Here is a 144,179-nt window from a genome sequence, read left to right on the forward strand (position 1 = left end):
TAAATAATAATATGATAGTAGTATGATATATAATTATTCTTTATCGATGCTTGTTAGTTCATTCTAGCCACAAGTTGAATGGACTCCATTATTCGGTGGATTTAGTTATTACTTAAACAAACACTCATTCTATCCCTAAGGTATCTAAAATTCATAAATAATACATATTTTGTTGAATAAAAAACTCTTCTAAAAATTTCTTAAATAATAAATAGATTACAAAAGATAATATAAAAAATTATTCAATTATTTCGAGACAAACAGAAAGGGGAAAGCACACATATTTTTTACTTTCTCAAACTATTCTCTCAAACTAACAATTATGTTAATGTCCCCAATAACAAAAACACCCTTCATAAAATTATTAAAAAACTACAAAATCTAAAAATATAAAAAAGTTAACAAAAAAGAAAAATAAAATGAAAAACCAAGAGGTTGTTTTTTAACCTTTTTTAACATATTTTTAAAAGTTTTTAGTATTTTATTCAAATTTGTAAGGATATTTTTATTTTATTGAAAATCTTTAATGATTATTTTTGTCTTTTTGTTGGCCTTGGGGGGACATTGACACAATTGGCATTTTTGAGGGTATTGACAATTGGGTAGTAGTTTAAGGGGATGTGTATACTTCTCGGTATATGATATCATCATTTTAATATTTTTTATCCTCTTAAAGTTTGATGCAACTTTTAAAAGCACCATTGGATCAAAATCTAAGATCAATTCTAATTCAATGGTGATTTTAAAAGGTACTTCAACTTTGAAATGATTAAAAAAGAATAAAAAGATTAAAAAAATAGCATTAATCATTAAAAAAAAAAAAGAAAAAAAAAAAAGGTGAGACGAAATAAGTGTTAAAGAGATTGATACCTTGTGGAGTTTTTTAGTGAGCTCATAATATAGCATATAATGGTGAAAATGCATATACAGATGCAGTTATTAGGAATATCCGCATTTGCATACTGCGGTTATCACTTTTAGGTATCCGCATGTTGCAATTACTATTCGTATTTGCGCATTTATTGCGGTTATTATTCGCTATCTGCATATAAGATAATGAGCATTTGGGCCTTGGAGTTTTAATTTATGCTGCTAGTAAATACAAAAAGGCATTACTTATAGTTGAACACTATTATTCATATCACACTTGCTAATCATTTTGCCATTAAAGTACAAATCCGACATATATATATATATATAGTATCCAAAATTCAAAACATAAATTAAGGGCTCGTTTAGTTCGTGAAATGCGTATTCCATTAGAAAATGGAATAGTTGTTATTGGGAATAGAGGAAAGTGGAATGAAATAGTCATTCTTTAGTTTGATAACAACACACATACTTTAACTTGAATTGAATCAAAATTACTAAAAACCCCATTTTTTTTTTTAACTCATATTAAAACAAACGGTGGTGGCCGTGGCCACCCTTGAAACAAATATGGGGTGGCTAAGGGTGTCAGGGGTCCCCCGAGACGTCTGGGGGTGGTGCAGCCACCCCCAGCCTTTTTTGTGGGTGGCCAACCACCCATTGAGGTGGTGCGGGCACCCACTTTATTTATTTATTTTAAAGTACTTTTTTAAAAAATTTAAAATAAAATAAAATGGGTATTTATAGAAAATGTATTACATTTTTTGTTTTTTTTTTTTTACATGTTCACACAAGGGAAGGGAGAAAGAGGATTCGAACTAGTAACCTCCGCTTCATGAGGCGTGGTCCACTATCGATTGAGCTACCCTTCGGGGATAAAATGTATTATATTTAGGAAATAAACATTCCTCTCATTTTTTAGAGGAATAACTATTCATTTGTGTAAGGGATTAGTCATTCCCGTGTGAATGACTATTCCTATAAATAGACCCTTACCAAACAAAAGAATGATTATTCCGTAGGAATAACTATTCTACTCCAAGAGTCTATTCTGCAAACCAAACGGGACCTAAGTCTAAATGTATCACATTTATTTATTTTTTAAAGATAATCAACTCATTCTCATTAGATAAATATCAAGAAGATAGAGCATGATGTTCCATCAGAATACTTTCTTGAATACAATTAGGAGACTTATTAGTCCAAATCTGGTTTACCTCCGTCATTGTGGCTATTTTAGAAAGAGCATGTGCAGCTTGGTTCCCCTCCCTACGAACAAAAGACATCCGCCATTGACGAAAACCTTTGAGCTCATGTTTAATATCCTCCACCATTAATCCCTTCCTACTCCAATCGCTCTCCATTGAATTGACCCCTCCACCACAACTTGTGCGTCACCTTCAAAGTGCACCGAATGGAAGCCCAACGTCTTACACAATTGGATGGCCATTAAAACCGCTCCAACTTTAGCTAGCATTGGATCAAGGTTACCCAATAGTGTTTTACATTGTGCCGCCATCACCATCCCCTTATCATCAAGCACCAGTGCCCCATATCCCAGCCATCCTTTAGCCTTTCCCACCGATGCGTCACAATTCACCTTCAACCACCCTGCCAGGGGAGCAGTCCACCTATGTATCCTCGGCTTGCGTAGTATTCTACCCCATCGCCAGAGTGAAGTCTTCAATGGCCTTATATACTGGGATGTAAAAAAGCACCCCCATGCACCACTTCATTACGCCTCAACCAGATTCTCCTAGCAATTCCTACAAACTGTATTATCTCCTCCATAGAACATTTTTCAAAAACAGCTTCAACAAGTTGTAGGAATTCCATCCCAAAGTAAGAACTATTTTGCAATTTCTTAGTGCTTGCACACCACACATCCCTAGCAGAAGGACACTGCCAGAGAATGTGATGAGCAATTTCATCATCCAGACCACAAATAGGACACAAGGGGTCTTCGATAATCTTCCGCCGGTACAAGTTCTTACGGGTGGGTAAACTTTTGCCAGAGAAAATTCTTCTCTACATTGGGAATTCTCAAACCCCATAGATGTTTCCATACTGTGCTTTTCCCCCTCTTAGAAGAACTTTCGGCTTCCCCTAATGCTTCCATCTCCCTTTGAATGTAGTAAGCACTCTTCACTTAGAAGAGTCCATTATTTGTTCCCCTCCAAATACACACATCATCTTGCGAAGAGACCCTAACCGGCATAGACAAAATGAGTTGAACATCCTCCTTGATAAATAAATTTTCCAGCAAGGGGGGCTTCCACCATTTTGTGTTGTCATCAATGAGCTCCTTCACAGTTGTGTTTGGGTCCAAAAGAATCGACCTCGATTGCACCATAAAGGTCCTGGGACGGGGTAGCCATTTATCTTTCCAAATTCTAACTTGTGACCCATTGCATGTAACACATTTATAAGTGGATGTTAATAGCAACGAATTTAAAGCACACAATGAATCCAAATTAACATCCCTAGAAGTACAAATAGGGCTGTTAAGAGAGCAAGCCGCTCGCGAGCGAGCTTGGGCTCGGCTCGCATAAGCTTGGCTCGTGCTCGACTCGAATATTAAATGAAGCGTTTCGTAAACACGAATCCTAGCTCGAATATTAAACGAAGCTAGCTCGGCTCGACTCAGCTAACCTCGTATAAAGCTCGAATTGATAGTTATTCACATAATTCTTCATATTAATATTAAAAATTGATGATTTTTCTTTTTCTTTTTTCTAATAGCATCATTTTATTATAAAATTATGCATATCCTCTCTCTTCGAAACCAAGTGCCTTACTGTATTGACTCGGGCTCTATACTCCGCCAAATAGACTAAGTAAATGCTCATATGCAAGCTAGTTTCTTGAGCTGTTTAAGAGTACTTGAAGTTTAAATTTATAATAAAAAATAAATTAATAAATTAAATATAAGAGCCAACTCGTGAACTAGATTGGGTCGGCTTGACTTATTATGAGTTTGAGCTTGAGCTCGATTTTTTGGCTTTTCCTTAAGCCCGGCTCGAGCTCGAGTAAAATTTAAACAAGCCGAGCCTAAACAAGAGAAGCTAGCTTAAGCTCAGCTCATTTACACCCCTAAATACAAATCATGAATCAATTAATGTTAAATATAACGATAATTGTATTATAAGTAAAATATGACAAATAATAACTTTAATTAATAACGAATTTCTAAACAAGAGAAATATATGGTTCAACCCTTAAATTTGAAACTTATATATATATATATTTTAAGTTGTGTGATGTCTTAACATACTATTAGGAGTGAAAATGTAAGCCAATAATAACCGTATGCATATGTGATCTACATATACACATGCGGTTATTATTGGCTTACATTTTCACTCCTAATAGTATGTTAAGACATCACACAACTTAAAAATTTAAGCTCATGAGTTTGAAGTTTGAACCAACAATACTATATTAATCATTTATACTTGTTGCATATCTATAACGTGGGACTTTATTCTTTTTTAGACTCACACGGAAGCAGGCCGACATACTTGTTCATATCAGTCCAAGGGGCTGAGATTTATGACATGCGGCATGGTTCTTGATCCAACGGACAGATTTGAACAGCACAACATGGTCCATATGGGTTGAAACGAAGTGGGACCCTAAACCGTCCGCACCGTCCCGTCAGGTGTCAAGGTCCATGCAGCATGGCCATTGGCTGTTGACAGCATGAACTTTTTCAAACTACCGACCACCGAAACCCACACAAAAAAAGACAACCATAGTCAATTTCTTATTACAGAAAAAATATTCCTTAATCCATAAATCATAAATGTAATGCTTCTCCTATAGAAATCAGTGCTTGCTTGCACCTGTCTTAGAAACCATCCCCCACTTTTCCTGGATTATGTTTTCTTTTCTTTATGTCCCTTGAATTAATCTTGTTTTCATTTTTCGAGCTTCGTGAATTCGGCCGGTTTGTCTTCAGTTCTTGTTGATTCTTTAATGAAATTCGACCTGAATTCGTGGGAGTTCAAAGCACTAGATTTCCACGTCTGTTCGTGTAATCTCTTCTGTCTGGCGGTTTCCTTTTTATATATATATATATATATATACTCCATAAGAAGTTTATTAGTTGAGAGTTTTTGAGGTGTCTTTCAAGGTTAGTAAAGCAAGCACCCTTCTCTACTGGACTTCTTTTTAGCTATTTACAAGTGTTTGAAAGAAATTGTGAAAACCCATTTGATTAAATCTCAATTGGGATTCATCTTTTTGAACTGATCCAACTGTTCTTCAATTTTAAGAATTGGGTGTGAGAAATATAGATATAATTCCTGTTTGTTTCCATTGTTCAGAAAGAAGATGGAAAGTGGTTTTCAGTTAGGCTGGAGGAGTAGCTTCTTGCATGGGCTAGAAAATGTAGAGGAAGATCGAGAGCTGAAAGTGGCGTCATCGTTGCCTGCAATCCCTCAACCACAAACACCACAGGAGCCTATAGAATACTTGTCCAGGTCATGGAGCCTTTCTGCTTCAGAAATTTCCAAGGCTCTAGCTGAAAAGCAGAAACATCTTTTCCTCGACAAGAATCCCAACACTTTTCCAGAATCAGCAGTTGATGTTCCAGAACTAGTAAGCTAACCCCCGTAACTTTTTTTTTTTTTTTTTTGATAACCGGGTGGTCGAGGCTCCGCCCCGATTAGATCTTTGAGACACCGTGCAAAGCACCCCTGCCACAATGGTTAAGTGAAGCTTGAACTTTCGCCTCAAAGAGGGCTTAATGCTTCGTGAGAAACCAACCCCATAAAATTTTAATTCCTTCTTCCTGGTTCTTAAATTCCCATGGCATTAGGGACCACATACTTAAATTCTGTTTGTTTCGGCGTAAAATGTTGTTAGATTGTTTTGTTTTACTGCAGGCAGTGAAGGTAACAAACTCTGTGAATGGTCGGAGAACAGCGTCTTTTGGAAAATGGTTCCACCACAAAGAGTCAAGTCCTTGCACACTGAAGAAGAAAGACAGGGCACGTGTAGAAAATGCACATATGCATTCTGCTGTCTCAGTGGCTGGACTAGCATCAGCCTTGGCTGCCGTTGCTGCAGCAGAGAACTCCAGTGGCTCTGAAACAAAAATGAGCATGGCTCTGGCATCTGCTACACAACTCTTGGCATCACACTGCATTGAATTGGCTGAAATTGCTGGGGCTGATCATGATTCTGTGGCTTCTGTTGTCAGATCGGCGGTTGATATTCGAAGTCCGGGTGATCTAATGACTCTCATTGCTGCAGCTGCAACAGGTATATACTTTCTCTGTCTCTTTGCATCATGCAATAAAATGCTCTAATTTTTGAGAAAAAAAAAAAATTTGGTCAGTTCCTAATTAATGATGTCAGTATGTCAACAATATTTTTGGTTTAATGTTATTTTGTTCATTGATTAATTAGTTGATAGAACTTTAACTCTGCTAAATTAGCTTTGCGAGGAGAAGCAGTTTTTAAAGCAAGATTGCCAAAAGAAGCAAAGAAGAATGCATCTATAAGTCCCTGTGATAGAGGCATGACAGGATCAGGGAACAACTGGGCTGCTGCTTTCCGTAGTCAAATGGTGGAACAAAGTCCTCCTTTTGTTGGGGAATTATTGCAAGTTACTCAAAAAGGTAATCTGCCGTAAAAAGTTCAACAATATATTATTATTATTATTATTATTATAAGACTAAAGTATCCTATATTCCATATGGCAGAATGCATTGCTCTGCTGAGTAATACTATAAATTATATTTTTATATCATAATTATAATTGATGTGATATTCTCAACTAATCTTTAATTTTTTTAAATTTTAAAAATGACTGACCCAAAAATTAGTTGGGACTGCCACACCAGCATTATGAGATAGTTGTGTAATTAAAATTTAGTTTCTAGCATTATTCATCAGACTGAAAGTATTGTATATTCCATAAAGCAAAATCCATGTTGAGTAATGCCATTATTTACTTTCATTTATCACACTTACTTTACACCGGTTAACGTAGCATGTTTTAAGTAGCTTTCTTTCTTTCTATTTTTTTGAAGTGTATGACATGAAAAGTTTCTTAAAACATACTACGTCAATCGATATAAAAGAAGTGTGATAAACGGGTGTGAAAAAAGTAGCATCGATCACTCTTGTTGTTTTAATCTTTTTTTACATGATTGAGAGCCTGTACGTATGCTTGAGTATCAGATATACAAGGGTATGTCCCTTTAGAAATTTAAGAAGCTACTGTTAAATCACTTGCTATTGGAATTCACAGGAGTTTTACAATGGAAGCATGTCTCTATCTACATCAACAAGAAATCACAGGTACATAAATTAAATCGTGAGGAAAATGAGGAAAGACTGTCTGATTGCAGAATTGCATTGTTTGCTTATGTCTCCTTATTTCTTTTTCATATGACTCCATTTTCAGGTCATAATTAAGCTCAAAAGAAAACACGTTGGAGGAGCCTTCTCCAAGAAGAATAAATGTAAGCATTTCATTTCAAATCTCTCACTCAGCACTGTTTTGTTGTATTCACCAGTTGCCTAATCTCTTCACAACATCAAATTGTCGAAATAAGATGCTCCATTTAATGGATGGATATAATTTAAAGTTGATGTATCTAACCATGTACACTGTTTCCTTAACACAAAATGAATACTATTCATTTCAAATGAAATGAAGAGAATCCTTGTCTATAGACTACCACTCTGTTATGAAGAAATTTCTGACAATAAATTTCTGTGACTTTGGTACTAGGTATTGTTTATGGAGTTTGTGATGAGAGTGCTGCATGGCCATACAGAAAAGAAAGGGAAATTTCAGAGGAGGCCTATTTCGGCCTCAAAACTGGACAAGGTCTTCTAGAGTTCAAGTGCAAGAACAAGATCCATAAGCAGAGATGGGTTGATGAAATTCATAATCTTCTAAGTCAAGTTAGCTGCATTGAAGAAACCGAACATTCTCTGGGATTCATAAGTATTAGTAAATAGTATATGCTCTGTTTTGTGTATATGTAGTGCAAGAGTAGGGCAGATAACTTCACCAATGGCACAATCCCATTTCATGTGAGAAGAAATTGTCGTTTCCTTGTACGCAGATATAAAGAACACATGCAACGTACTGGCCTTATGTCTGGTTCAGGACAATTATAAAGGTCAAAATTTACTTGAGAGTTTTTACTAATTCTTTCCACAATGGGGAAAAATGAACAAATATACTCTGGTGAAAAGCACAACATACCTTGAGAATTTACTTAAGAATTGGCCTCAAAAAATTTACTTCGAGTGTTTTTAATAATTTCTTTCAGCTACTTTGATTCTCTACAAAGATACTGTGCAGATTCTGACAATTCTTTCTGCAATGGGGAAAAATGAAAAGAAACAGATGATGCCTGAGTACTAAAGAATTATATACATCATTGATATACAGATGTATATATATATATATAATTACTTATGGTGAAAAGAATGGATTCAGGAACTCATCAAAATAACAGTCTTCCAAACATTTCTTCTCGTTTATGTTTGATTCAGAAATACAAGTTTGGAACCTTGCTTGATGAGTTTTTAATGCTTGTACATGTTATTAGATTCCTAAAAATGATTACAACATTTTGTGTAAAGATTTCGAATGAAGAACTGAATGTACATACAGTTCGCACCCCCTTTCAATGGCTTCATTCCCTTCTTTCCCTCAAAATACAACAGTCCTGCTTTGCTCATAAGGTAACACTCGCAGCTCACAGTATGACTTTATTGCCTTTGCAAGGCATTGTTTCTCAAGGTTCTCTGATTTCTGAACAAAACTCAGCAAGTTATCTCTGTGGGAAACTCTCTCAACCTGCAAAGTAAACATGGATGTATTTTGAGATGTTTATAATGGGACAGACCCATCATGTACAATTAATGAAAACTAATTGCCTACAATAGCAACTTTTGTGCTACGGATATAAACTACTTAAATTATCACTTAGCCAAAAAGTTTAAATTAATAAGATATGATGAATTTAATCATTTCATTAATATTCGAACATTCTCCCTCACGTATAAGTTCAAACTACTCCTCAACAATTGACGTTTAAGATATTTAACCGGAATGGGAGGTAAACACGTGGAGTCAGGATTCAAACTCAGGACTCAATCCTGATATCACTTTGTTAAGGAAATTGACACTTAAGAAGTCTTTTCTAGTGAGACCATAATAATTTTTTGATAAGTAGTGAGACCATAATATAACATACCTACACCACTCACATTAAAATCTTAAGCCTATGACTTTGGGCCTAATTACATTACATTGATCACTCATACTTGTGATGTCTTTCTAATATGGTACTTAAGCTTTATACACTCACACGTGTACTCAATAATCTTTGTTATGGAGATTGATAGGTGGCTTTCTAGTGAGACCATAATATAATATATTGGGACACTGCTCAACCCAAAAACGTAAGTTTATAAATTTTGGCCCAATAATGTTGTATTAATCACTCACATATGGCATCTTTATACATGCATGCATGTACTCAACAATCTTTTTCTCCCATGAATCCATCACCACATCGCTACATTCTCTTTCAAACAGAAACTCGATCAATTTTATGAGTCATCTCTAAGATCACTTGTGGGGGCTCTATGTCATCCACCGTTATCCTAGCTCTAACTCTGAAAAGAACCCACCATCTATGCATGCACACCGTCCCCACTCTAACTACGAAAGGAACCACTATCATCCATCATACCAGTCGCCACAACTGGCTCTAACACCATGTTAAATTATTGATTGTCTGAAAAGCTTAAAATTGATAAGAAATGAAAATTTTAATCATTTAACTAATATTCTAATCAATGCAAGCATGAAGAATCTAAAAACAAAGTATAATAATGATCTGACATTTTTTTATGTATATAATAAAAATCAGAAGTTACATTGGCTTCTTCAAAGTCACCGTTTTATCTTGTTATCAATAAAAACAAATAGAGCAGAGTACAGACTAAGTACAAGATGGTCCTCCCCTTATAATTTAACACCCTAGAATTTTCTGGAAAAGAATGCATAAGAGATACAACTGTAACAACAAACCTCAAATTTACATCATTTTAGTCAAAAAGTTAGCTTTACATTCTGGCTAGGACAGGTGTTATCCCTAAAACATGCACAAACAAGTCTGGACTTACGTAGCATAAACTTTTAAGATTTTCAAAGCCTCAACAATGTGCAAAATTCGCTAGGTGTATCGGACAGCTAACTGCTTTCATGGTTTCACCCTCACTTAAGTGACTCCTCTCCCTAACCCTAAGTTCAGGGTGGTAAAAAGCTGAATGGGATGAGGTATGTCGTAAGACATGTTATGCAAAAGTTTTAACTAATAAATAATCACCTAGAGTAAATTGCCATTAATCATAGAATCACCATTAAAGCTTTAGAAGGCAGTCATAGGGTAATGGAAAAAAAAAAATTCAAAACAGCTGCAAAAGATTTTGTAGTCACCATCTGTTCAATAATAGGCCCTGCATCAAGTTCTTCAGTCACAAAGTGACTTGTTGCACCAATCAATTTCACACCTGCATCAAATGCCTGCCAACACAATCTAGCAAATTAAATACGATAGAGAGTTAGGAAGGAAGCATAGAAATGATTGGAAAGGTGACAGTATATATAACCTATGAAGAAGGCAGGATGACTGAACCTGTTTAGATGGGTTACCACCCTTGAATGATGGCAAAAGGCCATGGTGAATATTTATTATATCCTTTCCGTAGCTCTTTAAGAAGTTACCAGATAGTATCTGCAAAGATACTGATGCTGTAAATTTCAACAGTGGGCATTCAACAACATCTCTTTATGAGTTTCTTTTTATTTTTCCTTTTATTTTAATTAATAAAGAGAGAAACAATAAAAGCACACAGTAGAAGAGTATGATTGATCAAGTTTAGTGTCCACTGGCTTAGATACTGACAGGTGGACTGAAAAAAACCATGCTATCAGTAAATGAAAATTAAAATATCAAACATCATTTGACAAAAATTTTCCATTTTAATTATCAAAATAATACAGTAACGAAGAGAGTGAGAGCCTAAACCAGAAAATTTGATTTACCTGCATGTACCTAGCAAATACTAAAAAATCAGTATTCTGAACCAATTCCAAGATGTCCCCTTCTCTCTTGTTCTCTTTGGTTGTGGGTAGATAATGATAAGGAACACCATGCCTTTCAAGAAAACGAATCACATGGGTGTTTGAACCTCTATCATGATTACTGTTAAGTGAAAATGCATTTAGGACTATGAATCAACATTATCAAAATGAAAAGAAAAAAAAAAAAAACAATGAAAAGATGGCAGACCTGAAACTTCACCTTATTACACAAGTTATGTCTACTGGAAGTCTTCCATCCTGCGTTCCGTGTAACAAATCAACCAGGCAATGGTCCTGCAGCAAGATAGAGGCAGCTTAAATATGCATGATATTAATTCAAGTTACAATAAAAAATAAAAGGCTAACGATTTTGAAAAGAGTTTTTTGTGTTTTAATTCAAAAAAGTTTTTGACGCGATGGAAAGTTGAGAAGTGCTTTCAGTGGGGTCCACATTTGAAAACTATTGCCTCTAGGTCAGCAGAAGAAAATCGTTTGGTAAACTTAAATGTCTAGTGTTTTCAAAGAAACAAACACTAAACATGCTTATTTTGAGAAATTACGTGTTTATTTTTTTGGGTGTGAAGGCCGACTTCTTACTTTAAAAAATGGAAATCCATAAGGTTTAATCAAATCAGTCCCTAATGTTTAAAATTGATCAAATCACTCCTTAAGAATGCTTTGTTATCAAATCGCTCCTTCCATACATATGTTGTTAGGGTTCTTAATGGAACTTGTGACATGTGTAGGCACAAGAGAACGTTACACCAATAAAATAGCTCCACATGTACAGATTTGCCACTTTAGCTTGGCATATGGAAAAAAGGAAGGAAACAAAATAAAAAACCAAAAAACAAAAAAGAACGGAAGAGAGGTGGGTGGCCACACCAAGGAGGTGGTGTCCACCACCCCAGTTGGCGTGGTGGGAGGGTCCCTAACTGGTAGATGCAATTTGACATAGTGAGAAGTAAAATCTGCACACGCTAGACTTCACAACTCTTCTATAAATCATAAAAAATTCTAAGAATTAGAAGGACTATGAGAAAAAAAAACTCTCTAAAAAAGTGTTTCTTACCAATAAAACTGAAGAATAAAATCAACTGCGGAGCCAAGCTGTCCTTATTGAACTTAAATAAAAGTTAGGGACGCAAACCTGAGAGCAAAATTACAAAACTAGTCTTTATTAAAATAATTGCGAACTTGCTCGAATGAGCATGAGTGTCAAGAGAAATTTCTATCTTGTGATTTGTTGTAATTGCACTTGAGCTAGAGTCAAGCAAATGTGAAGCAAAAATCAAACCGCAATCTCACTCAAGTGAGAGTGGAGAAGCAAGATTTCTACACCAGATTTTTGAATTATTCACGACCTATTTTGACCTAATAAGCATTGGAATTGGAAATTTTTAGTGAAATACAAAATTATAGTCCTTTGAATCAACTTTCTAACGCCACCAAATTTTGCCTTCATTAACCCTTGACTTCCATCACTTTTTCTTTTTTTGGTAATTATCCTTTCCTCTCATGAACTACCACTCGATGACCATATACCCCCATCAACTACCAACTTTACATTACGACTCCATCAAACTACTATTTCGTTACCAAAACTCCCATTCCGTCAATTAAGGTCGTTAAGTTGGACGGTCAACCCATCACTTGCTCGTCACATGCCTTAAATGCATATGCATTTTTTCGGGGGTAATTATCCTTTTCCCCCCATGAACTACCACTCGATTACCATATACCCCCCATCAACTACTAACTTTATGCGCACGTGATGGGTTAACCGTCCAACTTAACAACCTTGACTGACGGAATGAGGGTTTTGGCAACAAAATGGTAGTTGATTGGGTTGTAATGTAAAGTTGGTAGTTGATGGGGCTATATGGTCATTGAGTGGTAGTTCATGGGAGAAAAAGATAATTTTCCCTTTTTTTTTTTAGCTAGAATTAATTCCAAACTCCTCCATGAAGGCACGTGTCATCTGGTCTACATCACTGGCAAAGGCAACACAAGTAGGTTGCAGACCACATCCTCTACCACTATGAGTAGGATGTCGTCCGTAGATGCATGGCCGCCCCACCCATCAAAAGAGGAGGGGATAGGGTCACCCCTCCACCTACTTCGTCCATTGGTAGACGACATGAGTTGCATGCCACCAGTGGGCATGGGTAGGTGGAGCAACCCACCCACTGGCATAGGCAGTGTGGGTTACCAGCCCACCAACAGAGAACGGGTGGGGGTTGCCCCCGCCACCCCAGCTCCCCTCTACCCACTAGTGGAGGTTGTGGGTCATGACTTACACACACCCCCTTTGCCAATGGACGTGGGTGGGTCGGGCAACCCACACATAACCTATCTAGCGAAGAGGGCGTGGGTGGGTCCACCAACCTACTGGTAGAGGATGTGGGTCGCGACCATGTCCCCTTTGTCAATAGACATTGGTGAGTGGGGTAGGTCCTCATGCCCTCTGTGGGGTTGGTGAGAGGTCACCACTCACTTTTCTCCTCTCGTTCACCATGTATCAAGTTGAGAAGACAATTTTGTACAAGTGAAGCTATTTTATTAGGTTTGATGCAGGCTTATGTATACGTGCCACAATTTCTGTTAAAAATCCTAATGGTAGATATTCAGAGGGAGAATTTGATAACATAGCATACCTTAAGAAGTGATTTGATCAATTTTAAACCTTAGGGAGTGATTTGATAGAAGGTTAAACCTCAAGGACTTTTACAACACTTTTCTCCATATATATATTTTAAAAAAAAACAATACATAAACATAGAGATGGTCATGGGCCACCCTCAGGGATGGAGAAAGGTGGCTATCTAGTTGAGGTGGCCATGTGGCCACGTCTTACTTGTTGGGGTGGGGTGGCCACACAACCACCCCTTATCCGATTGTGGTGTCCACATGGCCACTCCTATCTTGTTAGGGTGGTCATGTGGCCACCTTTGACCTATTGAGGTGGTCATGTAGGCACCACCTATTTGGTTGAGGAGGTCATGCAACCATCCTTATCCACCCCCTATTCGGCTAGATGACCACGTCGCACCCCCTATCTGGTTCGGGTAGCCATGTGGCCACTTCTATCCACCCCATATTTGGTTGCACTACTTATCCGGCTGGCGTGGTTACACAACCATCCCTGTCCACCCCCAATTTGTTTAGGGTGCCGCACCGTACTCCCTATTCGGTTAGGGTAGCAATGCAACCATCTCTATCCACCCCTCTCCTCCGCTAGAGGTGGCCATCACAACCCCTCTTTTTATATTTTTTATTTGTTTTGTAAATACAGTTAGCCTCCACACTTGAAAAATAAAACACGTGTTTTCTTAAAATATTCTTAAAGAAGTTGAGTGAAGTTTTCTAAACAATGAGTTTTTTTTTTTTTTTTTGAAAAGTGTTTCATTTGGTATCAATTTTCTGAAAAGCATGATTTTGTGTTTGAAAGGAGAAAAGTGACCTCGAACTTGTTAGCAAACATGACCAACATATACCTGCTTTGAAGTAAGGACAGCAATCTTATATTTGGAGTCTTTATTTGGCACCCGAACAACAGATCTCGTAGCATTGAATATTTTTGACAGCTTAATGAAGTCTTCATCCATTTGCTCCCGTGGCCATTTAACAGGATCAAAAATAAACTCACTGCCATGTTCCACACATATTTAGTAACAGGGTCAAACATAAACCCACTGTCATGCCGGACAAATTATTCAGCTCTAACCATGTATCCATAAACATTAAACTTAGTAGCCAAACAACATTCAATTATAGACAAACCACTACTTGTGCGATCCATCCAACTATCACCCTTTTGCCACTTTACCAATGCAATAAAACCAATGTTTCAGCAGCCAAATTGAAGCAATCCAGATGTTTACCCACAAGAATCAAAAAGTAATTTCTCTTCTTGCAAGCACATATACACCATTCAAAAGTGTCTCCCATAACGAATCGAGTCCCTTACCCTCTTGCAACTTCTAGACTTATGTTTGGAACCAAAAAAAAAGACCCAAATGACGAATCTAAACACACTAAGTCTACTCTTTGCTGTCACATTTGTTAACAACATTCATTTGTAACCAATACTAAATAAAACATAAACATAAAAGACAGCATTCCACTCAATAAAAATCCAAACCAAATTTAACTAGCATACAGGAAAATCAACTAAATGGTAACTTTCTCTAGCACAATGATCAAACAGAACCAGAAAGAATTACCTTCTAGAATAGAACACGTGCTTGTTTTCGGGTACGAAAACATCGGCGCCAAGTATGTTTCCCCCCTTACTAGCTATACATTCCGACAGCTTTGCAACAATCCCAACCGCATCCTACATTACATAGCAATTCAATATCCCATCTCAGAAGCCCAAAACTCAACCAAACGTAAGATCCTATACACGAAATCACTGGTCTCATTCATCCCCCGTTTGGTTGCCATGAAAACAAATGAGAAAGGTTGGCAGTTGTGAAATTTAAGATTTTATTATTATGTTTTAAAATTTCTTGTTATTTCTCAGAAATCAAAGGGAAAAAAAATGAGATGAATGGAGGAGAGGGTGTAAGAGAGGACTTACAGGGCACTGGAAGACGTGGATTCCGTGGGTGAGGGCGGCAGAGGTTGAGGAATCCGGGGGATCTCCCGGGATTCTGAAGGATTTGAAGGGCCTGCTTGCAAATCCAATAACTTGGGGAAGGCTCGCTGAAACTCTTCGCATCAGAGTCATTCCTTCTCTCCCCCCCTGCTGCAACGTTTAGCACCCACCCACTTCCCAAATGGCCTCATCACCTCACAATTTGAAGCTGGCGTTGTACCCTATACGATGTCGTTCCTGTTTGGTGGACGTTAATACGGCCTGGTCCTGGCTTTTAAAAACGTTTTTGTGCCGTATCTTTTTTATATGCGAGTTAAAAGAAACGTATACGCCATACAAATTCCTGGTGTATAGAATATACGCCAAGTGTCAAAAATTTCCCGGCAAAAAAAATATACGCCAGAAAATTTTTGAAAAAATTAAAACCCCACCTCCTATATCCAGTGGCGGATACAAAGGGGGTGGACAGGGTTTTCTCCTCCTTCTCGCGCCCCTACTCTTTTTCTTTTATTCTTCCTAATACGAATTCTTAGATCCGCCATTGCCTATACCCTTCACTTTCTTGAGTTCTAGCAAGCTTCCATAGTTATAAGCTTCACAATACCTTAACCAGAAATGGATGTAGGGCTCTAGAGTTATCTTCCCAAGCCATCTGGAAAACCAAAGACAAAAGTATCACATATATTACATTACATTAGGAAACATAAAAAATAGACTTTTTTTTCCCCAGCATATAGTACATTATATTACACTAGGAAACATAAAATAAGAAAACGTAAATAATAATATAAGATGTCTTTCTACTGTTTTAGACATCAAAATTAACCCCTGCAATTTTCTGGGTTAACTGTTTTTTTCTTGTTCATGAATGAAGTGGCTGGTTGAATTCTTGTTTCTCATGATGATTCGTTTCCCATTTCTAAGGATTTACGTCAACACTTTGCTGTGCATTTCATGATCTTGTTTTTCAGAGTTTCAATCGAGTGAAATTGAATCTTGTAAATTGAAAGATCTTATATTTTTGTTGCTTGTTAATTGGTAGCTTTTCCCGTGCCTGTTGTTGATGTATCATAAAATTTTGGAGCTTCAAATCTAGCGGTTGCTGTTGGAAGAAATTATGCTATATGCATAGAGTAAATGGAAAGATTTTGCAGTAGACTTACACAGGACAACCTCATATAATACTTTTAGAAAACTCCTGCATGCATGAGGAGAATTAACAAATAAAGTATTTTTTGTTAACTTGTCAGTGCTGATCTCAAGTTTTTGTAAAAGATGGTCTAAGAAAGAGAATTCAGTGTAGTGCTACTCTAATTACTACTAACAATTCTCTTAAGCACTTTGTACACGCAAAGGAAAAAAAATTGTTAAAGTATTGATTAAATCATTAAATTTAAAAGATAGGTAGAGATTTAACATGGTATCGATGTCCTGATCGACCCTCCATAGTTGAGCTCACACGTAAAAAATGATGTTAAAGTATTGATTAAATTATTAAATTTACCTATTCCTATCAGCTTAATTGTAATACATACTAAAACTAATAAGTGCTTCTTGACTTGAATCTTTTTAAATATTCAGCCAAAAATTTTATAAAAAAATATATATATATTGAAAAGCTTTGACCGAAATGCTTTGTGATTCTGCAAAGAAAGTATCCATGCAATATTAAATGGAATGTCAAGCTTCAATCTGACAAATATATTGACAACTCCAAGGTTACAACCACTTTTAGACCTGTACTGTTAGGTTTAAATGGAACACTATCAAGCTGATTTGGCATGACTTAAATTGAATGTTAAGCTTTAATTCCTTTTTTTTTTTTTTCTTTTCTTTTTACTTTTCCATGAATATTGAATATGATAACCCTATATTCATATACATTTGAAATTTTCGTATATTCATCATTTTTAAAAAAAAAAAAAAAAATTCTTGTAGCATGTTTAATCATATATGTTCTTGCTATGATGTGGCTGGGAATGTGCTATACATGGCCTTGGTAGGTTTTCAATTTCACTTTATTCTAGTAATTATATATTGCTAGTTAGAGTTTCACTTTTCACTTGCTGCAATACTCTTTGGAGCTTATACGCTTTTATGCTTCTAATACATTATTGATACTAACAATATTAGAGATGCATGCATTATGCTTCAGCTGGGCTCAGAGAGGACCATTCAGATGATGATAGAGGACATGGCTTTTTTTGGCTTTTTTGATCATATTGTCTTTTATGTTTTTTTGTATGATGTTTATGATGATGTAAGGACATTAGTTCTCATGATTCTCATTTAGTTATAAGCTAATGAATATTGTTTATTAGTGATTATATTAACAAGTTTTTAAAATACTGATCATACTTTCGGTATAATGAAAATTTTTAAATAGTAAACACAATTTCCTAGCGTTAGAATTACACAGGAAATAACAAGTTTTATCAAACTTCCTAGTGTGTCAGGTATTTCGGTAGAAGCTTCACGTTAGGAATTAAACGTCAAGAAAGTTTTCTTGGCGTTTAATTCCTAAAAGGGACCAATTTTTTTGTAGTGACACTACACTCTCTTTCGTCCCATTTAATTGACGTGGCAGTGTCCATTAATCTTTAGGTTAGTCATTTAAAAAAAAATAAAAAAATGAATGATTGATTGACACTATTACATTAGTCAAATAGAATGAAAGTGAGATGAGAATCTAGTATGTAGGGTAGTATTATTTAAACAAAAACTACAAAGATTGGTCAGTATTGTCACGTTAGCTTTATATGATAGTTGTTGGATAAAAATGTGACTTTTAACATGAGTAATATTACATACTACACTCGCATCTCATTCTCATTTTATTGGGCTGATGTAATTATGCCCACTAGGTACTAACCCTTTGATTTTATTTAATTTTTAATTAAGATTGATTATGGGGCAGATGGCCACCAACACATTAGCTCAATACGATAGAGATATGGTATGTAGTTACTCTTAAAAAAAAAATCAAAAAGTTGATTGATATTGCCACATCAGTTTTGTGGAATGTTTATGGCATAAAAATATAATTTATAACATTATTATGTTATTTAGTAACTATTATACGATTGTCACAGTAAAATCAACATTTTAAAAAACAAAAACAAAAAACAAAAAACCAATGAAGGGCAATCACTCAAGAAATGATCTAACAGTTCCCAATGGGTAGCTCAATCAGCTGGAGATCACGTCTCATGAAGTGGAAGTTACTAGTTCGAATCTCTCCTCTTGTGTGGGCATGTCAAAAAAAAAAAAGATCCAGCAAGTTCAAAGTCCGGTGCGAGCCCAAATTTAGGTTCGTTAAGTTGTGATTTAGCCCAGCACGGAATGGGCTGGGCACGGGGCCCACTCTGGACGTACTCTTTAGTCCCATTGATTTTCAAATAGCGATGACTGCCACGTTTGCAACGTGGCGAAACAAGGGTGTTGAAGAAAGCTCACTGGACGAATCTCACAGGAGAGAGCACCCAGATCGCTCCGGTGGGAAGCCCCTTTCGTCCCTCTCCGTCAGAACAAACTCAGACACATCGAAACGTTTTGTTTAAGCTGCACAATCCAAACATGCCTGTAAGTCTCCCTCTCTCTCTCTCTCTCTCTCTCTCTCTCTCTCTCTCTCTCTCTCAGATCTCGTACAGAGAATATTGGGAAGGTATTCAGTGAAACTCATATTTGGGTGATGATGGTGTGTGGGTGCAGTTCAAGGGGTTGATAGAGGTGGAACCACCGAGCCCGCTGAGATACATAATAGGAGCGGCGATCATGATGATCGGAGTCGTATTGCCCGTCGGATACATGATGTTTCGGAACAAGCGTGTTCCCACCTCTTCCTCTTACTCCAAACAGACGTAGGTGTGCCTTTTACAATTTATTTATTTGTTTCTTTTCCATCACGGTTATTCATATTAGTGGAATTGTACGATTTTCTCAGAGCATATATCAATTGGATCTAGAATTGTTCGAAAATTCATAGATTCGAATTTGTACCGAACTGGGAGCAGGTTGAAAAAGAAAAAAGATTTGAATTTTGAAAAAAAAAAAAAAAAAATCCCACTTGACTGTGTCTAATGCAAATCTTAAGGTTAGATCAGGTAGTTTTTTCATATACGGGGCCATTTTATGTAAATTTCTTAGCTCCTTTTGCTTTCTAAAGAAATCACATCTAAGGTTAGTAAGTTTGTTTGAATTGAACTGAATTTTTTTTGCTACCAAATTGGAATAAAGTAATTGAGTTTTTTTGTTTATTGCTATTTCCAGGAACAAAGTTTTGATATAGAGAGACTGAGAATTGAGAGCTTTGGATTCGATTTGTGGATTGTTATGCATGAAGAAGATGAGAGAAAAATACGAATTAACAGATCTTCCAAGTACACATGTAAATTAATTGAAATTCCAATTATGTTATGAATAATTCTATTTAGTAGACTTGTATACGATTGCTATACAACTGGAATGTCGCAGTAGTAAAAATCAGCACTTGTTTTTTTTTTTTAATTGATCAAAGAGCTGATTTTTACTGCCACGTCATCACAGTTGTATAACAGTCATATAACAGTTTACTAATAGCATTACTCTTATGTTATATGGATTATTTGGGAGTCTGACGTCTTATCTACCAAATGGCATGTGTGCATTACAATTCAATTTTCCTCATTGGATCGCATCTTGGAAATCTTTTGATGTTTATTTTGTACTTGTGTTTACTTGGGTAGATTTAGTTCATCTTTATGTCTTGGCATTTTGAGTGACAATTATACTGCCTTGTCGATTAGGCCATTTCCATAATGATTTCTTTTAGAAGTAGTTATCATACTCACTTGACTACGTTTATCACCAGTAGTGCTCATTCTTTTTTTTATCCATGAAGTGGCGTTTTGAGGTGTATTTGATTTCTGTTTTGGCATTACACCAGGGAGTTAAATTACCATCGGGGAATTATCATTAGGAACATTGTCAAAGGAACTTTATAGGGCTTTGTCAGTTGATCTTATTGTGTTTGTCTGGTATTTTTTTTGTAAGATATGCTGATAAAGGTTCATGATGGTTCTTTACTGCATGATATCATACACATTTAGAAGAGCTGCCACTTGAATTAGAAGTTCTTTTGCGAGACACACATATGTAGAGGCACAGTGACGACAATGACTTTATTTGAAAGGTTTAGGTATCTATGTGTGGCAGATTTGATGCAGCACGCAATGCATAGTCAACAAAATCTAGGACTAGTGTGATTGGTGCAGGTCTGTTTATTTATACTTGAAGTAGGCATCTAATGAGTGCTCTTTAACTCAGTTCTAGACCTCATGGCACAACTTGCCATTGTGCTGATATGGATGTAGTGCCAAATCTGTTACCAGATTTTGCAGAAGTCAGCACTAGAGTCAGAGATGAGGGAGACCTGGAATTTAGTTAGGTGGAGAGGGGTTGGGTGAGTCCGAGGTACACGTGAAAAAGGAGTAGAGGATTTGGGTTAGGATTAGTAAGAAACGTAGTTAATTACCCTTAAATTCCAAGTGCACACACCTGAAAAATGGGGTAATCTCACCTCAGAGCAAAACTTTCAGAACTAGAAATTCTAAATTAAACATTCAATTTCTTCAGCTTTTACTATAGTCCTAGATAGGTACTATTATGGTTCTGCAGGATGTTGGAATTACAGTGAAGCTTAGTTAAGGCTGTTTTATAGGTTGAATGTTGCATAAATACTAGGACGTAGTGTTTCCTGTGTATTCAGATTGCGCCTTTTGCTTTTAATGATATTTTGATTACTTATCAAAAATAAATACAAGGAGGTGGCATAGTGTTCAATCTTAGAAAAGTTAAAGATGGAAAGAGAGAATAGTAAGAAACCTAGCCAATCACCCTTAAATTCCAAGAACCCACACCTAAAGAGTGGGGTAATCTCACACTCGAGTAAACATACAATTTCTTTAGCTTTTTACTATAGCCCTAGAGAGGTTACTGTTATGGTTCTGCAGGAATGTCAACTAAAATTCTTTTGTTGGAGTATACTTGTCAAAGTCAAATTGGCATCTGTTAACTTGACCAGAAATTAGATGAAGGGTCATGAGGTTATTGATGAATCACTGATGAACTTCCAGTTTCTACTATAGCATCATCTCTTCCTTTGTACAAATAATTACTGATTCCAGATGCTCTTTGCTGTGATAGTAAAGAACCAGAGGTGGTACTTTGTGAATCAATTTGCTGCAGTGGCAGAGGCGGAGATGCTGTTGGAAAACATTTCACATGCAAAACCAGAATTAAGTTAACACTTCTTGATGATGTGAGGTTAACATAGACGGACCTAGGAATGCATCTACCAGGGAAACCACTGCATCTACCATCTTATGATTTTATAAAATCATGCATTTTGTCTAATAAATTGTAATGGCCCAGACGAGACGAAGGCAACAATGAACATGATTATCCTCAAGGCACAACTACTATACCTCACAATTATGGGTGAAAAGGTAGTTACGATTAAGGATTATTGGTTAAAACCGCTAATCGTAATCGTCTAGGCGATCAATCAGTGGTTAATCGCTAACCACTTTTTTTTTTTTTTTTTTTTTTTTAATAAAAAATAAAATAAAACGATGCCGTTTCTAATATCTTATTACATACGACATCGTTTCTAAATTTTTATACAATTTTTCTTTATATATTTAAACACAAAAATGACTTTGTTGTGTGTGTGTGTTTGTGTTTCTTTATATATTTAAACACAAAAACGACTTTTTAAAAAAAAAATAATAAAAAAAATAAAATAAAATGATGCCGTTTCTAATATCTTATTACATACGACATTGTTTCTAAATTTTTATACAATTTTTCTTGTGTGTGTGTGTGTGAACCACTTTTTTTTAAAAATAAAATAAAATAAAATAAATAAAAATAAAACGATGCCATTTCTAATATCTTATTATCTTATTACATGCGGCATTGTTTCTAGATTTTTATACAATTTTTCTTTATATATACGACTTTGTTGTGATTGTGCTAACCAAAACCACTTATTCATTTTTTTTAAAAAAAATAATAAATAAATAAAACAATGTCGTTTCTAATATCTTATTACATACGACATTGTTTCTAGATTTTTATACAATTTTTCTTTATATATTTAAACACAAAAACGACTTTCTTGTGTGTGTGTTTCTTTCTAATCGCCTTCAAATGCGGTTAGCGGGCAATGTGTGTGGTTAGCGGTTTTTTCTAACCGCATTCAAATGCTAGTGGGCGGTTAGCAGTTAATAACCACCTGTTATTTCAACCCTACGCACGATAATTAATTGCAGCGAGAAACATGCTATAAATTATATCTTTTCCTTCTATCATGTGAAACCGCAAATTCATCTACTTATAAAATAACCAGAGCACTAGAAACAACATAGCTTCATTAACGTGACATAATTACTTTATTGTTCATATCCACGTCTTATACAACTATATAATAACAAAAGGATGCACATACCCATATAACATGGTTTGCAAAACCGAGTACTTAGCATGGGACTCACAAAAGTTTGGCCCTATGATTCTACAAATCATACTGTCGATACCCCTTTGGCTCACTCGTCTCCTGGTTGGCTATGAGTCAGCCTATGACTGTAAAATAAACATTTTATAGGTGGAATTGGAAGTCGATGACTCAAATAGTAAATAACTCCAATCAATATTATGTGACATTGTTATGTGCTTATGTAACGTGATGAGAACTAAGTAGAGAGATTGATATGGTAGGATTTTTGAGGAATTCTGGATTTAGGATTTTCGAAAAATCCTAAACCTTCTATGAGCAATTAGAGGTGCTCTCATCTCTTACAAATGTAGGGTTTGAATAATTTACTTGATTCATTTTTATTCCATAATATTGCAGGCTTAAATAACAAAATACAATAAAAGAGTTCCAAGAGAAACAAACTTCAATGTGGACCATAACTCAACTATTAACATAATTAAATCTATTCCTAGTAACACATTTGAAAGGTTACTGGGATCGAGTTCTACCTCTATTAGCCAAACAAACAGATCATGGAACTAAGCCATACAACAAACACATAGTACGCATAGCGGAATTAAAACATCAATCACAAACACAACACAAAGTTTGTTTACGAAGTGGAAAACCATTTGAACACATCAAAGGTAAAAACCACTTCAGGGCAATCAAATCTGAAAAATCACTATATGAAGATTCAACGTTATAGACTAGACGATACTCACTCCTTGGAGGAGGACCTCTAGACTTAGTAAAAACAACAAGCTTCTCATTTGGTTTCCATCCTGACCATCTTCGCGGAGTGTATCCCCGCACTGACCCTTCGGTAGAATTCTTTCTTCACGAATCCATTACAGCAATCTTTAGCAAATGAACACGCAACACGCAAAGCAATAGCAAACGACAGCCCGAAACTTTATCTCGTCCTCTCTTGAATAATCAACTCTAGAGACATAGCGCTCGTAGTGAACTTTGAGACTTCAGTGAACAATGCACAGATAAAATATTTCTCAAAAGTCTTGCAATGAACAATGACAGGAAAACCATTTATAGGCGAGACATTTCCTTCTTCACATCCTAACGGGATAACACTCTCGTTATAATGGGAAGGCCAAATCCGTGGATCTGAGAAATCTACATCCTAATGAGAAAGTAGTCATGTTCTAACGAGAAGAACAATTGTCTCATCTTCGTCACATATCTCGTCTTAACGCACCTTCTGACGAGAAAACAGTAGGTCCAATATTGGTCTCATTACATGTCCCGTCCTAACGAGGTTCCAAACGAGAAAACAATAGCTTCAACTTAGCTTCCGTTACATGTCCTGTCCTGACGAGGTTCCTGACGAGAAAACAGTAGCTTCACCTTAGCTTTCACTATATGTCTTGTCCTGACAAGGTTCCTGACGAGAAACAGTAGCTTCACCTTAGCTTTTACTATATGTACCGTCCTGACGAGGTTCCTAATGAGAAAACAATAACTCCCCATTACATGTCCCGTTCTGACAGCATTTACAACGGGAAAATAGTAGGCTACTTCAACCAACCCTTGAAGACCTAAAAGACTATTCCTAAAGTTTTAAACAACAGAAATTACTGCAGCACATGCTGACGTTATGATAACATAAGCCTTTAACTAATGAATAAGAGTCTATTAGGCTTTGAAATTTCGTATGACAAAATTTTGTTTTTAAAATAAATCACAGGAAGTCTCATTTAAAAATGCGTTTGAAAAAAAAAGGCAATTTGAAAACTTAAAGAAAATTTATTTTTGTAAAATGTATGATTTGAAAGGTTGAATTGTAATGTTATAAAACGCTTAACTACATTTTTAAAAATCATTTTTTCATTAACTACTTTTGAAACCGCTAAACCAAACGGAACGGATCGGAGAGAAACATCAATTATAATGTGCATGGATTTGTATATGCTACAGCATACCTAGGTAATATGAACAATATTCTTCATTTGGAAATCTATAATTCATAACTTTTATTCGGAGTCTGTTGATGGGAAGTTGCTAACATGTTTAGGATACTAACTTACCCCCATAACTTATATAAGTAATACTAGAAACCAAACTTTTATCCCATCCTATTAATGTGCCGGTGCCGATCAGCTTATTTATTTATTTTTAAACAATAGCTAACTTAAGAAATGATTGACAAAGTAAAATAGTAATGATAAAAAAAAGTTTCTAACCATAATTTACATTTGGAACCAACTGTCTTGTTTAATATGTTTGGATATCATTTTAACTAAAAAAGAAAAACTAATTGGTAAAAATTTTGACATATTATCCTTAGGGGTGGGCAAATTAACCGCCTACCAATTATCGACCGCCTATCGACGACGATCGAACCGAAATTAACCATCAATTGACTTTTGTGGTTCGAAAATCGGTATATATTTTTTATACCAAAGTCGGTTCGGTTCGGTTCATCGGTATAATTTTTTTTTTTCGGTTGACCGAACGGTTCGTGCATAGTAAAACAGCGTCGTTTTGACTTTTTTTTTTTAAAAAAAAATTAATTGAAACTCAAAACGGTGTCGTTTTAAGTTTGAATATAAACTAAACTTTAATTTGAATTGTAATCCCAAACTCCTCCCGCTTGCTGCCCTCTCCACTCTCCAGTCTCCTGCGTCTCTCTCCGGCTACATCTCTCTCTGTCTGCCTCTCTCTCTCTCTCTCTCTCGCTTCCCGCGGCCGTCTGTCGACTCTCTCTCTCTCGCTCTCTCGTTGCAAGCGGCAAGCCGTTGTGTCTCTCTCTCGTCTCCCGTGGTGTTCAGTGGCTTAACTTCACCGTCGTCTCCCTCGCTTTCTCGTTGCAAGCGGCAAGCCGTCGTATCTCTCTCTCGTCTCCTGTCTTTTTAGGTATGGATTTTTTCGAGTTACTTCATTTTCTTTGATTTTTATTTTTTGAACTAATTGAGTGTTTAGATTTTGATTCTTTGATTTTGAACACTTGATTCTTTGATTTTGCATTTATTTTCGAGTTTGTTTATATTATTAGGATTTTGGAATACTTAGGAATGAAAATGATAGATTTTTAGTTTTTTTATGCAACCTTGATCTGATTTACGCTACCTTGATTTTTCTTGCAAATAAATTTTCTTCTTTTGGATAAGCATTTGCTAATTGCTGTAATTATTCTTGAAATTTGTATTGCTGTTGGGCCCTTGTTTTTCTTCTTTGTTTGTGTCAGGTTTTGGTTGTTTAGGACCTTTAGGAATGATGTATAGGCTGGGTGCATGGGGTGCAGTCATTGGCTTTTTTTTAGAAGATTGATTGTTGTTTGATTAAGGTTTTTGCATCTTATATTCTTATTGCTTTCTTACTTGATATTACTTATTTGTGGTGGTATTTTTATATTGATCATTACGTTTATGTTTTGATTTGTTTGATTATTGAAGGAAGAAAATTTAAGGAATTTAAGGTACTCCATGTTGGAGGTGGCTTAGTTGAGACTTTGTTTATTATTCTTTTATGGATTTTAAGTTTGCCAAGGTTTGGGATTGTCTGAATCTACCCACTTTTGTAAACAATTTGTGAACTGCATACCAATTTAAAACCATGAGAACAGAAAGAACTTTACACTCCAGGACTAAACAGAAAAAAACCAATTAAAAACCTTAATTAAAGCTCCAAGCCTGTATAGTAAATTTGTTATTTAGTCTAAAAAAAAAGGGAAATCATATCTAAAATCCTTAGGTAAACGCGCTTTTTTTAAAAACTCCCTGGGTATTTTTTTTCGAAAATTTAATCCCTGGGTCACTCGAGACTACTTAAAAACTCCTGACCGTTAATTTTTGTTAACTTCCGTTATTTGAGTTAAACGCACCGTTTTACTTAAGTCCACCTCAGTAGAATTTTGTATCCTACGTGTTCACATTGGACACGTAGGATATAAAACTCACCGTTTTGGACCATCCAAAACGGTGAGTTTGGCTTAAACTTGAGAGCTTCTTTTTTGAAACCCTCAAGTTTCATACGGTCACAATACCAGCCTCCCGATACACCTCGAGCGGCAACCCACCGACGCAGACGCCACCGACGCAGACCCCGCCGGCGACAGGACCCACCGGAGACAGAACCACCGGCGACAGAGGCCACCGGCAACAGTACCCACCGGTTAAATCACCCATTTCGGCGTCACTTTTCCGGCTAGGTTTCCGTCAAATCACAATATTTTGAATCGGAAAAAATCTGGTTTCGACGAAGGTATTTTCCGAAATTTCTTTGTGGGTTTTGTTGATTGACTGAAATGGAAGCCTTTAATAGTTGTTTTTTGAATTTTTTTGTTGTGTTGGAAGCATTTGGTCGAAACCCCATCCCCAACCTGTTTTTTTTCCAACATCTGTCCCCATCCGCAACTTGTTTTTTGTCCAACATCTGTCGAATATTGCACTTTTGAGCCAATATTAGTGTTGATTGGCAGTGGGTGTGGTCCACCTTGGTTGTGGTCCTGGAATGAGACAGTTGTTGTTTCGTGCACTGGCAGGTTTGGTCAAGGGGGATTTTGTCGTGTTAGGCAGAAGGGATTCTATCAATTTTTTTCTGTGGGGCTTAATTTCCTTCCATTTAATGTACAACTCAACTTGCTCAATATACAACTCACCGTGCTCATTCTAGAAGGGGATTGATGTTCTGAATTTGTAGAAGTCAAATTTGGTGTTTAATTTATCTGTTATTTTAATATGGGATTTAATTTGGATGAGGCATTGATAATGAAATAGTAATTTGAAGATGGTATATATATATATATATATACTGTTCTTTATATTTAAAATTTTTTTCCTTTAGTAGTTAGCTCAACCACATTTTGCCTTAAACAGAAGGTTTTATTATCTCATGAGCTGTCTTCTAGGATAAATTGTCTATATCCTCTTGTGATAGCTTTCCAATATGAGATTTAATCTCTCACGCTCACAAGTGTATATAATTGTACCTATATTCAACTACTTTCTTGGATTACATGCCCTCCATGCTATTGTGCATGGTAAATTTCATGTCAATCTGGTGGGATTTACTATAATCTAAAACTTATTTATTTATAAGCTTGTTTAAAATTCTTTTTAAAGAAACTTTATCTTTAACATTTCCATAACATTTCCAGATTAGACAGTTTCTAATCTCTCATTCTCTTAATATTTAGCAAGCATGATGGACATGTATATTAATATAATGTAATGGTGACTTTGGCAAAATAGTGATCCTATGGAAAGTTATTAAGTAGCAAATGTAACTTAAACCTGCCTCTTTTACGTATATTGATGAATTTTTGCATAATTTAAGGCATTGAATAGGTTAATGGTTCTTATAGAAAGAGAAATTTTTTACATGTATTGTATGCATTTGTTGATCTTTCCACATATAACAATGAGCGAAAAGTGCACTTTGCACCTATAACATGCATGTGCAAAAGTATATGTTTATTATTACTATTATGTTTTGTCCTTTTTTCCCAATTGAATGGTTGCCAACTATGTCAACCTAACTTCCAAAATCAGCTTAAGTTGGGCATCTTGAGTCCAAAACATGCATGTATAATTTTTAATGATATATATATATATATATCATTAAATCATTTCATTTCATGCAATAGATAGATATTATTGTTTTTTGTGTTTTCTTGTATTGACAAATATTTTTTCTTACACTCTTTTATATTTTTTCTTACACTCGTTTATATGTTTACAGATATGGCTGTCAATATAATCATGCACCACGGTGGAACAATGACCCATACCCCATTTAACTACGTTGGTGGCGACGTCCATGAAGTGAAAGGCTATGATGTTGACTATTTTAGTATGTGGGAAGTCAAAGAGTTGGTTCGTGACTTAGGATACATGAGCGACGTTAGATGTTGGTATAATGTCGGTGATGGTCCACATAATCAAGTGATATCTTTAAATAGTGATGCAGACGTTGTAGATTTTGTAAATATTATGGATGAGTACAGAGCACAAGATGTTCATTTATATGTTGAACATATGGTGGACAGTGCTATAATAGTAGATGAGCATTTATTTCTTGAAGCTGTTGAAGGACAACATGGAGAAGGTGGTAGCGGGGTGGGTGAGATACCTAATACTGCCCAGCATGACGGAGATGGAGAAGGTGGTGGCGGGGTGGGTGAGATACCTAGGGCTCCCCGTCATGATGGAGATGCAGAAGGTGGTGGCGGGGTGGGTGAGATACCTAGGCCTCCCCTTCATGATGGAGATGGAGAAGGTGACGGGGTGGATGAAATACCCCGTGCTGAAGGTAGTATACTTATTTCTTATTTGTTAACTTAATTGTTTTTTCAAATAATATATCATGAGAGCACTTAGCCTTCCCTTCCTGAATGACTAACAACAAATTTGATTGTTTCTTTTAGGGATGGAGGACATACCTAATGCTGCACGTGAAGATGGAGATGTACAAGGACAAGGTGGAGAAGGTGGACATTCTCAATCAAAACATTTCAAAAGCCCCCAAGTTAAAACTAAGGCTGCCCGTTCTGTTACGCCATCCAAGAAACCAAGCGGGCAACCGACCACCAGCCGAGGAGGTACATAGAAATTGAAATTGAGTTGGACTCTTATGTTGTCACAATTATTTATGGTTTTTATTAGTTGATTCTTTTGTTTTAGGTTTTTTATTTTAATTTATTTGTATATATTTTTCAGTACGTAGAAGAAGAAGAAGACGGGTTGCTCAACCGGTTTTGCAGGACGAGGAAGACAATCAGAATGTTGGTGCGGACACCGTGCCCAAAACTGGTAAAAAAAAAAGTGGACGTGGTGGTAGGCCACGGAAGAAGAAAGTGGAAGAGGATATTGATGAAGTTATCAAGGAGTTGTTGACTGACTTCGAAGCAACCGATGGCGAGGATGAGGACCTTTTCTATGATGCTGCTGAGGTCAATAAAGAGAATGATGGGACGTCCAAATGGTGGGAAAAAGTTGACATTAACATAGGTGATAAAGGAGCCGATTTTGGGGAAGAGGAATCTGATGATGAAAGTGATGGTCTTGCAAGTTTGCAAGAAAGTGATGCTGCCAAGGTTGGAAAAAAAAGGAAGCGGTATAGACAGTTCAATCTGAAACATGACTTGAAGATTCCAGTGACGTTTGAGCTTGGGGATCAATTTGCAGATTCAAGTTCTTTCAAGATGGCACTGAAGACGCATGCTGTGCAGAAAGGGTTTGATTACAACTACAAGCACAATGACACGAGTAGGGTGAGTGCAGTCTGTAAATTAGACCATTGCTCATGGAGGATTCATGCCTCTACTGATGCTACCAGGACTTCTTTTCAAATTAAGACGTACTACCCGGTTCATATTTGTGGTAATCAGTACGAAAACTCTAGATGCGATGTTGAGTATCTTGTTCGTGCTTATAAGAGGGACTTCAAGGATGACCCCACGTGGACACCATATGCATTGAAACAGAGGGTGAAGAGAGACCTTAACATCGATGTTCCTATTGACCGTTGCTATAGAGCGAAGAAGGAGGCATTGCATCAAGTTTTTGGTAGGCACTCTAAGCAATATCGCCTCACACGGAGATACGCAATGGCAATACTCAGCACGAACCCTGGTAGTAGTGCTTTTGTACACAGAGATGGAGTATTTTTTCAGCGGATGTATATTTGTCTTGATGCATGTAAGAAGGGGTTCAGACATGGTTGTCGGCCCATAATTTGTTTAGATGCTTGTCATCTAAAGGGGGAATATGGGGGGCAATTGTTGTGTGCCATAGGCAAGGATGGCAACGACGACATGTTCCCCATTGCAATTGCTGTGGCCGAGGCAGAGACAAGAGATTCATGGCAGTGGTTCATTGCCATTTTATTGGAGGACTTATGCGGGCCAGAAGGCGGACTTGGTTGGACTATAATGTCTGACAGACAGAAGGTATTTAGTGTAAAATACTATTTATGTTCTTATTGTGTTATTTTATTCCTTTTATTCCTTTATGTTGTTCCATATAATTTAACATAAATTTATGTGTGTAGGGGCTTGGAATTGCAGTTGAGGCTGTGTTGCCACATGCTGAGCATCGCTTTTGTGTTCGGCATCTACATGCGAACCTCAAAGCGAAAGGCTACACCGGGAAAGCTATGAAAGATGAGTTGTGGGGGGCTGCACGTGCAGCCAATGTTTATGCGTTTGACCATCACATGCAGAATATATTGTCAATGGATAAAGGTGCACACGATTACCTTAGTGGTGTACCGAAGGCATCATGGTCTAGACATGCTTTCAACTGCCAAACCAAAAGTGATATGTTATTAAACAACTTGGCCGAGAGCTTCAACGCGTGGATTAAGGAAGCTAGGATTAAGCCTATACTGACTATGCTTGAAGAAATTCGTCTGCAAATATGGCACGCTTCCAGCAGAAAAGGAATGGAATCCGGTCGACGCACTACACAATATGCCCAAAGATCCAGAAAAAATTGGAGAGGTCAAAAAGTGGTGCAAGGAATTGTATTAGTCGGTGGCAGAATGAGTTGGAGTTTGAGATTGAGGACATATACGAGCCACGGTGTTTAGTCCGGTTAGATCATCGCACATGCACATGTGGACGATGGCAGGTGAGTGGGATCCCTTGCTCACATGCTTGTGCTGCAATTTACATGCATAAACAAAAACCAGAGGATTATTTGGATGATTATTACAAGATTGACAAGTATTTGCAAGGATATGCAGCTCGAGTGTATGGCATGGAAGGTCCACAGACATGGCCAGCTGATGATCCATGCGATGAAATCCAGCCACCTATCATTAGAAGGGCTCCTGGTCGACCAAAGATTAGTAGGCGAAAGGCTGTGGATGAGCCAACTAACCCCTACAAGCTAACCCGTAGTGGATATATTGTTAAATGTGAAAATTGTGGGGGTTTAGGGCATAATTATAAAGGTTGTCATTTACCTTTGAACCCAGACCGGAAGAGGTGGAAACCGAAGAAATATAAGCCGAAAAAAGATGCTACTCAAGCACAGGTAAAACAAATACATTTTACAACATAAGGTTCATATTCCAAAATTTGTTAACTTAATTATTATTGTACAAGTAATATAATAATTATTGTTGGTATTTGTCTGAATGTTTGGTTAAATTATTGTAGGGATCACAAGCTCAACCCCACCCAGAAGCAGAAGCCCACGGACCATCACAGCCAAGTGTACGTACACGTAGGGCTACTCAGTCAAAGGTAAAATTCAAGTTTTTTTTTTTTATTAAGAAAACTCTTATTTCCTGATGATTCCATAGCTGCTCACTAATATATGAAAGTTTGCTAAAATTGGTGGTGGGTACTATTCACAATTCTGGTTGAGATTATGGTATATTTCAATTAAATTAAGCTCGAATTTGGGTTAGTGTGAAGTGCATTCAATAAGCTGCTTTGAGCTGCAGCATTGTAAAGTGTATGTGGCGACCAATGGATTGTCCTAAGTCATCACCATACAAGTGTCCCACATCATTAATTCCCAATATTGTCACCAAGTTCTTCAATTCTACGGCTGTCAAAAAAATGAAAAATATATATATTACTTGTCATTCTAAAATGAGGAAAAACCAAAAGGTATAACTTAATATTGGTTTGTCCTGTTGTTGGCTTGTAACTTTTAATTTTGCTCTGCATCTCCAGCAATAATCCTTGTTATAAAAAAAAGCTAAGTTCACTATAATAGAAACTGGTTATTGAGATGTGATTTTGTCTTTGCTTATGTAATGGATGAACTCAGTATAGCTATTTAGGATAAGGTCCGATGGTGTATGCATTTTTTCAGAAAACATTGATGATACTATAATAGAAGCTAACTCTACTTATCAAAAAAATATAATCAATAAGTAATGGGAGCTAACTCTAAGCTGGAAGTTTGGGAGGGTGCTTTAAGTTTAAGGTTAAGGAGGGTGCTTTAATCTTTGATTTCTATTAGAAAATTGTCTATTTAAAGAAGTGTTTGTAGAAGTAATATAATAATTATTTGGAAATGCTTCATAATCTTTTCCTTTTTTTTAACGCATTTTTTGGATCCCAACATGAACGACAGGCAGAGGTAGAGGCCCCCGGGTCATCACAGCCAAGTGTACGTACACGTAGGGCTACTCAGTCACAGGTAAAATCCAAGTTTTTTTGTGATTAAGAAAACTCTTATTTCACGATCATTCCCCCCCCCCCCCCCCTTTTTTTTTTAACGCATTTTTTGGATCCCAACATGAACGACAGGCAGAGGTAGAAGCCCCCGGGTCATCATAGCCAAGTGTACGTACACGTAGGGCTACTCAGTCACAGGTAAAATTCAAGTTTTTTTTTTTTTTTTTATTAAGAAAACTCTTATTTCCCGATGATTCCATAGCTGCCCCCTAGTATCTAAAAGTTTGCTGAAATTGGTGTTGTAATTTAGTAAATTAGTCTGCGGTTTTTTTTTGCACTTAAAAAACTCATATACTTGTGCTTAATTTGTAATATTCACAATGATTTCCGGTTTTTTTTTTTTCTTTTATATGTTGGTATTTGTCTTAATTATTATTTTTGTTAACGCATTCTTTGAATCCCAACATGAACCACAGGCGGAAGCAGCAGCGGAATCATCACATCATGGTAGTACACGTAGGGCTACACGTGTACTAAGAAGCCGGGGAAGTGGTGCCACACAATGATCACATTTATCACTTACAAGATCTCTTGATTTTGCCTTTTTCCCGTATACCTATTTCATAATCAAGTGATATGTCGGCTTTTTTTGTTTTATGTTTGTAATATAAAAAACAATTGGGGGATTCATTTTGGGACTTTATGTGCTTGTAAAATTCAATGTTGTTCATGAAGCATTAAACGTGCACTGTTGTATATTGAATTATATTTTGGAATTTCGTCATGGCAATTACCAATTCCAGATTGTATTAGTGGACGGATAAAATTAATTCTGTCTGCAAATTCTACTGTAGGGTTCAATATTTCAGACTTAAGAGCAACATACAAATAATCATAAATCGCCGCATACAAATAAAACTAATGCATGGAAATAGTTGTTCCAAAAAAGTAATCAGCCAACCTGATAATTACGAACAATCTGGATTTTTACATAATTGTTACATAGAAGCCATAACCATATATCCACGTGGACAACATAGCTCAGTAAACAATATCCTTGACAACAACAAAATAGATAGTCTATTCCACTGATAATAATCTAATTGCCTCATTCTCATGCCTCAATGCCCCATCAACCTTAGACAAATCAACAGTACACAAATCACCAACAAAAAAACCAACAAATATGTTTGGATCTTTAGTTGTCCCTTAAGTAATGACACTTCACATTTCAGGGAATGAACTTGTTTATACAACGCAGGTAGGACCTCCCTTCCGCGAGCACAAGTTTCTTCGTCATACCATTGGAAAAAACGACATTGGCCAACTTTCTGTAATTACACAAAAAAATCTGATAATTACGAACAAGTACGAAGTAATAACTATTTGTTAAAACCAAATTATCCAAATTCAAATACCTTTTTACGGTCATACATAGGACACCCATAGAATCGCCTCCCAGGATTTTTTATAGTAGTGGATGTTATAATTGGGCTTGTAAGTCCGCACCTACACTGCACAGGTTCCATATCCTCTTTCACCGATGATGTTATAGATGCCGACGACATTGACTGTTCATTTTACAGTAAAACCCACAATTATTAGAAGTAATCACAGTTCCCTAATGGGTTTCACTAAATAAAATTCACAAACCTTTTTCATCTTCCCATCGTAGAATTCGCTTTCATTGTATCCTATCCCGAAATCTTTCTTCCTCCTGTTCATCTTATAATATGAACCTAACAATATATAACTGACATGTGAGAGAATAATCAAGATCATAAAAGAAAAATAAAATCAAGCTTCCCAAAAAATTATTCTCACTTCAATTTGTAATCTAAACAATACTGGGAAAAAAAATGTACCATAAACCCTAAACAAAAGATAATCACATTGTTTAAAATGTGATTCCCCTGCAGAAATAGTACTGCTCAATTTGTAATCTAAACAATACTAAGTTGTTAGTGTAGTAGCTGGAGATGGTATATGAGCATAGGCGGCTCCCTACAAACATGCAAATATGCAGTGTAATCAAACATGCAATAAAAAGAAATTAGCCGTAACATCCAACCACGTATATAATACTGCTCAATTGTAGAATGATGAAACTTCCCTAAAAAAATTTACGACGTCATCAAAACCCAACCAACCACAATCTATCATATCCCAACAATAATACCACTTTTTTCTCCATTGAAAAATACTTTTCTTCCAAATGTTAATACTAATATGATTAACATTTCTTCCAGTAATTGACCTTTCTTCTTATCAACTAAAAAGGTGGCAAAAATATTGGAGGACCTAAAAACAAATACATGCATAGAAAAGTATGGCATGAACTATTAGGTAAAAAAAAAAAAAAACCAAAATTTCAAAAAATACTGTTCAATTGTAGCATGATGATGCTGGCGTAAACTATGCACAAAGAATTCCTATTTTCATGTCCTCGACGATCCACCATTTGAGTAGAGAAGCAAAAAAATCAAATAAATAGTTATACAGATGAAAAAATCCCCCTTGACCAACTTGCCAGTTCACACGAAAAAACAACTGTCTCATTCCAGGACCACAACCAAGGTGGACCACACCCACTGCCAATCAACAATAATATTGGCTCAAAATCGCAATATTCGACAGATGTTGGACAAACAACAGGTTGGGGATGAGGTTTCAACCAAAAGCTTCCAACACAACAAAAAAATTCAAAAAACAACTATTAAAGGCTTCCATTTCAGTCAATCAACAAAACCCACAAAGAAATTTCGGAAAATACCTTCGTCGAAACCAGATTTTTCCGATTCAAAATATTGTGATTTGACGGAAACCTAGCCTGAAAAGTGACGCCGGAATGGGTGATTTAACCGGTGGGTACTGTCGCCGGTGGTTCTGTCTTCGGTGGGTTCTGTCGCCGGCGGGGTCTGCGTCGGTGGCGTCTGCGTCGGTGGGTTGCCGCTTGAGGTGTATCGGAAGGCTTGTATTTTGACCGTATAAAACTTGAGAGTTTCAAAGAAGAAGGCCTCAATTTTAAGCCAAACTCACCGTTTTGGATGGTCCAAAACGGTGAGTTTTATATCCTACGTGTCCAATGTGAACACGTAGGATACAAAATTCTACTGAGGTGGACTTAAGTAAAACGGTGCGTTTAACTCAAATAACGGAAGTTAACAAAAATTAACGGTAGGGAGTTTTTAAGTAGTCTCGAGTGACCCAGGGATTAAATTTCCGAAAAAAAATACCCAAGGAGTTTTTAAAAAAAGCGCGTTGACCTAAGGATTTTATATATGATTTCCCAAAAAAAAAATATGTTCAATAAGTTATTTTAGTCGGAAAAAAACAAATTTGGGTTTTGGGCCCTCAAGATTGATCTTAGCCCTCAGGCTCACTGCACACTCCAAACACTATTTGTGTCACAACAAGATGCTACCTCTCATCCTCCCGCCAAATTACAAGTAGGAAATATGGCCGTCAGGTTCAAACCCTCCCTTGACAAGTTCCTCAAATCCCAAAAAAACCTCTCCAAAACCCCACCAAGGCTCTGGCTCGATGGAAAAGACGAGCCCATCGAGACAGACAACCAAGGCCTCCCCATCTTGAAGCTAAGCCATCCCATCTTGCACGCGTTGGAATCATGCACTGGCATTAGGCAGTTCAAACAAGTCCACACCCAGCTTATAGTCTCTGGCCTCTTCCAACACTCTCTTGCCGCTAGCCGAGTCGTGAAGAAGCTTTGCTCCGCTTCGGTTATGGTTTCACATGCTGTTTTTGTATTCGATTGCCTCGAAGAGCCCGATGCTTTTATGTGTAATACTATTATGAGAAGCTATGTGAATTTCGATGACCCATGTAGTGCTTTAGGATTTTACCATGAAAGAATGGTTGGGAAGTGGGTTGTGCCGAATCATTATACTTTTCCGCTGTTGGTCAAGATCTGTGAGGAAATTGGGTCGGTGAGAGAAGGGGAAAAGGCTCATGCCCGGGTGGTGAAATTCGGGTTTGAGGCTGATTTGTTTGTGCGGAACTCGTTGATTCATATGTACTCGGTTTGTGGGAGGATTGTGGATGCTCGGATGGTGTTTGATGCGGGGCCTAATTTGGATTTGGTGAGTTGGAATACAATGATTGATGGCTATGTGAAGAATGGGGAGGTTGGTGTTGCACGTGAACTTTTTGATGATATGTATGAGAGAGATGTTTTTAGTTGGAATTCTATGATTTCCGGTTATGTGGGGATTGGGGATATGGAGGCAGCAAAAGGTTTGTTTGAGAGAATGACTTGTAGAGATGTTGTGTCGTGGAATTGTATGATTGATGGGTTTGCTAGGATTGGAAATGTTTCTGTGGCTCGTGAGTTCTTTGATCGTATGCCTCTGCGGAATGTGGTTTCTTGGAATATCATCTTGGCTCTTTGTGTGCGGTGTAATCATTACAGTGAATGTTTGACATTGTTTGATGGGATAATTGACCGAGGAGAGATTAAGCCAAATGAGGCTACTCTTGTGAGCGTCCTGACTGCGTGTGCAAGTTTGGGGAGGCTTGACAGAGGCAGCTGGATTCATTCTTATTTAAAAAATAATAGGATTAAACCTGATTTGTTACTTTCAACGGCTCTTTTGACAATGTATGCAAAATGTGGGGCTATCGATTTGGCTAGAGATGTTTTTGATGAGATGCCGAACAGAAGTGTTGTATCATGGAATTCTATGATTATGGGATATGGTATGCATGGGAATGCAGAAAAAGCCTTAGAAATATTCATGCAGATGGAGAAGAGAGGGCCAAAGCCAAATGAAGCTACATTCACCTGTGTCTTGTCTGCATGTACCCATGTAGGAATGGTTTTGGAGGGTTGGTGGTGCTTTGATCTAATGTGTCGAGTTTACATGATTGAACCGAAGGTGGAGCACTATGGTTGCATGGTTGATCTCCTTGCCCGGGCCGGTTTGATGAAAGATTCAGAGGAGATTATAAGTAAGATGCCTATGGAGTCGGGACCTGCCTTATGGGGAGCTCTACTTTCTGCTTGTAGAACACACTCAAATTCAGAGCTTGGAGAGATTGTGGCTAAACGGCTAATTGAGTTGGAACCTAGGGATATTGGGCCTTATGTGTTGTTATCAAATATATATGCTGCAGAAGGGAAATGGGATGATGTAGAGTATGTGAGAAGGATGATGAAGGAAAAGGGGTTGCAGAAAGCATCTGGGTCTAGCCTGGTTCACCTAGGAGAGTTTGAATCTGAATCTTTTGTTGGGAATGGTTCATTCCATCGGAGAAGCATGGTCTACTCAATGTTGAGTGAGATGGGTGCTCAGATGAAACTGTCTTGTAGAGATTCTAAGATTGTGTAGAAATTGGGAGCTCAACGAGGATAAGACACATTAAGAGGAATGGATGGAGGTTAAGCATTCAATGGGACTGTTGGACATGCACTTATGGTATAGAACTGCTGGCGAGGGAACGGTTCAACACTTCAAAGAATTAAGACTCTGAAAGGAAGAGAGTATGCTTTGGCTGGTTTTCTTGTTCTCTCTTCTTTGGTGTTAGTTGTGCTTTTAATGCACAAGTACCACCATCTTGGAGGCAACCTCTCAAAATCTTGTCTCCACAGATTTCAAGCAATTTTGAAGTGATTCTTGCGGGTAATTTTCACACTTGATCTCTATGAGTTGCTCTTGCATTAAAAAGCAAAACCCATTGGCCCTTGATTTTTTCTTGTATGACAAACATCTGCATGCCAACTTTGAGCTAAAAATTTGTATACTCTTGTAAGACAGAGCTCATGAGAGCTTAGATATATACAACACTCGCCATTTTTGTAATTTGTGTCATGCGGCTAGAAATTTAGAACAAAAAGAGGGTCTCTAAATCTTGAGTGAGAGTGGCAGAGATTTGGACTTTTATTAGTCAACAATGTAATGATTACATTCAAGAATTCTCCTATTTCTCTCATTAAGCCTATCCCCCCCAATCCATCTCCAAATAATAAAACAATAAATATATCGAATCAACTACATATGATCCAGAGAATACAATGGGAACTTATTTCAAAACTATATATATATGACGTCAGACGAGTTAATATTGTACGTAACAATATTAGTTAATTTATTTGTCCTTCCTATATATTCAGTTGTACTTCCGAGTCATATGTTTCTCCAGCTTTCAAGTCTTGGGGCACGTTATTCGTAGGGACCTCCCTTGACTTATCATCCCCATCACTGGACAACATTCTTATAGACAAAGGCTGAGACTTTAGGTAAACAAAAAAAAAATGGTGGGAACATTGTGTTTGACGGAGGCACAATATTTCATCAAATCCCAGTGCGTAGCTGTTGAAATTAGAGAGAGAATCCACCACCACCACCATTGCTGATCATCAACGATGAATGAAGACCAACGCTCCCTCCTCCTCAGCTCCTCCTCTCGCTTCCCTCTTCCCCAAGGTTCCTCCTTTCCTCTCTCTCTCTCTCTCTCTCTCTCTCTCTCTGTGTCTGTTTTCCACACAAAAAAAAAATTTGATGATAATGAAATGATAATAAATATACGTGTGTGTTTTTGTGCAGGGGTGAGGTTATCATACGGTACGGCGGGGTTCAGGGCTGATGCGGCGCTGCTAGAATCGACAGTGTACAGAGTGGGGATCCTAGCAGCACTGAGGTCGCTGAAGATGGATGGATCGGTGATTGGGGTGATGCTCACGGCCTCGCACAACAGGGTCTCGGATAACGGAGTCAAAATCGCTGATCCAAGTGGTGGAATGTTGTCCCAGAGCTGGGAGCCCTTCGCTGACGCCCTTGCCAATGCCCCCACTTCCCAGCACCTTCTCCAAGTCTTTCTCTTTCCCACTCTCTTCTTTATGTATATGTATTATGTATGTATGTAGTGCCCATTTGTTTGTTATGAAGGGTTCGTTTTGTTTGGGACAAAGGGAATGTTAATTTTAGCTGGAAAGGGTGATATGCTATTGTTTTGTTATTAATATTTTTGGTTCAATGGAAATAACATTTTCTAGAACGAGTCGAGGATTACAAATTTACTACTTTTAGTGGGTTTCTTTTCTAAAAAGCTAAATTGGGTATTAAACAAATGGAAGATTAGAGACTCAAAGATACTAATTTGAAGACCTTTTGTTAATTAACGTTGAATATGGTTTTTTTTTTGGGTGGGGATTAGCTCCTGAAAGTAGGTGTAGGGGGTGTATGTCTTATTGGATTTTACTTGGAATGCCTGTATCGAAATGTGGATTATGCTTATGTTGTTTTATTTTCTTTTTTGGGGACAGTTGATAACCGAATTTGTGGAGAAAGAAAACATCCCATTGGAGGGAGTAAGGCGGGCCGAGATAATGTTGGGGAGAGACACAAGGCCTAGTGGGGAGTCTCTACTTGAAGCTGCTAAACAAGTACTACATTGCCTCTTTCCCCTTAATAATTTCCTCTTCTATTTAGGTGTTTCTCTTGCATATTTCTTGTGTACCTCGGTTGTGCCTTTCACTTTTTAATGATATTTCGTTTACTTATAAAAAAAAAAAATTATGAACTTTGTACAAATGGATTAGGCATTGTTTCACTTGCATTAAGTACGTTTTGCTTATGTTTTAAGTTTGGTTGAAGGGAATCAGTTCAATTCTTGGAGCAGTTGCCATTGATATGGGAATTGTGACAACCCCACAACTACATTGGATGGTGCGTGCGAGAAATAAGGGCATAAAAGCATCAGAACTTGATTATTTTGAACAACTATCGAGCTCGTTCAGGTTTGTTTGAGCTAAAGGTGAATATGATTTGTTTGATATTATGTTGTCTTTATAGGCCTGTGCTATAGAGTTTATGTTTTTGGTTAGGTGCTTGGTCGGTTTGATCCCAAGTGGAAGTAAGATAAGTGAGGTGGATGAAAAATTGGTTGTTGATGGGGCTAATGGTGTGGGTGGAGAAAAGCTTGAAGTTTTGAGGAAAGTGTTGGATGGTATGGTTGTTGAGATTCGTAATTCTGGGAAAGATGGAGGTGTGCTCAATGAAGGTGTTGGTGCTGATTGTGTGCAGAAGGAGAAGTTTGCTCCAAGTGGCTTTGGTTCCCAGGACGTTGGACTAAGGTCAGCCATCTCTTCCTTGTTTGATAGTAAATGATTCTTGATTGTCAACTGCACAGTAAAGGTTTCCTTTTTCTTAAGTTGACTTTGACACGAATCAAACTTGAAAATTTATCAATTGGTTAAGTATCTTTGATGCTTAGTATGACATTGACTAATGTGAGTTGAAGTTTAATTTGGTCGTTGGTTCTAGTATTTCAGGTGTGCTAGTTTAGATGGGGATGCTGATCGACTGGTATATTTTTCTGTGCCATCAAAAAGTTGCAATAAGATTGATCTTGTTGATGGGGACAAGATATTATCTTTATTTGCTATCTTCATCAAGGAGCAACTAAACACTCTCAGCAAGGAGGGTAGTGAAAATACGAGCAGTAGTTATCATGCTCGTCTTGGTGTTGTACAGACAGCATATGCGAATGGAGCATCAATAGATTACCTCAAAATGTTGGGCTTAGAAGTTGTGTTTACTCCAACAGGAGTCAAATACTTGCATGAGAAAGCAGCTGAGTATGATATTGGGATCTATTTTGAGGCTAATGGCCATGGAACCATCATATTCTCCGAATCTTTCCTATGTTGGTTAGAGGCCAGATATCAGGAGTTGTCTTCGGTATCTAAAGGTTATATCATATTTTCATCTATTGTAGCATTCTAATATGATGATTAAGTGATGTGCTTCATGAATGATTTCGTTGTTTGATTCAGGTTCAGAACAGCAAAAGGCTGCTTTGAGACTATTGGCAGTCAGTAAGTTGATTAACCAAGCAGTTGGAGATGCTCTGAGTGGCTTGCTCTTGGTGGAGGCCATTTTGCAACATATGGGGTGGTCAATACAGAGGTGGAGTGAGCTTTATAAGGATCTACCAAGTAGGCAACTTAAGGTCAGTTTTCTTGATCACTTTCTATGAAGATAATCTTGTTATCCTGAAATTTGAAGGTGGATGTGCTTTTCCCTTTTCTGCGCTATATATGAGCTCTTTGTAGGCATTGTGGATTCTAAAATTTAAATGGAGCTTTATATTCATAATTGGTCTATTCAGTTTTAACTTTAGGGTCTAGTATGAAATGTCAATTCAAGGGCCAGTTAGTTTTCCTCTGCATCACTAAGTGATGTTTATTCGCGCATATGCTGAAAATAAAATATTGGAGTTTTGTTGAATCATTTGAGACCAAAAAAAAGATTTCCCAAATTCTTCAGTGTTACTATTTATGAAGAATAAGTGTAACGTCCTTTTCTGCCACAATGAAGAGATTTAATTGTTCTCTAATTGACATGGGTGTTGGAAGATTAATTTGATCTTCAATCTTTTTAGTGGCTGAATGGAAATGTTTTAGAGACGTCTTTAATTAAAAATAGCAAACATGTGAGGATTATTTCCTCTAAACGAGTGAAGTAACTTTAGATCCAAAAAAGAGGAAGAAAAAAAAAAAGGGGGAAACTTCACTTACTCCCATGAACTTATGCGCCTTTTGCAAACACCCCTCCAATCTTCAAAGTTTCTCACTTTGGTGTATCGAACTTTCGGAGGGGTGTGAAATTCCTAAAATGCCCTTGTTTTTTATTAAAAAATAATATATATATTTTTTTTTAAAAAAACCCTTGACCCATGAGTTCACCGGTGGATCTAACCCACCCGTATTGTGACCCCACGGGTCATATTATTTTTATTATATATTAAAAAAAAAAAAGTGACGGTGGGTCACCATGTTGCCGCCACACACTTCCCGGCCTCTGCTTCTTCCTCTCCCTTCTCTCCAGTGTAATATCCTACGAGCTCCAAATCCTCATTAAACTAAAATCTGCTCTTCAAGGCTCAACCACCGACGTTTTCAGTTCATGGGAATCCTCCAATCCGTGCAGTTTCTCCGGATTCAACCCTTTCAATCCCACTCCAATCCCATTGTGACCCTCTGTGGGTCACCTTGGTGACCCACCGATTGGTGGATCATTTTTCTTTTTTTTTTTTTAAAATATAATAATTATAATAAATTTTTTATTTATTTATAAATAAGGATAAATTTGAAAATTTTAAAAATTTTAGGGGTATAAAGGTCTTTTACTCATTCTATCGTTTGATTTAACTCCAATATCTAATGGTAGAGGGGTATTTGGAACGAAACAAAAGTTCGATATACCAAAGTGAGAGACTTTAAAGATTGAGGGGTGTTTGCAAACGGCGCGTAAATTCAGGGGGGTAAGAGAAGTTTCCCAAAAAAAGACTAGCCAAGTACATGATTTTGTGATTCTTCTCTGAATTAATATCCCTAGTGGACACTTGGATTTAGGATATTTTCAGACATGTCTCCACAATTTCCTGAATGGTTTATAAAGGTTATCAAGAGGAAGAAATCTCCATCCCTACAAAATCCCCTGTTTCTGTCACCTGACAAAAAAAAAAAAAAAAAAAGGATGCCAAATTATGAACATAAACAGCAAAAGGCAAAAAGTTCAATGGTGCTTAGAAATAATCATATGTAAATATATGTTATTGAGTTAATCTACAGTATCATACATGAAGAGATCTCTTATCAAAAAAAGAAAAAAGAAAAGAGAGATCTCTTTCTATGCATCTCACCCATTGGAAAATCCTCCTTTCTAATTTCAAAGGTAAAATAGTATAATTAACTCATCCACTAGATTTCCTAGATAAAATCCATTACTCTCAAGCTTCTCCTATTGCTGCACAAGATAGATAAACAAGGTAGGGTGATTCACGTAGTGTGTTCAGCCATGTATGAGTTAAGTGGACTGAATAGATGATGGCTGAAAGACTGGCCTGTCATGTCATTGCATACCTAATTCTGGGGGAAAACTGATTTTGAGCTGGATTAGCAACAAGGGAAGATCTGACATGCTATAATGAACAGATTTTGGTAAGTGATTGGCTGCAACAGATGAGGACTGATTAATGAAGTTAGCAAATCAGAGTTGTTTAAATTGGCCCAACTTGACTAAAATAGGATAATTGGAAAGACTGAAATGTGAATAGTTCAAAGATTTGAAAAAAGAAAAGAAAGTCGAGCATGTATCCCGTGCTATGGTTATATGTAGGCCAGAACTGTGAAAAAGTTTTATTTCAGTAAACCTCAAGTTTTTGGGATAAGGCTTTGTTAAGTTGAGTATGAATCCTGCTTTCTCCTTGATAACTCAACAAAATCGGACCCCCCCATTTGTTGGAAATCATGTGTGCTTTACTTGTTGTTGGACATTGGGGTGGAACAAATTCCACATAAGCATGTTAGTATATGACATATTAGGACAGTGTTTGCTATGTAACAAGTTTTACATGCTGCATCTTCTGCTTGAGACAAGATCATGTCATGATAACAAAGTTTAGTTTTTGTCTGTATGGCTTTCATCAAAATCAGTAGAGCTTGTCTAATAGTGTACTGGTGCTTATTAGTTAGAGTTTCTCGTATTCTGCTTCTAGTCGAATGATCCTCTATGTAGTTTGATGTTCCTTCCATATTTTTATGCTGGAGGGAATTTGCCCTGTAAAACAGGGGTGTATTTTTTTTAAGCATTAGCATTCTTTACAATGAAATATAATTGTTCTATTGTTAATTTAGTTCAGAAGTTGGTTCCACTGCCGTTCCTATGCCAGAGGCATTCAAGAAGCCCTTACCTTAGTATTGTTTTAATTCAGAAATAAAATGTTGATGTTCCTTCAATATTTTTATGCTGAAGGAGGGAATTTTCCCTGTACACTAGAGATGTTTTTTATTTTTATTTTTATTTTTTATGCTTGCATTGGCATTCTTTATAATGAAATATAATTGTTCTATTACTATTATTATTACTATTTTAGTTCAGAAATTGAATTCAATTGCCTTCCCTATGCTGTTAGGTAAAAGTTGTGGACAGAACTGCTGTAATCACAGCAAATGCAGAAACTGTGGTCGTGAGGCCCCTTGGCTTTCAAGAAGCCATTAATGCTGAGACCGGTAATAACATATTATTGATAGCCCGTTTTAAATTAAACTGATGTGATATTATTAACTCTTGGTCATGCATCATGATTAGTTAATAGGGTGAAGTAAAACAGCACACGGCGTGCCACGCACGCCTGTGCAAATATATATATATTTTTTATTATAAAAAAATATATATATATATTTGCACAGGCGTGCGTGGCACGCCGTGTGCTGTGTATCAGTACTCTAGTTAATATGATCATTGGTCTAGATGATCCAAGCGCACTTAGGCTACTATTAAAATTTCAACTATAGAATACTAGACATAAATGTACACATGCATATACACCCCATGGTCATGACAGAGTGTTTTACATGTCCCTTGGCTCTGCATGGGTAGAGAAACTTGCAGATGTAGGGATCCTGGATAATTTCATGAGTGTGGATATAATCATAACCTTTTGAACAACTGATTTCTCCAATATTATAGAGGGAACAAGCCATGAATATTTGTTAATAAGACATTTTTTTAATCAATAATGCAGCAAAACACCCTCGAGGCCGATCTTTCATACGGCCATCTGGTACCGAGGATGTGATACGTGTGTATGCAGAAGCATCCACGCAGGAAGCAGCTGACAGCCTAGCAAACTCTGTAGCAAGACTTGTGGACCAGTTCCTTGGGTTTGGCAGTTCTCAAAAGTAACTTCTATCTTTTGTCCTGCAACTAAGTTGACAGATGTGCTACATAGAAAGGGTCATTGCTAGACCAGTTTGATTTTGATATTGTGATATTGATCATTGCAAATTTGGCTAATTACTTAATACTATGGTTACCGTCTCTAAATTTGATGAATTAGAAACAAAATGGAATGCATTTAATCTTGGTTTGTCCCTCTACTTGCCACATAAGCATATTTTTCACTCTCTCCAAGAAGAAGAAGGAACCAAAAGACAAAAAAGAGATAGAAAGAAGAATATCAGCAATAATGCAAGAACCTGGGAAGCACTCCGGCTCAATAAAACAAAGAAAAAGCCCTCAAAACCTGAACTTTTGATGTTCTTTTGAAGAAAAATACAAGATTTTCCAAATTTTACTATATCTTACCCTAACCATAATGAGTTACTCTCGCTAAGATTAATTGCTCTCTCACTATCTATATCACTAAGGGGGTGTTTGTTAAACTCCCTCACATTCCCCCACATCTACCGCACTATTCACTTCATTTTTTTTCCAAAAAAATATTATTACTTTTATATCAAATCACTCACTTTTTATATCTAATCATTTACTTTTTATTACTATTCAAATAAAAAAATTACTACAAAACAAAATTTTTTACTTCTCAATACCACTTTTTCATTTTTCCATACCAATTATTATAATTATTTTTCTTTTTTTTTTTATCCATGAACAGTGTCCTGTAAAATGAACAGTGCTGGGGTGTTTAACAAACACCCCTAATTCCCTATCTAGAGCTTTAGGAAGTACTTTGGACCTGTGTATAGTGCTCCATCTACACAAATTGAATAATACTCTGGTTTTGCCGGCGAGCAAACGCCAAGGAATTGTTTGCATTCAAGCGAATTCGAATCTTAAACTTGATGGAATGTCACCAAGACCAATGCCCTTATCACTTGAGTCAACCCCTTGGGGTTTACCAACATGTTTTACCAACATTAATGTTAATTTGTAAGTTTGGGAAAATGAGTTACGCACATGAAAAACTTTCAATTTTTGTTTATGAATGTACCATATATATATTACCTTTATTCCCCTACATCTTCAACAGAGCAAAGAGCATGAGCAAATTATCTAATTATCCTTCACTAATGGCCAGTCGACTGTCATTTCTCAATGAGGCTGAGTATTTTTCTGCAATAGTCCTATTTATTGAACCAATTTGACCTAAACCAAGAATAGTTTTGACCACCCAACAGCAACTTTTTGTTTTTTTTTTTTAGAACCAAAACATGGACAACTATTTGTTTTGTGATTAAAGAAGACATGCAAACCATTGCATAGGCCATTGTGAGGCCTCCACACTACTGCTTGCTTCAGCCACAGTTTCACCACTTGGAGAGGCATGAGCTTAATGCTTACATAAATTAATAAACACACACATATACACATCTAACATATTTTACAAGCAATCCTAGCCAGCATCCTTCTGATAAAAAAAAATTGCAATCCCCATTCAGCATAATGAAATTGACGAACTGACAATGAAATATAGGTTTGGAAGAACTTGATCTGTATGATAAGGCCATGAAAGCATCAAATGGTGCCCTGTAGGATATTGTTTCTCATATAGGCACAACAAAATCTAGAGATTTATAACAGATCAGATCAAAGATACATATCACTTTCATCAACTCATCAACTTCAGAAAAGCACGTAAGCAGCTAAATTCATTCCTATTATCATTCGATCTCAAATAAACAAATAATAAAAACAACATTTCTTAACGTAGAATAAAAACAAGGGAATTAATCTCAATATCATAAGAAAGAGAACAAATAAAACCAATCCATAAATAAGTACTAACTAACCTATTGCCTCCACATTGCAACATTTATCCCAAAACCCACAAAAACCGCAGAAAACTTTCCAATTCTTCATCTAGCTCTCAGTACTCAGTAGCAGCCTTTGCACTCCGAAAACCCTTCTTCAACTCCGCAACTCTCTTCATAGAAGCCGCCTTTGACTTCCCTGGCACAGCAACCGCAAACTTTTCCCACCTCATCGCTACCTCTTTAGGAAACGTCTTCAATGCATTAAGCAATGCAATATCCTTCCCATTACTCTACCCCACCCTGCAATCACCATCACCACCACCACTCTATTCCATAGCCTCACCATTCTCCACCACCCTGCCATCCAATCCTCCATCCTCACCCTCAATTTTTGAAACCGCTAAACGAAACGGAGAGAGAAACATCGATTATAATGTGCATGTCTTTCTATATGCATACAGCATACCTAGATAATATGAACAATATTCTTCATTTGGAAATCTAGAATTCATAACTTTTATTCGGAGTCTTTTAAGTTAAGGTCGATATTAAGTTACTAACATGTTTAGGATATTAACTTACCCCCAAAACTTATTTAAGTAATACTAGAAACCAAACTTTTATCCCATCCTATTAATGTGCCAGTGCCGATCATCTTTTTGAATATATATATATTTTAAACAAACCCTATGGTCCAAAGATGTTTATGTTTTATACGAGCCTTGGATTCAATGGTTTTTAGTGACTGGCACAGTCATGTTTGATTGGTGAGTCACTACAAGACGTACATCATTAGTAACGTGGGCCACCTGAGGTCAGACTCAATCGGGCTATTAGTATTATAGATGATAGCATGTAATATCCAAGACACTGGTATTGTATTACAGGTCTCTCGGGACAGCGTCAATCCTACCAGGAAAGGGTAATATTTCGGGTAGACCATATAGAGTTGAACTATGACATGATTCTCATATTAAAACATGTATTATATTTATATTGCATCCATGATCATATTGATAAATTGGAACCTCATAATGCTGCATGTGATTTACAAACAACTAAGTTCACCATATAATGGTGTGTACGTCTTATGCATTGTTGAAAATAGTGTCCAAAACTCCAATTAATTGGATGGCATTTTGATAAATATTGTTTATTTTCTTATTATTATTATAGACAATGGGCATATACATTTATATTCTTACATGACATATATGTGTGATTGTGTATTATCTGATTATATGCATGTGAGATCCTTAAGATGCATTGTATTTGAGCTATGGTGTGAGTAAGAAAATTATCATACAGAAGATCATAGTCAAAGGCCCTTGCAATTTATAAAATCATTGTTCGTAATCGTAAATGGAATTGAGAAGACTATAAAATATTGAAATTCAAAGACCTATCTTGGTTAGGAGAAGCATGTTGGCTTCAGGTTGATATGTTGGGGTATTGACAAAGTTATGATGTACATTAAACAGACCATGTGAGTTATCATTCATTTATAAATGTTGTCATAAAGAATGATGTACGTGTATGACGACTTATAACATTTGCTCTAAATCCTGAGAAGTTCGTAAACTTATATGTGAAGTGTAGCTTACTTTAATGTATCAAAGAGTGAGACATGTCATCAATTGAAATAACCTCGATACATTTGGTAATCATATGTAGCATTAGGGAAACATTTGTTTCAAGAAGGAATCCAGATCCTTTGTTAAAGAACAAAGTGATAAGGAAAATTCTCATTTTTTAGATTTAATGGGAAAAATTATTCTAAAGCTCGGGCATGAGTGGTTCAGTAGGTATACTGAAACTTACATGTATACAAGGTGAAATGCATTCTCACAAGGTACATAAAGATAATAAGTAATTACCTTTTTTTCTCCCATCAACTACCATCCTTCACTAACACTTTCACCACCCAATTACCTCAAACTATCATTTATTTACCAAAACCTCTCGCCGTTAGGGAATCTCGTTAAATTAGATGGAATACTTTCTTTTTAAACAGGGAATCTCGTTAAATTAGATGGAATACTTTCTTTTTAAACGTTAAACATTTTTAATGGAATATATATATATATATTAAAAAAATTAAATTAAAAAATTAAATATTAAAAAAATTAAATTAAAAAATTAAAAAAATAAAGTTTAAGTTTTTATTTAATTTTTAATTTTGGTTTTTGATACTTTTTTTTAGTTGGATTTTTTTTAAAAAAAAAAAACAAAAAACAAAATTAAAATTAAAAGTAAAGTTTTGTTTTTTGTGTTTAATTTTTTAATTTTGGTTGTTGATTTCTTCTTTTTTGTTGGAACTGTAATATATATATATATATATATATATATATATATATATATATATATATATATTCAAATTCTGTAATTGATAAATTTTTATTTTTATAATTTGTTTAATTTTAAGGGTATTATATGTAAATTTTGTTTCTAAACTTAGGGTATTTGTGCCATTTCAAATTTTTAATGAGGTTGACTGACCGAATGAGAGTTTTGGTAAGTAAATGGTAGTTCGAGGTAGTTGGGTGGTGAAAGTGTGAGTTCATGGGTTATATTGATGGAGGGTGGTAATTCATGGGGAAAAAAGGTAATTACGCCTAAGGATAATCATGAATTTAAATCAATAACTCAAGGAAAAGAGGTTGTGAACAAAGTAGTAGTACATACACTTCGTTTCGACTATAGAATGATTTCATGGAGGGCTAACATGCAATAAATAAGTACATCATGACTATTAATTGATTAAATCAAACATACTTATTAGAGTATAGTCATAATCATTTAGTGGAAGTAATTGTGATTAAATAGAGTCGTGTGACATGATCGAGGTAGACATGGTCATAGGCCTATTGGAGCTAGTAATATATGTTTTTTTTTCTTTAGGTCCCTCCTTCAGCTATGTAAATTTACTAGGGGGATATCTTCCGTTCGGTCATGGCATAAATGGCCTAATTTACGCCAACCAACCAGGTGATGACACATCAGCTTCTTTTAACTTATAAAATGTAATTACCCACACTACAATATACCACCCCTCTTAAAATCAATCCATCGTTGCAAAGTGAAATCGAAAAACGCAGCCCCTGCTTGTTGCCCACCGAGGTGCCCACCGGCTGCCCACTGCCCACCGCCCCGCCCAGCAGGCCGTTCCCACCGCCCCCGCCCCAGCAGGCCGTTCCCCAGACCAGCAAGCCGTTCCCTTGCACCCACGCCCAGGCCGATCCCATGTCCAGCCCGCTGCCCACCGCCCAGCCGGCTGCCCATTGCCCAGCCGTCTGCCCACCGCCCAGCCGGCTGCCCACTGCCCAGCAGCCCACTGTTGGAAGTCGAAATAGCCTGAAATCGCTTGAAATCGGCTTCGAAATCACCTGAAATCAACTTCGAAAATCCAACGCCCCCAGCAGGCCGATCCCCCGTCGATCTGGCTGCCCACCGCCTAGCACCAGTAGGCTGCCCAGCCCACTAGCCTGAAATCGCTTGTTTGATCCCCTGTTGGAAGGCTCTTGGCTGAAATCGCTTGCCTGAAATCGCTTCTCAGATTTATTTATTTTTTTCCTGGTTATTTAGTTGCTTTTACATCAACTTGTAGTGCATGTGATGGAATTTGTGTAGTTGAGTGGATTGATGTTGTGGATTGATTTGTTGAGTGATTATAGGTACTGTGACGACCCACTTGATTGAAACGAGACTAATTTTTTTTTTTTTTTTTTAAACATTACCCACAACAAAGCGGATTGTCACAGTGGCATGGCGATACCGTAGTATGCCATGAACCCGTGCATTAACCTGTTTGCACAATATCATATGCCACACAGAGCTATATGCAACATCAGTAATTCATCAGAGTTTATATACTTGCAGCAGAATATAAATAACTTAAGATATAATATAACACATCAGAGCTGATTAATACATCTAAGTGATTAAAGCTTACATACAAAAGAATGGCTATACAAAAGTGTCACATGCGACACGAGCCATATACAAAATAACAATGTCTAAGCATATACATGTAAGCTCTACAAAAATGGGCTATTATCTAGTCCAACAAAATAACATTTGATGCAACTATGCTTCAAACGTTGTAGTAACCCAAATACATAGCTACTGGGTCATCCTCAATAATCCCCGCACCTGCATCAACATTAACCACATCGCCTGCACCACGGGGATCAACACCACCCATGATGCAGGCGGATTTGTGAGCCCGCCGTCTCCATGAAATAGAGACGCTCAGTAGTATAGAAATTACTAGGCTTTTCAAATAACCATCATTTGAAAATATACTTACAATTTAATTAGCTTAACAATAAAACATATTGATAGTCATCATTATCACAAAATCATATGCTATACATGCTCATGCAACATCATCTTTTCATATCATCCGTACATATACATATATAACATCATCTCCTCATAACATCCACCATGCATATATACATAACATAACATTATCTCCTCATAACATTCGCCATGCATATATACATCACATAACATCATCTCTTCATAACATTCGCCATGCATCTATACATAATATAACATCATCTCCTCATAACATTCGCCATGCATGTATACATAATATAACATCATCTCCTCATGACATCTACCACGCATGTATACATAATATAACATCATCTCCTCATAACATCCACCATACATATATACATAATATAACATCATCTCCTCATAGCATCCACCATACATATACATATATAGCATCATCTCCTTCATAACATCCACCATACATATATACATAATATAACATCATCTCCTCATAACATCCACCATACATATACATATATAGCATCATCTCCTTCATAACATCCAACATACATATACATATATAGCATCATCTCCTTCATAACATCCAACATACATATACATATATAGCATCATCTCCTTCATAACATCCACCATACATATATACATAATATAACATCATCTCCTCATAACATCCACCATACATATACATATATAGCATCATCTCATTTATATCATCCATGCTCATGCTATAAATGCTCATAGGCTATTTTATGAATCATTTCATAGAATCATACTCATGACATAAACATCATTTTATCTCATAAGCTCATAAAAGCTCATAGAAACCTTTCATCAAATATTTCATGAAACATTATTAAATTGGCAAATGCATCACAAAACACATTTTAAACCTTAAAATATAGTATCTTTTGCCCAGTAAGTAAAATACTTACCTTGTTTAGTTGAGTACCCTCCAGTGAACTCTTGACTCAACCGCGATACACCTCTCAAGCACCCCTAGCCGGAGCCCCTTCAAATTTCGTCACTTCCCTTTTCTTTTCTTTTTCTTCTTTCTTCTTCTCCTTCTTCTTTCTCTTTCTTTCTCCCAGCCAGCAGTACCCCTCTCTCTCTTTCTCTCAATCTGCAGCCCTTTCTCTCCCAATCTAGGCCATGTGTGTGGGTTTGTGGAAGGAGAAAGAGTGAGGGAAAATGGGAAAAAGGGGCTGCTGTGTGTGTGTGCGTGAATGAGGAGTGAGGGAGAAAGAAAGAAAGGAGGAAAGAAGGAAAAAATGGGGGGAAAAGTGGCTGCTGCAGGGGGCCCACCAAAAAAGCTTATATTATTATTATTATTTTGCATTTTTCTTTTAAAACCAAGGAGATAAGGTATCTCCAATGGCCAATAAAAATTTGACATGTGGCATAGGATAAGATTCTATTTCTATTATTCTAAATCATCTCATGTTTTATCTCATTAATTAATTTAGATTACTATGAAATTATTAATAACAAACTTAATAATTATCTTGGGCGTTACATCCCTCCTTCCTAATAAAAATTTCGTCCTCGAAATTTAGATCATACTTCACTAACATGCCCACAATTAAGATATGCTTTCAACTTTAAAGACATATACTTACATAGTAGTGTGAAGCATGTTCATACCTGGGTTCACTCAAACAAATGAGGATATCGCTCTCGCATATCCCGCTCGAGCTCCCATGAGGCTTCCTCGACATTATGGTTTCGCCACAACACCTTCACTAGTGGTATAGTCTTGTTCCTCAACTGTTGCTCCTTATGGTCAAGAATTCGAACCGGAACTTCTTCATAAGTCAAATCCGGTTGAATATCAAGTGGCTCATAGCTAATTATGTGCAATGGGTCATGTACACATTTCCGTAACTGAGATACATGAAACACATCATGTATTCCAGTCATACTAGGTGGTAACTCCACTCTATATGCCACGGGGCCAACAATACCAGTCACATGGAAAGGCCCAACATACCTTGGACGGAGTTTCCCTTTCTTGCCAAATCTTACAACACCCTTCATCGGCGACACCTTGATATACACAAGGTCACCAATCTCAAACTCAAGCTTGCGACGATGCTTGTCCGCATAACTCTTTTGCCTACTTTGAGCAGTAAGCATTCTCTTTCGAATTAGTGCAACCTTATCTTTTGTGTCTTGTATCATTTCTGGACCCAAAAGTTGTCTTTCACCGACTTCATCCCAATACAAGGGCGATCTACATTTACGCCCGTACAATGCTTCATATGGTGCCATACCAATAGTCGCTTGAAAGCTGTTGTTGTAAGCGAACTCAACTAATGGTATATATTTTATCCAATTGCCTTTGAAATCTAGCACGCATAGCCTCAACATATCCTCGAGAGTCTGAATAGTCCTCTCAGATTGTCCATCGGACTGTGGATGATATGCCGTACTAAAATGCAATTTAGTTCCCATAGCCCCTTGCAAACGTTCCCAAAACTTCGATGTGAACCGTGAGTCTCGGTCTGACACAATAGAAACTGGAACTCCATGCAAACGGACTATCTCACGAACATATAATTCTGCCAACTTCTCCAAAGAGTCAGTGATCTTGATTGGGAGGAAGTGAGCACTCTTCGTCAACCTGTCGACAACCACCCATATAGCATCTTGTCCACTAGGCGCCCTAGGTAACCCAACCACAAAATCCATAGCGATTTGGTCCCATTTCCACATCGGGACATCAAGTGGCTGAAGTGGCCCTGCCGGCCGCTGATGTTCTGCTTTAACAAGTTGGCACGAAGGACATCGTGCAACATACTCAGCTACATTACGCTTCATGCCACGCCACCAGAACTTCTTCTTCAAGTCTTGGTACATCTTGGTGTTCCCAGGGTGAATTGTATACCGTGTTTGATGTGCTTCGTCAAGGATTTCTCTCCTTAACTCGGCATCATTTGGTACAACCGTCCGGCCATCTTTGGTCTTCAACATACCCTCAGAGGTGATTTGAAATTCTAGGACTTCTCCATTCCTAGCTTCCTCTATAAGCTTTTTCAGCTCTTCATCATTCTCTTGTGCTAATCTGATTCTTTCTCTAGTTAACGGTTGCACCACCAAAGCTGCAAGGGTTGGTGATTCACCAACCAACGTACTATTAATTTGTACCACGGCAAATTGTTGCGCCAACTCATCAAGGGTTGTAGATGTATCAACCTCTGCATCACGGGATTTTCGGCTTAGCGCATCAGCCACAACATTGGCTTTACCGGGATGGTAAAATACTTGACTGTCATAATCCTTTATCAACTCTAACCACCTTCTTTGTCTCATATTCAGATCCTTTTGTGTAAAGAGGTACTTGAGACTCTGGTGATCAGTGTGAATCTCACACCACGCACCATAAAGATAATGCCTCCAAATCTTCAAGGCATGAACCACTGCTGCTAACTCCAAATCATGAGTAGGATAGTTCCTTTCATGATCTTTCAGTTGTCTTGAGGCATATGCTACAACTCTGCCCTCTTGCATTAACACGCATCCCAATCCCTTCCGTGACGCATCCGTATAGACTACATACCCAACAGATTCGTTAGGTAGAGTAAGCACAGGTGCTGTCACCAACCTCTGTTTCAGTTCTTGAAAGCTTGCTTCACATTCATCGCTCCATACATATGGGGCATTCTTCCTTGTAAGAGCGGTAAGAGGCCCTGACAAAGTAGAGAATCCATTAATGAACCTTCGGTAGTACCCAGCTAATCCCAAGAAACTACGAATCTCTCGGGCATTTGATGGTCTTTCCCATTCTACAATTGCTTCGATCTTCCTTGGATCCACTGAAACCCCATCTTTAGAGATCACATGTCCCAAAAATGCTACTTCTTCTAACCAGAATTCACACTTCTTGAGCTTGGCGTACAACTTCTTTTCTCTTAGCACTTCCATCACTGTCTTCAAATGCTCTTCATGCTTTACATGATTTGCCGAATAGACTAAAATGTCATCAATGAATACGACAACAAATGAGTCTAGGTACTTATGGAATACTCGATTCATCAAATCCATAAATACCGACGGTGCATTCGTCAAACCAAACGGCATAACCAAGAATTCATAGTGGCCATACCTTGTGCGAATAGCTGTCTTCGGCACATCTTCCTCCCGTACCCTAAGCTGATGATATCCCGATAGGAGGTCTATCTTCGAGAATACCGAAGCACCCTTGAGTTGGTCAAACAAATCATCAATTCGAGGCAAAGGATACTTATTCTTAATTGTTACCCGGTTTAATTCCCGATAGTCTATGCACAACCGCATAGAACCATCCTTCTTCTTCACAAACAAAACTGGTGCTCCCCACGGAGACACACTTGGACGAATAAAACCTCGATCTAACAACTCCTGTAGTTGCTCCTTTAACTCTTTCAATTCAGCTGGAGCCATACGGTATGGTGCTTTGTGAATTGGCTGAGCCCCAGGTACTAAGTCAATGGTAAACTCAACCTCACGGTCTGGAGGCAAATCCGTAGCCTCAGCAAACACATCTGGATAGTGACGTACTACAGGTATATCTTCTAGTTTATGTTCAACCTTGGACTTAGCTAACACATAAGCCAAGTAAGCTTGAGCACCTTTCCTGACATCCCTTCTTGCTTGGACTGCTGAGAGAAGTGGTGGAGTAGCTCGTACACTAGACCCACAAAATCTGAATTTCTCATTACCACTTGTATGGAACACTATTTCCTTCTTCCGACAATCGATCTTGGCTCCATACTTTGCAAGCCAATCCATACCAAGAATGATATCGAATCCAAGCATCCCAAACACCGCTAATTTAGCCGGTAGGGTCCTCCCTCCTACAAGAATAGGACAATTTTCTACACATTTCCTACATGTCACTGCACTACCAATAGGTGTAGACACACTTATGTTTTGCTCTAGTGATCTTGTACTCAAATTACATAGCTTCACATATGTAGATGAAATGAATGAATGTGTGGCACCCGAGTCAAACAATACACAAGCAAGGTTACCATACAAAGGAATAGTACCTGTGACGACATTGATGTTGTTCCCTTCAGTTGCAACTTTTTCTGGAGTAAGCGAGTAGACACGTGCCTGAGCAGGTCGCTTGGGCTGAAAACTGGCGGCTAGTGCTTTTTGACCCTCTGTAGTACCCATAGGACAGTCCTTGACGTAGTGGCCAGTCTTCCCACACCGGAAACAGCTACCAGTCCCTACCCTGCATACTCCATGATGAGGCTTACCACACTTGCTACAGGGGTGATTCTTCTGGCTTCCATAGCTCTGAGGAACACTTCTCTTCATAGATGCCCTTGAACTACTACCACCCACAGCTTGCCTCTTGGGTGGAAACGCAGTTTGAGGCATTGATCTCTTCTTTTGTACATACTCTGCAGCTACTTCCTTAATAGCTTGCTCAGCTCTCATGGCGGTGTGTACAGCCTTCGGGTATTCCTTGATTTCGAGGATAGAAATCCTCTCCTTGATGCGCGCAGATAAACCATCTAAGAACTTTTCAGCTTTGGCCCGTTCATTAGGGATAAGAGTGGGGGCATACCTCGACAATTCCATGAACCTTGTGGAGTATTGGGAGACAGTCATGTTGCCCTGGGTGAGGGTTAGGAATTCCTTGGCCCACAGCTGTTGTTGGACACGAGGGACATATTGATCGTAGAACTTCTCTTTAAAGTGCGCCCATGTTATTGGGACATCATCCCCCAACTGTGCTTTCAGATGGACCTTTGTGGGATCCCACCACTTGGATGCTTCACCTGTGAGTTTCAAACCCACATACTCTACCATCTCTGCATCGGTACACGTAAGGGCTACCATCAACTTCTGCGTTGTTTCAAACCAGTAATCAGCTTCCCTAGGGCCTTCATGCCCTGTAAATGCTTGTGAGTTGTGCTTAAAGAAGGTCTCTGAAGGACACCCTTCTCTTCTCTCCTGGCGTTGACCATTGGCCATAATCTCAGCCATACAACGCGCTACCTCTGCCAAGGAGTGTGCTATCTCAGGAACACCCGGCGGTGGAGGAGGAGGAGGAGGAGGAGGAGGTGGAGGGGGAGGTGGAGGTGGTGGAGGTGGTAACCTTTCACCACGATCCTGTATAATCCTCAGCCTCCCATAACGACGTGGGGGTCGTCTCGGTGGCATCAGTCTGCGAGATTATGCAGGTCAGTGCAAAAGGAACCACATAGACAACAACAAATCGCAAATATGCACATAAAGCAAATCTACGATACACCCATACAAACAAAACAATCATAATCTCATAAAAGTTTCAACTTATTAGATTTTCTTGAAACCTTTAAAATCCCTATAGCTCTGGTGTTATTCTTAAACTAACACTAGACTCAACTTTATGAACCTAGCTGCTCATGATATAATACTCACTATGGTAGCAAGTTCCCTAAAGAACTTGGTACCATTCGCTCTGATACCAATTTCTGTGACGACCCGCTTGATTGAAACGAGACTAATTTTTTTTTTTTTTTTTAAACATTACCCACAACAAAGCAGATTGTCACAGTGGCATGGCGATACCGTAGTATGCCATGAACCCGTGCATTAACCTGTTTGCACAATATCATATGCCACACAGAGCTATATGCAACATCAGTAATTCATCAGAGTTTATATACTTGCAGCAGAATATAAATAACTTAAGATATAATATAACACATCAGAGCTGATTAATACATCTAAGTGATTAAAGCTTACATACAAAAGAATGGCTATACAAAAGTGTCACATGCGACACGAGCCATATACAAAATAACAATGTCTAAGCATATACATGTAAGCTCTACAAAAATGGGCTATTATCTAGTCCAACAAAATAACATTTGATGCAACTATGCTTCAAACGTTGTAGTAACCCAAATACATAGCTACTGGGTCATCCTCAATAATCCCCGCACCTGCATCAACATTAACCACATCGCCTGCACCACGGGGATCAACACCACCCATGATGCAGGCGGATTTGTGAGCCCGCCGTCTCCATGAAATAGAGACGCTCAGTAGTATAGAAATTACTAGGCTTTTCAAATAACCATCATTTGAAAATATACTTACAATTTAATTAGCTTAACAATAAAACATATTGATAGTCATCATTATCACAAAATCATATGCTATACATGCTCATGCAACATCATCTTTTCATATCATCCGTACATATACATATATAACATCATCTCCTCATAACATCCACCATGCATATATACATAACATAACATTATCTCCTCATAACATTCGCCATGCATATATACATCACATAACATCATCTCTTCATAACATTCGCCATGCATCTATACATAATATAACATCATCTCCTCATAACATTCGCCATGCATGTATACATAATATAACATCATCTCCTTATGACATCTACCACGCATGTATACATAATATAACATCATCTCCTCATAACATCCACCATACATATATACATAATATAACATCATCTCCTCATAGCATCCACCATACATATACATATATAGCATCATCTCCTTCATAACATCCACCATACATATATACATAATATAACATCATCTCCTCATAACATCCACCATACATATACATATATAGCATCATCTCCTTCATAACATCCAACATACATATACATATATAGCATCATCTCCTTCATAACATCCACCATACATATATACATAATATAACATCATCTCCTCATAACATCCACCATACATATACATATATAGCATCATCTCATTTATATCATCCATGCTCATGCTATAAATGCTCATAGGCTATTTTATGAATCATTTCATAGAATCATACTCATGACATAAACATCATTTTATCTCATAAGCTCATAAAAGCTCATAGAAACCTTTCATCAAATATTTCATGAAACATTATTAAATTGGCAAATGCATCACAAAACACATTTTAAACCTTAAAATATAGTATCTTTTGCCCAGTAAGTAAAATACTTACCTTGTTTAGTTGAGTACCCTCCAGTGAACTCTTGACTCAACCGCGATACACCTCTCAAGCACCCCTAGCCGGAACCCCTTCAAATTTCGTCACTTCCCTTTTCTTTTCTTTTTCTTCTTTCTTCTTCTCCTTCTTCTTTCTCTTTCTTTCTCCCAGCCAGCAGTACCCCTCTCTCTCTTTCTCTCAATCTACAGCCCTTTCTCTCCCAATCTAGGCCATGTGTGTGGGTTTGTGGAAGGAGAAAGAGTGAGGGAAAATGGGAAAAAGGGGCTGCTGTGTGTGTGTGCGTGAATGAGGAGTGAGGGAGAAAGAAAGAAAGGAGGAAAGAAGGAAAAAATGGGGGGAAAAGTGGCTGCTGCAGGGGGCCCACCAAAAAAGCTTATATTATTATTATTATTTTGCATTTTTCTTTTAAAACCAAGGAGATAAGGTATCTCCAATGGCCAATAAAAATTTGACATGTGGCATAGGATAAGATTCTATTTCTATTATTCTAAATCATCTCATGTTTTATCTCATTAATTAATTTAGATTACTATGAAATTATTAATAACAAACTTAATAATTATCTTGGGCGTTACAGGTAGCAAATCCACAGTTTTCTCATATTTTTAGTCTGGGTTATTTTGTTGTTTTTACATCAATTTGTGGTGCAAAAATGTGATGAATTTGTATAGTTGCAGTGGATTGATGTTGGCTTTGCAGTGGGTTGATTTGTTCAGTGGATTGATGTTGGCTTTGCAGTGGATTGTTTTGTGGATGACTTTGCAGTGGATGAATTTGTATGTAGTTTGAAAGGAATTGCAATTGTAAAATTGCCAAAAACGTCAGCCAAAAATGTAACTGACACAATACAACCAGCTACTGCATAAAGCCGCATTTTTATCATTCAAATTGAAAGTCCCTTTACCCACAACACGGTTCTGATTTCCCAACAAACTTTCTGCAGAATTCTATCCTCAGAGAGAGGATGGTTCCCAAATTGCCACTAAATATTATAAACTGAGGAACCCCAAGCAAGCTTACAAAACACAGCCTTCAAAAACTCTATACCTTCCATTTTTTTTAAGCCTTGACTAAGAATCTCATCCCAGCTCAAAGAAATGGAACTTCGGTGACATCACATCATCACCTCCCTCCACAATCTTTTACTAGAGTTACATTCAAAAAATAAGTAATCCCTGCTTTCAATGCAGCTTCTACAAAAATAACATTTTGTCTCACCTTTAGCCCTCATTTCAACAATCTTTAACGAGTGGATAAGCAGTACTTAATAGCCAACCATAAGAACAATGAGTTGTTAAGGATAGCCATAGAAAACCAAATCAGTTTATTCCAATCCACCTTAGGTAACTTCACTCTAATAGCATCCCAAGTATCCTTGCTAGAAAATTTATGAGTCTTAGAAGGCAACCAAATAGGAGCATCATGGGAGCCAATTTGTACATCCGGGAGCTTGCATTGTGTACCCACCAAATCCTCAAACCTAGCAGGAGCCCAATTCCAATCACCTCCTGAACGACACTTTCTCCTTGAGTCATAGATAACATGGTAACCATATATGTCAAAAAGGGACCCCATCCGGATGCCAAGAGTCCAACCAAAGAAAAATCTGACTACCATCCCCAATCATGAATATCATTAGAGGTTTTGCAATCCCCCTAAGTTTGAGAATCTTCCTCCAGCTCCAAGAAGCATTTTGAGGAATTTTTATCAATCAAAAACACCTCCGCTTTATCATATTACATTTAATCCAAGCAACCCAAAGAGACCCAAATTTAGTAAAAAGGGTCCAAATGTGTTGAGAATAGCAGCTCTATTCCAATCCACAAGCCTCTTCAACCCCTGCCCACCTACCCTTTTAGGGACACAAACAGAATCCCAAGACACCTTAGCCTTTCCAAAACTCTCCTCATTCCCATTCCATAACTACCTATTAAATTTTTTTTCAATAGCTTTAATCACCTTCTTCAGAAGAATAAAGATGTAAATCCAAAAATATGTATAGAATAGAGAAAAGAAGCTGTAACCTGCCAGCAAAGAAAAGATGCTTAGCTAACCAGGAGTTGAAATGGAAGCATAAATCTATATTTTTTTTGATAAGTAATAATGCATTAAAGAGCGCATACACTTAGCCACAATTTCACCATACACATCATATTGCCAAAAATGTAACTGCCAGTACAACCATTCAGCTACAAAAAAAATCACACTACAGAGAATGTAACTGCCAGTACAACCATTTAGCTACAAAAAAAATCACATTATAGACCACTACCACTACCACTACCACTACAACTTCAAGGAGGTGATGTTGTCTGCACCAATGTCAATAGTAGATGAATCCACAAGATCTTGAGACATGGCAAACTCAGTTGCATAGGGATACTCCATAGTTGGCAAAATGTCCTATAAATGATTCACAAAAAATGAGAATTATATAATGAACCAAAATTACTTTGATAGAGGATATGATATAATAAAATTTACCTCTACTAAACTTTGATGATCCATCACCCTTAAGTTAGCTGCCCTCATATTGTCCTCTCTTTTTCTTTTTGATAAGGTAGCTGCCCTCACAATATTCCTAAAGAAAATAAAAATTTAATGTGAACTAAATCAAAATGCATTTTAATGTAAATTATTGTAAATCTCAAAATACAAATAGAATACCTTGCTTGCTTATGGGAAGGACAATTGGTTCTCACATGCCCTGTTTGCTTGCAAATGGTACATGTTCTTTTCTTGTTTTCTTTTGGATTTTTTTGTCGCAAAGATTTTGGTTTTCCTCTACAACGAACATGTACAGGATCTTGCAAAGTGAATGTAAGGTTTGATAGTACTTGACTGCTCAACACATTACCCTCGACGTTACCTACATCATCATCCTTTTTATCTTTATCACAATCACCATCCATTGTGAGAAGCTCTTGATGAAGCTTTTGTAAACCAATGCGAAGATGTTCAGATTTTCTTTTTGATTTGCATCCCGCTTCTACAACTTCATAACATTGCATCATTAAGGTATTTCTCATCAATGTGGAATAATCTGGTTTTCCTACTTGATTATCATCAATAGAAATGCCATGTATAATGCGACTCTTAGCATTGATCGTCCATCTTTCTAAAACATAATGTTGGGGAATAGTGTCCACCAAAGATTTCTTCAAAAAAATTTGAAGAATATGCCTACACAGAATTCCAACAAATTCAAACTTATGACATGTACAAATAGCTTTCTGCTCAAGAACTTCAAATGCAACTTCATAAAATGGACTTTGTCTCCCATGTAAGGCCACCCTATATATCTTCATCCCTCCTTCTTCCCGATGTTTAGATAAGTAGTAATTTTGACTATTAAATAACTCTTCTTGAAACATCAAAAAAGACTCTCTTGTGTAAACCTTTGCCGCCTCTACTTCCATCTTGTAACATGTTTTCAAAATCGGTCTAGAAGATTTTGTCTTGACATCTCTTTCTTTCTCTTTAAAGTAACGTGCATCCAGGGCTTTTTCATATTGATAGACAAACTCACTCACCATTGTGCTTGAACGTACATAATCTTTAAAAAATTTATTCATACTTTCACTCCTTTGAGTAGTAGACATGCCGGCACAAAATGTGGTTCGCAAGTAAGCCGGAATCCACTTTTCACGTCGACTATAAATATTTTGCAACCAATCATTCTCTCCCAAGCCATACTTACATATAAGTTCACTCCATTCCATCTCAAACTCTTCAATTGTGATTGTACTATGAATACAATGTTGAAAATCTCCTTGGAAAGATGGATACTTATTATATATATGAGCCAAATGTTCAGGAACTTTCTGTAAAATATGCCACAAACACAATCTATGAGTGGTATTCGGCAATACCTCTGCAATTGCCTTACCCATAGCTTTGTCATCATCTGTAATGATTGTAGAAGGAGCACGTCCAAGCATTGCCTCAAGCCATGTTTTCAATAGCCAAATGTAAGATTCAGCGGTTTCATTTATGAGCAAAGCACATCCAAACATCATAGATTGGTGATGATGGTTAACTCCAGTGAAAGGAACAAAAGGCATCTTATAACAATTTGTCAAATAAGTAGCATCAAAAGTAACAACATCTCCAAAATATTGATATGCAGCTCGTGATCTAGCATCTACCCAAAAGCAATTGCCCATGCATCCATTTTCATCCACTTGGATTGCATAAACAAAACCCGGGTTTTTGATTTGTTTCTCGAGAAAATAATTATACAATTTTTGTGCATCTCCCTCTCCAAAAATAAGTCTTCTTTTATTGCTCAAGTAATTTTGAACATCTTTAGCAATACAACCAACATTATGATCACCACCAGATTCTTTACTCAACACCGACATTATTTTCCTTGGAGCTACACCGGACTCATTGAGTTTATCTATAAGACACTTTTGGGCACTTGTTACCACTCTATGTCCACGAAGCAAACTTGTACTTCTAGGAGAAAGGAGGTCATGGTTATGTTTAATTACAAGCTTACATACAATCCATTTTGACTCCACTTTCTTCAAACCCATAAGTGCTTTACATCCTACCCTTGTTTCTGCGGGCTCCGACTTTGTATAAATTTTATTTTGACAATTTTTATGACGAAACCCTTCCCTTGAACAAACATATTCCAACGCAATTAATGACTTATCCTTCGATAGTCGAGTATGATTTTTGCGAATGCTAAAACCTACTCGCCTTGCATAAGCATTATAACATGCATGAGCATCTTCTAATTCATCAAATTCCATACCAAGACATGGTTCCACAGGACCATTACACAAAGGTTGCTTCAAATTACTTTGGTCTTCTACCACAACTTGTTCATCTTCAATAATCTCATCACCACATGAGATTATCTCAAATTCTTTACTATTAGCACTCATTCTAGTGACCCTGCAAGAGGATAACAACCTACTTTAACATAAACAAAAACAAAAACACAATCACAACCACAACCACAAACACAAACATAACATATATTTATTGTAAAACTCCAACAATCAGTGAAAAGGGAACCTTTAACAGCATCCTAATTGATATCCTTAAAGTTACATAAAAACCATTTTACACTTCCATACTCTAGATGACAATAATACAAATCATTTTTGAAACAGGGGAATACTACACACAAAAAATTGGCACTAAGGGCACAAAAAAAAGGGACACTAATACTACACAAAACATTTTTCAAACTAAAGTTACAACCCCAACTCAAAACACATGTAGTAGTAATCACAAAATTTCTCAGAACTCACGGGCAGAGGACTGATTTTTTCAAATTCCCTAGGGGCCGGAGCAGTGGTGGTGAATCGTCGGAGTAGTCTGGCGGAGTGGGCTTGGTGGAGCTGGGCGTGGGCGGAGCTAGGTGGCTGGTTGGTGCAAAGCTGAGCGGCGTGGGCTTCGCGGGAGGTGGCGGCGTGGGCTTCGCGGGGAGGGGGCAGCGTGAAACCAACGTGAAACCAAGCTTCTCGGTGAAGCTTGGTGTTTGGGTCTTTTTCTTTTTTTTTTTAGCATTAGCTATGTGGGTTATTATCATGTAAAACCAAGTTTATTTTATATGTTGAAACATAATGAGGTGGCAGCATTTGAGTGGAAGGCAGAAAACTCATGTTTTCTGCCTTGACCGTATAGCAGCAGCACTCATTTACTAGTATTTATATTAGGCCTTAGTTATATATTTATTTACTAGTGATAATATTTTATTTAATAAAGGATAAATATATCATAAGTCTCTGGGTCAACACGTCAAAATTTTTATCTCCCTAAGGTTTTTTTTTTTTTTTTTTTTCAAAAATTTACTTCTTGGGTCAATCGAAATGCCAAGAAAATCCATATCGTCAAAATTTTTTAACTGCCGTTAGATTGGTTGAAACGCATCATTTTGCCACATCAGCATAATAATTTATTATTAATTTAATTTAAAAAAATTTAAAAAAAATTATTTATTTATTTTTAGAATTAATTTTTAAATTAAATTAATAAAAAAATTAATATGCTGACATGGCAAAACGGTGCGTTTCAACCAATCTAACGGCAGTTAAAAAATTTTGACGATAGGGATTTTCTTGGCATTTCGATTGACCCTGGGAGTAAATAGAGAGAATTGGGTTTAAGGAATTAAATAGAGATATTGGCTCAAAATTGAATTCCTATAGGCATAAGAATTAAAAGACTACACTAACAATACTAAAACCTTCAAACATTAAACAAGATCAACAAATCCCAAATAAAACTCAAACAAAAAATAACATACTTTTGGATTCAAAATAGTCCAATAAACATAACTTGAAAACTTAAATACACAATAGTACAAATCATTTAGTAAAACGCCCATGATTAATATTATTCCACAATGACAAAAAATATATTATTGGAAACAAGAGACATTTGAGAACTTCTATGTAACAAATCTCAGTTTCATGCATTACTTTAAAAAGCCTCCTTTGAACCTGAAACAAAGCATGTTGTAAGTTTGCAATGCAATTGAATAAATAAAATGCATAGTGAAGTATGTGGAAATACATCTTTTTTGTTAAGTAAATAGAAGGCTCATTACATGAAAATTGTGCCAAATTACAAAGTACAAGCAAAAAATAAAAAAAATAAAAGCCATTTACACTTGTGGTACTTGTAGGCATTTTCATTGTTAAAAATTTTATACAAAGCTATTCACAGTATTCATTTACCGGTAGAAATGGAATTCACTAAACGAGAACTTTATTCATTCAATTCAAATAAAATTACTCTATTCGGTTTTTGTTTTTTGCAATTCATACATATTTGTCTTTGAAAACTAAATTAATCCAAACATTTTAACAATTCTTAATATGTGAAAAATGATATATTTGGAATTGCGTTAAGTATTGAAATTGATAATTAAGTGCTCCATAAATTAGGAAGGTTGTATAAATTAACTTCTATTACAAGTTAAGATTCTTGTAAAAGAAACAATGTTCAACATTTCGCGGTGAATAAAAATAAATATTCATAATAAACCTTTTATTGTCACCTTCAAAATTAATAATATACAATTTAAAGATGCATCTTTTATGACGTTTAAGAATATTAATTAGTATTTACTGCATATGGATATGTTTTTCATGCATGTATGTATGTGCATTCTTTCAATAAACATGGTATAGGGAGAGAGTAGTTAGGAAATCTTTACCAAATCTAAAATTGGAACTCATGACTTGTGTGAGTAGTACTTGACATGCGTTTCGTAACAGAGTTCCAAACAAGATGCAAAATGCATTATGTTATGACCATTCTAAATGTGGTGAATCCAGCAATTAGATAGGCAACCTTCAAAAACAATTGATAGCTTATGATTGTGGGTTGGGAGGAGGGAGGCTTGAAAACCACCAAAGAGACAATAACCATAGTCACCTTCTTGTTCATGGCTTGACTTAAATTTTTCCTTACAATTTTCAAATTTTTTTGTAACGCAACTTTGCAATGTTAGCTTTGGCTCATGATTCTCTGGCTTCGGGTTTGGCTTTTGATGCTCTAGCTTTGGGTCTGGCTTTGGTTCTTGCTCCTGATGCTCTGGGTTTTGAGTTTCATCAAGTTCAGGGGAATAAGAAATCATGATGGAATTTGAATGAGCGAAAGATGTAGAGTTAAGGTAATTGGCTTGTACTTTGACCACAATAAGGATACACAACTCTATGATAACCACCATAAGTATTTTGATAAATTTTGTAGCCATCTCTTTCTCCGATATTAGAAGGCAAGGCTTACAAGCCTTTTAGCCCTTTTATAGGAAATTGAATGATAAGGCACTCTTGGAATAAAAATACTTTAGTTTAAAAATTGATTTGTTCTTGCATCAATTTTATTCAAACAAATTTTTTTTTACTAGTTTAGTAGTTGTGATTTTTGAAAGTATCTTTTTTTCAAATTGAATGACTTTTAGTTCAAGTAATACTTTTTGGTAGGAACCACAAGGATTTTTTTTTTGTTTTGTAGGCTGAGTCCAAAAGATTTTGAAGAGAAATGTTTTGTTCTTCAGCTTCAGTTAGTTGCTTCAGGAGTTCCTCATTACACTTCTTTCTAGCATCTGAGCAGTTTCTGACAAGGGTGTCATGAGACACAAGATAATTGCTGCTTTTCACTGATCCTTCATCTGAGTTTCCTTCATATGATTCACCATCCATACCTGCTAATAGAGAATCACTGAGCCTTGAATAGTAGCAAAAAATGTCATGTAGACAACTTTCTTCTCTTTTTGATCATCGAAGTCATTCTTCACTCAAAGATACATTCATGGCGTTTTCTTTAGCATTCTTATGGTTTTCATAGTCAGCCTTGATGTGACCAAATCCCTAACACTTGAGCTGGCCTGGTTTTGTAGGCTGGCGAAGTGCCCATCACCCTAGCTCAGAACACATCTTGCCTCAAGTATGGAGAACACCTAGATCACAATAACATATGTTATACACAAATTACAATCACCTCATCTCGCTACGTCAGGTAACCGCTAGGCCACGCATGATAACTTCCTCAATATTCACATAAGGGAAACTACCACAGTTGCACCAAAGAATAGGTGGGAGTCTCAACAACCCTATTAGAAAGAGGCGGGAATTGTAAGTCTATAAATGAAGAGGAGGCTTGATCAAGGATGCTCAATTTTCCACTTATCTATAGTTTGTCGTTTTACCTTTATTCCTTTATTTTCTTGTTAATTTAAGCATCAGAGGTGATTCCGCTTTTTAACTCCTTTGTTTTTCTTGTAGGCCCATCTTCTAAGTATTTGGTGTGCGATCACTGTATCAATACAGTTGGCTAAAAATGAAAAAATAATAATAATAATAATAATAATAAAAAAAGGTGAAGGGTAGGGGCTTTGTGGCTATGTTATTAACACCGTCAACAGACTTGGACCCAACGGAACTTGTGTCTACTCCTGAAACTCTTGCCCTGCACGGTGCTTGGGGAAGGGGTAAACTACCAGAATGTGCGAGGAGCATGAGAAAAGTAGAAGCTTGTCACCAATAACTTGCGGCACTTGCCTCCCGTACCTATAACTCTCTCTCTCACTTGGATCTAAAAACCTTACACCATACAGACCCCATTGACCGATCGTTGAATCCTTTGGCAACATGGGCTTGATCAAGAGCACCTTCTCATTCCTAGTCGGCACGGTGTTCGGAGTCTACGTCGCCCAAAACTATGCAGTACCCAACATCAAGAGGCTCGCCGGCACTGGGCTTTTGATAGCGCAGCACATCGAAGAGACTTATCGGAAGCCGAAGAAGAGCGACAGGGACGATTAGTGCCATATTGACAATGACGTTTAGGACCCAGGTTTTATTTTCCTTTTCTTTTGGAGAGAACTTCTTGTTGAGGGGTTGTTGCGGAAGTGACAGTCACAAGATTTCGATTCCAAACTGTTTATGGAAAATTAAACAATTTTTTGCCTTTTGGTTCCAATTGGAATATGATTCAATTTGTGTTGTTTGAATCCATTCATTTCCCCCCTATGAATTCCCAGCTACAGAATGGTTTGTTAGCAAGTTAGTTACTTTTTATTTACATAATCATTTATTTGATTGCCTGGTTATGGAATTGGATCGAGCGTATTAACTGATCTGGTAGAAAAGAAAATGGATGGTATGTGAGCATTGTGAATATTGATTCTCCACTTCAGGTGTTTACTCATAAGGCATCCCATATAATTCATTATCGAGCATTCGATTATGCGGGTTTTAGTGTCTTTCGAACCCTTATGAAGGGAAGATATGTTGTTCATTTAGGTTATTGAAAGGGAGCAAAGTAGAGCTGTTGGGCTTGAGGTTTGAGGATAATTTTAATTATTACTAAGTAATTGAATAACAGGTCAGGTTTCAGGTACCCTGTAGTTGGACAATTGGTAGTCACTAGTAACAACACATTGCAGGAAGCAATGTGAATGGAAAGCAGTTGTGATTCATGCTACAAAAACAGCCATTATTATTGATACCGTGAAAAAAATGAATATTAGCACACACCACAGGTGCCACAGTAATATTTGGCATGGATGAATGATGTACCCTTTCTTTTAAAGAACTTCTTTGAGGTTTCGTGCTTGTCTCCTTATGGTGTTCAGTGCCTTGACTAAAGGAGCCATGTTAATCATGCTCTTGTTGACGTAATCGTATCATGACTTCTGTAAGCTTCCTTGCCAATAATACTTAAGTAGAACACAAATTAATGAGGTTAAAACTGTATACTTGATGTTGGATTGGTGATCCTAACCATATTAGCATGTAGCATCATTATTCTTACACTATCTCATGGCGTAGACACTCCAGAGGGTCATGCTCCCCTCCGACGTTTTCTTGTTGGGTATTCTTTCCGTGATTCGAATGTTGGTTATTGTCAGGTGGGTTTGCTCCCTCGTAGACCTGTAGAAAGTTATCTTTGTGCTAGTATGGAGTTTGTTTATTTATAATGACATTATGCATCAAACACCTGTTACTGAAGTGTTTGGGTGAAACACGATATGTTACAAACTAATACATTCAAAAGTATCTCACATTTTGTGTATTTCACAGCCCCAACGCAAGTCTTGTTCCAGATTATAGCATATATAGGATTATACTTTCAAATAAACTTGTTCCTGAATCATTTTGTGTCTACAAGATACATGTTGATCTAGTTTTTTGAGTATATAGAAAAATTAGTGTTAATGACATTATGAATCTTGCTTTGAATTCGATTGCTTGCTAAGTGAATTTTCGGTTCCGAATTACTCAACAAGCTGACTCCATAAATTCCTTGAATTCCAATTCCAATCCCCTTTCGCAAAGGTAAAATTCCCACTGTCACTGTTCCACCGAATGGATCTTTCACCGGAACAAAATTGATCAGTTGCTCTCTCTCAAACTCTATTCAATCTCGTTTTGTTAGAATCTATGCCATGTTTCTTGAGATTCTATAGTTGAAGCTTTGGATTCTGATTGTGATTTTTGGGGTTTCTTATGCTTTTCCTGTTGGTTGCCTTACCGTTTGTATCTGTACTCAGTAGCTATATTTGGATTTATTCATGATTTATTTAGGGTTTATCAGTTTGTGCTTGCAATCAACCGTTGTTTGTATAGCAAAAGTCTGTTTATTCTCAGCTCCTTTACTGGTTTCACTTTACTTTTCCATGTGTTGTCATATATGCATGTATAATTCCAGATATGCTGGTTGCTAACAACTTATCTTGGATGGAGCTAAATACCTGTTTGAATTGGTATAGTTTTGGCAACATTAATGAAAAGAATTGTCTGGCTTTCATGTCGACGAGCACGGCTGAAGCTCTACAAGGGAGTGCAAGCTCAAAAGCTTACAAGTTTGATCAAATTCAGGTAATTTTAGTGGAAACATTTTGCACGTGTTACTGGTATAGAAATTATTGTTCTGAATTATCTGTTATTATATCTGAAATTGATTATTTGAGAAAGGCACTTCTTGTTGTTGGAAATGTTTTTTGTATTATCAGCTCGTTAAGATAATTGTCTTTGTTGGCGCTTTTAACTTGTCGCATTGACAAAGTGATGGTTTGGGCTTATGCTGGCTGTCTGATGACTTTAGGTACTGCAAGGCTTAGACCCCGTTAGGAAAAGGCCAGGGATGTATATTGGAAGCACAGGGCCTCATGGTTTGCACCATATGGCATCTCCTTTTTCACTTTTGTTTTGTCGTGCTAATACTATTATTTTGCTGATTTCATGGGAAAAAAAGATCAAGTTGCCATGCTCATTGAGTGTGATCCTTTAGGTTTATGAAATGTTAGATAGTGCTGTGGATGAGGCTCAAGCACTATACGATTCAAAGATAGATGTTGTTTTGTATGAATACGATTTTGTTAGCATCTGCGATGATGGTCATGGGGTATGTTTTTCTTTTGTCGCGCTTATACTATTATATCTGTTAGCCTTTTCCTGATTCAATCATGACGTTGATCAATATCAGTCTGAGCATTTGCTTTTGAGGTAACTAATTTAGAACTGAGGGATGGAAACTTGTGGGCTATTTGCTTTTCCGAATATTTGTAATCAACATGTTGAGAGTCTCTACACATTTCTCATTGCCAATTGCTCAATTTCTTTCTTGATTTCCTGTGATGTTGTAGAAAATTCAGATAATTTCAGGCGAAAGAAGTTTTCATGAAAAAACTGAAGGTTGGCACATTTTTGTAATGATGTGGCTTTTTATATGCAAGGATATTTTTAATGAATTCTTGATGCATCTCAATGGCTGCAGAAATTGTGTAGTTTTGAGTATATTTTACTCTTAGCTACAACCTTGATGAACAAAATGCCAAGAACTATTATATTGCTCTCTTGTAAGGACTAAGATGTGCCCCATAATATTTTGACTAAGATTTAGCTCCCTGCCATTTTGTCGCTCTGATAATATAAGTTTCTTTATTAATTATTGACATGAATTGAGAATTCATTACCTTTTTTAAAACTAAAAAAGCTTGGAGGCCATATTCCAAGCCCCCAAAGTTTTGGCTAAAACTTTCCTTGCTGTAGCAACACAACAGGCCTTCGCTTCCTTGTTCATATATTGTGAGCATTATAAATGATGTTGCCTTCCATTTTCTGCAGCAATTTGTTTATACACCATTTTCCCTGTTCATGTGTTGTGAGCATTATAAATGATGTTGCCTTCCATTTTCTACAGCAAGTTGCTTCTGCGCTATTTTCCCCTTCCAATGTTGATATTGGTATCTTGAACAGCTAGTGTATATCACTTGCTCCCAACCATGTTTTCATAATGCTGGGATGCAGAGACTTTGCAAATTAATATGGGTTTTTTTTTAGAGCATCATTTTCATTTGTTTCATATTTTCCCTTGTGCCTTTTACTTGCAAAATGGGCATTGCAAATTTGGGTTAACGTGGAAATTTGATCATCCAATGAGATAAGGTCCATCTGCATCATCTCTCATTGATATGCCAGTTGTTAAAGCTTTTGCTTCTTTTTAAGCAAATTGGCTTGTGGAAATGTAAATATTATGTTATTGTATGAAGTTGCTTCTACTTGTTAAGGAGAACACTGCTGAACTTTTTTCAAAAGAAAAAAAAAGCTTCGTTCTCTCTCCTTGAACGAAAAAACCAGTTGCCAGTGTTAGAGGGTTTTCCCTCCTTTTTTTATTTTATTTTATTTTATTTTTTTATTATTTTTTTATTATTTTTCCAGTTTCATGCTTTTCTTTTTGCTGGGTTTCTCTCTTTAGGAGAGAACTCTTATCTCTTTAGAGCTTGCTCTAGATCTATCCCGACCCTCACTAAACAACAGCTGCTTCTTCCACTCCTTTCCGGCCGCTTCTCCCCCGTCGTGGATCATCTCCTTCAATGTTTCGCCGGCCAGATCTATGGAGTCTTGAAGATCGACCTTTTGAAAGCCCGATCTCCTCCTCCCCATCAGCCCCTGGCCGAAACGCGCTCCTCCACCAGCATCCTCGGCAATCCAGCTGCCTGGCGCTGTGTTTTGTGCCCCATTCCGACATCGACGTGCTGGCGAGTGGACCACACGCTCCTGCGTGTGGATCTTACTCGCCGGCGCGTGGGACCGTTCACCACCGACGACCTCCTCCAGAGCAGCCGTTGTTTTTTGAGTTTATGCTGTTATTTTATGTAACTTTCTTTAACTTTTTGTTGTTGTGTTGCTTATTGGTTAACCCGAACCGGATGAGACTCTTTGGAGTTGATCTTTTTTTCTCTTCTTTTTGGTTTCTTTTTGAAAACATTTTTTCCACAGTTACTTTTCATTTAAATCTCCATGGCTTTTTAGGAAGCTTGATTAGATGTTTGATAGGGGTATTCGTACTCCCGATGGTAGTATCCATCACCAGTATGCGCAGCGGCAAGGGTTTTCTTGGGCTCTGAACAAAAAAGATGTATTATGTCATTTTTTGTTTTTGATATATTATAATATGAGCCTATTTGATGGTACAAATTCAAGCATTGCTTTGGGTTGTAAGCTCATCTGGTCATGGACGATCTATAATGAGTGTTGTGCTATGTTAGATATATGATGACACTTCATTTTTTGTACGAGGAGATGATTGGATGAGAGATGATGAGACAATTTATGAATATAGCACCCAATGTGGATGAGTGGAAGATGTTTAAAATTAGATTGATCCATTGAACGCCTACATGGTTAGGGGAATTATAATTCAAATTGATATAATCTTTTAAAAATTATCAAATAGTTGCTGAGGTTGTTATTTATAGAGTAATGTTACATTATCAACTCTCATTCTACTCTCATATAACTGGATGCCACAATACTCATAAGCCCTTATATCAGCCTTCATTAAAAAAAATGAAAAATTAATAATAATAATAATAATAATAATCTAAAAGCCAAAAAATAGAGTGGGATGAGAGTTGAGTATTTATCATTACTTTATTTGACAACTCCCCACTAATTTAGATTGAATAATGCTATACACACTCTCATTCTTTTACTCACTCTCACATACATTTAGATAGCTCCCACTATTACTATTGAATCAAAATCTAATAATAATTTATCTTAAATCTAATGATGAGAGTGAGAGCCATCTAAGAATATATGAGAGTGAGAATATGTATAACAGTACACATTTAGATTATAATAAGACTCCATTATTTTCGAGGTACAAAATTTCTGTTTACTAGAATCTCTCCCTTCTTAGGACTATAATATAGAGATTTAAGTTGGTTTTAAAAAGATCGAACACACGATGTAGAAGAGCACCGAGAAAATTAAGAAAAAGATTTTTCCTCTCTACATCTATAATCTTTAGGGTAACTATCACCACGCTAGAATTTGAGGTGCCGAAGAAGAATCCATTTTTAAATTGTAAGTAAATGAGTGCATTTTTAAAAACTCACAATTTTAAAAGTTAAATTATGATTTTAAAGGTTAAACTATAATTTTACCTATTTTTAAAAAAAATGTATTTTTAATTCACACATTTTAAAATAATAAGTTTTGAAATCGCAAACCTAAAATTAACTTATAAGTTATAACTTTTTAATTGACAGAAAGACAAAGATTAAAAAAAAAAAAAAAATCGGCTTGAGGTGAGGTATACAAATAGAGTAACGTTAAAAGAAAGATTAAAATTATTTTTATGTTACTTTAAATGTGATGTGATTTTTAAAATTATTATTAAATTTAATATAATCATTATTAAATTTTAATCTAAAAGTAGTAAAATTTTTATTTTTTAATTTTATGAGCAAAAATGGTAGGTTGGAAAGACTAATTGTGGCTATCCTATCTGAGCGTGACCTTAGTAGCATTTACCGGCTGAGACTCTGAGAGCCGCACATGAAGGGCCTAGACGGTAAAAACTGTAGATGCCCCTTCAAGTCTGACTAAGCCATTATCTAACCCAGCTCTATCAGCCTTACCACAAAAATTTTCGATTCATACGAATGACCTCGTTTAACAGCTGCTTCAAAGGTGCAGTCATGCTTTGTCATTTGAAAGTTTATAAAAAGGGAAATTGTATATAAAATCCTTAGGTAAACGCGCCTTTATTAAAAACTCCCTGGGTTTTTTTTTTCGAAAATTTAGTCCTTGGGTCACTCGAAACTACTAGAAACTCCATACCGTTAATTTTTGGTAACTGCCGTTATTTGAATGAAACGAACCGTTTCACTTAAGTCCACCTACGTGGAATTTTTGTATCCTACGTGTTCACATTGGACACGTAGGATATAAAACTCACCGTTTTGGACCATCCAAAACGGTGCGTTTTATATAACTTGAGGGGTTATTTTTTGAAACCCATTCGGACCATACGGACCATACGAAACCCACCCGATAGAACCAGCGGCAAGCCACCGACGCAGCAGACGCCACCGACCCAGACCCCGCCGGCGACAGAACCACCGGAGACGGAACCCACCGGCGACAGAGGCCACCGGCGACAGTACCCACCGTTTGGACCATCAATTACGGCGTCACTTTTCCGGCTAGGTTTCCGTCGATTCACAATATTTTGAATCGGAAAAATCTGGTTTCGACGAAGGTATTTTCCGAAATTTCTCTGTGGGTTTTGTTGATTGACTGAAATGGAAGCCTTTAATAATTGTGTTTTGAATTTTCTTGTTGTGTTGGAAGCTTTTGGTCGAAACCCCATCTCGAACCATTTTTTGTCCAACATCTGTCGAATATTCCACTTTTGAGCCAATATTATTGTTGATTGGCAGTGGGTGTGGTCCACCTTGGTTGTGGTCCTGGAAAGAGACTGTTTTTTTCGTGTGCACTGTATGGTCCTGGAAAGAGACTGATTTTGTCGTGTTAGGCTGGCAGAAGGGATTCTATCAATTTTTTTATGTGGGGCTTAATTTCCTTCCATTTAATGTACAACTCAACTTGCTCAATATACTGTTAAAAAACAGAAAAAAAAACTTTAGCTCACTCAATTTTTCTCTCAACATTTGGTGAAGTTCAGTAATTTTGAATGGTTACTCTAATTGCAATGGAAAAAGTGAAAGAACTTTATGGATTAGATTATGGTTAACGTTGTATCATTTACAATTAACCGCTAATCGGCATATCGGTTATGGTTGCGGTTATTTGACTATTTTGAGTCATTTTTGGTTTCCAACCGAATAGCTAAGTTGCAGATTTTTCACCTAGTGTGAACAGTGAATAGGTTTTCACGCACTAGATAATAAACAATGGACGAAAAATCAATGGGTTCCTTTGTTTATTGATATTCCTGTTTCTCTTGTATTCCTTTTTTTTTTTTAGATATTTCCATTTAGTTTCATTTTTTTTTGCTTTGGTCGGTTGTTTTATGTTGCTTTGTTTTTCTGATACTTATTGTTGATCACACTTATGGCTTTGTATTTGCTAGTTTACATGGTCCTCTATTGATTACATGTTTTTATTTTTTATTTTTAAATGCTTGAGAATAACTTCATGATTTCAATGGCAATTGAATACTTGAAATTGATTCCATATTTTTCAATATAATATTTGGGAAGAATAATTTAATGACTTCAATGTCAACGTATACTTAAAAAAAAAAGAATATAACATTTAAATGCAAGGATATAAGAATGAGAAATAATATTTAAATGCAAGTAGTGAAAGAAATAGATAATTTGTTGGAGAGATCATAGAGAAAAAGTAGTAGCTAAAGTAGATAGTTGTAATTTTTCGGTAGGTATTCGGACTATTATTGATGGAGATGCTCTTAGACACTAAATGAGAAAAAGTTAAGTTGCCTATTCTGCTGAAGACGAAAAAGCACTCATAATAGTTAGATCTTATTATTATTAGGAATTTGACTATTCTTTTGAAGATGCTCTTATTAGAATAGGTTGAATGAAATTTCCTCCCAATTAGTTTGGAAGAAATTTGTCTCATTTTAAAAGTGGCTCTTTAAATTTGATAAAATAAATTTTTCTTCTCAAATTTAACTTTTATTTAAATAGTCTATTGTAAATGCTCTTTTACATCATGTAAATATCGCATTCTCTTAATATTTAGCAAGCATGATGGACATGTATATTAATATAATGTAATGGTGACTTTGGCAAAATATTGATCCTATGGAAAGTTATTAAGTAGCAAATGTAACTTAAACCTGCTTCTTTTACGTGCATGTTTTAACGGTAAGGATTTTCTAGTAGTTCCGAGTGACCCAAGGACTAAATTTCAGAAAAAACAATACCCAGGGAGTTTCTAGTAGTTCCCTTATTACTATTATGTTTTGTCCTTTTTTCCCAAATGAATGGTTGTCAACTATGTCAACCTAACATCCAAAATTAGCTTAAGTTGGGCATCTTGAGTCCAAAACATGCACGTAATCTATTTCATGCAATAGATAGATATTATTGTTTTTGTGTTTTCTTGTATGGACAAACATTTTTTCTTACACTCTTTTATATTTTTCTTACACTTTTTTATATGTTTACAGATATGGCTGTCAATATAATCATGCACCACGGTGGGACAATGACCCATACCCCATTTAAATACATTGGTGGCGACGTCCATGAAGTGAAAGGCTATGATGTTGACTATTTTAGTATGTGGGAAGTGAAAGAGTTGCTTCGTGACTTAGGATACATGAGCGACTTTAGATGTTGGTATAATGTCGGTGATAGTCCACATAATCAAGTGATATCTTTAAATAGTGATGCAGACGTTGTAGATTTTGTAAATATTATGGCTGAGTACAGATCACAAGATGTTCATTTATATGTTGAGCATATGGTGGACAGTGCTATAATGGTAGAGGAGCATTTATTTCTTGAAGCTGTTGAAAGACAACATGGAGAAGGTGGTGGCGGGGTGGGTGAGATACCTAGTACTGCTCGGCATGATGGAGATGGAGAAGGTGGTGGTGGGGTGGGTGAGATACCTACGGCTCCCCGTCATGATGTAGATGCAGAAGGTGGTGGCGGGGTGGGTGAGATACCTAGTCCTCCCCTTCATGACGGAGATGGAGAAGGTGACGGGGTGGATGAAATACCTAGGGCTGAAGGTAGTATACTTATTTCTTATTTGTTAACTTAATTGTTTTTCAAATAATATATCATGACAGCACTTAGCCTTCCCTTCCCGAATGACTAACAACAAATTTGATTGTTTCTTTTAGGGATGGAGGACATACCTAATGCTGCACGCCAAGATGGAGATGTACAAGGACAAGGTGGAGAAGGTGGAAATTCTCAATCAAGACATTTCAAAAGCCCACGAGTTAAAACTAAGGCTGCCCGTTCTATTACGCCATCCAAGAAACCAAGCGGGGAACCGACCACCAGCCGAGGAGGTACATACAAACTGAAATTGAGTTGGATTCTTATTTTATTTATTTTTTTAGAAATAATATTCACCAGCAACTAACTTTATGTTGTCATGATTATTTATGGTTTTTAATTAGTTGATTCTTTTGTTTTTGGTTTTTTATTTTAATTTTTGTATATATTTTTTCAGTACGCAGAAGAAGAAGGAGACGGGTTGCTCAACCGGTTTTGCAGGACGAGGAAGACAATCCGAATGTTGGTGCAGACACCGTGCCCGAAACTGGTACCAAAAAAAAAGGACGTGGTGGTAGGCCACGGAAGAAGAAAGTGGAAGAGGATATTGATGAAGTTATCAAGGAGCTGTTGACTGACTTCGAAGCAACTGATGGCGAGGATGAGGACCTTTTCTATGATGCTGATGATGTCAGAAAAGAGAAGGATGGGACGTCCAAATGGTGGGAAAAAGTTGACATTAACATAGGTGAGAAAGGAGCCGATTTGGGGGATGAGGAATCTGATGATGAAAGTGATGGTCTTGCAAGTTTGCAAGAAAGTGACGCTGGCGAGGTTGGAAAAAAAAGGAAGCGGTATAGACAGTTCAATCTGAAGCATGATTTGAAGATTCCAGTGACGTTTGAGCTTGGGGATCAATTTGCAGATTCAGGTTCATTCAAGATGGCACTGAAGACGCATGCTGTGCAGAAAGGGTTTGATTACAACTACAAGCACAATGACACGAGTAGGGTGAGTGCAGTCTGTAAATTAGGGCATTGCTCATGGAGGATTCATGCCTCTACTGATGCTACCAGGACTTGTTTTCAAATTAAGACGTACTACCCGGTTCATATTTGTGGTAATCAATACGAAAACTCCAGATGCGATGTTGAGTATCTTGTTCGTACTTATAAGAGGGACTTCAAGGATGACCCCACGTGGACACCATATGCATTGAAACAGAGGGTGAAGAGAGACCTTAACGTCGATGTTCCTATTGATCGTTGCTATAGAGCGAAGAAGGAGGCATTACATCAACTTTTTGGTAGGCACTCTAAGCAATATCGCCTCACACGGCGATATGCAATGGCAATACTCAACACCAACCCTGGTAGTAGTGCTTTTGTACACAGAGATGGAGCATTCTTTCAGAGGATGTATATTTGTCTTGATGCATGCAAGAAGGGGTTCATACATGGGTGTCGGCCCATAATTTGTTTAGATGCTTGTCATCTGAAGGGGGACTATGGGGGGCAATTGTTGTGTGCCATAGGCAAGGATGGCAACGACGATATGTTCCCCATTGCAATTGCTGTGGCCGAGGCACAGACAAGAGATTCATGGCAGTGGTTTATTGCCATTTTATTTGAGGACTTATGCGGGCCAGATGGCAGACTTGGTTGGACTATAATGTCTGACAGACAGAAGGTATTTGGTGTAAAATACTATTTATGTTCTTATTGTATTATTTTATTCCTTTATGTTATTACATATAATTTAACATAAATTTATGTGTGTAGGGGCTTGGAATTGCGGTTAAGGCTGTGTTGCCACACGCTGAGCATCGCTTTTGTGTTCGGCACCTACATGCGAACCTCAAAGTGAAAGGCTACACAGGGAAAGCTATGAAGGATGAGTTGTGGGGGGCTGCACGTGCCTCCAATGTTTATGCGTTTGACCATCACATGCGGAATATAATGTCAATGGAGAAAGGTGCACACGATTACCTTAGTGGTGTACCTAAAGCATCATGGTCCAGACATGCTTTCAACTGCCAAACCAAAAGTGATATGTTATTAAACAACTTGGCTGAGAGCTTTAACGCGTGGATTAAGGAAGCTAGGATTAAGCCTATACTGACTATGCTTGAAGAAATTCGTCTGCAAATAATGGCACGCTTCCAGCAGAAAAGGAATGGAATCCAGTCGACGCACTGCACAATATGCCCAAAGATCCAGAAAAAATTGGAGAGGTCAAAAAGCGATGCAAGGAATTGTATTAGTCGGTGGCAGAATGAGTTGGAGTTTGAGATCGAGCACATATACGAGCCACGGCGTTTAGTCCGGTTAGATCATCGCACATGCACATGTGGAAGATGGCAGGTGAGTGGGATCCCTTGCTCACATGCTTGTGCTGCAATTTACATGCATAAACAAAAACCAGAGGATTATTTGGATGATTATTACAAGATGGACAAGTATATGCAAGGATATGCAGCTCGAGTTTATGGCATGGAAGGTCCGCAGACATGGCCAGCTGATGATCCATGCGATGAAATCCAGCCACCTATCATTAGAAGGGCTCCTGGTCGACCAAAGATTAGTAGGCGAAAAGCTGTAGATGAGCCGACTAACCCCTACAAGCTAACCCGTAGTGGATATATCGTTAAATGTGAAAATTATGGGGGTTTAGGGCATAATTATAAAGGTTGTCATTTACCTTTGAACCCGGACCGGAAGAGGTGGAAACCGAAGAAATATAAGCCGAAAAAAGATGCTGCTCAAGCACAGGTAAAACAAATACATTTTACAACATAAGGTTCATATTCCAAAATTTGTTAACTTAATTATTATTGTACAAGTAATATAATAATTATTAAATTTTGTAGGTAGATCTTATTGGATTGTCTCTCTGATTCTGATTGGGTGTTGGAAATTTTGTGTAGATTTTTGTAAGTTTTTGGTTTGGCAATGGAACTGATTTAGTTGTTGTTTTGGCCAAATTTAGTGGAATGTTCTCATGCTGAAATTTATGGAGATTGTTTTGATGTTCTGATTTGTGTTTAACAGATTATGGTTTAGTTTTGGGTTGGTTTCCGATTTTTGTTTTTTGGCTAAAATGAAGTTTTAGTTCTTGGTCCATACCGATTGGGGAGAGTTGAACACAAATTTGTGGGTTGATTTCCTGGATATTTGTGGACATTGGCTGAAACTGAAAAAGCTAAAGTAACGGATTTCTGGGGTTATTTCTGGTGGAGTTTTCGATGGAAAATGGGTGTTTTGATTGAATTGTTTGGTGGTTTGAGGATGTTTCCCTTGATTAAGGCATGATATCTCTTATTGTTTTGTGAGTGATGAAGTGTTGTTACTTGATTGGATAAATTATTACAAGTTGGATTGTGAAGATGAAAAATAATTCTTGTTATTGGTTGTTGAAGGATGTATCTTAAGAATGCTTGGTTATATTGGTTTGTTGTGGTACATAGATGAAGCTATGGAAGCTACATGTGGAATAGAAATTACTTGAAATAAAGGGTTGTTTTGGCTATTAGAATTAGAAAATATTTTTGAGTTTTGTAAATAGTGACAATAGTATGATACCCTTTTTGGTGGGCGGATTGTTCATTTCTAGAATATGTTTATACTATGTCAAAGAGCTATTTTCCATACGTTGAGACATGTAGGTTGCTCCAAAGAGCTTTTTTTTTTTTGTTTTAACACATTTTTTGGATCCGAACATGAACCACAGGCAGAGGCAGAAGTCCCCGGGTCATCACAGCAAAGTGTACGTACACGTAGGGCTACTCAGGCACAGGTAAAATCCAAGTTTTTTTGTGGTTAAGAAAACTCTTATTTCACGATGATTCCCCCGCGCCCCCCCCTTTTTTTTTAACGCATTTTTTGGATCCCAACATGAATCACAGGCAGCGGCAGAAGCCCACGAGTCATCACAGCCAAGTGTGCGTACACGTAGGGCTACTCAGGCACAGGTAAAATCCAAGTTTTTTTGTGATTAAGAAAACTCTTATTTCACGATGATTCCCCCGCGCCCCCCCCCCCCTCCCCGCGCGCCCCCCCCCCCCCCCCCCCCCCCCCTTTTTTTAACGCATTTTTTGGATCCCAACATGAATCACAGGCAGCGCCAGAAGCCCACGAGTCATCACAGCCAAGTGTGCGTACACGTAGGGCTACTCAGTCACAGGTAAAATTCAAGTTTTTAAACTCTTATTTTTTTTTTTTATTATTAATAAAACTGTTATTTCCCGATGACTCCATAGCTGCCCACTAATATCTGAATGTTTGAAATTGGTGATTTAATTTAGTAAATTAGTCTGCAGTTTTTTTTTTGTACTTAAAAAACTCATATACTTGTGCTTAATTTGTAATATTCACACTGATTTCCGGTTTTTCTTCTTTTTTCTTTCTTTTTTTTTTTTTTTGTTGTTGGTATCTGCAAATAATTATTATTTTTGTTAACGCATCCTTTGGATCCCAACATGAACCACAGGCAGAAGCAACAGCGGAATCATCACATTGTGGTAGTACACGTAGGGCTACACGTGTACTAAGAAGCCGTGGAAGTAGTGCCACGCAATGATCACAAGCTGAAACTTATCAGATCTCTTCATTTTGCCTTTTTCCCGCATACCCATTTTATAATCAAGTGATATGTCGGGTTTTTTTGGTTTTATGTTTGTAATATAAAAACAATTGGGGTATTCATTTTGGGACTTTATGTGCTTGTTAGCTTCAATGTTGTTCATTAAGCATTAAACGTGTACTGTTAGTTATTGAATTACATTTTTAAATTTCGTCATGACAATTACCAATTCCAGATTGTATTAGTGGACGGATAAAATTAATTATGCCTGCAAATTATATTGTAGGGTTCAATATTTCAGACTTAAGAGCCACATACAAATAATCATAAATTGCCGCATACAAATAAAACTAATGCATGGAAATAGTTGTTCCATAAAAGTAATCAGCCGACCTGATAATTACGAACAACCTGATAATTACGAACAAGCAGGATTTTTACATAATTGTTACATAGAAGCCATAACCATATATCCACGTGGACAACATAGGTAAATAAACAATATCCTTGACAACAACAAAACAGATAGTCTATTTCACTGATAATAATCTAATTGCCTCATTCCCATGCCTCAATGCCCCATCAACCTTAGACAAATCAACAGTACACAAATCACCAACAAAAAAACCAACAAATATGTTTGGATCTTTAGTTTGCCCCTAAGTAATGACACTTCACATTTCAGGGAATGAACTTGTTTATACAGCGCAAGTAGGACATCCCTTCCGCGAGCACAGGTTTCTTTGTCATACCATTGGAAAAAAGGACTTTGGCCAGCTTTCTGTAATTACACAAAAAAAAATCTGATAATTACGAACAAGCACAAAGTAATAACTATTTCGTAAAACCAAATTATCCAAATTCAAATACCTTTTTACGGTCATACATAGCACACCCATAGAATCGCCTCCCAGGATTTTTTATAGTAGTGGATGTTATAATTGGGCTTGTAAGTCCGCACCTACACTGCACAGGTTCCATATCTTCTTTCACCGATGATGTCATAGATGCCGACGACATTGACTGCTCATTCTACGGTGAAACCCACAATTATTAGAAGTAATCACAATTCCCTAATGGATGGGTTTCACTAATTAAAATTCACAAACCTTTTTCATCTTCCCATCGTAGAATTCGCTTTCATTGTCTCCTATCCCGAAATCTTTCTTCCTCCTGTTCATCTTATAATATGAACCTAACAATATATAACTGACATGTGAGAGAATAATCAAGCTCATAAAAGAAAAATAAAATCAAGCTTGCCAAAAAATTATTCTCATGTCCCTACAAACATGCAAATATGCAGTGTAATCAAGCATGCAATAAGAAGAAATTAGCCATAGCATCCAACCACGTATATAATACTGCTCAATTGTAGAATGATGAAACTTCCCTAAAAAAATTTACAAAGTCATTAAAACCCAATCAACCACAATCTATCATATCGCAACAATAATACCACTTTTTTCTCAATTGAAAAATACTTTTCTTCCAAATGTTAATACTAATATGATTAACATTTCTTTCAGTAATTGACCTTTCTTCTCATCAACTAAAAAAGGTGGCAACAATATTGGAGGACCTAAAAACAAAGACATGCATAGAAAAGTATGGCAAGTATGGCATGAACTATTAGGTAAAAAAAAAAAAATTCAAAAAATACTGCTCAATTGTAGAATGATGAAACTGGCGTAAACTATGCACAAAGAATTCCTATTTTCATGTCCTCGGCAATCCACCATTTGAGTAGAGAAGCAACAAAATAAAATAAATAATTATACAGATGAAACAATCCCCCTTGACCAACTTGCCAGTGCACACGAAAAAAACAGTCTCTTTCCAGGACCACAACCAAGGTGGACCACACCCACTGCCAATCAACAATAATATTGGCTCAAAAGTGGAATATTCGACAGATGTTGGACAAAAAATGGTTGGGGATGGGGTTTCGACCAAAAGCTTCCAACACAACAAGAAATATCTAAACACAACTATTAAAGGCTTCCATTTCAGTCAATCAACAAAACCCACAGAGAAATTTCGGAAAATACCTTCGTCGAAACCAAATTTTTCCGATTCAAAATATTGTGAATCGACGGAAACCTAGCCGGAAAAGTGACGCCGGAATTGATGGTCCAAACGGTGGGTACTGTCGCCGGTGGGTTCCGTCTCCGGTGGTTCTATCGCCGGCGGGGTCTGGGTCGGTGGCGTCTGCTGCGTCGCTGGCTTGCCGCTGGTTGTCTCGGGTGGTTCGTAGCATCCGTATGGTCCGTATGGAAGGGTTTCAAAAAAGAAGCCATCTAGTTATATAAAACTCACTGTTTTGGATGGTCCAAAACGGTGAGTTTTATATCCTACGTGTCCAATGTGAACACGTAGGATACAAAAATTCCACTTAGGTGGACTTAAGTGAAACGGTTCGTTTCATTCAAATAACGGCAGTTACCAAAAATTAACGGTATGGAGTTTCTAGTAGTTTCGAGTGACCCAAGGACTAAATTTTCGAAAAAAAAAACCCAGGGAGTTTTTAATAAAGGCGCGTTTACCTAAGAATTTTATATACAATTTCCCTTATAAAAAAGATGATTTATATATTCAAGAAATATTTTAGCAATCCACCTAAAGGCGGAGAGAGAGAGCTGAAGAGAGAATGGGGACCAGGACCAATTTCTACAAGAATCCTTCCATAGCCTACAAGAAAGACTTCGGTCTCTCCTCCGTCCTTCAAAACCTTCGAGGTATCGCTTCAATTTCCCACCTAAGCTTTATGTTTGGTTCCAAAAAAAAAAAATGATTAGCCCGGAAAGCAAGATTTTTTTAGAATTCCAATTGGCTTTGACAATACTCATATTCGAGTCTTAGTTCGTTCATTCATTCTATTTCTTCAATTTTCAGCTTACAACATCGCCACCGGCAATGCTGCTCTCGCGGAAGAACAACCTCCGGTTCCGGAAGACGAGAAAAGGGCGTGCCAGAAACGACGCCGTGACCTCGCAGAAGAAAAACCTCCGGAAGACGAGAAAAGGGCGTGTCAGAAACGACGCCGTGACCTGAAACAACAGCGCAATCAAAACCGTGTGATCGAAGAAGGGCCTATGTCTCACGAGGACTACGTCGCAAAAAGAAGGCAAATTCAACCAAAATTCAAACCTTTTTGATCCGTTTGTTTTTGATACTTTGAGCTTTAATTAATGCAAGAGTCCAGTTTGTTACTATATTGCTCATCTAAAAGTGTTTTGTTGATGGTTTTTCAGTTTAGAAATTTAATTCAACTTACTTTTTGCATAAGCAGGAAAGAACTTAGTTCGGCTCAGCCTTACGAGGAATTAACCGCCAATGTTTTGGTAATTATTTTGATGTTTATTTATCTTAAAATTCTGTTTGTTATTGTTCTGAATTTTTGGTTACTCTTTCTTGGCAGGGAAAGTCTAGTTCGGGTGCAAATTTAGTGGAATACGAAAGTAAGCTTTTTCATCGCTTAATGTTATTTGTTTTATCTCTTTGATATGCAGCCAGGTGGGAAATAATTATCATCTGGGATCCACTTGCAATTGTATTGGACTTTCAATATACGGAAGTGAATTCGGTGCTGAAATACTGTATATAGATTTTGTTTCCTGTATTTATTGATTTAGTGAGGGGATACAGAGTAATGTTGCTTCTGTCCAACGATAGGATCATTTTCTATTTATGGGTCAAGATTTAATGTTTCGAGTGGGAAACATTTGTTATTCCTAATGGTTGGAAATCTTGATGAGGAAGATAATGCAAGACATCATAGGATCATTGGAAGATAACAATCTAACTTATTGTGTGAAAATTTTATATGTGACTTCTTATTTGTCAGACAGCATTAATGAGATTTGGGATACAGCTACTTCTTTGAACTAGTTATTATCTCTTGACTCAACCTTGACTGACAAGGTGGATTGTTTTACTGAAGTGGGCACAGTTAGCTGTATTGAACTCAATCAAATGCTTGGTGCTTACCTTTTCTCCCAAGATTCTTTCATATTTATCCTTATTTTAATTAAACTTGTAAGATTTACAACCTGCCATTCATGCCTTAATGGATATTTTCATGATTATTTGTATAATGACTCATGATTCGAATGAAAACTTTGACATATCTCAAAATTGATATTTACAGTGGGTTATACTCACGCTGAACTGTAATATTGTTAATGAAACCCAGGTGATGAAAGTACTTCAGAATGTGGAGAAAAGCAAGATCCTCCAAATTCAGGTTTGTTTCTAAATATCTTGTATTAGCTGCCACTTTATAGCTGCATATAAAAATTCAATTACAAGTAATTCCCATTATTGTAGTGGTATTATCTGACTTGGTTTATAAGATCGAATGAAACATATCCATTCATTGAAAGGTTCTGATTTATAGAGAAATATTAATCTATATAATTGTAACTGGGCTAATCTGTCAGTAAGTTGTTGATGTTCTTTGCTTACTTCTTTATATGCTTCTCTTAGGTCCCATAAAAGAATTTGATCAGGTTAAGAGCAGAAGTGAGCAACGTTTTCCTGATCCAGGAGAGCCCGTTTGTATAGTATGTGGCAGATATGGAGAATATATATGCAATGAGGTGACATATGTGAATGACATATTCCCTTTTTCTAAACTTCTGTTCAGCTCCTCTATGTTTCCTCCCTGTGGAGTCACCTTGTAAACAATGTGTTTCTCTTCTGATAGACCAACGATGACATCTGCAGCATGGACTGTAAAGCAGAGCTGTTGCAAATTCTTGAACTTGATAAGGTGTTTCTCTGTTTAAAAGTTTGTTGTGATATCTTAAGAGTATTTTGCTTCCTGCATGGTTAATCATTGATTTTCTAAATTTCCAGGGGCCCTCAAGTTACCAAATTCCAGATGTCTCCTCATCTGGACTTAAAGGTGCCTTACCATTGCCTGAGTTCGGGGAGGACACCTGGGATTATAACCGCCATTGCTGGTCCAAAAAGAGATCTAGTCTTTGTACTTTTGAATGGTACATTCATTTGCTGAGCAATATTGACATGGATATATATACATACACGTACATATACATACATATATATATATATATATTTCTCAAGCCAAGTACTGGCATTACAGTTGAATCTGTTCTAGGAGAAACTACATTTTGTAAGCATTAGTAACTTTTTTTTTGCTCTTTAACTATATGACTCTAGAGCAGAATGTTGTATATTTCTCAAGCCAAGTACTGGGCATTACAGTTGAATCTGTTCTAGGAGAAACTACATTTTGTTAGCATTAGTATCCTTTTTTTTTGCTATTTAACTATGACTCTAGAGTAGAATGTTGTTGCTCAAAATTGCATACTGACAAGGGAGGAATCATAGATACATGCTTGTGTAACTGCAGAGATATATAGTTCCAGCTCATTCAGTTTGCCTGTATTTACTTCTGATTGTGGATTTTCCATTGTAGTTGGAAATGTCAGAGGCCGGGACACCTTGCTGAAGATTGTTTGGTAATGACGTCTAACAAAGTTCATTATCATTCATTTTGATGAATAATAATTTATTAAAAGAAAAGTGCAAAGCCGCAAGAGAAAATCACCCGAAAGGCATCTACAATCTAAAAACTAAGAAGATCTAAAAGATTTGAAGATGAGCAATTAGGAACATAAACTACTGCTTAATCCAAGAGAGATCTCCAAAAAGTGGCTTTTAAACATAGCACATTGGATTCGTAATCCTCAAAGAGAGGTTGATTCCTTTCTCTCAATATACTCCATATTAAAATAGCAGGAATAACTTTCCAGATGGTGTTTTTGGGATGTCCCCACCCTCTGGTCTTCTAACAATGAAACAACTCTTTTATTAAAAGCCTGCACCTTTTTGGTGCCATGATTCATTTACCTATCCTGTGAGAAAGACATTATTTTGACTTTTTAAAGTCTCTGTTTTTGTCTAGGTGGCAGCAGGGCAAAACAAGTCAAGTTCAATATCCAGAGATCTTCTTGGACTGTACAAAAGGTCTGCAAATACAGTTTCCTCCTCTAGTATTTAAATATATCTGTTGTTTTTCATCATTTGGTCGTTTAGTTGTAGTCAACATCTTTAGTTTACATGTCACTGTTGTCATATATAAAGTATTTCTGTTTTTACATGGTTGGTGTTAGTTTATAGAATTGGTCCTATTTGATGTGTCAAAACTAGCCCTGTTATTATTTTCATATCACAAGGGTTTGGTGTGAAAATCGTGGTGTTCTGAGGGTTTTGTGTGTTTTCATCATGAAGTCGTCATGACGAATCATGCTTGGAAGTGTGCTGAAGTTTATGTAAGCTTTCGTCATGAAGTCGTCATGAATCCATCATGATGATCTAAGTCTGAAAGATTACTCAACCCTGAGGTTAGTTTCGTCAGGAAGCCATCATAAACTCGTCATGACAAAGTAGGTCAAGGAAGGCCTTGGAACTTTTTGTGAGGTTTCATTAGGAAGTCATTATAATAGGTAAACCTAAACTACTAGTAATCGGATAGGAATGTGCTTCAACAGTCATTCATGACGAAGAAGGTCAGGGAAGACCTTAGAACTCTTGGGTTGGTTTTGCCATCACGACTTCAGAATCCCGTCATGATGAAAATCCCTAGACCTTATAAGTGTCAGAGAGTTAGTGATGAAATCCTAACATTTCATCATGATGATGCACAACTGTCGTCATGATGATGCCTTAAAGACCATTTCGTCATGATGACTTTCCACAATCTGCACTAAATCTGAAGGGTTTCTTATGACTTTTGGGCTTCCCTATAAATAGAACATTATGCTATTTTGTTAAGTAAGCAAGGTGATTCAGTTTAACTTAGATTAAGCTCTAGAGGTGTTCTTGCTTTGTTAATTCCAAGAGAAGACGTGTAGTAAGCTTTGAGCTTTCTTGCTTTTGAGATGTTGAGTTTCATACCTCATTCTTTGGGTTTTCCAAAAGAAGATGTGTTAAGCCTTGAGCTTTCCTTCTCTTGAAGTGTTTGTTGATCTAGCCACATCCATCCACTACCTTCATCCACCGCAGGGGCGGAACTAGGATTTATGGAGTGGGGGACGAAATTTTTTTTTTATACATTAGGAATACAGACTTAAATAAATACAAAAGGTCATTGATACATATAATCTTTGTGTATGTGTGTTTGTGCGTGTTTATATAAAATAAAAGCATAGAAGTCTTAAATTTAATCTTATGACATTACAAACATACAATAGTATAAACAAATAGCAAAATAAACTAAACATGATTTATTGGGTCCAAGAAAAAGATACCTTTGAATATGTAGGGAAACTACATAAATGGGGGGGGGGGGGGGTATTTGAAGTTTTTTATTTTTATTTTTTTAATGTTGGAAGAGAGGGCAAAACTTAAAAAAAAAAAAAAAAAAAAAAAAAAAAATTAAAGCGGGACACATATTATTTTGGGGGGGACAAATTTATAAATATACATATTTTAAAACAATTTTTGAAAATTTTGGGGGGACAAATGCCTTGGGTCTGCCCCTGATCCACTGAATAGTCTATTGAAGGGTCGGTGAGGAAATGCACGTGAAGAAGATTGTCGAACTTGGAGGCAAGTAGTGAGCTTGTTGTCGTATGTAGTCTAGGATTTGCAAAAGGAGTTTGTAAGTTTCCTTGTGTCTGTATTATGGATCTTCATCATAGTGATTTTTCTGGTTTGGCTGCCTTGGGGTGGTTTTTCCGTTTGATGTGTTCATTGGATTTTCGCTTCGCAACAAAAATTTATTGTGTTATCATTGTGATGTTGTTCAATTATTGATTGTGTAATATACTGTTTTGGGGTTGGACATGGTCCTTGTGTTCTAACAGTAGGTATAAATAAAAATTGATGGGGGCAATTTATGTTTCGTTTTTGATATTCTTGGGATTTTTTATATTGATTCACATGTATTTGCTGATGAATTAATCTCAGTAAGAAAAAGGATAAAAGAGTTCTGGCTCTTCACCTTGTAGCTTTTGCTCATTTTGTGGAACTGGGATTCAGAGGAGTTTTAGATCATAATTCTGAGTGAATAATATCCAGTGTACCTCGCTGGGAATGCCTTTATTTTGTCCACTATCCAAAAGAAAATGATTATGTGGGGTGGAGGGAGAGATATAAAATGAGTATGTAACTAGTTTAAGGCGTAGCATATATCTCTTCATTCAATTTTTCAGTTATTCTATGTTGTTGAACCTGAGTTTGACATGCAATTTGATTTCATAAGAATAGAAATGCCTATCCTGGTGTTAGTTGGAATTAGTGCTGGAGCCAGGTTTTGTACCTTAGGAGGGGAGGGAGGGAGGAGGGGACGGACTAATATATAGAATGTTGACAAATAAAGAAACAAACATAGAGCCAAGAAATAAGTCTCCTACAATTTTGTTATGTACATGAACCAACGAACTAGCAAAACAGAGAAAATGGAAAAAAAAATTCTCTATCCCAAAACTGAAACCCATGGATATAAAAATTTATCCAATTCTCACTCAACTTTCTTGCATATAGTTTTTATTTTTTGCCTCTCTCTCTTTCTTTTTTCTGGGGGTTATATTTTTGTAAATTTTTCAGTCCCCACAAACCATATCTTCCAACACATGAAAGGAGAATGGTGATGCTACATCTAACATCCACTTTCTTGTTTTCTAGGCACAAGTGGTACCATAAATAACATACAGATCAAAATAAATTAAATAAACTTTTTTTATTTACAAGAGGCTTGATACAGTTCCTAGACACGCTCACACATACACAAATATCTTTTTATGACATTTCCAAATAAAAATTCCTTCTAAAGGCAACCACTTTACATCTTAGTCAATCTTCCTTGAATTGTTATTCTTAAAAAGATTGACTAAATACCATTAATTAATTAAAATAAACGAAGATAGCATAATTGTTGTAGCATTAATTGAAACAAATGAAAACAATTTAATTTTAACAACATTAAATTAGTTTGGGGGTCGTGGCCTACTGATATTTTTGTTCAAGTCCTTTTTTTTTGGTCAAGATTTTTGGGAAGGCCATTTGTATTAGTTTAGGGCGGATTTCTTTCTTCCCCCATTCTGAGAGGTCTTTGGCATGCATACTGAACCTTAGCAATCTTCAATTTGATATGTATGACTAAAGTAATCCAATGAAGTGAACAAGGAGAAAAAAAACTAACTATGTGCAGGTAAAAAAATTAAATATATTTACTTACATGTCAAAAGTAAAACCAGTCTACATTTCTTTGGTGATGGAAACAGAAACATATATTGCTTTCACTAGAAAATACGTAGCAATGCAAACAGAGCAAGATCAAGTGACTCCTCCATATCAATCATCATTTGAACCAATAACCGGTTGCTTAATCTCTTAAATTTTAGTAGCCAACTCCTCAACATGGCCTAAGATAGAGCTGCATGGACCAAAAGGGTCTACGTAATTGGCACCAATTGGTTGGGACTAAGGCTTAGTTGAGTTGAACTATGAGAAATTTGTGCTGTTCTTTTATAATCCCTTTTAATCTAAAGAAGTTTATTGGCTTATATTTCTCTCCTTTATGTTTAAGATCATATAACATGCAAATATGCGATATAGAGTAAACTCAGCATCCTTTTTGGGTATTGTTGTAACTGCAGATGTCACCAGATAGGAAGAAACTTGTCAACTGCAAATTGCAATGCATGCCGCAGCTTATTAGCTTTGGCTACATGCCTTGACTGCAGTACTGTCCTTTGTGACAAGTAAGCAGTAGAATTTAACTCCATCATTTTGCCGTTTATAATATTTTTTATGGAATAGAATGTTCTGTTGCTATGCAATCTGCATTTCTTGGTCCTAGTCCTTCATCATCTAGATTTTTTTATTTTTGTTTTTATGAAGTTTGTTGGACCTAGGGTTGATCAGTTTGACTTACTGTGGATGTTTGACTTTTCATTTGAAACAACTTGAGGTGTTCTTATGTGAGTAAATATGTCAAACTTCTCACTTTACGTTTATGTTATGACATAGTTCTCCAAGATCTCTTGTGTGGGAGCAAGGGTTTGAGAATTGAAAGAAGAAGAAGAAGATAGAGTTGAAAGAAGAGAAAAGAAAACAGTCTTATTTCCTTGATACATTCACCATAGGACATCTACATGTGTGTAATTAGAGAAGTACAATTTCATATGGAAATGCAGTTAATGCAGATTTACAATTATAGAATAAAATTAGATAGGGTTGGCAATTTAACCCACGAACCTGACATGAACATGACACGTAATTTTAGGGTTAGAGTTTAGGTTAAACGGGTTCGGGTCATAAACGGGTCGTTTATGACCCGTTTAATAAACATGTTGTGTTTGGGTTTGACATAAATGGGTTCGCAGGTTAACCGGGTTTGTGGGTTGATACGATTATACAATTTATTTATTTTTTAAAATTTTATTTTTAATTTTTTAAGTAAATTTTAAGTTTAACTTAATTTAGGGTTGACAATTTAATCAGCTACCTGCGAACCCTACACGAACATGTAGTTTTAAGATTAGGATTTAGGTTAAATGGGTTCCGTTTATGACCCGTTTAATAAACGTGTCGTGTTCGGGTTGGCATAAACGGGTTGGCGGGTTAACCGGGTTGACACGAACCTAGCACGTGAACCCGTTTTGCCAGCCCTAAAATTAGATTAAACATTAACTAAGTTTCCTTCTTCGTCACTTCCTCTCAAGATGGGGCAAAGATGTCTCGTATGCTCAACTTGCATAAGGCTGAATGAAGAACACTATTGGGAACTCTATTTGTTGCAACCTTATTGTTGCAATATAATGTCATAGGATCCTTATAGTCATACCCGAGTTCTTTCACTAGAATCTTCAACCATAATAATTCACATATCTTGTGAGCCATGGCTTGAAATTCAGCTTCTGCACTAGATCTAGCAATCATTGACTGTTTCTTACACTAGGTAACTAGATTTTCTCCCACCAAAAGTGCAATATCTTGAATTGGATCTCCAATCCGTAACTTACCTAGCCCAATCTGCATCTGTATAAACTTCTATTTTCATGTGAGCATGTCGGGGAAACAACAACCTTTTTGCCAGTGAAGATTTCAAATATCAAAGTTGTAACACCCTCTTCCCATAGGAAGATGATATTACAGATTGCACAAACAAAAAACATAAGGACATAAGATTCCATAACCTGAAAAGTCAAAGCAAACCAAATGTCTCATAGTAATTACGTTGTAATTCCAGCAACGTGTGGTAAGTTGTGGATTGGATGAATGTGTATGTGTGTGTGCTGTAATTCCAGCAACATGTCAGCGGACATTACTTCAGTGTAAGCCCTACATGTGTCCTATGATTGTATGATTTGGACTATTGGAAAGACAACTCAAAGAGGGTTTATTCGATGATCACTTTGTTGCAAAACATCATTTTGGAAAAAGGCCCTATAGCTACCTTTCTTCGTGACTGCAGCGCTACAGAATTTTCTCCAGCAACCTAATTTTACTAGTTGGCCTCTATGGTGTTATGCAACAAACTCAACTAGTCGTACAACATGTTATCATAATGTCAAGCATTCAGGAAATCATGTAATCATGCTGTTTAGTCCATATCTATGTCGTCTAAGAGAAGAAACAAGATCTAACGGGTTTTCCTTGGTGCTTGCAGCATGTATAGGAAACTCAAACATCAATGATCAAACTTTAATGCCGTTACTCATACTTTAGTAGGTTTCTGTTATGGTTCTCATAATTACATAACTAAATATTAGGCCGTGAACTAGGAGAAATCCAATAGACAAAATCTTTTCCTCTGTGGCAGCAAGAGTTCTCAATTTGCCACTGATTTTGCATGGAAACAGTACTGAAATTTTTTGATTGGCTATATGGAATATGAATTTCAGTTTTCAATAGAGAAGTTTAAGAAAAACCTGGAGAAATCCTACTTGTTTTGGTTGCAGTTGTGAGGGAGTTTGTAGGTTTTTAGGTCTTAGCTTGGAGAGAGAGAGAGAGACAGATGAGGTGTTTTGGGGCTGTAAAGTGACGGCTAAGGGGTGAAATTAGGGTTTTAAGTTGGGTTATAAGCTGGCAGTAGATCAGGTTTAAGTTTCATTGTAAAACTAAACCTCCTTTCTTTTTGAAATAAGTTTGGAAACAACTCCTAGAAAATAGGGAGGAGTTGGCATACAATTAGGGCTTGTTTTAACAAAGAAAACTTTCCTTTTCAGAGAAAAATAAAGGTTTTAGACTTAACAATTATTGCCTTTTTTGTCCTTTATACGTCTTTTTCAGCTCTCTAACATACTCCTTTAAACCCATGAAATTAAAAGAATAATTTAGCAAACAGTTTTTTTTTTTTTTTTTTGATAAGTAATAATTTAGCAAACAGTTACCACACAACAAAATTAAAAAAAATAATAATAATAATAAATAAAGCAGCAACACCATCATAGAACTATCCTAGGAGGTCTAGGGTGTCACAAAAGTATTGTGTAAACTGATTCTATGTGAGACTCCCGGGATGAATGCATAAGCTGGCTCATTGCAGTGATTGCATAAGCAATGTTTGGACAAATGTACGACAAATATATCAACCAGCCAATTAATCATTAATACCTGCCCCTATCGATCAGAGAACTCTCATCACCACTAGAACGACCGCGTCTACCTTGAGTAAGACGACCATGAAGTTGCCAACAAGTCTCTTGAGTATGTCTTGATTTCTAACAGTGATTGCAAACAACTTATCCTTCTGATCCGGAGTAGTTCATTGCTTTTTCGCTATCCCAACTCTTAGAATTTCCTTTTCCAGTGTGGTTAGATGCAGTTATCAAGGCTGATCAGTCCTAGGAAGAAGAGTGGAGTATGACACCTTGGTGACTCTCGTCATTCTGTACATAGGCAAGTGCCTCCCGAGGAGATGGAAGAGGCTCTTTTCCCAAGATCTGAATTCTAGCCTGAGCATATTCAAAATCCAATCCTGCTAGAAATTCATACAACCTTCAACCATTTTCTGAATTTTTATAGCATCGGCACGGAGCCTGGAAGTTTTGATAGTGATCCAGTTGCTACATGCCACTCTCCTTGAGCCATTCCTTGAATCCGAAGTTTCAGTTTGTAGATCTGTGTTGCATTCCCCATTTTGAATAAGGTTTGAACCGTTGTATTCCAAATTTATTTGGCCTCATTGAGAAACAAATATCCCTCACTAATCTTTGGCAGCATTGAATGTAAGAACCACGACATAATAGTAGAATTTTTTGCTTCCAATTTATCATAAGCAAGGTTGTCTAATTTTAGTTCTTGAATTCTATCATTCAAGTATCCCATTTTCCCTCCGCTTTTAATATATAAAAAGAGAATATTGTGACCAAGTAAGATAGTTGAGCCCCTCCAATTTCATGTTGTGATTTGGAGTTTTGGATTTTCACTTTGGTAGGTCACCGTACTCTCTACCTCTTTCTTATGAATTTCTGAGGTCTTATTTATCTCTTACATTTTTAAATTAGACATCCAAACAAAATGTTCTACTACACAAGAACTGGGCTCAATGAAATATTAAAAATAAACTCAATAATATGCATCTTGTATGTAAGCAGCATTATTTTCTATTTCTCCTTTTTTTTTTTTGGTTTGCAGCTGCTCCATATGAATTGTTGTTTAGGGAGACTTACTGTTGTTTGTCTCCAATTGAACCACCTATAATTTGTAGCTGGACTATATGGTGTGTCATTGTCTCCATACCTGGATGACCTATCATGTTTGACTTTCAGTGCTCTGAGAGAGAATTTATTTTTGTATATATAGTGCAGGTCATTTGAACGAGCATATCCAGACGCATCTGTCCCATCGACATTATTATTCCCATAAACTCAAGCGACTAGTGAGTCTGCCTCTCCATGTAGTTACATCTTGAGATGCAAATGCTGCTGTTTCATTTGGAATGTGCATTTAGTTAAGTTGAAAGCTTTTTCTTTGTTTAATATTTCATAATACTTATCAAAAAAAAAAAAAATTCATAATATCTTATAAGGGGACATGATGATGTTATTCTCTATGTGTGCTTAGTGAATTAGTAAATAAAGAAAGTCTCTAATAAGATTTGTGCATGTTGCCAGTAGGAATAAAAATATGAAGACTAAAAATTATATCCCTGCAAGTTCATATTGATTAAGAACCTGCTTTATGCTCCCAAATCAGTATAATAAAATGATTCAGCTTTTCTGTCTTCGTCTTATTCCACAATTTCTGTTTGTTACATGCATTTTCTTTGCCTTCCCCTGAGAAGCTTTGAGGTCAAAATTTTTTTTCTCCCATGCTTCCTTCTGATAGAGTCAGGAAAAGAAGAACAAAAAAAAGGCATTATTTAAGCTGGCTCAAAATCATATATATGTGGCCTAAGAAAAGTCTCTGGTGTGTTCGCACACATGGGCATATATGGTGCTTATTTTTCTAGGGACTGTCTCCTATGATGCTTAATTATGTTAACATTTGATTGACTAGGTAAAATGCTGCAAATCAACGTGCCAGGTGACTGATATTAGAGATCTTTTGGTTTGTCACCACTGTTTCGATAAAGCCTTTGACAAGTTCTATGATATGTACACTGCAACTTGGTATGCAATGTATATTTAATGCAACAATTTACTTTTTCTACACTTTTTTTTTTTATCTGCTGATTTCTACTGCATATGTGGAGAAGGGTCGTTTTGGATGTCTGGACTATCACATAAGTCTGACCTGGATGATATAATGGTCTAGACTATGAATATAATAGGGATTTTGTAGGCCCTTTTTTATTTTTTTTCTTCTTTTTAAGCATCAGCAGTGGTTAATACCTTACCTTTGTTTCTTTTAAACATGAAATTACACTCTCCCCATGTTTCACATCCTTTGATTTATCTATAGCTTGAATATGTTCTTTTGTTTATTCAATGCAGGAAAGGAGCTGGACTTTCTATCATCTGGGGCTCTATTTGCTGTGAAGACCACTTTGCTTGGTAAGTATATAGGTCACCTGTTACTTTCTTTTTTTCTCAAGAATTTTATTATTATTATTATTATTTTTCTGTACCATTGCTGGATAGCTCTGGTTATGGTCTGTACAGGCAACGGGCGGACCTAGCCCTACAAAAAGTTTAAAACATTCCCCCCAAAAAATATCTTTTATGAGGTAGACCCCCCCCCCCCCCCCCCCATACTAAAATTCCTGGTTCTGGCTTTGCAGGCACAGGATGAATTGTTTGAACGCAGATGTAGAAGACAAAGCGTATATTATCAGTCGGAATGCCCAGAAAGACAAGCATGTACAGCTTAGTGACTTCATTTTCTGATGTGGTCGTGAAGGTAAATGACACTACACTTTGATTCTTTGCAACTCTTATTATTTGGTATGTGGAATAGCTATTTCATTAGAAAAATGAATAATTTTTATTCGAAATGGAATAGACATTCTCATGAAAATGATTGTTTGAGAGGAATAGCTAGTCCTCAATTTAAGAAATAATAATTTTTATGAGAATAATTATTCCAAGTGCTCGAGTGTTTGATAAAGATTCTATCCTTATTATATACTCTAACATCAAGGCTATTCTATTCCACGTTCGTTCATTCCTAATCAAAGTTTTTTTTTTTTTAAATGGAATAGTCTTACCAAACATACTTTTATAATATTGGGTGTCTGATTATCATAGCAATATTAGAAAGTTTAAAATCCAATGTCTACATGTGTTGAAAAGCTTTGTTGTGCATTGAATCTCAAAATTGGTGCCATTCTATTGTAGGTATTTGTGCAATTATGCTGACGCCTGGGTATGATATAGTGGGGGATTTATTCCTTATTCCTAACATTTTCTCATATGCTGGCACAGCTAATGTGGACGATTTCTCTGTTGATTTACGTCTGACGTATGGATTGGAACCCCAGGCTTGTGCAACCATGGAGATGCTGAATCTTGCCCACCTCAAGCTCTATTCACGAGTCTGTCATATAAATCTTTCAGAAATCGAATGTACATTTCTTGTTTTTTTTTTTTTTTTTTTTTTTTTTTTGAGAGGGTCGGGGGAGATTGAGAGAGTCTTCTGCATTATATAGTTAACATTTAGTGCAAAGAGTTCCACCTATGAAGCCTAAGAGCATTTACATCTTGCTTAGCAAATTTACTCTTCATTTTAGCTAAAAATCACTTTTTTCAAAGCACCTTCTTCTAGCTCTTTATTTTAACTATTTACTTTCAATATTCTACTTAAATATTCATTTTCAAGATTTTCTTTATTCTTTTTTTGAGAGGAGAAAGAATGTTAGAAAAATTTTAATGCCTTTTTTTTTTTTTAAACACTCATCAAATTTGATGGCCATTATAGTAGCTCACTAAATATTTCAGACTTCGAAACACATTTTGGAGCGAAGTGTTGGTGGAGGTGCGTTTTCAAATGAGAGTTGGTAATATGCATGGTAGTTTGCAGTTTAGCAATAGCCAACATTACTCCTTTTGCATAAGCCCATTGGTGTACTTGTGCCCTCTGTTAGTTCAGTGTTAGCAATTGGAATACCAATTTTCAACAGAAGTAACAAAGCATAAACAGCATTATTAGCCTAAACGTAAAGAGGGTTGGAAACCACTTGTATTGCAACTATGCAAAGGGTAATGGTACAATATAATTTAAGTGCTACATGTATATATAAAGAATAATATGCAGATGCATATAATGACATGTTCAATGTCCTTGATAAAATTTAGAAAATAAAACAATTTTACTTAATAAACTGAAAATGTCAAACAAAAGAAATTAGCCTTTAGGACATAAACTAATGTCAGGTTTGTGGGTCATGTTAAAAATTTACAATCTTAAATGTCGTGTGTTGGGTTCAGGTTATGTTGAGGGATGTGTATAAAATTATGGACAAAGTTTTACTTCAAACTGGGTTAGATGAATTTTCTTCAACCTAGTATATAAAAGTGACATGTGTCCATTTTTTTAATAACATGTGAAATGTATATGAGTTTTTAATAAAATTTATTTCAATTTTGTCTCTGGTATTAAAAAAATATATGCATCTCACATGTTAAGGGACACATGTCATTTTTATATACACATGGAATTGACCCGTTTAATTAAATAGGTCGAGTTAAAGTTGACATATATAGTTTTATACTTATACCTTACACGAAGGTCAGTAAATTGTGAAGAGAAATGCTAACGATGGTTTTCCCAAATTTTCCTTCCCGAATGAGTTGGAACCAACGTGGCATAAGCCACATCTGTGTAAAAGAATAAAAATCAAGGCCTTTTTGGGAAAATGCAACTCCAATAAAACAAAAAATCTCCTTTTTTTTAAAAAAAAAGATAAAGAAACATCTCTACCACATTATTACTTCAGATCGACTCTAGATGAAGACAAAGCTAGGGTTTTGATTCGGCTTCACTTGTGTACGGGACCCAGATCAAACTGCTGTTTTTGGAGCCAAACCTCGAGATCTAATAGAGTGGTTTGAGAGAGAGCCGGAGCCAAACCGCCACCGTCTTTTAGGCAAAACCCCCGTTGGACTCAAACCTCCGTTGTTACCGAACCCAAACCGCTAGCTTCTTCTGAACAAAACCTACACCGGACCCAAACCATCGTCGTTTCCGAACACAGTCAATCGACGCCAGTGAGTTTCGTCATCACCGTCACCGACTGAGAGAGAGAGCACTGAGAGGGAGAGGGAGAGAGCGTCTGAGAGACGTTTGAGACGGAGAGAGAGGGCGAGGGAAAACGGGAGAGAAGCGCGCAAAGAGAGAGAGAGAGAGAGAGAGAGAGAAATAATTCAAATAAAAATTTTGGCATATTTTGACAGCAAGAAAACTACAAAAAAAAAGTAAAATAAATAAAGATGCCAAAAAGGCTTTAATTTTTAGAGAAATGCTATAGTGCAATAAAAAGACCATTCTTGCTCCATAAAAGTCATAGGTGGCAAGAGGCCATAGGTCCCATTTATAGTTGCTGTGGCCCTACTCACTGTTGGGCCCTGTGGCCTCTTGCCACTTAAAACTTTTATGGACCAAAAATAATCTTTTTATTGCATCATAGTATATCTCTAATTTTTATTCTCGTAAACAGTTCCAGCTCATTGGGGAAGAAAAAATTGGGAAAAACCAGCCGGATCCTAGCATTTCTCATTGTGAAATGACGAGAGTAACACCACGGATAGTGAAATGGCAAACCGACGTACCGAAGTCCGAGTCCATACCGCATAAGGACTCGCCCATTTAAGTAGCCCGAATTCGCCGAGTTTTATTACCCAGCATTATTCACGTAGAAACGGCAAGTAAGGCCCTCTCCCTTCTTCTTGATTTTCCAAATATCTGTTTCTTTTTCCCATTTTATTAATCGATTTGTTATTTGAAGAACAATCCCCAAATTTGAACCCTAATATATGTAGCCCGTGTTTGGTTGGCTGTGCGGAATTGTGTTTGTCTTGGAATTCCCTTGCCGCTGACTGTAAAATTATTGCATATTTTCAAGGGATTGTGGGTTTTACATGCACAATTTTCCTGAATCTAAATTCATATTCAAATCCAAAATTGTTAAGTAGTTACGAATTATCTGCAGGTAAATTCGTAAATTAAGCAGTTATGGGAGGTCATGGAGGTCTGAACATTCTCCCGCAGAAGAGGTGGAATGTGTACAATTACGAAAACCGAGAGAAAGTCCGGCTAGATGAGGAGGCAGCGGCGAAAGAAGAGCAGCTGAAGCGCGAACAGGCGAGGAAGCGCGACGCAGAGTTCCGTCTCGAGCAGCTGCGAACTGCCCGTGGCTTGGCTCCGGTGATCGAGGCTGCGGAACCCAATGTCGCGGAGCCCAATGACGTGGAGCCCAATAACGTGGAGCCCAAGTCTGGTCATCTTAACCTGTTTGAGGGAATTAAGATTTTCGACCCGATTATGTTAGAGAAGGAGGAAGGTGGTGAAAGTGATGGGTTTAAGAAGAAGAAGAAGATGAAGAGAGAGGTGGCGGAGCAGAAGGTTGTGGGGCCGGAGGATGAGAAGTATAGGTTAGGTTATGGGGTTGCGGGGAAAGGAGTTAAGCTGCCGTGGTATCTTGAAAGGCGGAGCAATGATGGGAATTGTGAGAGCGGTAGGGATGATGGGTCGGCGAGAGGAGTGAAGGAGAAGGGAATGAAGAGTGGGAAGAAGACATTAGAGGAGTTGAGGGAGGAGCGGTTGAAAAGAGAGAAGCGGGAGAAGGAGAGGGAACGGGCCTTAGTGGTGGATAAAAGTCGAAGAGATGGAGCTGGTTTCAGGGACAGAGGGTTTTCCAGGAGGTGAGCTTGCAGCATTCTTGTTATATACTTGTGATGTTTATTAAAACTTGATGTAAATATTGCCAGATTTTTTAGAAGTTGGATTGGCTGTCATGTGTTTGCTGTATCTGTAACAGCAGCTTTCCTATGCTTTATGAATATTGGATTGATAGATTCATGAGGAAGAAAGAATTTAATCCAATAAATTAGTATTTGATTTTCCCTTGGGACACATTGGTGTGTTGCATTAAGAATTATGAAGCTTGTGTTAGTACTCCATCTGTGTTGCAGGGTTATGCCGCCTTAACATGTTCTAGTGCAAGTCCAGAAATTTCCTCCAAATTAGGTTGGAGGGTTTCTCCAACCAAGTCTATAAAATTGTCATATATCCTTTGAGCATGTGAATAGTACATACTTTGTCAATAGTTCTATTAAAAAACTATGTGATTCTCACATGCTAATTAAAACATAATGAGCTTCTCATATGTTGAAGGACACATGACAGTTTTATAGACTGGGTTGGAGGATTCTAGAAGAAATTTTTGTCCAGTATTATCTAGTACCAAAGCATACTAATGATGTTACTATCAACTCATTTTTAGTCAATGATGATTATCAACTCATGTTTAGTCAATGAATCTGTGGAGACAGAAGAAATATAAGGATACAAGGGAAACAAATGGGGGACATAAAAGGAACTATAAGGTCTCTTTATCTTTCTCTTCTGCCACTCCCATTTGTGGGTTCATTTTAGTAGTATCAGCATACTTAAATTGAATTCTAAGTCGTAGTTAACTTTTGTTTGCAATAATGATACTCGAAGCTAACTTTTTCGGTGTTAACTTGGAAAAAAGGAAACACTGTTCTGTGTACATGGTTTGTATATCTCACAGACTTCAAAGTTAACTTTTGTTTGCAATACTGATACCAATTTATGTCATAGTCAATATACATGGAATTGTTCTTGATGTAGACCAAAGGTCTTGGGTGCACAACGATATCTACCTTTGTTACAGGGGGTACTTGAGATGATGTTACTGCTTCTCCAGGAATTGTTAAAAGTATGCACCTTGTTGTAATATTATTGCAGCTGAGTGGCATCCTGAATTCACTTTTACTGTGGTGTAGTTGTTATTGGGCACGATTACAGCTAAGTTTTTCTTTTTTCTTTCTTCTTTTTTTTTTTTTTTTTTTGTTTCTCCCTTCCATTTTTATGAAGTAAGTTGGTCTAAAATTTTTGGTTTGCTGAAGAAAAATTCAAATTTCTTCATTGACGGAGTCCGTTAAGAAAGAGAAGAGTCCCATTGGAAATTTTGAGACCTCTAGTATTACAATATCAGATAACCACAATAATCAACAATGCTCTCTCTCTCTCTCTCTCTATCAACTTGAGGGAAAAAAAATGGAAAAATAAAAGAAGATAAAGAAGGGGCAGTCAATCTTTTTGTGTCATGACTAGGAAGTAACCAAGTTAATGCATTTTTAAAGATACTAGGCTTGTTATTCTTGTGAATTATATTTTATTGTACATCTATTTATTTAAATAGAAATTTTTTCTGCTTAGTACGTTGCCTCATCTATTATATAAATCTATGGCAATTGTACTTGCCTCATCTAATAGTACGTTGAAGGAAGGAGAGGGATGTGGGGGATTCTGAAATCTTTATGATGATTTATGATCATAGTTGTTAAATTCTTTTGCTATTAGAGACCAGTGACTGTTGCATGTCGAAGGTTTTCTCACTCTTGGCACCAAATAATGATTTGCATTTATATTCTTCAAGAGTGGCTGTAATCGGAAATTTCTGCTGTGGTTAGTGTTGTCGAAGAGGAACTTGACTTTGTAATGCCCATAGTTTATGTTTCTAATTGATTTACTTCGTACGAGTGATTAATTATGCATATTTATTTGATTTAACGTAGACTTTGGGCACGAGAAATGCTTTAGAATTTCCTTGCGAATTGATTCGCTAGTTTTGTCATGCATAAAATCAATTAGATTTATATACTTACGTTTTGGGAAACTTAGATCTTGTGTTTTTATTGTCAGACTAAGATCATCCTTCGTACGAATTTTAGTAAAGTTATAAAATAGGATTGTTACAACTGTCCATCAATTTTATTAGCAAATGCCCTTCTTTCTTTCGATTCAGATGCGATAATTGCTTAAGCTTTTGGGTCGTTGCTTTAAGAGTATTGCTTCATATGCTTTAAGAGTACCTCTCGTTTTGTACATATGCTTTAGGAGTTATGTAAATTATTATTCACAAGCTTTTCTCTCTTTGAGGAGAAGCTCCATTGGTCACAAAAGAAAAGAAAAACACTTTCCTGGGTGTTTCTTAAATTTCTCAAGCATATTCGCTTCACTTTTTTCATACGTCCTGCAAATTTGGGAGCCCTTCCAACTAACCAACCAACTCACCTGGCCCCTGGCAGCCAAATGACCCAAATCAAGCTTCCTTCTTCCCAACAGCTTCCTCATCATTTTCCCTACATTTAAGGATTCAAATTACTTTTTGATTTCCCATGTCAAAATACACCTCAATAGTTTTCCTTAATCATTCTTTATATCATTAAAATATTTGTTTTTTTTAATTATATTATATATATATATATATATATATATATATATATATATATATATATATATATATGAGAGGAGAGATGAGAGGGAATTGTGAGACATGAAAGGAGAGAGGAGAAAAGAGAAAGAATCATTTTTTTTATTTTTTATATTTTAATAATCATAAGGATTGCAATAGTGGAACCCAAAACATTGGGTTCCATTGTAGCAATCCTAATGTTTTAGAGAGTCTGCTGTGAGATGTTTTTTGTGATTTTTTGGTCATATTCTCTAAACTTAAAGGAACATACTCCCTACTAGGAATGCTCTCACATTTATTGTTCCTGACAACAATTAGACCACGTGTTAAGTTAAAAGACAAGTTGGCCACCTCTTCTTCTTCTTCTTCTTTTTTGTTTTTGTTTTTGTTTGTTTTGTAGGCCACTTCATCTTTATTGTCGAAAATCTGGCTTTTTAAAATATATATATATAAAATTAATAAACAATTTAAAACAAAACACTTTTTTTTTTTTTTTATTTATAACAAACACAATAGCCTTTTACACGTCCATCATTCTTTATGACAACATTTATAAATGAATGACTCACATGGTTTGTTTGGTATACATCATAACCTTGTCAATACCCTAAAATATCAACCCGAAACCAACATGCTTCTCCTAACCAAGATTGGTCTTTGAATTTCAATATGTTATAGTCTAGATGGAGTTCTCAATTCCATTTATAATTACGAACAATGATTTTATAAATTGCAAGGGCCTTTGACTATGATCTTTTGTGTGATAATTTTCTTACTCACACCAATCTCATATACAATGCATCCTAGGGATCTCACATGCATATAATCAGATAATACATAATCACACATATATGTCAAGTAAGAATATAAATATATATGCCCATTGTCTATGATAATAATATTTAGAAAATAAACAATATTTATCAAAATGCCATCCAACTAATTGGAGTTTTGGACACTATTTCCAACAATGCACAAAATATACACATCGTTATATGGTGAGCTCAGTTGTTTGTAAATCACATGCAGCATTATGAGGTTCCAATTTATCAATATGATCATGGATGCAATATAAATATAATACATGTTGTAATATGAAAATCATGTCATAATTCAACTCTATATAGTCTACCCAAGATATTATCCTTTCTCGGTAGGGTTGACGCTGTCTCAAGGGACTTGTAATACAATACCAGTGTCCCGGATATTACATGCTATCGTCCATAATACTAGTAGCCCGACCGAGTCTGACTAGTGGCCCACTCTACTAATGATGTATGCATTGTAGTGACTTACCAATCAAACATGAGTGTGCCAGTCACAAATAACCATTGAATCCAAGGCCCATATAAACATAAACATCTTTGAACCATAGGGTTAACTTTTATAGTAAACTCATGGCCATTATCCCGCACACACCCCACATTCTTCACCTTATGTCCCTCGTTTCCAGCAACCCTAAACCTTGAAAGAGAAATTCTATAGAGAGAAAGATAGTGGCATTCCTATAGTTTCATCCTTAATAAAGTAACCTTAAAGTCGTTTTTCATGTAATTAGTACACTAAGCTTATGGTCATCTTGCATTTTATGAGTTCTCCTTCCCTTAGGATTCGTGGACAAAAAAGAAATTTGCAACATGTTGATGTGGTCTTTTTCGTTGTGCAAAAATTATTAATAATAAAATTATCACTCACAATAGAATGAATCCTTGTAGGATGTGCCTCTATTGAGGGTGTCAAACCTCAAGGATTGTACTAGCATTGTTATTAAGTTTATCAATATTGACTCTAACCTAATTCAAAAGAGATTGAGATGCTTTTGTTGTTAAATTAAATGCATAAAAGAAAAAGTAAGATAAATTGCAACGGGAAAAAGAATTGGAGTTTGACTTCAGCACTAACAGCATAACAATGGTCAATCATAAATTAACAAGAAAAATTCATTCTATGCATGATAAGACTCGTGTCATTCGAGTAATCAAGAAAATAACATTATTAAGAAATAAGTATAATCTATCTTCAGTTGGCACATTCTGTCTGCCTAACATCTAGATGCGGTATTGTCTGTCATTCCTAGGTATAGACTATCAAATCTCTTAATTAGTTACACGTAATCAAGGGATAAGCATAACTCATCTTCGGTTAGTACGAATCATCTACCTAAATTACACTAAACTAAGGTGTAGAACAATTCGTCTTCCCTAGGCATGGCCTATCAAGCCCTCTTGATCATGTGTCAGTTAAAACCGTTGCATAACCATCATTCTTATAATCGTAGAAAATAAGATTGATTGAGTTCAATCAAGATAAAAAGCTTTATAAGACAAGATAAAAATTCCATCAAGATTGAATATAAACATTAAAAGCAATTCTCTTAGTTAAACAACCATCGTGCATATAGAAAAAACCATAAATTCAAATACAATCAAATCATTGTTACTTGGAAATGGCTACATCAACACTCTATTACGAATTTAGCTCCTCATGGTGGTGTTGGAATGGCCTTCTGACATGTTCATTTTCTCTTCAACTCTTCAACCCTGCAAGAATATGTTTCGTATGTAATTTCTCTATGCTAAGCACCCTCTTCTCTTGAGAGGCTTATGACATATTTATAGGGTTTAAAATAAACCCTAGGAGCCTTTGAAGTCCCAGAAATGCCGTACTTCCATCTCCTAGTCGAATTAGGAGACCTAAAAGTGTGGTGACAATGTATTGACATTCTTGGTGCTATATGTGAATGTCATTCTACTCATTGGTAATGACGCAGGAATGTTATTAGCAGTAAGAATCTGGTTGGCAAATCAGTTTGATATGAAGGACTTGAGACAAGCTATATCCTAGGGATCAAGCTTTTGCGAGATCGCCAAAATATGATGATAGGCTTATCCCAATCTGCATACATTGACAAGGTACTAGCAAAGTTTAGCATAAACAATCTTGCATTGCTAACTCCACTATGGAAGCTGAATACGTTGCAGCTCATGAGGCTCCAAAACAGGTAGTCTGGCTCAAGAAGTTCTTAGCGGATATTGGTGCCATGAAGATATAGCAATCTCCCATTACATTGTTTTGCGACAACATTGGAGTAGCTGCACAATCTAAAGAACCAAGGAATCATAGGAGAGGGAAACACATCGAGCACAAGTATCATCTCATAAGAGAGAGAGTATCTCGAGGAGATACAACTGTAGCTAAGATTCCATTGGCTAAGAATTTAATAGGCCCGTTCACTAAGACCTTGCCACGGAAGATTTTCGAATCTCACATGGAAGGAATGTGAGTCAAATATATGCCTCACATGAATTAAGGGCAAGTGAGAGTTTGTTGGGATTATGCCCATAATCCTAGTGATTTTATACTCCATGAAGGCATTCCATGTTTGTAATGAATATGATGTTTATTCATTAAATCATTTTGAGCTATGACATATATTATATTTTACATGCCTATTACCTATTGTTCATCATGCAAGTGAAAGGTCCTAGGATTACATTGAATATGGATAAGGGTGTGAGTAACATCGTTATCACACAAGGTCTTAGTCTATAAATCCTTGTATCTTTAAAGATTTAAATTTCGCAGTCGGTAAATAGAACTGGGCATTCCATTTTAATAAGATTGTTATACATCGAATCTTGGTGATCTACCTTGATCGAGCGAAGTAGTGTCTTCGGGGATTGATGTGTAGTATGCTGAGTCCCTAAAACACTGAACGGACCAAGGAGTTGTCTTTTCATGAAAAATACTATATATTGAGAAAGTATAATAAAATCCTTAAAAGGCTTCTTTGGACTTTGATTATAAATTTTGAGAAGTTCATTAACCCAATTGTGAAAATGTTGATTACTTAGATGTATTTAAGAGTGCGACCTATCGTCGGTCAACAGAACTCAGTACGTTGGGTAAATCACATTGAAACATTGTGGGAACACAAACTTCAAGAAGAAATTCAAATCTTTTGTCAGATAGACAAAAAGATAATAAATTTCCCTTTGAGATAGATTTTATGGATATTGTTCTCAAGCCTATGGCTAGAGCATTTTGGTTGGTATACCAAAATATATATGTGATTTTCACATTATGAGAATATTGTAAAATCAGTGACTTAAGGAAAAGAGGTAGAGAATTAAGTGGCAGTATCCTTAACCTTATTTGCTACAGAAGATAACTTGATTGAATGATTTGAGAGCCTAGGATCGTCTCTATTTATAGGCATAACAGGGAGGTAGAGAATTAGATTTAAGCAATGTGGGACAACTTGCAAAAGAAGACTCCTAGTCAAGCTAGGAGTAGCATGGACGGCTAGGGTTTAAACCCAAGCCTCCATGCTTGGTCGTGTGGTCCATGTAGAACTCTCCATGGGCCAAACGGTTTCTTGCCTTGGGATTTGGGCTTGGGTTTTATCCCAGACTTTTTTTCTTGTCTCTAATACATAGACCCAATGAATAATTCATAGCCTTATGTTTTTCCACTTATGCTCATTGGGCCTCTAAGTTTTATCCTAAGGCCAATTGCATCAAATCTCTTTAGCCCATGTTTTAAATAAATAAAATACTTAGCCCAATAAATTAAGAAGGCCTTATTGTTAAATTACATCAGCTTGGTAAGGAACCTAAAGGGAAAAATATTATTGGCTTAAATATGTTCGTAATCATGTCACCGACATTTATTACGCAACAATATTTTAACTACAATTAATTCAACTAAATGATTGTGACTGAACTCCAATTAATATTTTTGATTAAACAATTAATCTCTTTGACTTTTGACTTATTATTTGATAAGCGCCGAATGTTGCGCATTCAAGTCCCTTAACTTACATATGTTAATTCTTTAGCATTTTTATTTGATTGATTTTGTGTTATTTTATTATTTTCAGGTTTTAAATAAAGATGCAAAAAATTTCATTGATTTTGGGCTTAAAGCACACTTTGAGAAGGCCTAGAACATGTGGTTAAGCTTAACCAATCATAATAGAGGACCTATATAATGTGATTAAGTTTAATCAAATCAAAGAAATGATTATAATAGGAAAAAAAAAATGATTAAATCAGAATTTCTCTAATTGGACTTAAAATTAGATTGGATTCAAATTTAGATTTTGCACATGTCTCAGTATTTTGACCATAACATTAAATTAGACGCTTGCATTTTGTTTTCCCAAAATACCCTTAAATTTATTAAAAATAACCACTTGAAAAAAAATTAAAATTATTAAAAATTAACAAAAAAAATTGGGTGGCCCTTTTCATATTAGCCCCCTTATTTATTTATTTATTTATTTTCAAATAGTTATTTTTTTATTTTTTTTTATTTTATTTATTAATAACTTTAAAGGTATTTTGGAAAGAAAAATATAAGTGTCTAATTTGACACAACGGTAATATGTGGGGCCTCAATGTCACTTTTTAAAGTTTGAAAACATAATTACAAAATGAGTGATAGTTCTGGTGGTTAAGGTATATTTTTCCCTTCCCCAATTGTCTCTTCATAATTGCAAAAAACTGATTTTCTATAAATTATCTTTTCTAGAAAACATGGTTGTCTTAGTAATAACTTCCATATTATATTTTTATAAATGAATAATAATTATTCTAATATACTAGGAATTTATTAAAATTTTTTGAATTAATATTTTTGTTTGAAACCCTTTTAAATGGGTTCATTGATTTGACATATTGTGGCGATTGAATCATCCATTTTTCACTTGTTCTTTTACTTTTGTTAAATATATATATATAAAAGAAGAAAAAAAAAAAAAGAGCATGAATCCTTTTGGTTCCTACCAAAAGGTATTACTTGAACTAAAAGTCATTCAATTCGAAAAAAATGATACTTTCAAAAGTCACAACTACTAAACTAGTAAAAAAAAAAAATGTTTGAATAAAATTGATGCAAGAACAAATCAATTTTTAAACTAAAGTATTTTTATTCCAAGAGTGCCTTATCATTCAATTTCCTATAAAAGGGTTAAAAGGCTTGTAAGCCTTGCCTTCTAATATCGGAGAAAAGAGATGATTACAAAATTTATCAGAATACTTATGGTGATTATCATAGAGTTGTGTATCCTTATTATGGTCAAAGTACAAGCCAAAAACCTTAACTCTACATCTTTCGCTCATTCATATCCCATCATAATTTCTCATTCCCCTAAACTTGATGAAACTCAAAACCCAGGGCCTCAGGAGCAAGAACCAAAGCCAGACCCAAAGCTAGAGCATCAAAAGCCAATCCCAAAGCCAGAGAATCATGAGCCTAAGCTAACATTGCATAGTTGCGTTACAAAAAAATTTGAAAATTGTAAGGAAAAATTTAAGTCAAGTCATGCACAAGAAGGTGACTACAGTAATATGCATGATATTAATTCTTGAGGATTTTATGAGGTTATATAAATATTTAAAAGAATAAATATTGATTGAAGATTATTAAGTTATAAGCCCTAATGTTATGAGAGATTATATTCTGATAATATTATTAGGAGATTTAAGTGATAAAAGAGATTAATTAGAAAGATTGGATATTCAGGGAATTAATTTAGATTAAAATAATAATATTAATATTAGTGTGGTAATATTAACGGTAGAGTTAAATGTAGTTAAATATAATAAAGGTCTAAAGTTATTTGACTTCTGTGAATTCTTTTACAAATCTTGTAAGAAAAGCTTTAGTAAATATCAAGTCAAGAAGCTTTAATGATAGAAGAATTTTTAGCTACAAGACCAAAGTAACTTACATAGGTTAAAATGGATAAGTGTAAATTTGAGTGAGTCACCTTCATGGGTCACAATCTTTTACAAATGAGAATATCTTCAATGTGGTCAATGCACAAAACCCCTATTTTGTGTACACCATTTAGCAGCTGACACATCAGCCTATTACATAAACTTAAAATGAGAACAAAATACCATAATAATTCCTATTCTCACAGTTAAAAAAAATAAAAATTATAAGTGGTAGCCTTGGAGGAGCATCAGCCCATGGGGGTGGCGGGTCACGGCTAGACCCATGGGTCTGGCCGTTTCTCCGATACCGGAGTTCCTTTTTTCAGCCTTTAGGGTGATAAAATCCTTAAAGAGTTCACTTTCCACCTCTAGTTTTTAGTTTTGAATAAAAAAACGAGTTTTGAGCCATTAGAATCCGATTTTGAGGTATTAGAATCCGGTTTTGAGGCATTAGAATCCCGTTTTGAGGTGGGGCACTATGGTTTCAGGCGGGTTTTGAGGCAGGTCATGGCGAGACCCACGAAAGAGACCCAGCAGCCCAACAACCGCTGCTGGTGCTGCTTCACGATCCACCGCTGCCAAGGACCCCAAGCAACCCTATTAAACCTCCAAACTGGACTGCAACGTTGCCAATCTCCACGCCCACAAAGCCACCGATCCCTAGACAACCGGAGCCCCAGCCACGCCACATCGCCGATCGTCGACCGGCTACATCGCCGGACCTCCAGACGCGCGGCATCACTGATCTCCAAACGGCTACAGCACCGCCGGACCTCCAGACCCGCGGCATTGCGGACCTCCAAAACAGTCATAGCATCGCCGGCCACCCAATGGCCTAGGGTGGCCACGCGGTTCACCCTAGACGGCGCCATCCAGATCTGGCCAGGGGTGGCCGCGCGCCACCCCAGAAGACCGCCGGATCTCTCTCCCTCTCTCTTCACTGGGAACTTACCGGTGAATTGGGCGTGGTGCCGGTTGCTAGTCTGGTTGGGCGGGCTGGGCATGGGTTGGGAGGGGTGCCGGTGGGCTGGGCGTGGTGCCGACGGTGTGCTGGGCGTGGTGGCAATTGGGCGTAAAAGACAGTAAACTGGGTTGGGCGTGAAGGATTGTTCTTTGTTGGTTTTGATATATGATGAATTGATGAGAGTATAATCAGATATATGCATATCTATTTTCAAATTTGCTACATGCTGAGTTGTCATTCATTGTGTGGGTTGCACAAAAGTTGTGCAACGTCCACACAGAAGACGCACTCTTTACAAATATCTTATCCTTCATCAGTAAAAACCAAAACTTAAAGAGAGAAGTTTATGTTAAGCTAAGTGATGATTCAGATGAAGTTCCAGCAACACATTGCGATCGATCGCAGCCTTCAGAGTATCGAGCGCAAGATCGATCGCAGTATCCGAGAGATTTATCATTCGAGAACACTCGAGTGCGATCGAGCGCAGGTACTAGTGCGATCGATCGCAGTCTCAGTAGCGATCCTGCATCATAAGACTTCTATTCCTTCTCAACCTCTCTTCTATCTGTAAATACAAACAGAACATCATCTGTTTGTATTATATCTCTTCTCTTGTAGTTATTTCTAATTAGATTTTTTTAGTATATTAAGTCTTCTATTGTAAATAGGTTTCTTAGATAGTTATCTTATCACTCTTATCTTGATAAGATTAAAGTTTGATTGTAATTGTAACTCTTTCATTATTTAAGCTAAATGAGAAGGCTGATGAGATCATTCCGCCAAATTCTATTTCTTTAAGAAATCTTTCATGGTATCAGAGCCATTGTAGGCACACGCCCCAAGTTTCTTTCTTTTCTTCTTCTTCCCTTTACTATACACCAACCTGTCTTTTAATGGCATCTTCTTCTACATCAACCTTCTCTCCACCTACACTTTCCCAATTCAATGGAAAGCTTGAAGGTCCAAACTATCTAGGTTGGACCACACAATTTCTACCCATCCTGCGCACCCATGATCTGTTAGGCATAGTTGATGGATCTGAACCATGCCCTCCCAAACTGATCATAGATGACAAAGGTGTGGAAACTCTTAATCCAGAATTTACCATCTGGAACAAAAAGGATCAATGTATCCTCAGTTGGATCAATCTGACACTCTCTGAGAAAGTTCTGTCCACAGTTTATGGACTTAATACTTCCAAACAAGTCTGGTCCACTTTAGCAACCAAGTTTGCTAATGATTCTAGGTCTCGAATTGCCAATCTCAAAAGACAATTGATGAGTCTCCATCAAGGCTCCTTGACCTGTTCAGAATATGTTCAATCAGCCAAGGTATGGTCTGATCAATTAGCTGCAGTAGGGAAACCTGTTCCTGATGAGGACCTGATTTCTTTTCTTCTCAATGGCCTCAATCCTTCCTTCAACACTTTTGTCACTACTGTCTCTCTTCTAACTAGAGAGAAACAACTCTCACTGGATGATTTTCAAGAGGAGCTTGTCAATCATGAAACACTATTGAATCAGCAGCTAGCATCATCAGCAGACACCTCAAACTTTGCCTTGTTTACTCAACAACGAGGACAAAAATCCTTCAGAGGTCATGGACAATACCCTGCCAAGTTTCCAGCAAGAAACTTCAGTCCCAGATCACCTTCTTCTGCTACTAGAAATTTCAGCCCTAGACCTTCTCCTCCTGCTGCCAGGTTCTTCAACAACAACAATTACAATGCAGCATCAAGGTACAATACTTCTCCTGCTCCAAGGTACAATACCTCTACTGGGCTACTACCACTACCAAACTCAGGCCAGACATCTCTCAATTCTGCTCCTCGAGTTCCATGCCAAATATGTGGGAAGGTAAACCACCAAGCCTTGGATTGCTACCATAGGATGGACTATTCCTTCCAAGGGAGACGTCCACCTCATCAGCTCGCTGCAATGGTGGCCCAATCCAACACTACCTATGAAGATCCTCAGTGGTATGCAGACAGTGCAGCCAATGTGCACATCACTCAAGACTTAGAGAACCTTAACATCCAGCAACCATTCCAAGACAATGAAACTGTTGCTGTGGGGAATGGAACAGCTCTTGCTATAGCAAATTCTGGTTCTACAACTCTTCAATCTTCTACTTCTACTTTTAAACTTAATAATGTCTTGCATTGTCCACAATCTGCTGCAAACCTTGTTTCCATTCAAAGATTTTGTCATGATAATGATTGTTTCTTTGTTCTAACCTCCTCTAATTTCTATATCATTGATTTTCAAACCAAAACAATCCTCCTGGAAGGCAAGAGTGAGAATGGCATGTATCCTCTACGGTTAGGCAAGAAGTCTCACAAGGGCAGCAAGTCTTTCATAGCTTTGTTAGGAATAAGAACCTCTTCTTTAGTATGGCACTTTAGGTTAGGCCATCCTGCTAATGATGTAGTCACTCGAATTGTTAGAGATAATAATCTCCCTGTTTTATTTTCAAATTCTGTTTCAGTTTCAAATATCAATAAAAGTATCCTTTGTGAGTCATGTCAATTGGGCAAAAGTAAGAAACAACCTTTCTCTGCTTCTAACCGTATATCTTTATCTCCTCTACAACTCATTCACACTGATATATGGACTTCTCCAGTAATGTCAAACACTGGTTATAAATACTACATTATCTTTATAGATGATTACTCCAGGTTTACATGGATTTATCCCTTACACACCAAGTCTGAAACCTATGAAACATTTCTCAAATTCAAAATGCTTGTGGAAAACCAATTCTCCACAACAATTAAAGAACTCCAATCTGATGGAGGAGGTGAATATACCTCTCTTCAATTCCAATCTTTTCTCAAAACCAATGGCATTGTCCACAGAAAAAGCTGTCCATACACTTCTCCTCAAAATGGCCTTGCAGAAAGAAAACTAAGACATATCCTTGAAACTGGATTAACATTGTTAGCTCACTCTCATCTCTCCAATAGGTATTGGGTAGATTCTTTCCTCATTGCTGTATACATCATAAACAGATTGCCTACACCTGTTCTCCAAAACATGTCTCCATACTCTAAACTTTACACCAAAGCCCCTGACTACCAAAAACTCAGAGTTTTTGGATGCTTGTGCTATCCTCTCCTGCGGCCTTACAATGCTCACAAACTAGATTATAGGTCCAAACCTTGTATCTTTTTAGGTTATAACTTTGCAGGTTACAAATGTCTTGATCCGGTAACCAATAAGGCCTATCTTTCAAGACATGTTGTGTTTGATGAGACTTCTTTTCCAGCCAAGGATCTTGCTACATCACACTTTCCATCCAGGTTACACTCCACAGGTGATTCTCCTTTCCCTTTGCCTACTATTTCTTCTTTCACTAATGAATCATCCAATTGTTCACATACTGCAGTACCCCCAACCCTGCCTCATACAATTCAGCAGTCATCTATTGCAAATTGTTCCCATACTGCAGATCCAAATCCTACTTTGCCTCCTGCACCAATGCCATCCCATCCAATGACTACAAGATCTAAAACTCAACTGTTAAGTACAAACACTACTGCATCTACTGCAACACCCTCCTCAAATATAGACAATCTTCTCCAACCTATCCCTGAGCCTATTACTCAACCAAATCCTACTGCATCTACTGCAGCATCCTCCTTAACTACAGATCATCTTTCCCAACCTACTACTGAACCCATTGCTCAACCTATAACTGAGACACCCTCTCCTCTCCCATCTTACCCTATGACCACTCGGTCCAAAACAGGAAGTCAAAAACCCAAAAACTTCTCAGATTTCAAAATGTTTCACTCTAGGTATCCCCTTCTAGGCTATCATACTTTTCTACCTGAAACTGAACCTTCATGCTATAGTAAGGCTGCTCCTGACCCAAGGTGGCAGGCTGCTATGTCTCTGGAATTTGAGGCCCTTCTCTCCAACAAAACATGGACTCTTTGTCCTAGGCCTTCACACCAACATGTGATTCATAACAAGTGGGTGTACAAGATTAAGAGAAAATCAGATGGTGCAGTAGACAGATTTAAGGCCAGACTAGTTGCTAAGGGATTTGAACAAACCTCAGGGGTGGATTATACTGACACATTCAGTCCCGTTATTAAGCCATCCACTATTCGGGTTATTTTAGCACTAGCAGTATACTTCAACTGGATGATTAAGCAGTTAGACATCTCTAATGCTTTTCTTCATGGTTCCTTATTAGAGGAAGTTTACATGGAACAGCCAAAGGGTTTTGTTGACAAAAACCATCCTCACTCAGTGTGCAGATTGCAGAAAGCTATTTATGGTCTTAAACAAGCCCCACGAGCCTGGTTCAAAAGACTTTCTACTTATCTATTGGATATTGGTTTCACTGCATCTCTTGTGGATAACTCTTTGTTCATTTTTATATCTGGCAGTGTTCAAATATTTATGCTAATCTATGTAGATGACATTATCATTACAGGGACACACTCTGATATGATTACATCTATAGTACAACTCATGCAGCAGGAATTTCCTGTAAAGGACTTAGGACCACTAAGCTTCTTTCTTGGCATTCAGGTCACTCGAGGCCCTGCAGGTATTCATCTCTGCCAATCCAAATACATTTCTGAGCTTCTCAACAGAACTCACATGACAGGAGCAAAGCCTGCAAAGTCTCCTTGTTCCTCTGGTTCCCAACTTTCCAGATTAGATGGTGAAGAATTACTTGATCCCTCTGAATACAGAAGTGTAGTAGGAGCTCTGCAATATTGTACATTGACAAGACCTGATGTAGCTTTCTCAGTGAACCAGTTGTGCCAGCATATGCACCACCCCACGGCCACTCATTGGTCCGCAGTCAAGAGAGTCTTACGGTTTCTTAAGAGCTCATCTGACCATGGCCTGTTTTACTCCAAGACTAATCTCCAACTGAATGCTTTCTGTGACTCTGATTGGGCAGGATGCCCTGATGATAGACGATCAACCTCTGGTTTTGCTGTGTTTCTTGGTGATAGCTTGGTATCTTGGAGTGCCAAGAAACAACCAGTGGTCTCTAGATCAAGCACTGAGGCTGAGTATCGATCTCTAGCTATTGCTACAACTGAACTATATTGGTTAAGAATGCTCTTTCATGAACTTCACATCTCTCTACCAATTGCTCCAGTTGTCTGGTGTGACAATGTGAGTGCCCTATCTTTGGCAGCCAATCCAGTTTACCATGCTAGAACAAAGCACATTGAAGTTGACTATCACTTTATCAGGGAAAAAGTTCTCAACAGAGATATCAAAATCTCCTTCATCTCTACAGCAGATCAAATAGCAGATGTCTTTACCAAAGGATTATCTTCAGCCCGTTTTCTCTTTCTCAAATCCAAGCTCAAAGTGATTCCATCCCCTTTTTGCTTGAGGGGGCATGTTAAGCTAAGTGATGATTCAGATGAAGTTCCAGCAACACATTGCGATCGATCGCAGCCTTCAGAGTATCGAGCGCAAGATCGATCGCAGTATCCGAGAGATTTATCATTCGAGAACACTCGAGTGCGATCGAGCGCAGGTACTAGTGCGATCGATCGCAGTCTCAGTAGCGATCCTGCATCATAAGACTTCTATTCCTTCTCAACCTCTCTTCTATCTGTAAATACAAACAGAACATCATCTGTTTGTATTATATCTCTTCTCTTGTAGTTATTTCTAATTAGATTTCTTTAGTATATTAAGTCTTCTATTGTAAATAGGTTTCTTAGATAGTTATCTTATCACTCTTATCTTGATAAGATTAAAGTTTGATTGTAATTGTAACTCTTTCATTATTTAAGCTAAATGAGAAGGCTGATGAGATCATTCCGCCAAATTCTATTTCTTTAAGAAATCTTTCAGTTTACTCCTCTATAGAAGAAACCTCACCCCCTTCAGTTTAACACACGGCCCCATTTCTCCCTTGTTTTATTTGTTCTGGCTTTCCTTTTTCTTTTTTGCTCTGCAACATGATAGAGAGTGAGAGAGAGTATGAGTTGAGATAGAAAGAGAATCTGAGAGAACGAGAGAGCTCAGTGAGTTCCTCTCGTTGTCCTCTTTAATCTTGTGTATGCCCATTTTTTTTTCAAATTATGTCGTTAAAGGGCCCAATAAGCTTATGACTTGTAAAAATGGATTAACTTTTATATATATATATATATATATATATATATATATAGTGATTTTAATTCGTCAGAGTAAGACCCTCATTGAGAAACTTTTATTTAACTTGTCCTCTAATTGTCCTTATTACTTTCATTGAGTGGTTGTAATTTATTTCAACTTCCTCATGAATAGCATGAATTGATCGTACCTTATTTTATTTATCCTCATAATCAATTTGTAAGATGATTATGAGAAGTTAGCATATTTTTCTGTCGTCATGACTGATCTTACGATTTTCATTTGCGATCATATTTACTTTTATCATATCTTGAACTAAATATATAGAAAAAAAAAATATATATATATATTTTTTTTATCTCACACACACACACACACACACACATATATATATATATATATATATATGTGTGTGTGTGTGTGATCACAACAATTGTTTATGGAGCGTGAAGAAATGAAATGTATTAAAAACACATAGCCATTTCTCAAAAAAAAAAAAAAAGAGTCACAATCATGGGAGTCACTTCACCGTCTAGTTCTATCCTCGTGACAAGTGGCATCCCAAGATTGCAACAACTCTTGCATTGGGTCCCACTTAAAAGAGATCTCTAGTCATTTTCATTGCACTATACGTACATGCACAGCAGATGAGACGATCAGTCATAATCAGCTTGACAGAAGTTTGAAGTAAACTTTTCAGCAGAAATACTTCAAAGTTTATTCGTAAATTATGGTAATATTGGGGGTTGAGATATTAAATATATAAATTTTTTAACAATTGAATTGTAGAAATTCTTTTAATTCAGTTTTTAAATATATTTTATGAGTTCTTAAAAGTTAAAACATGTAAATTACATTTTTTTTTTAATTAATATTATTTAAAAAAAAATGTAACAAGCTCAATTTTTTATTATTAATAAATCCCAAATTTGAATTTTCAAAGTTGGACAAAATGTGTGAAGCGCTTTCAAAGAGTTGATAAAAATAAATAAATAAAAAGCTTGTATTCTCCAATAGACTGGTGACATGTGTCAATGAGTTCAAGTGGCTGGGCTGGACCACTTGCGCAACACAAAGTTTGAATGGTTCACACCTCGAATTTATGTGGAAGTCTTTGTCATTTGAGTTCATATTCCCTTGGGTTGGGGATGGGCTTGGATCCCTGGGCTTCAGAAATTTCGTGATGGCAGAAGATTGCTTTTGTTTTGGTTTTTAATTGTTATATATATATATATATATATTGTGATTAAAGTCTAGAATTTCAAGTTTACTTACTATTACTTGTAGAAGCATATCTAATTACAACTTATTTGTAAATATCTTCCCAACTGCACCCAAACTGAAGAGCCCATGGGGATGATAGATTGGGCCAAAAATCCCAAGCCCCGATAGGTCAGGTGGATCAGTTAGTTATCTAAACAAGGATGAAGAAAGGCGCATTACAGAAGATCACCACTCAATCACCTCATCCTAATTGTCCCTAAATTCTAGGCAAGGAATCAAGGCCGTCATTTATACGGCCAACAGACACGTAGCCCTATATGACACCAGACAACTGGAGCTAAGGAATTCAGTGTCACTACCTTGTCAAGGTTGTACTCCACTAGCGACACCTGACAAAGAACATACCCGATTGAAAGACATTAACCAAATGCCACGCTCTGTCAGAAGAAGAGACACTCCACGTATGTAAGGAAATGTAATCATTCCAGGCATACGCATTTCAATCGTCGCTCCACCGTTCTTGCATTCTTTTACCCTTTTTCTATCTCAAAATTCTTTATCGACTTCAACATCGAAAGTATCTCTTGTTAGGAACGCCAATTAGTCTTTGAACTTGCATCTATTCTTTCTTGCCTAAATGCTCTTGGCCCATAATCAATCGTACAACCAACTACATCATATATAACTTTACCATACAACTGCCTTCAACAATAGTTGCACTATACTCAAGTCCCCATCACAAGGGGGCAATTGTGCTCCATTGAAAGAGATGGAGTGTATGACACTTTTGGACCCCTTCACCTTTTATTACAATATTCCAGCCCTCTCTATTAAAATCTATTAATCAATTTCCCCAGCCGTTCAAGTACTTGAAAAGAATTGGGCTGTCATCAGGTAAACCCATCTTTCTTTTCATGGATCAGCTCCATTTTTGCCATATTTTGGGTATGTATGAGATGACAAGCACAATGCTAGCTCTTACATGCCAAACATGTATTTTACAGTGGGGTAATTTTATACATCATACATTTATTTCGTTTTATTTGTTTTTATTATATTATATTATATTAATGTGGCAGGTTTCCGGTTTAGCAGTCATTAATTTTTTTAAAAAAATAGTTTTTTATTTAAAAAAGGGATTAATCCAAGAGCTACTAGCCTAGGACTGGCAAAACGATTTCACGTGTTGGGCTCGTATCAACCCGGTTGACCCACCAACTCAAACACGACACGTTTATTAAACGGGTCATATGACACAAACCCATTTAATGTAAACTATAATCCTAAAACTACATGTCGTATTCGTATCGGGATCGCGGGCCACAGGTTAAATTGACAACCATAAATGAAGTTCAAAAAAAAAAAAAAAATTAAATAAATAAATTGAATAAACGTGTCAACCCGCGAACCCGATTAACCCGCCAACCCTTTTATGTCAAACCTGAATATAACATGTTTATTAAACAAGTCATAAACGGGTAACTCATTTATGACCCAAACCCGTTTAACCTAAACCCAAACCCTAAAACTACGTGTCATGTTCGTGATGGATTCGCGGGTTGCGGGTTAAATTGCCACCCCTATACTAGCCTACTATACCCGGCAACGTTGGCATGGTGAGATGAATGTAGGATAAAGTATTGTGTATAGCATTTATCTTTTACTTTGTCTCATTTCCGGCTAAAACCATACTGCTACGAGCCACACATTCTAGTCAAAATGATCAAAATATCGTGATAAATGTTATATACTACGCATTCATCTCATTAGGTTGATGGACATGGTCACATAACTCAATGAAATAAAGATAGGATAAAGGTATAGTATATAGCATTACTCTTAGGGCTAACAATTTTTGTCACGACTCGCAAACTTGACACGAACCCAACATGAAATTAAAGGGAGTCTGACCCGTTTATTTAAATGGGTCAAGTTATGGTTGACTTATATTATCTTATATATATGCCTCGACACAACTTCCTAAGTGACTTAATGACTGGTAATTTTTAACATAACTCGTGAACCTGACACGAATTCAGTACAAAATTAAAAGGTTAAGGTTGAGGGGTTTGATCCATTTAATTAAATTGACCTGTACTCGACATATGTCTTAATATGACCTGTACCCGACACAAAACCCCTAATTGCTCTTACTAGATTTGAGAGCATCATAAACAAATGTTACCAAACATTTAGTACACATCATCTAACTTCCATTATTGCAATTTTAGCCAAAACCATATTATAATAGGCCAGGATCTACAGGAACGGATCAAATTGATAAAAGATTAATTTTGGGTCAAAACATGAACCTAGAGAGAGATCATTGAAGTTTGAATGCCATTCTGAGATGAATTTCACATACAACATGATTGTGTGGAGAAGTCATGATTAGGTAGTCGGTAGAGAGTTGGGGCCTTTTTGTGCTAAAAAAAATGATAAATAATAAATTACACAAGTTGGAAAGCTAGAAGATTTGCAAAATCCAGCGACACCTTACTCTATAATGTACGTAAAGTAATAACTATAATATAGTTTATTTAATTGTTGGCTTACTTTAACTCTTGATGCATTATCGAGGTTGTCTGCAGGGATTTTTATAGGAGTTCGTTTTCAACGAAACCGACGTTTTGCATTGTTTATTTATTTTAATTTTTTAAGGAAGAGAACGGGCAAAACAAATAAGCTGTTTGATTAACCTTTGTCGCTGTCTATACTCCGCATGTTCTCGTGAATTTTCTAGATTTAAAGACTTTTTGTCTGGGCAATGCTTGTTACCATACTTTTCGTTGGCATTTCTTTTATTAAATTGATGTGATGGTGCTAATCAATTCTTTAATTAATTTTTGTCCTAATAAATAATAATAATATTATTATTATTAGAGCTGATAGGTATTATCATATTAGCCGTGTGAGATATGACTCGTGGCAATTTGTATTTTCATGTCAAGTTCGAATTGTGTCAATGCATGAATATAATATTATATAAGTCAACCATAACCTGATCGATTTAATTAAACGAGTCAAACCTCTCAACCTTAATTATCTAATTTTGTATTGGTTTCGTGTCGTGTTTGTGAATCATGTTAAAAATTATCAGTTATTATGTTGCATGTCGGGTTCGAGTCGTATAGATCGAGGCATGGGTGTAAGACTATATAGGTCAATCATAACCCGACCTATTTAATTAAACGGGTTAGACTCTTTAACTCTAACCATTTAATTTCGTGTTGGATTCGTGTCGAGTTCACGGATCGTGTCAAAATTTGTTAGATATGAGTGTAGTATTTAACATTAATCTTTCTCTATTTCATATATTTATGATAAATGCTACATATTACACCCCATTTTACTGGTTCATGTAGCCCTTGATTTTATTATTATTATTATTATTAAATAAAGACCGATAAATACTATCACATCGATCAACTTAATGAAATGCGAGTGTAATACGTAGTATTACCCAATATTTAAATAATATTCTAAGTTCTTATATGAATTTCATTCAATGACACGGACAATCTTAGCTTTCATCAAATAACTTGTATTTATATAATTAGATTAAAATAAACACCTCCAAAACGAAACCGAAAGAGAGATGAGTAAAGTAATCAAATTGGAGGTTGAAGGAAACATGATCCATGTGGATTGATTAGTTGAGGTCCAAAAAATAATCAGAAAATAGCAAATTCAATGTACTGTAAGACAAGCTCAATAATGAAAAGTGCCCAACCATGTATATATATTACTTTGAAAGGAAGAGGAAGAGGAGAACACGGCGTTGCGTGTTTGGTGCAAAACATGCAGTGGAAGGAAACTTTTTTCAGACACGGTGAGAAAAAATTCAACACAAGCATGTTATCGTAGCCGTATGATTGCTATGAGACTTTGAAGAAACATTAATGTTAAACATGGGTGTCTTGTATTCCTTGTCTAATAACCAGATCATAGGCGGCACTTAGCCTTGTTTTTCACATGTCAGCTTATAAAGCTGTTTTCTGTCATGTGCCCAATTTTACATTCTAAATTTTGGTAATGGAAAGGGTTAGGAAACAGTTCTTTACTAAAAAAAAAATTCTTTCATTGCTAAGGTTTTCTATTTCGCTTGAGCAAATATTGTAGAAAAATTGCGTGAAGTGTTCCAAAAATGATGTCTCTAAAAATCTTTTCATTTTACGGAATGAGTAGAACTAAAATTTAAGGGTTTGTTTAGTACAACTTTTGAAATGGTGCGTTTTACTCTTGACTATGATGTGATATAAATGTGAAAGTAATTTTAAGCATTTTAAGGATAACCAACAGATTTTTATTGGCTATGCAGCCAACTCGATGGGATTTAGGTTTTATTGTCCTTCCCATAACCCTAAAGTTGTTGAGTTTAGAAATGTAAAGTGTCTAGAGGATGTGTAACACTTCAGTCCCCACATTGGGAAGATGAATAGCCTACACTGAGTGAGTAATTATAAAAGCACTCGAAGTGCTCAATTTCACATTGGGTCCTTACTATGTGAGATTGAGCTTTATAAGTGATTTTAAGAAGCTCAAAATTGATTAGTCTTTTTGAAATTATAACGCAAATGTTGTTAGCGTTTTTCCTATGTCGTTACAAATAGTATTAGAACAACCTAGTAACGTCATGTGGTAATGGAACACTACATGACGTGGTCCTAAAAAGGATGTAAGCAATTTAAAAGGGGAGAAGAAGAGGGAAGATTGTAACACTTCAATCTCACATTAGGAAGATGAATAGCCCACATTGAGTGGATAAATTAGTTTCGTACTAGATGAGACTGAACTTTATAAGTGATTCTAGAGAATTCCAAATTGACTAATCCATTTGGAATAATAGTAGATCTGGTTGCACTTTCTCTAGTTCATTACATGATGATCCTAGTGGGAGTACTTATCCTCCAAAGATAGAATTTGAGGAAGCACGAGAATTGATTGAATCACCTTTAGACGAAGGACGCTTGATTATGGTTAGGGGAAATCAATTTGATTACCTTAAATCACAATCAATTCCAAAACAATCAACTCATGAAGAATATGTTCAGGATAAACCTACTCAGACTTTGCAAGAGTCTGATTTTGATATCGTACCTAAGGATGATCCAAGCGTATTTTCATAAGCCGTTAGTGGAGATAACTCCACATTAGGTTCAATGTTATGAAGGAAGAGATAGAATCCATGGCTAAAAATTAAGTCTAGAAACTCATTGAGTTACCAAAAGAGCTATAGCCATAAGCTACAAATGGGTTTACAAAATTGAAAGGAATGCTTTTGTAAATTTGAACGATATAAAGTTCTTGTAGCCAATGGGTTTACTCAAGAGGAAAGCATTGGCTATTATAAAACTTCTGCTCTAGTATTTAAGAATGATTCATTTAGGATAGTCATGGTATTAGTAACTCATTTTGACCTAGAGTTACATGAAATAGATGTGAAAACAACTTTTCTGAATGAATTCACCCGATGAAAATTTATTTATGGTCTAAAATAGGCCTCTTACCAGTGGTATATAAAATTTATTGAGAACCGTGTTGATCAGTGTATATACCTTAAGCTAAAGTTATTTTTCTAGTGCTATATGTAGATACTTTGCTTGCAAGCAATAGTTTAGATTTGCCACATAGATCCTCACGAAACTTTGAAATGAAGGATTTGAGCGAAGCATCTTATGTCATCATCATAAAGATTCACAAACACGGGAAATAAAAAATATTAAAATTGTCTCAGAATGCCTACATTGAAAATATTTTGGTGAGATTCAGAATGAATGACCTACAGTGGTACTTAGTATGGAAGGGGATAAATTCAATAAACATTAGTGTCCCCAAAATGCATTGAAATAATAGCAAATGAAAAGTATGGGTAGCTTAATGTATGCTCAATTCTACACTAGACCTGACATTGGACTGGCAATAGGAGTACTAGGTCAATACCAAACCAATCCAAATTTGGAATATAGGAGAATTGCAAATAAAGTCTTGTGGTATATGCAAAGAACTAAGAACTACAGCTTGACCTACGGATACAAACCATTTGGAGGTGATTGGTTATATGTAAATAATAAAAAGTCTACTTCAATATATATTTTCCTATTGCTAGATGGGCTATATCCTGAAGATGCAATAAGAAGACTATGTTTTCTACATCTCCCATGTAAGCATAATTTATTTTATAATACAATTCGAGTGTACCATCTTCTTTCTCATTTCAAGGAAAATGTGCGGGAGGAAAAGAAAATAGCAGAGGGATCCAAATCAGACCCTTCTAGTAGTATCTACCATTTTAGCCCACTATCCTCCACATTTCATCAAGTGGTCATGCTAGAGACCTTGTTTTCGTTGATAGATAATCAAGCGACTTTTATAAATAAAAGCGTGAAGTGCCCCTAAGTACACCAGAAGAATACACAAGGACACCAATCATAAAAACAAAAGCAGAAAGACAAAGAAAAATCCACAAGCAAACCCAAAGCCCCACCAAAGGAACCCTACACCCTCATGCCTTTACCACAACTATAACCCTCATAATTGATAGAACTCTCCAAGTTCTTCAATTCCCTCATTCCTTTAGATTTAGAAGCATGGACCGACTTCAAGGATTCTCCTACCTCTATGAGAGGTGATGCCAACCCCGACCTAACATGGGAAGGGGGTCGCGAGACAATCCCACTAAAACTTGAGAAAATTACCAGAAACCCGATGTAAGCAAAGAGAGAGCAACGACTTCATCAACACCACCCTTCTGGATAGCCGTTGGGGCCAACTCACTCAAGACCCAATCCAAGGGCATGGTCATGCTAGAGACATAAAAATTCATGGATAATGCTTCCCTAGTTTCTAGATCTTTGTGACAGTTCTATAGGTTTGATAACTTCGTTTAGGGTTGCCAACCCGGTTCCGGTTAGCAGTTATTGGCTAAAACTGCTAATCGGAACTAGGGTAGCCGGTTGGTCAATTTTAAAAATCGGAACCGGTTACTAGTTGGAAGACGGTTATCCGGATCAGTAACGGGGTCTTTAAAAAATTTGTATTGAGTCTACTTTTTGGGCTTAATTCAACCATTTTTGCCCTTTTTAAAAAAACAATTAGAACGTTTTTGGCACAATGAGCTAGGCTTTATTGTTGTTGTCCCAACAAAAAAAAAAAAAAAAAAACTAAAGTAAACGACGTCGTTTTATATATATATTGGCTACCAACCGATAACCAGTCAATCGCTTTTAAAAGCGGTTGGAAATAACCAATAACTAGCCTTACCAATTCTGTTATCGATTTTTGCATTTATATACACCCGACCGGTAAAAGCGGTTGGAAATAAGCAATAACTATCCCTACCAGTCCTGTTACCGATTTTTGCATTTATATACACCCGGTTATAACCGGTACCGGGTGTATATAAATGCAAAAATCGGTAACAGGACTGGTAGGGATAGTTATTGGTTATTTCCAACTGCTTTTAAAAGCGATTGACTGGTTACGGGTTGGTAGCCAATAACCAGTTGGTAGCCGGTAACCGGTTGGTGGCTAGTTATAACCGGCCGGATTTACACCTTTAATTCCGTTATACCTGGCCGAATTTACACCCATTATTCTGTTTTATCTCTTTTCTAAACTATTGCTGCAATCAAACAGATGTAGAACGAAAATGGATACACTAGCATGCAACGGCATTCGCGCTAGCACTCTGGAACAAAAGGTAGAAAGGACACCAAGTTCTTTCACGTTGTTGCTAAAGATAATCATAGAAGACACACAGGCATTAAGGTCATGTGAAGCATATGAGACACATTAATTCATTTTGTTCTTCGAACCTATTTGAAATTGCGTTGGGAAGCTTTTGTCTATAGAAAAAATCTCATTTTATGCACATGTATTGTTTTAATTTGTTGGGATAAGTAAAATTGGACCCGAATGGCTTATAAGAAGTTCATTCATAAAGTTTGATTGCTCATAAAGTACTACTCATTTAGGGAGTATTATACATTGTAGGAAAAATTACACTTTACCTCCCCAAAGTTTGGGGAGTTTTTAAATTCGACCTACAAAGTTTCAATTTTGGCAATGCACCCTTCCAAACTTCCAAATTTTTGCAATTCGACCAATGTTATCACAAAATTCTCATATTGCCCCTAATTTTTATTTTTTATAAAAAAAATTTAAAAAAAAAAAAATTGGGGTGCAAAAATGTCCAGATGGCCAAAGAGCCACCCCAAATTTAAAAAAAAAAAAAAAATTATAAAAAAATAAAAATAATAAAAAATTAGGAGCAATATGTAAAGTTTGGGATACAATTGGTCAAATTGCAAAAATTTAGAAGTATGAAGGGTGCATTACCAAAATTGAAACATTAGAGGTCAAATTGAAAATTGTTCCGAACTTCGGCGGGCGGGCGGGGTGGGGGGGGGGGGGGTAAAGTGTACTTTTCCCTACATTGTGATACATTATTATGTATAGTATTCTTTATGTGAGTGGGAACATTCCATAAATAGTTGGAATAAATAAAGTTATGATCATATTGAAGAACTTAACACCAAAAGGAATTCAGATGTCATAAGGGCCAAGGGGGGAGAATATATGAAATTCCCTAAAATATTAAAGTGTGGCTCATGCGCCACATGTATTTGCTGTGGTTTAATTAAACACAATTACAAGTGTTCCATAATTCATTCCAAATAAGAAACTACTTGTGAAATCATATTGGAATTGATTTTTTATTCTTTGGGAAGAATAAGTAAGATAAAATTCTAATTGAGGGTCTCCGACCGAACCTTTAAGTACGGAGCCTGTGTATTCCTTTTAGGGCATAGGTTTGCCTTCTCTACCAAAAATTTTTCTTCAAGTTTCTTTTGCTAAGGTTCTCTATTTTGCTTGAGCAAATATGCTTTGAAGGTAATTCCAAAACTTCTCAGCAGTGTATTTTAATGTTTTTTTTTTTTTTTTTTGTTAACACCCTTCTATTAAACAAAGAGGATTCAATTCCCAGCAAACAGTAATTAGGATTAGGTTAATATTGTGACAATTGCATGAGCAGTACTCACACAGCAGTATATTGTGAGTTGCCACTGTCCAAGATTCCAAAGATAGACTTCTCATTGTATTTTAAGCAAAGCACAAAACCGCCCGACATAAAGAGTCAAACTCACACCATCACCAACTGAAAGAGGGCCAAAAGTGAGAAATTTTTAACATCATGTGTTAGAGACCCTTTATCCCAAGTACTGCATCAAGCGAACCTAGTACCAAGATTTTTAAATGGGTGAAGATCACGTGAAATCAGTCTAGAATGTTATTGAAGGGGCCCTAAGTTGTCGACAGGAGGAGCATGTGGTCCACTTATGTGCTAATCTCGAATAACACAATGAACATGTTGCACCAAGGAGAGCACAGGATCAAAGAAAATCATTTGCTACTTAACAATCTTGCTGCCTAGTTTTAGTAGAGTTGCCAAGTTGACAGAATAATTTACCAACTTGAGGGCAGTAACTGTACAAGGAGTCAAGGACAATAAGAAATTCATAAGACCGACCTAGGATATGATATAAGATATGTCCTAGTTAAAGGGAAGTGAGGAAAGATTTATGTGATCAATTTCAAGTAATCTGGGTAAGGCACAATTAAGCCCATTGAGTAGAGAAGTTGATCATCTTGATGATCACTATAATAGTCCCTATACCTTATTTACAAGTTAGCTCCAGAGAACTGGGATGAGTTGGATAATCGGACAAGTACGTAGGTTCCTAAGATACATTTATTTGTTTGAGGAAACTCGGTTAGCATTTTTTTTTAAAAAAAAGTAATCAATAAATAGCATTAAAAATGTAATGCGTCCCTAAGTAGATATACAGTTTACAAGAGAAAGCATTAGCTAGAAGGAGCAAAAAGAACAAAGAAATCAATATACCTAATCGTCAAAGAAGAAACATATGCAGCTGTCCGAAGATACAAAGTTTCAAAGAATAAGGACTTAATTTCCTCTAATGCACTATCTCGGTCCTTAAAACTTCTGTTATTCCTTTCGTCCATTAACACCATAAAAAGGTAAGTAAGCACCATCTTCCACACAAAAGAACTCAGTGTACTGCCCGTAGTCCACACTTGGTTAGCATTAGAAATCTAAATAATGTTATGCATATCAAAAAGGATAGAGAAGTGCAACCTTATTCTCGTATACAAGAGAACACTTAAAAAAAAAAAAAACTAAAAAACTAAAAACAAAATCAAACAAAACAAAAAGAGAAACGCAGAGACACCCACAATAGAGCCCTAAACCCTAGAGAAACCCTTTACCCCGGCTAGAGCCATTGCCTCTAGCATCAAAGTTTCAATATTTTTAAGCTCCCTCCTCCTCTTTGGTTTAAAAGCAGAACCTCCATCTTCAATAAATTGACCCTCTTTAGTAGTAGAAACCAGCTCCAGTAACCTTTTCTCATCACCCCTAGAAGAGAACCCCAGAGTGGGAGCGGCTCCCATTGCACTAAGCACAACCTTAGACTAGCCATCCTCCCCTACCTCTCCATTCTCTCCATGCCCTGTTCCCGACCAAAACACCCCCCTTGGACGATTTACCCACCTCATAGCCAGTACGAAGAGAAAACTTCTTTTGTTTTTTTATTGGTAAGTAAGACACACCTGATGGGAAAATCTAAATACTAGTAAACTAGGATATTGTACTCTTATGGGAGTTGAAAGCCAAAAATAAAACTCTCCACCTGAGACATTCATTTCCCCAATACTTTGCTTGGTTTGCCTCCTTTAACTCTTAGAACACACTCGTCCCTCAACATTCTCTAACCTCTATGTCACTGTCAACCTATCCTTTGCCTACATTTAACTAGTGTGAACAAAGTTTTAGTAGTTTAAGAACAAAAAATTTGTCGATTACAATGAGAAAATTTAGTTGGGCCTCCAAAGGTATCGGGTGTGTTTGGCAAATCACCCTCCCCATATTTTTACTTCTCCCAAAAAAAAGTCAAATCTCTTTTTAAAACTATTACCAAACAACTTTTTTTCACTTTTCTCTCACAAAAAATTCAAATCTTATTTCACATTTATATCACATCAATCTCTTCTTATTACTATTCAAACAAAAAACGCACAACAGAACTATTTATCAAACACACCCGTCATGTTTATGTACAAAAAAAAATAAAGCCAAACATCATATAGGAGTTTGATTCACATATTATGTTAGCACTAGGAATTATTTACCCAAAAAACCCACCAAAATCGATCAAATACTAGCACATTCTTTTTCCATCACTAGTTCTCATTGTTGTCCAATATACAACAAATTCTAGCTACCTTAAGCACAATAAAGTGCAGGCTCCCCCATAAATGATCAAAATACCATAGCAGCGATATCAATCTCCAAAGGAAATAAGAATCAAATTAACTTTCCAGTTAGATTTTTGATACTACCAGGAAGACTAGTCTGTCTGGACTAGATGGACAATGAGCAAAGGAGACTCACAAACATATAACATTTCATAAGATTAAGTCACAAAAGAGGTGCCACCAACAGAATTCAACATTTATTGACTTAATATCAAAGTAAAAGTTGGAACCTCTGGTAGATTGTGAGTTGCCAAAAAACCAACCTCCCTGCTCATCCAACTGCTGCTGCTCAGCACCTCCAAGCTGAAGCTGAGATGAGCTCCCGACGCTGCCAGCAGAGCACAAGCGACGCCTGGCGCTTCTCAACGTGAAACCCCCTAACCGGAGTCCTCTTCACCACACATTCTGCCTGAGTTTCAGTGAAATTACTGAATGTTAAAGGTAAGAACCCGGCGGAGGCAAAGAGTGTTTTCCAAAGGGGCATTTTGTCGGGGGCTCGGAGACGCCCCAGTACAGTGCTTTCGATCTTAGGCTGAAGAAGGAACCTCTCAATCTTGCTCACAGCATCCGAAGTCACATTAACAGCATCCAGAGACTCCATGAGATTTATGTAGGAGTGGAGAGCTTGTACAACATGTTGTGGGAAGGGAAGGTCGGTTCTATCACACCCTCGGTCCAACGATACCACAATTTTCGGCGAGAGCTGCTTCACAAAGCGGAGGAGAGAAGGAAGCGCAGCCGGTTGATTGGAAGAAGACCAAACGGGAAAATTTACAGCAACTGCCTCATTCTCAGATGCTCGCAGAATGGGCAGGGAATAAGAGGTTTGGTCCAAGCAATCAAAGTTAACCACTTCAAGTTCAAAACGTATCCCAATCTCATTAGCAAACTGCGTTAAGTTGTCGCGCATAAGCCCGAGCTCAATGGGATGATGGGTGTGAGGAGAGGCAAAGGCAGTGATTTTCAATGATGGGGCACCCCTATTCCTCATTGGAAGCTCTTGCATAAACGACGCCCACTGAGCACCAAAGCCAATATCGAAGTCCACAATATGAATACGGTCAACATCATCGAGAGCTTCAAGGAGGGCCTGGTTGCAGGTGAAATTGACAAACTGAATAAGAGGAGAGATCTCAGAGAAGACTTTGTAAGCGCCCATCTTGAAGATAACATCAAATGGGGTTGGGCTCCTTGGTGGAGGGGAGGTGACTGGGTTGTTCATAAGGAGGAGCAATTGCAGAGCCTCCTTGAAGTAGAAAGCAGCCCTGTGGAGGGGCTTTCCAACAGGGGAGAGCTGGTGATTGAGCCGCGCCAATATCCCTTGCGCGTGTGAGAAATTCCCAGTCCCTACCAGCTCTGCGGCCTTATAGAGCTGGTCGAGCAAAGCAAGCTGCTGTTGCTGTTGCTGGTGCTGGTGCTGGTGATGGGCCATGTCCTCTTCGCCCGGTCCCATTTTCTGCAGCTTGGGCACCATCAGTGGCTTTTGTTGCTGAGGAAAAAATTGCACTCCTGCAGAGAACCCCAGATGTTGTGGCTGTTTTCTGAGCAAAAACTCGTGCCCAGGATCGCCAAAAGGAACCTTCGGGATCGGAGTGAGGGGATCTAACCCAACCCAGTTGGGTCGCTTCGAATGGGGAGGCTGCAGGAGGTGCTGTTCTTGTTGGGAAAAGGCCAACGGCAGAAAAAAGTTAGGATTTTGAGAGTTTGGCGGTTGGTTCAACAACACCTGCGGATTCACAATCTGGGGCTTCTCATCTGGGGCTTCAAACTGTTGCTGCTGATAAATCATGCCAGGAGGCAAAGTAACTGGAAGAGGGAGACTGTTACCTGAGCAACTATAAACAGGGTTTTGCATATTACAATTGTTGTTGTTGTTGCTGTTGCTGCTGTTCAACCCAACACTAGAAACCTTGTAATTTAAGGCCCCAGAAGAGCTTGGTACAATTGTACCACCATTCTTTCCGTTGCTGTTGCTGTTGTTGTTGCTATTTGTAAACCCACCAGAACCTGGATAAGCTGAAAGATTAGGACAGTGATTAATGCTTGTAATTAGATTACCAGTACCCGAAACGCCTCCAATGGGCTCGAACCCGCCGGGGCTCTGATCGACGACTCCCAGCCCAGCATTGCCATCTAAATCGAGAGGATTGCTTGCGCTCTGCAAGAGCTGTTTGAGGCCGAACGACGGGTCGTCCACATCGCCCGCGATCCAACGCAGCAGCGAATGCTCCTGTCCGTGGCTTGGCGACCCCCCCGTTTCCGATAACATGCTCTCCCAGTCTTCCAATCCAAGCGCGCATCTCTGCCCTCCGCCGGTGACCGCCTCTAGTCCACTCGGAAACGGTTGGAGCTCCGACGGCCACTCGTCCTTTCGAGTGAGTCCATGTTCGGGCGCAGTTGCGGCAGGCGGTGGTTCCGAGGAGCCTCCTCCGCCGCCGCCGCCGCCGAAAGACGAAGACAGAGTCGATGCCGATGTGGGAGGGCTCGGGCTTCTTCTCATATGAAGCACAGAAGTGGGTTCGTTGCTGTTGTTGTTGCCGCTGCTGTTGTTGTTGCTCCCAAAGCCAAGAAGCTCTTCTTTCTTATGGTTGTTACTGTTCCAAGCACAAATCGGAGCAAAACCTGCGATTTCAAAGACCCCCTTTCCCTGTAGCTGAAAGGGCATCCCTCTCATACCCAGAAAAAGTCCTCAAAAAGCTCTTCAAAGATCAAAGAAACCCCAAGATTTGCACAGACGAGGAAGAACAACAATGACAGTGCAAAATATGGGTTAGCTGAAACAGGCTCTCAGATTTCGTCTCCCGAGGCCTCAGACACACCATCTTTCGTTGCATGCCATGAATCCCTCAACTGAAAGAAAAGAAACCCATTTCAGAAAAACTCTTCCTACCGCTATTACTGACCACCTTGTTCTTTCTCTTCCTCTTCAGCTCCATAGCCTCTCTACTCCACTTCGCAAATCCATTTGAGCTCCATATCTCTCTCCAAGCTTTTCCTCTCCGAACCTTGCTGTTGTTGGAGGAGGAGGAGGATTTGTGGTGGTGCTTTTGCGCTTCTAATATCTTCTTCAACCCTTATGTCGCAGCAGTACTCTGTACCCTTCTCTGTTCTGCCATGGATGCGTGCATCATAAAAAAGGCAATAAAGCGCCCTCGCTCTTCCCCATCTCTCTTTCTCTGTCTCTCTCTAGTCCCTATCTCTTTTCTCTCACTAATATATTTTCCCATTTTCTTTCCTTTTTTTTCACCTTTTTCACCTACTGAAACTAAAATTAACTCTCTAGTACTACTGCCGTGTTTCTGTCACCACCCCGCATAGTGCTATACTTCGTTGTCTTTCCCTAATTTTACAAGGGTAAACTGCGCCCACCACTTTTTGACTGTGGGATGCCATTAACTTTGTAATTTTGTATAAAAAACTAGTATTCCTTTTCATTTCTTTAAATTTAATTTTTTTATTAAAAAAAATTGAAAAAAAACTTATAAAAATAATCATTTAATAAATTATCTTACTTTATTTCAAAAAAATTTAACTTTTGTAAGAAAATTTTTTCAAATACTAAGAGTAAAGTTATTTAATTTCTTAAGCTTATAAATTTATTTTTGTTTTCTTTTTTATTTATTATTAAAAAATTAAAAAATAATATTTAACTAAAATAAAAATAAAAATATTCGTACAAAGTTAAGAATTTAATGTTTGGTTTCTTTTAAAAACAGTTTTTCAAATTTAATAAGGTAAATTTTTCTTTTTAAATTTAACTTTAATTGAAGAACTCACTAGGAGTGCTCTAGGCTAGGTTGAAGCAGAAATTTTGTATGCCAACTTTAAAAGTGTCATATGTTTATTAACATACGAGAAGTACATATTTTTTAAAGAAAATGATAAAGGTATAACTTAAACTTAACTTTTGCTTAACTTTTAAAAAAAAAAAAAAAAAAAAAAAATTGCCTGTGGAGGAGTGAGAGAGCCTTAAACTATAGAGAGAGAGAGAGAAATTTGGTCTAAAAATTGGGCCAAAGTTAAATTTAAGTTGTAACTGTATCACAGCTATTTTTTAATTGCATGTGAATATAATTTTTTGATATCATTAATAATAACAATAAAAAATAAGAATAAAAATTATGTCCTTGTTCGGTACTCAAGGAACACATAAGGGTACTCTCATCATTTTCTTATGATTTTCTCTAAATTTAGGAAAGAAAATTGCTTTTTGTTTCCTTATCTAAATAAACTCTACAATAACTTTTGTTATCTTTGTTTATATTATTAAATATTTTTTTTTTTTATAAAAAATAAGTTTCTTATATATCTTTACAATTTTTACTAAATATCAACATAATCCTCAATAAAAGGCAAAGAAAAATATTTTATGTTAATATATATATTATTTTAACATAAAATATTTCTCTTTGCTATCTCTTTGCCTTTTATTGAGGATTAAATGGAATAAAAGTGTCCAACATTTTTAGAAATTGAGTCGAAGAAAATGATACAATTATTCTTACTAAATTGCGTTATAGGCTATGTTAGTTAGACCCTATCATTGAGGACGAGTTTTCTTTTAGCCCTCATAAATGTAACGTGGTATTTAAAATTATCAAGATATCAAAATTTAACAATAATCATTTTAAATTTAATAGTGATTTTAAAATTAACATCACATTTGGGATGACTCAAACCAGTCCTCTTTAATTATATCACAATGCATTATTCTCACATAAAAAAATAATAATAATTAAAAATAAAAAAATAAAAACAAAAACAAAAAAACTTTTAAATACTTGGTCGGAGAATTCGTACTACCAAAAAACTTTATATCCTTACTAAATTAAGCTGTTGTCCGCATCGGGCCCTACAATGCTCAGCCTTGAATTTCAAACTCTGGCTTTCATTGATGCTGCCAAGTTGCCAACTCCACCTTCCTTTTTCATATATCGAAAACCATAATCTCCTTCTTATATTCGTATTATCAGTATTAACTGGCTAGTCTAAGTAGACTTAAGGGTGTGGAGCCCAAATCTACTCCAATTATGGTGCCATAATTTATAATTTTTTTTTTCCTATTTAATAATAAGACAAGAGTTATAGGGTAAAAAACAAACAAATCAGGGTGAACTCTTTAACAACATTCAAATGAAAAACGCAATACATAGATAGTAATGGAAACAATTTATAATTAAATTATAGACCATGAAGGCATCAATTTCAGTGTAGTAAGATTTTTGTTTTTAAATATCAAAAGTAAGATAAGCTTTCATCACATCTCAAAAATGTCTTTATTAACATTTTTTTTTTCATGTGTTAGAGACGAGTCTTATATATATAAAATTCATTTTGTTTTGGAGACAATGTTGTTCTATTTCTTTTATTATAATTTATGGGGAAGAATCATGTTTCTGTTGTATGTTAAAGACGTGCGTCTTAATAAGGATTCCTTTAAAAAAAATAAAAAAAAAATAAAAAAGAAAAGAAAGAATTCTTAAGGTATCAAATGATGTTCTTTCTTTTAAGACTAAATGTTTTACCAACAAACTAATCTATTATTTTTTTGTTTTGGAGACAATGTTGTTCTATTTCTTTTATTATAATTTATGGGGAAGAATCATGTTTCTGTTGTATGTTAAAGACGTGCGTCTTAATAAGGATTCCTTTAAAAAAAATAAAAAATAAAAAAAAGAAAAGAAAGAATTCTTAAGGTATCAAATGATGTTCTTTCTTTTAAGACTAAATGTTTTACCAACAAACTAATCTATTATTTTCTATATTTGGCATCAAAGTTTGATGAAACTGAAATATGCACGACTTGCAATTATTAAGAAGACTAGCTTTAGAAGGTCGCCGAGGTGAGTCGGCAAGAATACTTCTCGTGCTTAAGTCAATAAAATTTTTAGGAAAACTCACTTTCCTTGAGAGGAAAAGGCTCTGGAAGTAGTGTATGCTTTGAATGAATGAGTAAAGTGTTTACCTTTCCTTTTGAACCATATTCCTTTTAGTTGAAGGTCGTGTCTTCCTCATACAATCCTGCCAAATGGCAGCCCTTCGACTGGATTGCATGTAGTTAGTTCATAGGGAGTAGATCACTGGTTCTAGCAATGGATGTTCTTGATAAGCTCTCAATTATCATGGGTCAGGTAGCATTAAATGCCAACTGCTCTGATTACGGAGGAGAGTGGTGCTCTCATGCCTTCTTCGCTGTGAGTTACCCAAAAACCTTATTGACACATCATGATTTGGCCCCTTTTTGGGTGGAAATAAAGATTAGTGCCACATAGCCTATCATAATCCTATTGTAGCTACTAAAATGGGGTTGATGGGCCAACCTAGGTTTGGGTTGGTCAACGCTTGGAATGGGCTTCATGGTTGTAATACCCCAAAAATAAATTAGGGTTAAGTACACTCTAATTATGATTTACGGATGTTAGGGTTGGTTCTCATTTGGTAAAATATAAGACCTTGGACTTTTTAAAGATTTTACTGTTACACCGTGATAAGCGCCAAATGTTGCACATTCAAGCCCCTTAACTCGCACATGTTAAATCCTTAGCATTGTTATCTATTTGATTTTGTGTCGTTTTAGTGTTTTCAGGTTCTAAATGAAAACGCAAGAAACTCCATTGATTTGAGGCTTAAAACACATCTTAGGAAGCTCCTGAAGCAAGAGGGATCGAGCTCAGCATTCTTAGGCTCGAGCACACATTCCCTTAGGCTTGAGCGCATCTTCACTAGGCTTGAGCTCACCACTCCTTGAGCTCGAGCGCAAGCGCGCCGACCTGCTGGACAAAAACGCATAATTATTTTGGAAATAAGCCTAGTTCTCCTAATTCCACTAGGGACAGAAATCCAGCTTTTTTCTGGAACTACAAGGGCTCCTAGGGTTTATTCTAAACCCTATAAATATGCCACAAACTTCAAGAGAAAGGTGTGCTCAATACTAGGAGAGATAATTCAGATAAATATCTTCTTAAAGGTTTGAAGAGTTGAAGAGAAGATGAACATGGCAAAAGGCTATCCTAGCACCGCCATAAGCAACAAATTTCGTAGTAAGGTGGTGATGTAGCCCTTTCCCAAGTAACAATGGTTTGATTGTATCTTAATTTAGGATTTTCTATATGCATGATGGTTGTATAACTTAGAGAATTGATTTTAAAGTTTATATTCAATCATTATGAAATTCTTCTCTTGTCCTAGAAAGCTTTTTATCTTGATTGAACTCAATCATTCGTATTTTTTGTGATTATATAAATGGTTGTTATACAAAAGGTCATGCCTAAGGAAGATGAATTTGTCTACAACCTAGTTTAGTGTAATTTAGGTAGACGATCCATACGACCCAAAGATGAGTTATGCTTATCCCTTGATTGTGTGTAACTCATTAAGATATTTGATATTCCATACCTAGGGAAGACGGACCGTATCGTATCTAGAGGTTAGATAGACGGTTTGCGCCAACCGAAAATGAATTATACTTATTTCTTAATAATGGTATTTTCTTGACTACTCGAGTGACATGAGTCTTACCATATGCATAGAAGGAATTTCCTTTATTAATTTATTATTGATCATTGTTATGTGGTTAGTGATGAAATCAACCACATATTCTTTCTCTCTACAATTTATCTTACTTTTACTTTTATGCTTTTATTTATAAATCAAAAACAAATCAATCTTCTTTAAATTAAGTTAGAATTAATCATGAATAACTTAATAACAATACTAGCACATTCCTTGAGATTCGACACCATCAATATAGCCACATTCTACAAAGATTCATTCTATTGCAAGTGGTAATTTTATTATTGATATTTTTGCACACAAAAAGACCATATCACACTGAACCTTCGACAAAGGTACCAAATGTTCGAAGCCTGCAGTATTGAAGAATCAACTCGTCTTTATCTTTGGCCCTTTTTTGTAAATACATGGTAACCAAATGGTAATGATTATGATAATGAGTATAGGATCAATTACAATGTGAAGTTAAGGAATAATTCCTAAAGGATAATGGGCATTGGAAACACCATCTTAAAAGGAAAATATTATATTTTTGAATCTCGTGTAGGCACTCAAAAGTATTGGAATGGACACCATGATGTTCTTCTCAAAAAGATCTTTCTGGAATGGGGTTGCACGCGCAATTCCGAGACTCGTAGCAAAAGTTATGCATGTTTTATTGAACACTGCGCAGTTGGTAAAACTACTAAAAAAGTCAATTGCAAACGTTCGCTCCTAGCGAATGTTCGCTCATACCAAACTTTCACTAATAGTATGTCAGGAAAGTACACACAAGGCGTTCAAGTATAAGTCCAAAAGTACACCGAACATTCGCTGACCAATTTTTGAACCACTAGATATTATTGATCAAACGCTCGATAATCATTGTGCACAATACCCAAACGTTCGCCCATAGTACATCGAACGTTCGCTGACCTGCAGAACTATAATAACAATGGAACAAGATCCTCCCCAATTCAAATAAACTAGAGAGTATCCAGTTAGTTATATTTCAGGGGTATTTTTGTTTTTTTACGTTATGAGATGACAAAAATACCCCTCCACTATAACTAACTGGATAGGATCCTAATTTAACAACAGTGCCCTCAGCTTTTCCAAACCTATAAATACTCCTCTGCACTCGACCTTTAAGCCTCATTTCTCGCCCTTGTTGCTCTCAAGAACCTTTGTTTGAGTGTGTTTGAGAGTTTTTGAATGAAAATGAGAGATTTCTTGGAGGTTTTGCTTCAAGGAGGTATCCATCTAAGCCTAATGTAATGCCCCCAAATCTGCCTTTGACAAGTCTAGTAAGGTTACTAGCAATTACCCTAATATAGCTAATTGAGAAACCGCCCCTCTAAGTATCATCAGAGTTAATGCATGGAAATGTGAGATTAATTTGAGAAATCTAAATAATCATAAATAAAGCATATTATCCTCAAAACATAGACACAAAGCAACTAATGGAATTAATAATCAAACCTGGTAATAATGTGGAGATCTTTGTCTTAAACGATTCTGTAGTGGCAAACTCACCACTCTCCTCTTCCTAAAAATAGATTTCCTACAAGATGTAATAACCGCATAAGTCTAAAGACTTACCTCACAATCAAGAATGACATAAGCCAATTGTTATTGAGCAGAAATAAACGTACATGTTGACAAAGATTTAAAAGAGGTGTTGTCTCTTATAATACACCGTAAAAATAGTGTTTTGTTGAAGAAAAGGGGTGTACTTCCAGCGGCAATCGCCTAAGTGTTTTAATGCAGAAAATGTTTGGATTATGCCCAGAATCCCAATGATTTTATATCCATGTTGACATTCAGATATTTGTAATGAATAAATGTTTTATTCAATGATAAAATTATTTTTAGGTATATGACATATAAAATATCTTCACATGCTTATTACTAGAAGTGTTCATCATATTATATTGTACATGTGAAAGGTCCCTAGATGACATTGAATATGGATATGAGTGTGAGTAACTTTGTTATCACACAAGCTTATAGTCCATAATCCTTGTATCTTTAAAATAGAATGTTCACAGTTGATAAATGGAACTAGGGCAATTCCATTTTGAGTAAGACTGTTACACATTGACTCTTGCTGATCTACCTTGATCAAGTTGAATGCCGTCTCCGGGATTGATGTGTTAGGTGCTGAGACCCTAACGCATTGAACAAGCTAAGGAATTGTCTTTCAGTAAAATATAATCCACAAGGACAGACAATAACTCCTTAAAGACTACTTACAACTTTGATTCTAAATCCTGAGGGAATTGTAGACTTAAATGTTGTATGTATGCTACTTTGATGTGTCAATGAGTGAAACCTATCATCGGTCAACAATGTCTCGATACATTGGGCAACCGCATGCAATATTGTGGGAAAGTCTTTTCCAAGAAGGAATCCAAATCCTTTCTTGGCAAACAAATAGATAAGAAACGTCCCCTTGTTTTAGGTTTTATGGGTTTATTCTCAGAGACTCTTGCCAGAACTTTTTTGTCAGCGCACCAATATATATATAAGAATGTTATGAAAACCGATTACTCAAGGAATAAGAGGTAGAGTATTAAGTGACAGTATCACTCCTCACCCTAGGGTTAGGCTTTTTGGTGTGAGGAGAGGATTAGGTGAAGGGAGGGGTTTTTATAGGGGGTGGAGGCGGGTCTAGTTCTGAAAAGGTGGAGAATGGGTTAAAATTTCTTTTCAAAATTGTCAGCGAACGTTCGGGTACTATCTGGGTGAATGTTCATGTACTATTGTACAATAGATAAAAGGGTCCAGACGTACGTTCTAGGGTATTACCTAGTGGTTTAAAGACTGGTCAACGAACGCTCATGGTGGTCCCCCTAGCATACGCTCGCACTCTAGGTCAAGGGCATACGTTTGGGTAGTCCCCCTAGTGTACGTTTGGTCAGTGAGTCAGTGGCTTTGGGTTTTGCTTAAAAGGTTCAAGGAGTTGGGCTACTTACCAAGGGTTTAGGCCTTTGGGTTATAAAACTTTGTTTTGTGAAAATGTTTTGTCGTTTGATAATAAATTATTAGCCTTTTAAAACTTAGTATTTTATCGGGGTTTTACAAATTTCCATGGTGAAAATATGTTGTTGATCTTGGGGAATATGTCCCCCTTGAGGGTCCTACATTCCTTCTTGCACTCCTCAATATGGTAGTTGGCATGTGATCTCAAAGAGGAATATGAGAGGAACAAATAGCATACAAATTTGTTCCTACATACGATGCTAACTAATGAAATTGAAATTTGCGTGAAAAATTTGACGAGGGGAACCTGCAATTACTAAGAAAACTGGCTTAGAGGCATGCCATGATGAGCCAATGAGAGATATATCTAATGCTTAAGTGAGTAAAGATCTGAAAAAAGCTTTACTCCCTTGAGAAGGAGAACCTCTAGAATCAATGTGTGCTTCAAATGAATAAGTGAAGTGTTTACCTTTCCTTTTGAACCATGTTCCTTCTAGTCGAAGGTCATGCCCTCGTCGTACAGTTCTGCCATGGGTTGCGGTGCAATTGGATTGTATGTAATTAGTTCTTTGTGGGTAGATCACTAGTCTTGGCAAGGGGTGTTCTTGGTAACCTCTCTCCTCTATCATGGGTTAGGTGGCATTAAATGCCGATTGCCCCGGCGATAGAGGAGAGTGGTGCACCCATGCCTTCTCCATCGTGGGTAACCTAGAAAACCTGCTACCACATTGTGATTTGGCCCTTTTTTAGGTGGGAGGAAAGATTGAGTGTCACTTAACCGGATCCCCTATAATTTCTAGGAGAATTCCAGTTTTTGGAATTCTAGATTCAAGCCATTCATTTTTATCCTATAATCATTATCCGACCACGTGTCCTATTACTAATAAAATAATAAAATAATATTTACATTTTAAAAAGAAAATATAAAAGAAATTAATTAAATAATAAGCCACCCCATTTTTGCCAGCCACCCCCAAAGGCCAGTTAGGGGTGGCCGGCCACCCCCCCATGGCCCTTGGGGGTGGATCGGCCACCCCTAGCCCGCCCTTAATTCGGCCCATGGCAAAAATGGAGAGGCCGGCCACCCTATATTATTTTATTAATTTCTTTTATATTTTCTTTTTAAACTTTAAATATTATTTTATTAATAATGGAATACATGAAAGGACAATAGCCCTTTGATGAAAATGAACGGCTTGAATCTGAAATTTCAGAAACTGAAATTCCTCCATATCTCACTTAGCCAAGTAAAATTTTTTGTAGTTGCCAAAATGGGTTAATGGGCCAACCTAGGTTGGGCTTCTTGTCCAAGGCGCAGGGATGAAATCTAGGAGTATAAAATATAGTTGTATCTAGGATTCAAATTCTTGATTTTTATTTTTTTATTTTTTTGACATGTCCACACAAGGGAATGGGGAATGGGGATTCGAACTAGTGACCTCCGCTTCATTAGGCGTGGTCTACAGCCGATTGAACTATCTCTTGGATACCAAATTCTTGATTCTTAATATGTTTTCTTCGCCATGAAAGAAAATATAATATGGTTATATTAAGAGTATGATGGAATATACTATATAAGGTAATTATAAGTTTGTGATAATAGGATTAATTTCCATGTTGAAATAATTAGCTATATTAGAATGATTGTGTTTGTTTATGTGTTTTGGGGGTGCATTTTGCTGTTTGATTTTTTTTTTTTTTTTTTTTTGTTATGACATAAAATGAAAATATGATTTTACTTCGATGAGCGTTTTGTGTTTTAAGTTTTTTTTTTTTTTAATATATTTGTTTTGAGAACAGAAAACAATAAACAAAAATTAATTTTTTAAAAAGTTTCAGAAAACACTCATAAACTTCTACTCGTTTTGAAACTATTCACATTTTTTTTTCTTTTGATTTCTTTTTTATTTTGTACATAAAATTTTTGTTTTAAGTTTAGGTTTAGTTTTAGGTTTTTTAGTTTTTGTATAGTATAGTTTTTGGTTTAATTTCTTTTTATATTTTTTACTTAAGTTTTTTTTTTAAAATTATTTTTTTTCTTACACTTTACCTCGAAGTCATTTATATTTACAATTTATTCCTGAGTTCATTTTCAAAAGTTTTGATCAAAGCCAAAGAGGTGGGGAAATAGACAAAAGAAATATACCTGAGTTAGAAAAACCGAAATAGACAAAAGAAATATACAGAAGTTAGAAAAACCAAGATCCCGTAGGTTGCTCGCAAACTTATTAAGTAATTTTTTTAAAAAATATTTAGGGGTAATTTTACTAAAGACTCTTGAACTTTAATTCGATTTGATAAGGCCTCTCAAATTTCAAAATCTCTCAATTTAGTCCCTTCAACTTTTAATTGATCTCAATTTGAACCATCTGTCAAATTTAGGGTTTAGA

General features: G+C 36.7%; 8 protein-coding genes and 2 pseudogenes across 15 annotated transcripts; 7 read left to right on the forward strand and 3 right to left on the reverse strand.

Moving 5' to 3' along the window:
- Positions 1-4,689: 4,689 nt before the first annotated feature.
- Positions 4,690-7,864, forward strand: LOC132175152 (VAN3-binding protein). Of its 2 annotated transcripts, XM_059586995.2 has the most exons (7): positions 4,690-5,005; positions 5,199-5,472; positions 5,760-6,138; positions 6,315-6,497; positions 7,133-7,182; positions 7,289-7,346; positions 7,619-7,864. In XM_059586995.2, exons 2-7 carry the CDS (start codon positions 5,206-5,208, stop codon positions 7,849-7,851), a joined length of 1,170 nt encoding a protein of 389 aa, XP_059442978.2. In that variant the 5' UTR covers positions 4,690-5,005; positions 5,199-5,205; the 3' UTR covers positions 7,852-7,864. The 2 variants fall into 2 exon arrangements, with proteins under 2 accessions (XP_059442978.2, XP_059442979.2); XM_059586996.2 differs by lacking the exon at positions 4,690-5,005 and having other exon boundaries at positions 5,067-5,472.
- On the reverse strand, positions 7,811-15,823 carry LOC132175153 (formyltetrahydrofolate deformylase 1, mitochondrial). Of its 4 annotated transcripts, XR_009439392.2 has the most exons (10): positions 15,585-15,823; positions 15,226-15,338; positions 14,497-14,647; positions 11,220-11,293; positions 10,961-11,120; positions 10,551-10,649; positions 10,352-10,438; positions 8,514-8,701; positions 8,102-8,216; positions 7,811-7,993 (listed from the first exon to the last, which is right to left on the reverse strand). XR_009439392.2 is itself a non-coding variant. In XM_059586998.2 (9 exons), the coding sequence occupies exons 1-8, from the start codon at positions 15,732-15,734 to the stop codon at positions 8,555-8,557; spliced, it is 981 nt and encodes a 326-aa protein (XP_059442981.1). In that variant the 5' UTR covers positions 15,735-15,823; the 3' UTR covers positions 7,811-8,216; positions 8,514-8,554. The 4 variants fall into 4 exon arrangements, 2 of the variants coding, with proteins under 2 accessions (XP_059442981.1, XP_059442980.1); XM_059586998.2 differs by having other exon boundaries at positions 7,811-8,216; XM_059586997.2 differs by lacking the exons at positions 7,811-7,993; positions 8,102-8,216 and having other exon boundaries at positions 8,348-8,701.
- Positions 15,824-19,022: 3,199 nt separating this feature from the next.
- On the forward strand, positions 19,023-20,274 carry LOC148587059 (uncharacterized). Of its 2 annotated transcripts, none has more exons than XM_088514862.1 (3): positions 19,023-19,184; positions 19,314-19,466; positions 19,872-20,274. In XM_088514862.1, exons 1-2 carry the CDS (start codon positions 19,179-19,181, stop codon positions 19,464-19,466), a joined length of 159 nt encoding a protein of 52 aa, XP_088370988.1. In that variant the 5' UTR covers positions 19,023-19,178; the 3' UTR covers positions 19,872-20,274. The 2 variants fall into 2 exon arrangements, with proteins under 2 accessions (XP_088370988.1, XP_088370987.1); XM_088514861.1 differs by having other exon boundaries at positions 19,314-19,462.
- A 16,355-nt stretch (positions 20,275-36,629) lies between these two features.
- Positions 36,630-38,576, forward strand: LOC148587060 (pentatricopeptide repeat-containing protein At4g18840 pseudogene; annotated as a pseudogene).
- A 992-nt stretch (positions 38,577-39,568) lies between these two features.
- LOC132175639 (phosphoacetylglucosamine mutase) lies at positions 39,569-46,058 on the forward strand. Its single transcript, XM_059587644.2, has 9 exons — positions 39,569-39,660; positions 39,781-40,046; positions 40,500-40,619; positions 40,831-40,973; positions 41,061-41,309; positions 41,508-41,926; positions 42,012-42,187; positions 45,155-45,251; positions 45,767-46,058. Exons 1-9 carry the CDS (start codon positions 39,600-39,602, stop codon positions 45,925-45,927), a joined length of 1,692 nt encoding a protein of 563 aa, XP_059443627.2. The 5' UTR covers positions 39,569-39,599; the 3' UTR covers positions 45,928-46,058.
- A 16,242-nt stretch (positions 46,059-62,300) lies between these two features.
- Positions 62,301-64,798, reverse strand: LOC148587061 (protein FAR1-RELATED SEQUENCE 5 pseudogene; annotated as a pseudogene).
- A 4,115-nt stretch (positions 64,799-68,913) lies between these two features.
- Positions 68,914-69,550, forward strand: LOC148587062 (uncharacterized). Its single transcript, XM_088514915.1, has one exon. The coding sequence runs from the start codon at positions 69,137-69,139 to the stop codon at positions 69,308-69,310; it is 174 nt and encodes a 57-aa protein (XP_088371041.1). The 5' UTR covers positions 68,914-69,136; the 3' UTR covers positions 69,311-69,550.
- A 16,118-nt stretch (positions 69,551-85,668) lies between these two features.
- LOC132174928 (uncharacterized) lies at positions 85,669-99,214 on the forward strand. 3 transcript variants are annotated; one of them, XM_059586681.2, is made up of 16 exons: positions 85,669-85,829; positions 85,987-86,218; positions 86,384-86,435; positions 86,513-86,552; positions 87,287-87,337; positions 87,580-87,692; positions 87,800-87,865; positions 87,952-88,094; positions 88,538-88,580; positions 89,027-89,088; positions 92,724-92,828; positions 96,877-96,952; positions 97,573-97,685; positions 98,010-98,069; positions 98,297-98,415; positions 98,940-99,214. In XM_059586681.2, exons 1-15 carry the CDS (start codon positions 85,742-85,744, stop codon positions 98,400-98,402), a joined length of 1,350 nt encoding a protein of 449 aa, XP_059442664.2. In that variant the 5' UTR covers positions 85,669-85,741; the 3' UTR covers positions 98,403-98,415; positions 98,940-99,214. The 3 variants fall into 3 exon arrangements, with proteins under 3 accessions (XP_059442664.2, XP_059442666.2, XP_059442667.2); XM_059586683.2 differs by having other exon boundaries at positions 98,853-98,942; XM_059586684.2 differs by lacking the exons at positions 97,573-97,685; positions 98,940-99,214 and having other exon boundaries at positions 98,297-98,388.
- A 2,008-nt stretch (positions 99,215-101,222) lies between these two features.
- Positions 101,223-102,585, forward strand: LOC132175630 (leukocyte receptor cluster-like protein). Its single transcript, XM_059587630.2, has 2 exons — positions 101,223-101,378; positions 101,663-102,585. The coding sequence occupies exon 2, from the start codon at positions 101,686-101,688 to the stop codon at positions 102,376-102,378; it is 693 nt and encodes a 230-aa protein (XP_059443613.1). The 5' UTR covers positions 101,223-101,378; positions 101,663-101,685; the 3' UTR covers positions 102,379-102,585.
- A 28,754-nt stretch (positions 102,586-131,339) lies between these two features.
- On the reverse strand, positions 131,340-134,517 carry LOC132175368 (scarecrow-like protein 22). The gene has a single exon (XM_059587301.2). It carries the CDS (start codon positions 133,985-133,987, stop codon positions 131,603-131,605), a length of 2,385 nt encoding a protein of 794 aa, XP_059443284.2. The 5' UTR covers positions 133,988-134,517; the 3' UTR covers positions 131,340-131,602.
- Positions 134,518-144,179: the final 9,662 nt, after the last annotated feature.

This window comes from Corylus avellana, chromosome 3, assembly GCF_965113065.1.
Source record: "Corylus avellana chromosome 3, dhCorAvel1.hap1.2, whole genome shotgun sequence".
In the NCBI taxonomy this organism is placed as follows: domain Eukaryota; kingdom Viridiplantae; phylum Streptophyta; class Magnoliopsida; order Fagales; family Betulaceae; genus Corylus; species Corylus avellana.

Excerpts from the sequence above, each read along its gene's own strand:
- LOC132175152 (XM_059586995.2), top strand. The coding sequence starts at position 5,206 with ATGGAAAGTGGTTTTCAGTTAGGCTGGAGGAGTAGCTTCTTGCATGGG. Across the intron at positions 5,473-5,759 it reads CAGTTGATGTTCCAGAACTA|GCAGTGAAGGTAACAAACTC; the intron begins GTAAGCTAACCC and ends GTTTTACTGCAG. Across the intron at positions 7,183-7,288 it reads ACATCAACAAGAAATCACAG|GTCATAATTAAGCTCAAAAG; the intron begins GTACATAAATTA and ends CTCCATTTTCAG.
- LOC132175639 (XM_059587644.2), top strand. The coding sequence starts at position 39,600 with ATGAATGAAGACCAACGCTCCCTCCTCCTCAGCTCCTCCTCTCGCTTC. Across the intron at positions 39,661-39,780 it reads TCGCTTCCCTCTTCCCCAAG|GGGTGAGGTTATCATACGGT; the intron begins GTTCCTCCTTTC and ends GTTTTTGTGCAG. Across the intron at positions 41,310-41,507 it reads TCCCAGGACGTTGGACTAAG|GTGTGCTAGTTTAGATGGGG; the intron begins GTCAGCCATCTC and ends CTAGTATTTCAG.
- LOC132175368 (XM_059587301.2), bottom strand. The coding sequence starts at position 133,987 with ATGAGAGGGATGCCCTTTCAGCTACAGGGAAAGGGGGTCTTTGAAATC.
- LOC148587062 (XM_088514915.1), top strand. The coding sequence starts at position 69,137 with ATGGGCTTGATCAAGAGCACCTTCTCATTCCTAGTCGGCACGGTGTTC.
- LOC132175630 (XM_059587630.2), top strand. The coding sequence starts at position 101,686 with ATGGGAGGTCATGGAGGTCTGAACATTCTCCCGCAGAAGAGGTGGAAT.
- LOC132175153 (XM_059586998.2), bottom strand. The coding sequence starts at position 15,734 with ATGACTCTGATGCGAAGAGTTTCAGCGAGCCTTCCCCAAGTTATTGGA. Across the intron at positions 15,339-15,584 it reads TCCACGTCTTCCAGTGCCCT|GATGCGGTTGGGATTGTTGC; the intron begins GTAAGTCCTCTC and ends TATGTAATGTAG. Across the intron at positions 11,121-11,219 it reads GACATAACTTGTGTAATAAG|TAATCATGATAGAGGTTCAA; the intron begins GTGAAGTTTCAG and ends TTCACTTAACAG.
- LOC132174928 (XM_059586681.2), top strand. The coding sequence starts at position 85,742 with ATGGGGACCAGGACCAATTTCTACAAGAATCCTTCCATAGCCTACAAG. Across the intron at positions 87,693-87,799 it reads GAGAATATATATGCAATGAG|ACCAACGATGACATCTGCAG; the intron begins GTGACATATGTG and ends CTCTTCTGATAG. Across the intron at positions 97,686-98,009 it reads GATATGTACACTGCAACTTG|GAAAGGAGCTGGACTTTCTA; the intron begins GTATGCAATGTA and ends TATTCAATGCAG.